This window comes from Capricornis sumatraensis, chromosome 6 (assembly GCF_032405125.1).
Source record: "Capricornis sumatraensis isolate serow.1 chromosome 6, serow.2, whole genome shotgun sequence".
Lineage (NCBI taxonomy): Eukaryota > Metazoa > Chordata > Mammalia > Artiodactyla > Bovidae > Capricornis > Capricornis sumatraensis.
Window position 1 is genome coordinate 100,113,624 of NC_091074.1, and position 115,634 is coordinate 100,229,257.

The window sequence follows — 115,634 nt, forward strand, 5'->3', positions numbered from 1 at the left end:
TTCCCCAGCTCACTCCAATGCAAAAAGAAAAACAAAATCCTACAAAGTGAAAAATTCCAAAATTTTCCATGCAATTTTTATGAAAAGAGGCCAGGTCAGTTGGTAATTAACTTGTGACTAGACCAGATCATAGAATGATAGACAATCTATGGTTGTTTCCTTATAGTATCATTGATCTTTTCCACTAGCTACCACCTTAGTAAGAAGTTTGATCTAAGGACTGGATTTAAAGCTTGACAATAAAACTTCAAGCTTACTAGTGCTGTTAGAAGAGGTCTAAGAAGTGCTGGGCACTCCACATTACATCTCATCATGAAACATGTTATTTCAAGTTGACCGTTTTTAGAGACACCAAGTTTGATCAGTGGATTCAGAGGGTGACAATCTGACCCCTCCAATACAAAGTGAGATTCCCTTTTAAAGAACAAGTTAACTACAGGATGATACTTGGCACTTTGGTAAAAGCACTCCTGGATTTAAGGGAGGGGCAGGGAGTAAATCACAAACTACTTAGACATTAACAAAATGAGAACACTGTATATCAAAAAGCCAGAAAAGCAAATATGGCAGAAAGAATAAACTTATTTCAAAGAAGCATAAATTGATGAATCAGGAAAAATTAGATTTGACCCATAAGTAACCCAAAAGCTGTTCCACGAAAAGATCAATAAAATAGACAAATATTTAGCAAGTTGGATTCAAAGTAAAAGGCGAAAGCATGCAAATAAAATGGCAGTTAATATGTAAAAAGAGAGAGAGAGAGAAATGTGTTCCAGAAGAGATGAAATTCTTAGAAAATATAAATGACTAGGTTAGCTCCAAAAAATTTTTTATTTTAAAGCCCAAACTAGTCAAGATGAGAAACTGATCTAGTAGAATTAGATGAATAAGAAAAATTAGTGTATCAATGAATACAATTCACCACATTGACAGATTGAAGGAGAAAAACCTTATGGAAATGATAATAGCTAACTCTGATACTGAAATCACTGTGTGCCAGGCACTCCTGTAATCACTTCAAATATAACTCATTTAGTCACTAAATGCTCCAGAAGCACATGAGCATTTAATCCCACTCCTGCTTAAAATTTTTAAACAAAATATATTTTAGGAAGAAAAAGAAACATCACTATTCCAAAAAAAAAGAGTTAAGGTATCTACTGGAAATCCATAGCAAGCCTACACCTGATGCTGGTATCAGAACTTTTCAAATCAAATGTCAAATTCAACTCCAAATAGTTTAAACAGAAAATGACTTCACAAGGGACTTCAGAGTTCCAGGAAATTCATCTAGATTGGCAAACCCGGATCCAAGGACTCCCCAACCGGGATACAAAAGGTTATTCAATGTTCAAGGACATCAAAATTTTGAAGGAGCAACGTACCCTGGTGCATATCAGCTAAGATTCAATTTATAAAAATTTACAAAGCACGTACAATTTTATCAGAAATATTTCAGATGCATCTGATTCTTTGATTTTGTCCAATTTCCTTCCAGTTGCCTCAAGATGACTTTGAATCTACAGAAATCAGCAGAGCCCCTTCCCTCACCCATAGCCCTGCCTGATTCTTTTCCGCTGTTGTTGGTCTCCGCCCCCCGCGCCCGCCCCCATCATCCCCCTCACAGTGTGCTTCGGCTCAGAACAAGGTGTTGCCTGAAGAATTTCAGGATCTCTTGCCAGGAGTGCTCCTGGGCTGCCGCTTGGCCCTCAGGCTCCCCGCCCCAGAGCATGGGGAGGAAGAGGCCGCGGCTCCAGGACATACAGCACAGGGGCCCGTAGGGCGGCTCCAGCAGGTGGCCCGCCCCGGGGTAGGCCAGCATCCTTCCACTGCTTTTGCCGTGCCTCCGCAGCTGGTCCAGTGCCTGCTCAGCGTATTCTTTGCTATTGAAGCATTCGTCAGCCTCCCCTACAACGAAGAGGATTGGGCCCCGGGCCTTTTCAACAGGAAGCACACTGTGTTGATTCCGTTCATCTCGGGGGTCGCCCTTGAAGTGGCGGATGCGCACAGCACCCGCGACGCTGACCTGCATGCGCTCTGGAAACGAGGGGATGGGGCTTATGACCAGATCCCGGTACCTGAGCGGAAATTCATGGATGGCATTGGTCCCATTGATGCAGACAGTGGCTGCCACCTGCTTGAGGTAGCAGGCCATGGCCAGCCCGATCTCTGCACCTTTGCTCACAGATATCACTCCAATTCCCGGCTTTAGGACCTGAAGGACAAAATGAAGGGAACCCATTACAGGCCATTCCCTGAGAAGGAGCTGTCCCACAGGCCAGTAAGCTGGGATGACGGGGAGAGTCAGAAAATGAGGAGTGGGACTCCTAGGACTAGGGTTTACCAGCTTCTGAGACCAAGAGAGATCATCATCTACTTACACTCCCTAAGCCATATTGTCTTATGAGGGGTCATAATATTACCTACCTTGCAGGACTGTTATGAAGATCAAGTGAAACAACAGACACTAAAACTGCTCATCAAAAGCAGAGTTCTATATAAAGCAAAAAGGATCTAATGCACCAGCAACATTCAAGCAGAGGCAGGTAAGCATTCTGAAGAATCAAAATTATTCTCTCGAGCTACAAAAAGTGGTGTCCTGGGTTCTTTCAACTATTCAGTTCAGTGCATTTCAGTCACTGAGTCATGTCCGACTCTTTGAGACCCCATGAATTGCAGCACACCTAGGTGCAGACACCTGTCTGTCACCAACTTCCGGAGTTCACCCAAACTCATGTCCATTGAGTTGGTGATGCCATCCATCCATCTCATCCTCTGTTGTCCCCTCCTACTCCTGCCCTCAATCCCTCCCAGCATCAGAGTCTTTTCCAATGAGTCAGCTCTTTGCATGAGGTGGCCAAAATACTGGAGTTTCAGCTTTAGCATCAGTCCTTCCAAAGAACACCCAGGACTGATATCCTTTAGAATGGACTGGTTGGATCTCCTTGCAGTCCAAGGGACTCTCCAGAGTCTTCTCCAACACCACAGTTCAAAAGCATCAATTCTTCAGGGCTCAGCTTTCTTCATAGTCCAGCTCTCACATCCATACATGACTACTGGAAAAACCATAGCCTTGACTAGACGGACCTTTGTTGGCCAAGTAATGTCTCCGCTTTTGAATATGCTATCTAGGTTGGTCATAACTTTCCTTCCAAAGAGTAGGCATCTTTTAATTTCATGGCTGCAATCACCATCTGCAGTGATTTTGGAGCCCCAAAAAATAAAGTCTGACACTGTTTCCATGAACTATTAGGTAAGTGTAATTCATATTTATACGGCATTTTGCAGCTATAGAGGATTTGCATATTGGTTAACCTAAAGGCTAATCCTGGAAGCATTGAGAGGGTAAAGATGAAAGACTCGGATTCTATAAACTGAATATCAGTACCCAGTCCAGTAGGGAAAGCAGGGGTCACAGGAGGGAGTCCTTAATTTTGTGCTGGGCTGAGGAAGCAGTGGGAAAGGAAGAAGTCTGAGAGAAGAATGAGGAAAGGAAGGGCATTCTGGAAGAATGCAAATATATAGTGACCCTGTGTGTTTACTTTGCTCACAATTGTATCCCCAGCAGCTTTCTATCAGAATCACCTGGGGTTGGGGGGGACTTTAAAGTCAGAATTTCCTGAGATCCAGTTTTCTTGAGAGCTAATTCAATAGGTCTGAGTGGCCCCAAGAATCTGATACTATAAACTATCGCCAAGGAAATTCAATGTGCAACCACATTTGGGAACAATCCACGTAGAGTGAGAAAGGAGGGCTGTAGCTGATTGATGCACTGTTGGAGAATAACAGGTGAGCAGTGACGAGGGAATGGACTAGAACAGCGGCCAGGAGGGAGAAGAGGCCATAATGTATTGAGAAAGAACCTAAAACACTTTGGGATGGATTGAGGGTATGGGAAAAGGAAGAGAGAAGAAGCCAGATGGGCACAGGTGATGAAGTGTAGTTATTGAGCGTTTACTATACGCGAGGCCCTCCACTGAGTGCTTTACACATGTCATCTCATTCCTTCCAAGGAAACAGAGATTCAGGAAGTTTAAGTCTTGCTCAAGGTTACAACAGTATCAAGGGGCAGACGTGGAAATTGAACCTCTTCTACTGAATTTAACCACAAATTGAATTTTGGCAATTGCCCTTTCTCCTCATACAGTGTCACAAATAGTTCAATCTTGAAATGAAAAACAAAAAAATCAGTTGAAAACATTTTATCTGGGATTTAATTCCTTCTAGGCAATCCTTTAAAAAGAGCCAAATGCGTTTAGAAAAAGTCACACATCTATTTGATTATAATGGTGATAACACTGAAAATGGGAGTATTGGTGATGCTTCAATAGGAAACATATCCTGTCTCTTCTTGAGAAGAGTCAAGGCTCTCCCGGGGGAGAAGGATACAATTCGGGGGGCCAGAATGACACGGTTTGGAGCAAAGACATTGCCCGAAGGGCTCTGTCGCTAACTGGCTGTGGAGTTTTGGCATCTTACTCCACTGAGATGGATAGGCCTTCTCATCTGAAAGATGAGGACCATGTCAAAAGTACATTCATCTGGTAATTATGAGCATTAAATAAAAGGGTTAAGTTGCTCAGTCATGTCCGACTCTTTGCAACCCCATGGACTGTAGAATAAAAGGGTACATATAAAGTATTTAGCATAGAGTCTAACAAATAATCACTCAATAAACAGGTGACTTATGATTACATTAGGTGATATGAATGATTGTTCTACCACGTCAGGTTGAACTGTTCAGGTCAGTCACTCAGTCGTGTCTGACTCTTTGCAAGCCCATGAACCGCAGCACACCAGGCCTCACTATCCATCACCAACTCCCAGAGTCCACTCAAACCCATATTGTCCATTGAGTCAGTGATGCTGTCCAACCATCTCATCCTCTGTTGTCCCCTTCTCCTCCTGCCCTCAATCTTTCCCAGCATCAGGGTCTTTTCAAATGAGTCAGTTCTTCACATCAGATGGCCAAAGTATTGGAGTTTCAACTTCAACATCAGTCCTTCCAATGAACACTCAGGACTGATCTCTTTTAGGATGGACTGGTTGGATCTCCTTGCAGTCCAAGGGACTCTCAAGAGTCTTTTCCAACACCACAGTTCAAAAGCATCAATTTTTCAGCATTCAGCTTTCTTTACAGTCCAACTCTCACATCCATACATGACTACTGGAAAAATCATAGCCTTGACTAGATAGACCTTTGTTGACGAAGTAATGTCTCTGCTTTTTAATATGCTGTCTAGGTTGGTCATAACTTTTCTTCCCAGGAGTGAACATCTTTTAAGTTCATGGCTGCAATTGCTATCTGCAGTGATTTTGGAGCCCAGAAAAATAAAGTCTGACACTATTTCCACTGTTTCCCCGTTTACTTCCCATGAAGTGATGGGACCAGATGCCATGATCTTCATTTTCTGAATGTTGAGCTTTAAGCCAACTTTTTCACTCTCCTCTTTCACTTTCATCAAGAGGCTCTTTAATTCTTCACTTTCTGCCATAAGGGTGGTGTCATCTGCATATCTGAGTTTATTGATATTTCTCCTGGCAATCTTGATTCCAGCTTGTGCTTCTTCCAGCCCAGCGTCTCTCATGATGTACTCTGCATATAAGTTAAATAAGCAGGGTGACAATAGACAGCCTTGACATACTCCTTTTCCTATTTGGAACCAGTCTGTTGTTCTATGTCCACTTCTAACTGTTTCATACAGGTTTTCAAGAGGCAGGTCAGGTGGTCTGGTATTCCCATCTCTTTCAGAATTTTCCACAGTTTATTGTGATCCACACAGTCCAAGGCTTTGGCATAGTCAATAAAGCAGAAATAGATGTTTTTCTGGAACTCTCTTGCTTTTTCCATGATCCAGCAGATGTTGGAAATTTGATCTCTGGTTCCTCTGCCTTTTCTAAAACCAGCTTGAACATCTGGAAGTTCACAGTTCACGTATTGCTGAAGCCTGGCTTGGAGAATTTTGAGCATTACTTTACTAGCATGTGAGATGAATGCAATTGTGTGGTAGTTTGAGCATTCTTTGGCATTGTCTTTCTTAGGGATTGGAATGAAAACTGACCTTTTCCAGTCCTGTGGCCACTGCTGAGTTTTTCAAATTTGCTGACATATTGAGTGCAGCACTTTCAAGAAATACCTAATATTTAAGTATTTTTGAACTAGAAAATGAAGATCATAATATACCTAATATTTATTGTCTTCTCTGTGCCAGTAAGCATTAAGCTGATCCTAATCAACACAGCAATCCTACAAGGTTGATATTATTATCCCCAATTTTAACTCAAGTGTGCTGTACCCCAATCTAAACAGACTGGTAACATCGGAGAAGGCAATGGCACCCCACTCCAGTACTCTTGCCTGGAAAATCCCGTGGACAGAGGAGCCTGGTAGGCTGCAGTCCATGGGGTCGCTAGGAGTCGGACACAACTGATCGACTTCACTTTCACTTTTCACTTTCATGCAGTGGAGAAGGAAATGCCAACTCACTCCAGCATTCTTGCCTGGACAATCCCAGGGACGGGGGAGCCTGGTGGGCTGCCGTTTCTGGGGTTGCACAGAGTCGGACACGACTGAAGCGACCTGGCAGCAGCAGCAGCAGCAGCAGCAACATAGGCAGAACAGACTTAATATATATATATAATGTTGCCAGGTAAAATGAAAAGTATTTTAAATACCTTGGGATGAGCTAGTAGCAAGTTGGCAGCTTCCTCAAAATATTCCAGGTCCACCTCCCCCAGCTGCTTGGGCAGGTCATCATAGGCAAAATATGCTAAAGCCAGCACTGCAAATCCACGGACAGCCAAAAGGCTGGCCCGATGTTCAACTAGACCCCCGATGCCCCCAAACAAATCAAGGAGTCCTGGGAATGGGCCTTCCCCTAAGAGCAGCAAAAAGAGAAGAAAAATGAGATCAGAAAGAGTATCAGAAGGGCTTAGTAGATAATGGCAAAAGTACAAGCTGAGCAGAATGAATTTCACTTTCATACACAACAAAATGGCTTGTTACCTTTTAAAATATTGTGGGAATTCCTAGTTCAACAACTGGATGCCCTTTGTTTTTGCTTTTATCCCCACCAACCATGTTTTCTAGGTCCCTCAAGATGAGTCTCACCTGGAGGCAGGAACAGGGCTCCTCTCACACGACCTTCTCGGATGGGCACCCGCTGCAGGTCGGGGCTGGAGAACCAGCGCTGCAGCACCTGGCTGGCCTTGGGCTGAACCTCGCCTACCTTGTGTATGTAAACTGAGTCATATAGATCCAGAGTGATCCAGGTGGGTGTGTTCATCACATCCCTCTTAATTAGCCTGTCAAAAGGCCTCTCGGGCTTCAGGGACCAGAAGAGGCCCATCGGATGGACCCCCATGTAGTGGCCCCCCACAGCAGGATCTCGCTTCAGGTCCAGTTCCCCAGCCTCGTTAGCCCTGTAGAAAGCTCGGGACCGGTATATATTCCCCTTGTCATCCTTCGTGGTTGCCATGAGGGTCACCATCTGCAGTGGGGGCAGGCCTGTTACTTGGATATGCACAGGCTCATCTGCCAGGGCACTTGCCGGGGTAACTGTCAGCTGGAACATTGGCAACAGGCAAAGGGACCAAGTGGTGTTTCCTGCAGTGGGAGAGAAGACTCTGAGTTGGAGACTTTGGTTCCAAGGAAGAGACTCAGACAAGGCTTACACTGGCCCAGAAGACTTCTGGAAACTAGTACAAAATACACAGAACACTGGAGGAGGGAAAAATAAGGTGTGCAGAGCATACTCATTATTCTCATTTTACATATGAGGACAGGTTAAGTGGCATGCCCAAGTGTTGTAAGTAATTAATAGTAGAACTGGAAATTCAAGCTAGGTCTTAACACTACAGCCTCCTGTCTTATCCATTACACCACTGAAGGAAATCTTAGTTTTGTGGTTTTGAGTACATTGAGCTTCAGTTCTTCAGCTGAGATCATTCTCAGATTTCCTATTTCACAGGTGTTTGTTAGGCTCCAAGGGGTAATGCATGATTAAGGGTTTCCTGGAAGGATCAGTGCTGCTTTTCAATTCCCATATCTACATAAACAAGAAATATGTTACAGTATTGTTTCTTTTTCTGTTTTTCAAGTTTCCAATCTCTCTCTGCCATTGTAAGACCAACCACCAGCTCTTTTCAGAGTTCCCATTATTTGTTCTTTTTCAGGGAAAATAAAATTTCATGATCTGCTTCGGTGGCTTTCCAGTGGTGTGATAAATATCGAATGTTGTTTGTAGCAAACAGAATGAAATATACATTTGGTCAGCTGTTTCATACTCTGCCCTTTTATGAGCAAAATTGGGGTATTCTCCTCCCTCACTCCCTTCTTTCTTTCTTTCCCTCCTTTTTTATATACCTCATTCACAAAGGATTTGAACCTGTTTATAGGTAACAGAGACATAAAAAATAAAAATAGGATCTGGGAAAATATGAACTAGAATCAGAAACACTGAATGAGTGCAAGCAAAGGAAAAAAGGCAACATGTCACTTGTGTTGTTCTAATTATTCTCCTAGAAAGTGTTACCAGTTTGTCAAGGGAAAGGAAAAAGTGAGGTGTTTCCAATATTTTCCTAAAAGAAATTTCTCACATGAGACTTTGACACAGATATGCATCATTTTCCAACAATGTCTTCAGACAAATTGTAGTCATAGGTGTCCCCTCAGAAAGTTTGATCCTCTAAGGGATCCTTGATTTTATTTTATGGAGGAATGCAAAGTGAGGGTTTTAGGCTTTATATTTGTGACCAGAAAAGATTCTGGAGAAAATAATCAGGGTCTGAAAGTGCAGGGGCAGAGTGAAGTCACTCAGTCGTGTCCGACTCTTTGCGACCCCATGGACAGTAGCCAACCAGGCTCCTCCGTCCATGGGATTTTCCAGGCAAGAATACTGGAGTGGGTTTCCATTTCCTTCTCCAGGGGATCTTCCTGACCCAGGGATCTGACATCCTATCTGTCAGCAATCCTTAGGCAGACAAACAACATTAGGATTCCACTTTAAATCACCTGGGAAGGGAGCCAAGCCTGGGCTATTAGAGAAACCTAATAGCCAGCTGCTGCTGCTGCTGCTAAGTCGCTTCAGTCGTGTCCGACTCTGTGTGATCCCATAGACGGCAGCCCACCAGGCTCCCCCGTCCATGGGATTTTCCAGGCAAGAGTACTGGAGTGGGGTGCCATTGCCTTCTCTGCCTAATAGCCAGAGTATCTGCCAAATACTCTGTATCATTTCTTTAGATCCTTTGGGATCTTCCCTTTATTTGTCAGGAATCACATTCCCTTGAGGCATGCCTAGAAGATCCATATCCTCTTGTGCTTTCGTTCACTCTTTTCTAAGGTGGGCTCCTCGCAGATCTCCACCTGAACATTAACTCTCTGTAAGATCACTCTCCTGCAGGGGCAGAAGCGGGGTCTTAAAGTTCAGTTCTTAACTGTTGAAAGGGGATCTTCAGAGGAAAAAGAGGGTGAAGGGAAAAATGCATTTTGTGCTTCTTTTACGAAAAAGTGATTTCCTGGGAAGTCCCTGGTGGTCCAGTGTTTAGCACTCCACTCTCTCGATGCCAAAGGTCTGGGTTCCATCCCTCGATGGGGAACTAAAATTCCACAAACTGCTCAGCACAGCCAAAAATTTAAAAAGCAAAACAATTTAAAAAAGGAAGTAATTTTCTGCAAAGAACATACTCCCTCTCACCTGATCCCCCATCAACAACCAATATTACTGACCATTTAAAATTCATGGTCAATAGAATAATTTGGAATAAATAGAAAGACTGTGAATGTTTTCCTTTAATACCAGCAGAGTTTTTCACAGAAGGAAGTTGCATCGTTCAGACTTCCTGGGTCTTTCATTAGTCTTAGGGAGATAGGACATGTAATATGAATAAGAACAAAGAACACCCCATATCCTGTGTGACATTTCAGGGTTCCCTTGGTATTTTCTGATCTTTTCCTTCCTATAACTCTTTGTATCTGCTATTTCTTTCTTCCCAAAAAAGAAATCATTAAGAAGGGGTGCTTGAGAGCCTTATTCCACACATTCTTCTTCCTTCTCAAAACTTCCTTATAATGTATTGACTCACTACAGATTTTATTTTCAAATGGAATTCATTTGAATTACTTAACATAACTACTCTCCCGCATGCATTCTGCATCTGGTCTCATTCTCCCAGGTGGATTGCAAACTCAAGGGCAGCAACCATGTGTTAAAACTTTAGGAAATCTATTGATACTCATATAGTAAATTATACATTGTATATACTTCAGAGTTATGAAATTCATAATGAGGGCAAGAAAAAAATCGCAGGAAATAAGTAATTAAGATACTCTACTTATATAGTGCTTTTGTAATGTAAAATATTAGAGTTTCTTTACAAATCATGGTCTCTCTTTATCAGAATTGCCCCCTAAGCCCAGAGATGGACACTCCATAGCTATGTTTATACCATGTGACCTCCTTCCTGGGGGCTGTTGCTGACTGGATCAGGACTGGGCACCTGATTCAAGACATGCCTGGAATGTTCCTACCTTGCCAATTTGGAATGGGGACTCAGAGCTCACCGGTCCCTTTATCAAGGTAAGGACTAAAGGTGAAGCAACGGTAGTAAAGTTGGGTAGCAACTTTGGTAGCAAAGTTGACTTGCGTGGCCATGGCTTTGACGTCCTGAAATTTTGCACCCACTGTGCCCTCTTACCTCACGCTAGTCCTGTCCCTGGACTCTTTCTGTGTGAGTGTATCCATGAAATGCAGACGCTGCATCCAGATAATCACAGAAAACCAGCCTTGGGGTAGAGTATGGACATTTGAGGAAAGAGTGACAGAGACAGAGAGAAATTAGTTTGTTCCTATCCTGAGAAGCCCCTGAAGAAAGGTCTGCAATTACAGAAATAAGCGTCAGAGGAAAGAGAGAGGCCGGAAGATAGGTTTCAGATTTCAGTCTTCGAAAGGAATCTTTCTTAGAATTTTGTTTTGGGGTCTCAGGACTTAGCTGACTATGCTTACTGTTATATCTCCTAGTGTTTTTGGAGCTCCTGCTAAATGTGCAAAGCTATTGATTCTGAATCGTCAGAAATTCCCTGTAATGGTCATTAGTATTCTAGGTCTGGATTTTGCCACTTACACCACGGTATATGCAAGGGATTAGATTATAATGATAGTTCCTGTAAGAAGTAGCTCTCCCAAGAGCACATGAAATAGAGAGAGAGAGAGATCATTTGGTAAGTCAGCAATGTGTGCTTGTGAATGGTGTCTCTGGTTTCTTAGCCACACACAGCGTAGGAAGTAACCACATGATCAGCAATCCCACAGTCACTGCCTTTGGAATGTGAGCTAAACAAAGTCGCCTTTCACAGGTTGATGAGGCAGAGCTCATGAAAATCTGGTAGGGATCCAAGGCAAAGTTTGACAGATTGCCTTTGCAGAACTTAGTTGTAAGCCTCTCGGACCTTAGATTAGTCAAACCTCTGTGGCATCTGTTCTTTATATAACACTCTGTTATAAATTCTAGAAACAAGAAAAATCCAAGATTTAAATATTGGGTTCGCAAAAAAGTTCATTTGGGATTTCCTTAATATCTTAGGGAAAACCCAGAATGAAATTTTTGGTTCACCCAATACATACACATGTATACACACACACATACTCTTACAAAAGAAGATTTGGGATTCTCAACAGGGTCTGAGGAACTCTGAGGTTCTGCAAAATGTCATTAGGGTTTCAACAAGAGCTCTTAATTGGAAAAATAGAGAAACAGTCCTTGAACTCCAAGTGTGAGGTGAAGGATGGGGCTAAGCAGTTCCATTCCTGGTTGTTTAGCCCCATAGGGTACTGTGTGAAAGGACCATAGCCAGAGACCATTCTCAGTTTGAGATGCAAACTAGCGGAGAGTTTTGATGGCTAGTGAGCTCAATGTTCTGTGGAGAGGAGGACACTGTGCTAATGAGTGCCTCTCCTCCCTGAATTACCTCCTCCAAATCCCACTCTGCTCTGTGGACTGAGGTAAAAAAAGAAAACGAAGTCTATTGGTGTAATATAGAGGGAAATTTGCTGGTAATATAAGTGGTCCTGTTTCACTGGGCATGATCTTTAACAACTGAAAAATACAGCAGTGGCTCCAGGAAAAGGGTAAAGACAAATCAAATATCACAATTATTTGACAAGTAATGGGGCTGGTTATTTTAAGTGGCCTTTGGAATTCAATTCTCCCCTCATTTCCCTTTTTTCTGTAATAGGAAACAATTACTGAGCACTTACTAAAGGCTCATCTTACTAAAGGCTGGGTAATAGGAATCTGCATAGTAAAGCCTTTTCACTTTTTAAGACCCTTTTATGTTTATTATTTCTCTTGACCCTCACAAAAAATCTATGGGAATAAAATAAAATCATTATTATCCTTACATTGTATTTGAGAAAACTGAGCTCAGTTAGTTAAATGACTTACCCAAACTTGCCTATGTTGTTAATGATGAAGTAAGAATTTTAACCAGTGCCATCTCACCCTACTTACACACCTTACTTATCTTCTCCAAATGAAGGTAGACACGTGAAAGCTCATTCTTTTCCTGGCCCCTCCCTCTTGCTTTTCTTTCCTACTTCTTTCTTGATTTTAACTTCATCTTTCCCTTTCCCCAACACTGAAGACTTATGTTAAATATTAATATATATCCTGGAATACCATCTTTCTTGATTATACCTTTATCTTTCCTGTTCCTTAGCTCTAAACTTCCCTGGTGGCTCAGACGGTAAAGCATCTGTCTACAATGCGGGAGACCTGGGTTTGATCCCTGGGTTGGGAAGATCCCCTGGAGAAGGAAATGGCAATCCACTCTAGTACTATTGCTTGGAAAATCCCATGGACAGAGGAGCCTGGTAGGCTACAGCCCATGGGGTCGCAAAGAGTCGGACACGACTGAGTGACTTCACTTTCTTTCTTTCTTTAACTCTAAAGCCCTTTGGTTAAGTATTAATACATACCCTGGTGTGGCAGAACTAGTAATGGAACGGTAGAATTAAACTTTATAATCCACAAATCCACATATGTAGGAAATATAAATTTTTCTATTTTTCTAGATTCAGAGTAATTTCTGTTCCTGACCCAGGGATCAAACCCAGGTCTCCTGCATTGCAGACAGATTCTTTGCTATCTGAACCAATGCAGGCCCAATGGGTGTGCTAGTGGTAGAGAACCTGCCTGCCAATGCAGGAGACTCAAAGAGGCGTGGATTCGATTCCTGAGTCAGGAAGATCCCCTGGAGTAGGAAATGAAAACCCACTCCAGTATTCTTGCCTGGAAAGTGCGGGCTATTGTCCATGGGGCCTCAAAGAGTTGGACACGACTCAGTGACTGAGCATGCCTGATGATGTGCTTCTTTGCTGATGCATTCTTCTAAACTCATTTTACAGTGGATGCCAGTGGTTGCAAATTCAGATACCTATTGGGGTCAGACAGGTAATATAAATTTATAGATAAAGACCAGAGATGAACAAAATATAAGACTGTAGTGAACCTAAGACTACCAGCCCATCTACAGGCACTCAAATGTTATTATATTAAAAAGAAAAAAAAAATACATACACACAAAACCACCCAACAATCACCAAACAAACAAAAATCCATCCAAGGTGTGGACCGAATGAAACACACCCATTTATGACTTTTGGAATTCACGTCATCCATTAGGATTTTGTACCATAAAGGCCAAATAAAGATTTTTGTCTTCTCTTCCTGGTGTACTGTCCTTTTCTGAGGCAAAAAGTATCAACTGACCTCCCTCTGGAGGAAGCAGGAAAACAAGGTAAAATAGAAATATCAGAATATGAGTGACATATCTCAGAGAGGGTGTGAAGGTAGAACAGAAGACCAGGTGAATTTTTATGGGCTACTTAAGATGCAAAATTCCTCAAAATTCAATGGCATAATTCCTTGCAGCAGAAGGCAGAACCCTGTATACCAGCAACTGTCAAAGAAACCAAACGTAGAAAGCAACCGGAGGGCAAGAAACAAGAACTCAGCTGCCTCACACATGGTGGTGGAGAGGGAGCCCTCAGCAAAATGAGAGCAACTTGATGGGGTTGAAAGCTGAAACCCACATTGCTGAGCAGGTTTCAGACCCCCCAGAGTCTCAGGTTGAAGGATGGGGATCAAGCCTGCACTATTCAAGACCTTGACCTGTTAGAGGAAGCGAAGTCAACAACTGGCAGGACATCAACACATCAGAAGCAGGAAGAAAAGAGTAAAAGAGAGCAAAGTTCCCATGGAACATAAAATTTCTATCACTAATCAAGAAACAGATTCCATTCCCTTCAGAAGCCTGTGGCTTTTCTTTCTTCACCCCACCACTTCTTCCTCCTAATATATCCCAGAAAAATATTCCTTGAGTCAAGAAACATCTCTCCAGTAGTCACATTAGGCTGGATTTTGACTTTTGCAGGCAAGTGTGCATTTTGCCTCCAAAGTAAAAGTGAAAGTGTTAGTCGATCAGTTGTGTCCAACTCTGCGAGTTCCTCTGTCCATGAGATTCTCCAGGCAAGAATAGCAAACTGGGCTGCCATTCCCCTCTCCAGGGTATCTTTCCAATCCAGGGATTGAACCTGGGTCTTCAGCATTGCAAGCAGATTCTTTACAGTCTGAGCCACCAGGGAAGCCCTTTTGCTTCCAAAATAGTCTCCTAAACAGTCTTCCAGATAGCTTGATGCAGCTAGCATAAATCTGTATTTGAACCATAAACCACCTGGGATAGTAATTGCTGTTTTTTCAGAGAACTGAGCTACCCACTGACGTGAGCAAAATACACACAGCACGATGCAAACAGCCTTCCCGGGTGCCCTGTGGCTGAAATCAGAAAGCAGATATTTTCTACTTGGCTGTGATGGCCTTGACTTACCCTGAATTCAGCTGCAGAGAGCAGTCCGGAGCGAGGTGCCTTACGGAGCCAGCTAAGAGCACTAGACACTTGCCTGTTGCTTGCTAATTTAGATCCTTCAAAATACCTCAGCCTACTGGTCAAAGTTGAAACTGTCTCCATAAAAACAATCAGCTGATCCTTTTTTTTTTTTTTTAAGTTCTCAGGGGCAGGGTTATCAGTACACGCTGCCATAGGCTCTGGGCAAAGGCTCAGTTTAGCTGGCGTGCCTTTCAATCCAAATGTTTCATAGTGGAGTCTTGCATTTCATCACAAAGGTCTGGTTTCCATGCCTCTTCCCTGGACTTCTCTCAACTCCTAGCTCTCTTCTCCTTTGCTTCAATCCCTTTCCTATCTCCTCCCCTAAGTCAGTAGTCTCTTAGGCAGCATGTTTTTGTTGGTTTCTAAGAAGATGACTTCCAAATTTCCATTTTCAGAGTGGTGTGGTTTTCAGACTCATCTGGAGAGTCAGTTAAACAAACTCAGGGCCCTTTCGGAGCAGACAATGGGACCCCACTCCAATACTCTTGCCTGGAAAATCCCATGGACGGAGGAGCCTGGAGGGCTACAGTCCATGGGGTCGCTAAGAGTCGGACACGACTGAGCAACTTCACTTTTACTTTTCACTTTTATGCATTGGAGAAGGAAACCTACTCCAGTGTTCTTGCCTGGAGAATCCCAGGGATGGGGAAACCTCATGGGCTGCCGTCTATGGGGTCGCACAGAGTCGGACATGACTGAAGCGATTTAGCAGCAGCAGTAGCAGGGCCCTTTACCTGCAAATTCTGACTTGATAGGATTTGGTTAAGTTTCTGGGATCTGTACTTTTAACAACAGATTCTAAAACATAGCCCAGTTTACAAACCACTCTTCCAAGGGAGGGCTGAAGCCCTCTCCGTGCAAAAATGCCTCCTCAGGACAAGAATCCCTGATAACCGTTCCACTGTTAATCCTATCAGTCAAAGTCTATTGTCAAAATGTACAAGTGAACCAAACTGCAAACTGCAGACTGCACCTGCAGGTTGTGAGTTCCTTGAGGGAGGGTACCACATCTTCTAATGTTTGTATCTCTTGCAGCCAGTGAAGTGTAGCTAGCCTCTGGAATCAGAGAACCATGATAGGAACCCTGATTCCTTTACATCTGTCATTGTGATTGACCTCAGACAAATTACTGACCTTTCCTTAGACTTCAGCTTTCTAACTTGTGAAATGTGAGTGGTATGATAAAATATATTAAAAGTGAAATGTAAGCCTTGAGGAGAAGGGGTCAATATTGGGAGTCATGAGCAAATTGGAGGATCTGCAACAAGAGGAGGCTGTTTCGGCATACAGCTCTTACACTGGATGAGAGGTACCTTGGTAGGATAGCAAAGCTCTCAGCTAAGTGACTAATTCCCAGGACTAGATCCATGGATGGGGGCTGACCGGGGAGAAACACACAGAAATAGAGTGCTGTTTTCACTCAAACTCCAAGAGAAGCACAGAGACTTCCCTGGTAGTCCAGTGGCTAAGACTCAGCCTTCCAATGTAGGGTATGCTGGTTTGATCCCTGGTCAGGGAATGATGATCCCACATGCCTCAGAGTATGGCCAAAAATAAATAAATCAATAAGAGAAGCACAAGAAATAGGGCTCCAGTTGTTCTTGTTGTTGTTCAGTTACCAATTCGAATCCAACTCTTTGTGACCCCATGACTGCACCATGCCAGGCTCCCCTGTCCTTCAGTATCTCCCAGAGTGCTCAGATTCATGTCCATTGGGTTGGTAATGCCATCTAACCATCTCATCCTCTGCTACCGCCTTCTACTTTGACCTTCGATCTTTTCCAATAAAAGGGTCTTTTCTAAGGAGTCAGCTCTTTGCATTAGGTGGCCAAAGTATTGGAGCTTCAGCATCAGTCCTTCCAATGAATATTCAGGGCTGATTTCCTTTAAGATCGACTGCTTTGATCTCTTTGTAGTCCAAGGGACTTTGAAGGGTCTTCTCCAACACCACAGTTCAAAAGCATCAATTTTTCAGTGCTCAGCTTTCTTTATAGTTCAACTCTCACATCCATACATGACAACTGGAAAAATCAGCTCTGACTATATGGACCTTTGTCAGCAAAGTGATGTCTCTACTTTTTAATACGCTATCTAGTTTGGTCATAGCTTTCCTTCCAAGCAGCAAGCATCTTCTAATTTCATGGCTGCAGTCACCATCCCCAGTGATTTTGGAGTCAAAGAAAATAAAATCTGTCACTGCTTCCACTTTTCCCCATCTATTTGCCATGAAGTGAGGGGAGCAGTTGCCATGATCTTAGTTTTTTGAATGTTGAGTTTAAGCCAGCTTTTTCACTCTCTACTTTAAACCCATATCAAGAGGCTCTTTAGTTCCCCTTAACTTCCTGCCATTAGAGTGGTTTCATCTGCATATCTAAGTTGTTTATATTTCTCCCAGCAATCTTGATTCCAGCTTGTAATTCATCTAGTCTGGCATTTTGCATGATGTACTCTGCATATAAATTAAATAAGCAGAGTGACATACTCCTTTACAAATTTTGAACCAGTCAACTGTTTCATGTCCAGTTCTCGTGACCTGCATACAGATTTCTCAGGAGGCCGGTAAGTTAGTCTGGTACTTCCATCTCTTTAAGAATTTTCCACAGTTTGTTGTGATCCACACAGTCAAGGGCTTTAGCATAATCAATGAAGCAGAAGTAGATGTTTTTCTGGAATTTCCTTGCTTTCTCTATGTTCCAGTGAATGTTGGAAATTTGATCTCTGCTTCTTCTGTCTTTTTTAAACCCAGACTGTACATTTGGAAGTTCTCGGTTCATGTACTGCTGAAGCCTAGCTTGAAGGATTTTGAATATAACCTTGCTAGCATGTGAAAAAAGTGTAATGCTAGTTTGAACATTTATTTGGCATTGCCCTTCTTTGGGACTGGAATTAAAACACCTTTTCCAGTCCTGTGCCACTGCTGAGTTTTCCAAATTTGCTGGTATAATGAGTGTAACACTTGAACAACATCATCTTTTAGGATTTGAAATAGCTCCACTGGAATTCCATCACCTCCATTAGCTTTATTTACAGTGATGCTTCCTAAGGCCCACTTGACTTCACACTCCAGGATGTCTGGCTCTATGTGAGTGACCACACCATCACGGTTATCATCCAGATCATTAAGACCTTTTGTTTAGTTCTTCTGTGTATTCTTGCCACCTCTTTTTAATATCTTCTGCTTCTGTTAAGGTCTTTGCTGTTTCTGTCCTTTATATTGCCCATACTTGCATGAAATTTTCCCTTGATATCTCTGGTTTTCTTGAAGAGATCTCTAGTCTTTCCCATTCTATTGTTTTTCTTTGCATTGTTCATTAAGAAAACCTTCTTTTATCTCTCCTTGCTATTCTCTGGAACTCTGCCTTCAGTTGAGTATATTTTTCCCTTTCACATCTCTTCTTTCCTCAGCTACTTGTAAGGCCTCTTCAGACAACCACTTTGCCCTCTTGCATTTCTTTTTCTTTGAGATGGTTTTGGTCACTGCCTCCCGTACAATGTTATAAACCTCCATCCATAGTTCTGTCTACCAGATCTAATCCCTTGAATCTATTCATCACCTTCACTGTATAATCATAAGGGATTTGATTTAGGTCATAACTGCATAGCCTAGTGATTTTCCCTACTTTCTTCAATTTAAGCCTGAATTTTGCAATAAGGAGCTCATAATCTGAGCCAGTCAGCTCCAGGTCTTGTTTTTGCTGACTGTATAGAGTTTCTCCATCTTCAGCTGATATAATCAATCTGATTTAAGTATTGACCATCTGATGTCTCAATGTAGACTTGTTTCTTGTGTTTTTGGAAGAGGGTGTTTGCTATGGCCAGTGCATTCTCTTGACAAAACTCTGTTATCCTTTGCCTAGCTTCATTTTATAAGCATGGCCAAGCTTACCTGTTATTCCAGGTATCCCTTGACTTTCTACTTTTGCATTCCAATCCCCTACAATGAAAATGACATTTTTTTTTTAAATGTTAGTGACTTCCCTGGTGGCTCAGATGGAAAAGCGTCTGTCTACAATGGGGGAAACCTGGGTTCCATCCCTGGGTCAGGAAGATCTGCTGGAGAAGGAAATGGCAATCCACTCCAGTACTATTGCCTGGAAAATCCCATGGACAGAGGAGCCTGGTAGGCTACAGTCCATGGGGTCACAAAGAGTTGGACACAACTGAGCAACTTCACTTTTCTTTCCTTTTTTACAAGGTGTCATAGGTCTTCATTGAACCACTCAGGTTCAGCTTCTTTGGCATCAGTTGGGGCTGCTGCTGCTGCTAAGTTGCTTCAGTCGTGTCTGACTCTGTGCGACCCCATAGATGGCAGTCCACCAGGCTTCCCTGGGATTCTCCAGGCAAGAACACTGGAGTGGGTTGCCATTTCCTTCTCCATTGCATGAAAGTGAAAAGTGAAAGTGAAGTCACTGAGTCGTGTCCAATTCTCAGTGACCCCATGGACTGCAGCCCACCAGGCTCCTCCATCCATGGGATTTTCCAGGCAAGAGTACTGCAGTGGGGTGGCATTGCCTTCTCTGATCAGTTGGGGCATAGACGCGTATTACTGTGATGATGAATGGTTTGCCTGGAAACAAACTGAGATCATTCTGTTGTTTTTGAGGTTGCACCCAAATACTACATTTTGGACTCTTGTTGACTATGAGGGCTACCCAACAAAGGCCTGTCTAGTCAAAGTTTTGGTTTTTCCAGTAGTCATGTATGGATGTGAGAGTTGGACTGTAAAGAAAGCTGAGTGCTGAAGAATTGATGCTTTTGAACTGTGGTGTTGGAGAAGACTCTTGAGAGTCCCTTGGACAGCAAGGAGATCCAACCAGTCCATCCTAAAGGAATATTCATTGGAAGGACTGATGCTGAAGCTGAAACTCCAATACTTAGGCCACCTGATGTGAGGAACTGATTCATTTTAGACGCTGATGCTAGGAATAATCTAAAGCAGGAAGAAAAGGGGACAACAAAAGATGAGATGGTTGGAAGGCATCACTGACTCTATGGACATGAATTTGAGTAAGCCCTGGGAGTTGGTGATGGACAGGGAAGCCTGGCGTTCATGGGGTCACAAAGAGTCAGACACAACTGAGTGACTAAACTGAACTTAACTGAACATTTCTTCTAAGGAATTCTTGCCCACAGAAGTAGATATAATGGTCTTCTGAATTAAATTCATCCATTTTAGTTCACTGATTCCTAAGATATCAGTGTTCAATCATACCATCTGCTTGACTATGTCCAATTTACATTGATTCATGAACCTAACATTCCAGGTTCCTATGCAACATTGCTCTTTATAGCATTGGACCTTGCTTCTGTCACCAGTCACATCCACAGCTGGGTATTGTTTTTGCTTTGGCTCCATACCTTCATTCTTTCTGGAGTTATTTCTCCACTGATCTCCAGCAGCATATTGGGCCCCTGCTGACCTAGGGAGTTCCTCTTTCAGTATCCTATCATTTTGCATTTTCATACTGTTCATGGGGTTCTCAAGGCAAGAATACTGAAGTGGTTTGCCATTCCCTCCTCCAGTGGACCACGTTGTGTCGGACCTCTCCACCATGACCCGTCCGTCTTGGGTTGCCCCAGGGGCATGGCTTAGTTCCATTGAGTTAGACAAGGCTGTGGGCCTAGTGTGATCAGATTGACTAGTTTTCTGTGAGTATGGTTTCAGTGTGTCTGGCCTCTGATGCCCTCTTGCAACACCTATCATCTTATTTGAGTTTCTCTTACCTTGGGCGTGGGGTGCTGCACTCAATATGCCAGCAAATTTGGAAAACTCAGCAGTGGCCACAGGACTGGAAAAGGTCAGTTTTCATTCCAATCCCAAAGAAAGACAATGCCAAAGAATGCTCAAGTGCTCAAGCTACCACACAATTGCATTCATCTCACATGCTAGTAAAGTAATGTTCAAAATTCTCCAAGCCAGGCTTCAGCAATACGTGAACTGTGAACTTCCTGATGTTCAAGCTGGTTTTAGAAAAGGCAGAGGAACCAGAGATCAAATTGCCAACATCTGCTGGATCATTGAAAAAGCAAGAGAGTTCCAGAAAAACATCTATTTCTGCTTTATTGACTATGCCAAAGCCTTTGACTGTGTGGATCACAATAAACTGTGGAAAATTCTGAAAGAGATGGGAATACCAGACCACCTGACCTGCCTCTTGAGAAATCTGTAAGCAGGTCAGGAGCAACAGTTAGAACTGGACATGGAACAACAGACTGGTTCCAAATAGGAAAAGGAGTACGTCAAGGCTGTATATTGTCACCCTGCTTATTTAAGTTATATGCAGAGTACATCATGAGAAATGCTGGGCTGGAAGAAACACAAGCTGGAATCAAGATTGCTGGGAGAAATATGAATAACCTCAGATATGCAGATGACACCACCCTTATGGCAGAAAGTGAAGAGGAACTAGGAAGGCTCTTGATGAAAGTGAAAGAGGAGAGTGAAAAAGTTGGCTTAAAGCTCAACATTCAGAAAACGAAGATCATGGATGGCATCTGGTCCCATCACTTCATGGGAAATAGATGGGGAAACAGTGGAAACAGCGTCAGACTTTATTTTTGGGGGCTCCAAAATCACTGCAGATGGTGACTGCAGCCATGAAATTGAGACGCTTATTCCTTGGAAGAAAAGTTATGACCAACATAGATAGCATATTCAAAACCAGAGACATTACTTTGCCGACTAAGGTCCGTCCAGTCAAGGCTATGGTTTTTCCAGTAGTCATGTATGGATGTGAGGGTTGGGCTGTGAAGAAGGCTGAGCACCAAAGAATTGATGCCTTTGAACTGTGGTGTTGGAGAAGACTCTTGAGAGTCCCTTGGACTGCAAAGAGATCCAACCAGTCCATTCTGAGGGAGATCAGCCCTGGGATTTCTTTTAAAGGAATGATGCTAAAGCTGAAACTTCAGTACTTTGGCCACCTCATGCGAAGAGTTGACTCATTGGAAAAGACTTTGATGCTAGGAGGGATTGGGGGCAGGAGGAGAAGGGGATGACAGAGGATGAGATGGTTGGATGGCATCACTGACTTGATGGACATGAGTCTGAGTGAACTCCGAAAGTTGGTGATGGACAGGGAGGCCTGGCATGCTGCAATTCATGGGGTCACAAAGAGTCGGACATGACTAAGCGACGGAACTGAACTGAATGTTAGAATTGGGGTTAGATCTTAGTTCCTCACCAGGGATCAAACCTACATCTCCTGCAGTAAAAGCATAGAGTCTTAACCACAGGACCACCAGGAAAGTTCCTGGAGAAGTACTCTGACTGGCCAGGTCTGGGAAATGTGCAAAATTCTATGAGTGAAAGAGGAAGGAGGCTAACAACCCCACTCATACTGAATGGAATATTTTTACTCTAAACAGAAGGTATCAAAAGTAAAGAAAATAAAGAGGTTAGGCAGATAAAACTGAAGTGGCCTCATGTTACTTCTATTAGTCTATATTGGCTCCCCATCATACCTAAAAAATGATTCAGAATACTTTCCTACTGATTCATCTTCACCTTGATTATCCATCATGTAAAAATTATATGAAATCTGAATTTTGGTGTTCATAAATAAAATTTAATTGGGACACAAATACAATCATTCATTATATCCTATCTAAAGCTGCTTTTGTGCTATAACAGCAGGACTGAATAATAGTGACAGAGACCTTATGGACTATACAGTCAAAAATATTTACTATCTAGTACTTTGCTAGAAAGAGTCCAGCTGTTCAGTTGCTAAAGTCGTGTCCAACTCTTTGCAACCCCATGAACTGCAGCATGCCAGGCTTCCCTTTCCTTCACTATCTCCTGGAGTCTGCTTAAACTCATGTCCATTGATTCAGTGATGCCATCCAATCATGTCATCCTCTGTTGCCCCCTTCTCTGCTGGCCCCCAGTCTGGAAGCACATAATCTTCACCATCATAACCATCAAAACTACTTTCCTAAACTGAAATCCTGTGAATCTTAGATTGCATCTCTTGAAAAATGCTGTACATGTTTAGACACATAAAAATATTTTCTTTAGCTAGCTTTTGTTGAATTATTGATTGTAGCCTGATTCATGTTATCTCTGTAACTGCTTCCATATCGTCTTAATATATTTTTTACTCACGTCTAGTTTTCCAAACCAATGAAGTAACCATGAGCATATTTTTTTTCTTTCTTTTTTTCTTTCTTTTTAAAAATATTTATTTATTTGGCGGCTCTGGGACTTAGTTGCAGCATGTGGGATCTTCAGTCTTTGCTGTGGCATGTACGATCTTTCTACTTGCAGCATGCAAACTCTTAGTTGCAGCATGTGGGATCTAGTTCCCTCACCAGGAAATGAATGCAGGCACCTTGCAGTGGGAGCATGGTGTCTTAGTCACTGGACCACCAGCAAAGTCCCATGAGCATATTTTCAAATATGAGAAAACTAAGCATATTTTAAAATTTATTTTATTTAAGTATAGTTGATTTACAATGTTGTGTTAAAAAGCATATTAATTTGGGTTTTAAGAAATCCATTTGTCAGCACCTGGTTCTACTGTTCCATGAAAATCAAGTGAAAGTCTGATAAAGCATCCTATTCCTTCTCTATTTCTAGGAATATTTGCTCTTCTCAGAGATGACTAGTCACAACCAGAATAAGGTGTTTCCTGAGAAACCTCTGGATTTCCTCCCAAGAATGTTCATGTCTGCTGTGTGTGGGAAAAGAATCTCCTCCTCGGTGCATGGAGAAGTGGAGATTAGAGATCCTGGAGGCACAGCATTGGGTTTGGGGCTGGGGGGAGGCTGTATCAGGTGGCCTACTCCAAAGTAAGACAGCAGAGTCCAGTTGTTCCTCCCACGTCTCTTCAGATGTTCTGTGCTTGAGCTGCATATGCTTTCCCTACTGACATTCTTATCTTCTTCTCCCACAGTGAAGAGAAAATGTCCCTGGGTCTTTTCAATGGGGAGAAAAGAAGTCTCACTGGCTTCAGCTCCAGTTTCCTCAAATATGTGCTATAACCTTACTAACCCTAAGGCACTGATGGATAGTAGAGGAGGAGAGAATGGCAAGGGCTGATTTATCTGATCATGATATATCTGTGGAATGTCAAGAGTAAAGTTGGGCTCATTAATAAGCACTGTGGCTATGACTTATTTTAGGTGAATAGCCATGGAGAAGCCAATCTCTGCTCCTTTCATATGGAGACTACCCCAATGCTTGCCCCAAGAACCTGTAAAAAAATTAATACAGAAACCTCAAGTAAATATTAATACATCCTGGAGACCAGTGGGAGGAGCTCTCATTTCTGCAACAATGGCAAAGCCCAACAGGTAGAAAGGCTCCTCTTTTTTCCAGCAAGGACTCAGTCAATGAAAAGTCCTGGGTTCTTTGCTCACTGTAAGCTCTCCCATCTTCCTTTTCCCCTCCAGGAAATCCTTCCCTTGCTGTGCAGGGACTTGCATGTGGTTCACCATGGTTCTAGATCTCAGCTTGCAATTTCTGCTGATCCTGAATAACCTCATCTTTGCTGGAAAAGCATCTGGCATCCTATTTGTTTTAGGTCAACATTTGGTGGCCCATACAAGGACCAGAGAGCTTCCCTGGTGGCTCAGTAGTAAAGAATCTGCCTGCAATGCAAGAGACCTAGGTTCCATCTCTGGGTCAAAAAGATCCCCTGGAGAAGGAAATGGCCATGTGGGAAATCCCATGGACAGAGGAGCCTGGCAGGCTACAGTCCACAGGAACACAACTTAGTGACTAATCCACCACCACAAGGACCAGAGGAAACCCCCAAAGACTCCCGGGCTAATGAGCAGAGAGGTGAGGTATCCACAGTTGCGCCCTTGATTGCTCATTCCTTCTCTCACTGACCCTGTACATCTTTCTCCTGATTCAAGCCTTTGTAGTCTGTGGACTAAAAATGCTGTCTGCCACATCAGTTGAAAAAGGATGTGGTGGCCATTAAGCCATTAGCCACTACAGCCCCTCCTCCAACAGAGAACCCTGAGGGAACTCAGGATGGAAACAAACAGGACGCTGGCCCTAGATAGCTGATGTGTATATCAAAGGAATGATTTCAGTGAACCCAGGTTCTTGTGTCTTCCTATATGTAGAAAAGTACAAATTCATTAATTTGAGATGACTGGTTTTCTTTAATAAATAGTAATCTTTTGATCAGTAAAACCTGGTTTTTGTTGAAGAACTCTTATATATCCTGGCTTCTCCCTTACCTCTAGAGAGCAGTCCCTCAGAACTATCTGAGAAGCTGCCCCCTCGGCTTAAAGGTCCTCAGGTTGTCCACCAAATAAAACATAATTCTCAACTTTCAGGTTGTTTTCTTTCTTTTTTTTCAGTTGACCCCTCTTTGTACTTAAAGCTCTTCAGGTTGTATTAGGGATCTGTTTTTAGGTTTCACTCTTTCTGGTTAAAGCCTTGTTCTGTATGCAAGTACTCTTTTGGCAGTTCAGTCTTATTCTGAGATCACACTGCTTCAACTGAAATTGGCTGAGAAGCTGTCAGCCCAGTTCCTTCAGGTACAGGGGTTGTTTCACTGAAACTGAGTCACTTCACTGAAACGGAGCCATCAGCCTGAACCTTTGGAATGGGCGCGGTTTCATAGAACTAGCTGGGAAGCCTTCGGCCTGGGTCCTCCAGGACCAAGCTGTTCCCTCGAGACTGGTGGGTATTAGGCCTGCAGACAGTTTGAGCTGCAAGCTGTTAAAACTGAGCTGTTTAAGATATAAATTGTTTAAGCTGTTGGAAAATTATTCTTTTATTCTAGAGAAAGTCTCTGAGAGATGGTATCCTAGCTATCTATATATCTTGAGGGCACCCACACACACACACACACACACTGAGATTCTAGTCAATTTTATGTTTAAAATCTTTATTTTTCCTCATGCTAACGGACTGACCTAACCAAAGGCAATTCAGAATATCAGTGGCCATTATGTGTAACTTTTGAAATTCCTAAATTTAATTTTCTTAAAACCAAACTGGAATACAATAGCGCAAAAATCTTCAGAACTGAATGAAATGCCTATTTTGATTGGTATTTTGGGATGATGGCATAAATGTTAGATATTGTGTCCAGACAAGAAAATTAAAGCATAACATACTCCCTGTCAGAGCTGGGCCCTCCCTATGTGCAGTCTGCATCTGTGTTATCCATTAACCAGAGCGCCTCAAGGCAGGAATGCCCACTTGACTGTAAAAATTAACCTTTTCCCTTCTTCATATACCAGTAACGTTACTCCTTAAAAGATAACATTCCTTTCCTAATCCTGGAAGAGATCGTGGTGACTCATTGCTGGCTTGGTATAGTGCTTGTTGGGACTGTGTATCTCTGATGAATTTTACATAAAACATCAATGTGCCATTTTGATGTATGATCCTTTGTTTCAAGAATGTATGTAACTGGGCCTTTGACTTCTAAACAAGAAGAACAGTCCTCAAAAAGACTGTCTCCTGGGTTATAATCCTCAGGTTGGCTTCAGTAAAATTTTCTATTTCTCCTGAAGACCAACTGTTGATTAATTTTTCATCCACAGAGACTTCCCAACATTATCAGAAGTCTAAAACTGCCTTTCTGCAAAATAAGACTTTAACCAAGGCAAATGAACTATTTTAAAAAAATAAAATGATGCCTGAAACCTCAGGTTCTTCATTGACTTCTTTGTCTGAGCTTTGACTCTGATGGGGGCTTCCCAGGTGGCGCTAGTGATAAAGAACCCGCTTGCCAATTCAGGAGATGTAAACACACAGGTTCGATCCCTGAGTTGGTAAGATCCCCTGGAGAAGGGTACAGCAACCCTCTCCAGTATTCTTGCCTGGAGAATCCCATGGACAGAGGAGCGTGGCGGGCTATAGCCCATAGGGTCACAAAGAATTAGGCTTGACTAAAGTGATGTAGCATGCACAGAAGCTGCCTCTGATGCCATCTTGTCTCCCTCCCTCACCTCCTCATGCCCAGGCTCTGCCCTAGGCACCACCTTCCTTCTTTCCTTCGATGCCACCCACATTGCCTCTATACCCTCAATTTTTCTATATTAATTCTCTCACTTAATTTTCTTTTTGCCTGAGTCCCTCCCCACATTTTCCCTCTAAACTTATCAAAGCTCAATTCAGTTCAGTCACTCAGTTGTGTTTGCGACCCCATGGACTGCAACATGCCAGGCCTTCCTGTCCATCACCGGCTCCCGGAGCTTGCTCAAACTCATGTCCATCAAGTTGGTGAAGCCATCCAACCATCTCATCCTCTGTCGTCCCCTTCTCCTCCTGCCTTCAATCTTTCCCAGCATCAGTGTCTTTTCCAATGAGACAATCCTTCACATCTGGTGGCCAAAGTATTGGAGTTTCAGCTTCAGCATCAGTCCGCCCAATGAATATTCAGTACTGATTTCCTTTAGGATTGAATGGTTTGATCTCTTTGCTGTTCAAGGACCTGGTGTCTGAGAAGGGAAACATCTTCCAGGGTGGGTTAATATGGATGTCGTAAGAAGGGACTCTTTTATTAAAGCTAGTCCCTTTAAAACTAAGACTTCTGAGGATGCAGAGCCTTCATTTATATTTCCTGAACTAAAGCTGAACTGTGAGCCATAGTCAAAGATTTTCCCAAAATAACCGAAGATCCTCACTAATTTTGTGAAAAATTTAACATCGTTATTCAAACTTATCAATCTTGTTTTTATAACTTACACCTGCTAGTTTCATATGCTTGTCAGTAAAGGACAAGCCCAGGATTAGATGAAAACCCCCAAATGGGAAAATCCTGAAATTTCCCTCTGATGGAGACAATTTTCAAACATTGAGGCATGTGGAAATAATTTTGGCTTATACACAGCAGCCTGAACTTTGTGTGAATTAAAATAGCTTGTTATACACACACAGCACATCTGCTTTAACCATCAAGATAAAGAATGTGTGTTTTGACGGTAAGGGGAAAGACTCCCTTCTTAGGACATCCATATTAACACTCCCTGGAAGATGTTTCCCTTCCCAGACACCAGGTCTTACTGTCTCACTCTATATTTACTAAATCTCTCTATTTTGGAAACTTGAAGGAATATACCCCTGTCATGTTTGATGTATGTTCTTTGTTCTGATAAAGTATATAGCTATGCTAAAAACCATTTTTCAACGAAGCAGTTTCTCAGAATAATCTGAGAGATTGTCTCCTGGGTTATAGTCCTCAGTTTGGCTCAAACAAAACTCTTTTCTATTCCTATTACAAGTAGTTTATTTATTATTTCTGTCAACACCTAAGATTACAACACAGAGACCAACCTACTAACTTATATGATCAAGTTTGGGCAAGTGCTAGGTGACTTTTTCAAAGCCTGTTGATTGGAACAAAATTCAGACTTTTTACATGAAAAACCTGATGAATCTGCTCATGACTATTACAATCAACTTCAGATTATTTTAAAAGAAAATTCTGATCTTTTAAAGGTTGATTCCACCCAGATAGCCTTTAACTTTATGTTTATTGATGGACTAAACCAGAACATTTCCTTTCTAGTAAAAAGAACCAAGATGGAATGGGAAACTAGAATTTTCCACTCCAGAGTTTAATCTGGCAAACTCTCTCACACTCTAAATGAGTCACCAAAATGAAAGACCACCTAAATTCTTAAACTCCAGCAAATGACAGTCCTTAAATGAAAACCAAAACCCTCCTAGTTTTAAACACCATATGCCCTCTAGCCAGTCTTTCGAATGTTCTCCCAGTTCTCAATAATAGGATTTGGAGGGGACTACAGGGGCTCTTTCCCACCTTCCCTCTTAATAGAATGGGAGAAACATTTCCTCAGATTGGGGATGGGTCTCTTCCTGTTCTAAGGAACACCAGAACCACAATCTTGGTGCTCAGCACCACTGCTATAAAGCAGCCCCTGCCTCGGAGTACTAAAACAATTCAAATATGGGATCTCTAGTGAACCCCAAAGAGCTTCCTGTCCCTTTTGTTTAGGCCCTTTGAGAGATACACACCATTTTCTCCTTAGCTCCTCTGCCCTTATCCATTTATTAGGTTGAGACTTCTTAGATAAGCATCATGCCAGAATTTCTTTATCCCAAAAAGGGAAAATAATTCTAGCATTTGACAGTAGTCATGAAAGTAACCAATCACATAAATTAAATGACCCTTTGACATCTTTTCATTGCTTCAGCTCTGAGTCCTAGAGCTGATCCTCAAAACACTGATTATTTGTTCTGTTGAATTAGCTACCACTTTCCTATGGACAAAAATCTGTAACTGACCCTGGCAAAATTTACAGCACACCTCCCATCATGACTCAGATAGGTCTCTCAAAACCTCTTTCTGCAATTAATTAATACCTTTTAAGTAAAGAGTACTTAATGGAAGACTACAAGTCTTAAGACCTCACTATCCCTTGTACTAATCTTTCTAATATTTCTACTTGACCTGTGAGAAAACCTAGGACCCAGGATGGATGTTCACCCAGAATCTCCAGGTAATAAACAACACATCCCTCAATGCCTTGTTGTTCCTAACTCTTGTATGTTACTAATATCCACTGTCACTAGAAGTAAACTCTTTACCATAGTTGATTTATGCAGTGCATTCTCTAGTACTCCAGTTGATGAAGCCAGACATTAAATGTTGCCTTTATTTGGAAAGAAAAAGAATTCACCTGGACACTAATGCCTCAGGTTTCACTAAGAGTCCTTATTTCTCAATTCCTGAAGGCTGATCTGAATGACAGAATGTGTGGATGATTTGCTTCTTTGCTCTTCTTCTCAAGACTCCTCAGAGAAAGACAGCATACACTTGCTAAAGTATTAGCTTCAAAGGGACATAAAGCCACCAAAATTTCAAAGGAAAATTGCAGTTTGTCCAAACCCAGGTTGATATTTAGGGCATCTGATGTCAGAACAGGGACTACACCTAGATCCAGATAGACTTTATAGTGTCCAGTGCTGGTGACGGAATGAAACACCAACACTGCAGAGTGGTTTAAATCTTTATATTTTAACACTTGCTTCTTATAGCTGCTTTATTTTATATCCCTTGCACAACAACCTACAGGGCAAGCTGCCAAGCACTATGATTCAGAGACTATACAGTGTGCAGGCACAGGGCGAGATAACCTTTACCTTGACTTATTTACTGCAGCTAAGACTTTGTTTGGGGGAACTTCCTTATCAACTTAGAATCCGTTTTGTCCCAGGGTCTGTTCCTTTTGAGGAATCAGAGAAACATCCTTGTGTGCAAGAAATGTTCTTTTCCCACGGGAACAAACAGGATTCTTAGCTGAACATCTCGTTTGCAAGAATGTTCAGCTCAGGTTGAGAGTCTCGTTTGCAAGCACTTCTCAACCTTCCTTAAACCTAGTTCCCTACACTGGGCAGAACATCTCGTTTGCAAGAATGTTCAGCCCTGGTTGAGAGTCTCGTTTGCAAGCACTTCTCAACCTTCTTTATACCTTGTTCCCTACAGTCCAGAGTTTCCCCAAACCCAAAACTAAACAGCATCTGTGACATTTTCTTGCGATAGTTGGTTATGTTCAAATTAGATTCCAAATTTCTCTCTTATGGCCAAATCTCTTTGTGTTTTATTCAAGAATAACAACCCCAGTCCAATTTAAGAGGAAAAACCAGAGGACATAGCTTCTAAGGCCTTAAAAGAGAGCTTGATGAACTCACCTCCCTGGGGCATTCCAATGATCAGATTCCCTTTTACCTTTTTTTGAAAAGGAAGGAGATGCCCTTGGGGTACTCACCCCAAAACGCAACGACCACCACTGACCCACAGGGTATTCTAGCCAGCAGCTGGATCCTGTGACATAGGGACACCAGCCTTGCCTTAGAGTCATTCGGTGCGGTTCAGTCACTCAGTCGCGTCCGACTCTGCGACCCCATGAACTGCAGCACTCCAGGCTTCCCTGTCCATCAATCACCAACTCCTGGAGTTTACACAAACTCACATCGATTGAGTCGGTGATGGCGCCAACCATCATCTCATTCTCTGTCATCACCTTCTCCTCCCGCTTTCAATCCTTTTCAGCATCAGGGTCTTTTCAAATGAGTCAGTTCTTCACATAGGTGGCCAAAATATTGGAGTTTCAGCTTCAGCATTGGTCCTTCCAATGAATATTCAGGACTGATTTCCTTTAGGATGGACTGGTTGGATCTCTCTGCTGTCCAAGGGACTCTCAAGAGTCTTCAACACTGTTATCAAAAGCATCAATTCTTCAGAACTTGGCCTTCTTTATAGTACAACTCTAACATCCATACATCACTACTGGAAAAACTGTAGCTTTGACTAGACAGACCTTTGTTGGCAAAGTAATGTCTCTGTTTTTTAATATGTTGTCTAGGTTGGTCATAACTTTTCTCCCAAGGAGCAAGCAAGTTCTTTTAATTTCATGGCTGCAGTCACCATCTGCAGTGATTTTGGAGCCCCCCAAAATAAAGTCTGCCACTGTTTCCATTGTTTCCCCATCTATTTGCCATGAAGTGATGGGATCAGATGCCATGTCTTCGTTTTCTGAATGTTGAGTTTTAAGCCAACTTTTTCACTCTCCTTTTTCACTTTCATCAAGAGACTTTAGCTTTTCTTTGCTTTCTGCCATAAGGGTGGTGTTATCCGCATATTGATATTCCTCCTGGAAATCTTGATTCCACCTTGTGTTTCATTCAGTCCAACATTTCTCATGATGTACCCTGCATATAAGTTAAATAAGCAGGGTGACAATATACAGTCTTGATGTACTCCTTTCCTGATTTGGAACCAGACTGTTGTTCCATATCTACTTATAACTGTTGCTTCTTGACCTGCATATAGATTTCTCAGGAGGCAGCTCAGGTGGTCTGTATTCTCATCTTTTGAATAATTTTTCAGAGTTTGTTGTGACCCACACTGTCAAAGGCTTTGGCATAGTCAATAAAGCAGAAGCAGATGTTCTCCTGGACCTCTCTTGCTTTTTTGATGATCCAACAGATGGAGGCAATTTGATCTCTGGTTCTTCAGCATTTTCTAAATCCAGCTTCAACATCTGGAAGTTTACAGTTCAGGTACTGTTGAAGCCTGGCTTTGAGAATTTTGAGCATTACTTTGCTGGCATGTGAGATGAGTGTAATTGTGCAGTAGTTTGAACATTCTTTAGCATTGCCTTTCTTTGGGATTGGAATGAAAACTGACCTTTTCCAGTCCTGTGGCCACTGCTGAGTTTTCTAAATTTGCTGGCATATTGAGTGCAGCACTTTCACAGCATCACCTTTCAGGATTTGAAATAGCTCCACTGGAATTCCATCACCTCCACTAGGTTTGTTTGTAGTGATGCTTCCTAAGACCTACTTGACTTCACATTCCAGAGTGTCTGGCTCTAGGTGAGTGATCATACCATTGTGATTATCTGGGTTGGGAAGATCTTTTTTGGATAGTTCTTCTGTGTTTTCTTGCCAGCTCTTCTTAGTATCTTCTGCTTCTGTTAGGTCCAAACCACTTCTGTCCTTTATTTTGCCCATCTTTGCATGAAATATTCCCTTGGTATCTCTAATTTTCATGAAGAGGTCTCTAGTCTTTCCCTTTCTATTGTTTTCTTCTATTTCATTGCACTGACCATTGAGAAAGGCTTTCTTATCTCTCCTTGCTATTCTTTGGAACTCTGCATTCAAATGGGTATATCTTTCCTTTTCTCCTTTGCCTTTCACTTCTCTTCCTTTCATAGCTATTTGTAAGGCCTCCTCAGACAACCATTTTGCCTTTTTGCATTTCTTTTCCTTGGGGATGGTCTTGATCACTGCTTCCTGTACAATGTCATGAACCTCTGTCCGTAGTTCATCAGGCATTCTGTCTATCAGATCTAATCCCTTGAATCTATTTCTCACTTCCACTGTATAATCCTAAGGGACTTGATTTAGGTCATACCTGAATGGTCTAGTGGTTTTCCCTACTTTCTTCAATTTAAGACTGAATTTGGGAATAAGGGGTTCACGATCTATGCCACAGTCAGCTCCTGGTCTTGTTTTTGTTGACTGTATAGAGCTTCTCCATCTTTGTCTGCAAAGAATATAATCAATCTGATTTCGGTGTTGACCATCTGGTGATGTCCATGTGTAGAGTTTTCTCTTGTGTTGTTGAAAGAGGATGTTTGCTATGACCAGTGCATTCTCTTGGCAAAACTCTATTAGCCTTTGCCCTGCTTCATTCTGTATTCCAAGGCCAAATTTGCCTGTTACTCCAGGTATTTCTTGATTTCCTACTTTTGCATTCAAGTCCCCTATAATGAAAAAAACATGTTTTGGGGGTGTTAGTTCTAGAAGGTCTTGTAGTTCTTCATAGAACCATTCAACTTCAGCTTCTTCAGCTTACTGGTTGGTGCATAGACACGGATTACTGTGATACTGAATGGTTTGCCTTGGAAACTCTGTCATTTTTGAGACTGCATTAAGTACTGCATTTCACACTCTTTTGTTGACTATGATGGCTACTCCATTTCTTCTAAGGGATTCTTGCCCACAGTAGTAGATATAATGGTCATCTGAGTAAATACACCCATTCCAGTCCATTTTAGTTCGCTGATTCCTAAAATGTCAACGTTTACTCTTGCCATCTCCTGTTTGACCACTTCCAGTTTACCTTGATTCATGAACCTAACATTCCAGGTTCCTATGCAATATTGTGCGTTACAGCATCGGACTTTACTTCCATCACCAGTCATATCCACAACTCATTGTTGGTTTTGCTTTGGCTCTGTCTCTTCATTCTTTCTGGAGTTATTTCTCCACCAATCTCCACTAGCATATTGGGCATGTACTGACCTGGGGAGTTCATCTTTCAGTGTCCTCCTATCATTTTGCCTTTTCATTTGTTTATGGGATTCTCCAGGCAAGAATACTGAAGTGGTTTGCCATTTCCTTCTCCAGTGGACTACATTTTGTCAGAACTCTTCACCATGACACATCCATCTTGGGTGGTCCTATATGGCATGGTTCATAGTTTCATTGAGTTAGACAAGGCTGTGGTCCATGTGATCAGATTGGTTAGTTTTCTGTGATTGTGGTTTTCAGTCTGTCTGCCCTCTGATAGAGAAGGATAAGAGGCTTATGGAAGCTTCCTGATGGGACAGACTGATTGAGGGGGAAATTGGGTGGGGCCATGCTCAGTAAATCTTTAATCCAATTTTCTGTTGATGGACAGAGCTGCTCTTTCATTAGGCCTCTGCTCTTTAAGTTAAGACCACTGAGAAAATCGTCATGGAATCCCCTTTAACTGTTTTTGTACTTTATGCATTAGAAGCTTTCCTGAATTTTCATCACTCTCAACATTTCTCAGTCAGCCACCTCACCCCCGTGAACTGTTTCTGTTAATTGTTCCTCACATAACTCTTCCACATTGTATTAAGCTCAACCCTGCTGTTCTTCACCTCTCCATCACTGAAGAAGTCCCTTTTGACAGCTTAACATGGAGAGATTACCTCCTGACTGGTCCTGATGATCTACAGGGAAATCCTCTGAGTAATACTGACCTCTCATGGTTCACTCTCGTGGTTCTCATATAAAAAGTGCTGTGCTGGGTAAGCTACTTCAACTCCTTTTGATGTTAAGGCAGCATCTTTACATATGGCTACTTTAGCCCAACAGGCTAAATTATACACTATTAGTGGGTTTTTACTTTACCCAATGGCAAAACTGGCAACATTTATACTGATAGCTGATGTGCTTTTGGAGAAGCTCATGATTTTGGAAAATTTTAGAAGACCTGGCTTCCATACTTCCAACCACAACAAAAATTTAAATGGCTTCATTGTTAAGGAATTTTTGCCTGCTGCCTTAGCTATTATTAAGATTCTGTGAACATTCTAAATCTTACTCTCTGAAAGCTAAGGAAATCACCTTGTGATATTTACATACACACGCATACATACACAAAAACCAGTCTTAAAGCAACCAGCAGTAGCTAAAACTTTGTTATGGTCCAAAGTTTTATTTCCCTAAATGATAACTTCAGAAAACTTGTTAGAGAAGCCCAACAATTGACCTCAGAAAAGGAAAAACAAGATTGGAAATTCAACAATTGTTGGTTTGATAAAAAGAGAAAGCTCTGGTTTAGACCAAATGACAACCCATCCTAGCAGAGACTCTAAAATTCCCACTCCTCACCACTGTAAATGCATAAACTGTTGATCTACTGACAAAATGACAGCATTCATGAGTCAATATTTGTGGGAAAATATTAACTAAGCCACAAAAAAATATACACCACGCTTGTCCCACCTGTCCAAAACACAACCTATGGAAACCTAGGCATACTGCTCCCAGACATTATTAACTACCTAATGGACAATTCAAAGTCTGGCAAATGGCTTTCATATAATTTTTTGCATCTCATGGATATAAGTATGTTTTAGTCACTGTCTGTATATTTTCACACTGGACTGTGGCCTTCCCTTACAGATGGGCTACTGCCTCTTCTGTGGCTAACATCCTTCCAGAAAAGATTATCCTTACCTTATGCCCACTTGAACTTCCTAGTGATCAAGGAACCTATTTTACTGGCCAGGTGCTTTGGTAAGTCTGTACGGTTTGGCTGGTTTTATACATTTTATTGTACTTTCTGCCCTCAATCCTTTGACTTAGTTGAACACACTAGTGGCATTATTAAGACTCAAGTAGCAAAACTAGTGAAAACCTTGTAAGTACTTTGACCAAAAACGTCATTTGTCCTTCTAAATCTCAGATACATACCTTTTGGAACCCATAAACTCTTACTCTAGTCAAGGAACACTTAATAAATTTGGCTTCTGCTTCTTTTGACCCACAGCCAATAAAAGAAGAGATATTCCAATATTGCAAAGGCCTAATTGCTTCTGGGCTTTCCTCGTGGCTCAGATAGCAAAGAATATGACTCCAATGTAGGAGACCTGAGTTCAACCCCGAAAGGTTGTTGTGGAACCATAAAAGATGCTGGGATTCTTGGCCTCCAGGAGAGAGGAATTCAGTCCAGCGCCAGTGACAAGGCTTGATCGCTCAGAGCTTTTGGGCAATAAAGTTTTATTAAAGCATAAAAGAGATAGAGACAGCTTCTGACATAGATTTCAGAAGGGGGCAGAAAGAGTGCCCCCCTGCAAGTCTTTAGCCAGATGTTATATAGCTACTAGCAGGCTGCTAATTAGAGAAAGGGAATTCTCGAAACTCAAAGACTGGTACCAGGCCCTCACCCACAACATGCATTTTGAGACAACATTGGCACAAGGTGAGCTGTCCTGGGCCATAAAATGATTGACATGAATCTTGAAGAAAGGCAGATTTCCAAGTAAATATATAGTTTCATTAACATAGATTAGGAGAACAATGTATGGGTAAAACATACTGGTTTGTTGAGCCCCTTTTGGTTCTGAGTCTTAAGCGGAATTGACTTGGAGAAAGACAGAGTCTAGGGTAAATACATAGTTCTTTAACGTAGCTTAAGAAAAACATTTCCATAAGAAAAACTCATTGGTTAGATCAAGGTTTGATAAAAGTTGAGGTGGAACCAGGTGTCATTATGGCAGCACAGAATTTTAAGAGAAACCTCCTTTTAATTTTGTATAGAGAAGGGAAAAAGAGTGACACTGGTAGTTTGTTTCCTCCTGCCACTTAAGAAAGAGACATCTCAATCCCTAGGTTGGGACTATCCCCTGGAGAAAGAACTGTCAACCCACTCCAATATTCTTGCCTGGAGAATCCCATGGACAGAGGAGCCTGGCAGGCTAGATAGAGTCCATAGGGTCACAAAGAGTCAGATACGACTGAGCAACAAACTCACACAAATTGCTTCTATTAATAATAATCATATTTTGGTAGAGTAACCTTTTCACAGTGTCTTCTTAGGACACAAGGATTTTATGATTCACATTCTCCAACCTGGAGATTTCATCTATTGAAAAAGACCCTTCCAGAAAAAAGCTCTCTTCAGCCTCACAGGAAGGCCCTTGTGCACCAAACTCCAAGGAAGAGACTCTTGAATTTGCATGACACATATAAAGAAAATATCAAACCCTGACTAGACCTGCATATCATCTAGTGACCTGAGAGTAAAAATTTCCCAGAACTGAAGCAGATGATATCTGATGAGACAGCTTTCCCAAGATATTCAGACTAGACCTATTGGAAGTTTGCTAACTTTTTGTCAGTCAGTTCAGTCACTCAGTTGTGTCCGACTCTCTGCGACCCCATGAACTACCACACACCAGTCTTCCCTGCCCATCACCAACTCCTGGAGCTCACTGAAACTCATGTCCGTCGACTAGGCCATCCAACCATCTTATCCTCTGTCATCCTCTTCTCCTCCTGCCTTCAATCTTTCCCAGCATCAGGGTGTTTTCCAATGAGTCAGTTCTTCACATCAGATGGCCAAAGTATTGGAGTTTCAGCTTCAGTATCAGTCCTTCCAATGAATATTCAGGGCTGATTTCCTTTAGGATTGACCGGTTGGATCTCCTTGCAATCTAAGGAGCTCTCTTTCTATATTTTTGCTTTGTTTGGCTGTGCTGTGCTGTGCTCTATGTGGGATCTTAGTTCTCCTACCAGAGATCAAATTCATTGCCCATGGCAGTGGAAGGGCAGAGTCTTAACTGGATCATGAGGGAAGTCCCTGGAAGTCCCTGGAAGTCAACTTTTGGTGATGGCATAATGCTTTAGATGATCTCGATAACATATGGATTTTAGATGAAAATGCTAGATAGTTGTCCCTCCTTGTTACTTGCATGGGACCTCAACTGGTTTCCAATCTATACACCTGCCCTCCAATGTGAGACATTACACCCAGGAAAGGTTCTTCTTGGCACTGAAGAACAAGTGGCTGCTGAAACTAGAAAACCTGACTCTTGATCAGTGATACTTTCAGAGAAAGATCTTGATCTAAATTGGGAAATGCAAAAAATTAATAAACAAGAAACTTCAAAGTAAAATTGGGAGACCAGAAAGGGGAGCTTTCATACCCAGAGTCCAGCTGGAAGAAGACTCCTTTCTTGGCCAGGATTCAGCCAATGAAAAGCCACAGAGTCTTGTTTACTATAGGTCTTCCCCTCCCAACCCCCAACTTCCTTTTCCTCTCCATAAAAGCACTCCCTTTCCCTTGCTGTGTGGAGACTTACATGTGGCTCTTCATAGTTGAAACACAAAATTGCAGTTATCTGCTGATCTTGATTAAACCCACCTTGGCAGAGAAATATCTGGAGGTCTAGTTGTTTTAAGTAAACAGACCTGAAAATAATATAAATGAGATATTGATTCCATCCATCATTTAGCAAAACCTTACCATCTCTATCAATCAATGATCTTCAGTGGCTAGTGGAAACAAAGCAAGTACTAATCTCACCTACATGCCCGGTTCTAGAGCTTTGGAATACATAACTAATGTCCAAGGAGATGACTCCTTCAAGAATATGTCAGGCCCTTACTGACTGAATACTATGGATTGTGTTAGATGCTATTTTAAATTACCTTAAAAAAAATGTATAAGGGAAAATTAAAAAAAGACATGATAAAAATATCAAATAATTATGTAGTATACTTGAAACCATAGCACTGTAAATCAACTATACTTCAATTAAAATGTGTTACATGAAAAAATAGAGAGAAAAAAGGCATGCACTTACTGTAAATAATATTAGCCAGCATAAAATTGATTAATAAACTTTGTTGTACTAATTCTGAGCTATCTAAAAGTTCAGAGGAAAGGGTGCTCTGTAGGAAAAGACTGAGTAAAAATGATGAGTTTAGTAGAATAGAACATGAAAACTCGAATAGAGGATTGTAGACTTGCTTTGATTTCCCCAAAACGTTTCTCCTCCGGAAAAGGTTTCTCCTCTGGAAAAGGTTTCAGAAAAAAGGCTTGGCTTAGCTTCCTCTTTCATTGTCAGTCATCAAACCTGACAAGCACTTTAGATCATCTACCCTGTACAAGCACTGGGGGGACACAGAGGAAAAAAAGGCATAATTTTTTATCAAGGAACTCACCACCAAATGAAGAGACTGTCTGCTTCTTTTCTCCTATTCACTTTCACTTTTCACTTTCGTGCATTGGAGAAGGAAATGGCAACCCACTCCAGTGTTCTTGCCTGGAGAATCCCAGGGATGGGGGAGCCTGGTGGGCTGCCATCTATGTGGTCACACAGAGTCAGACGTGACTGAAGCGACTTAGCAGCAGCAGCAGCAGCATAAATTCTATGATAAAATAATGCACATAGGCAAGCCTGCCAACCCAGAAGGCAGAATCAGACATAACTATATGTAAAATAAGTAACTAATACGAACCTGTTGTATAGCATAGGGAATACTACTCAATACAGCACAGTGGCCTAAATGGGAAAAGAATCTGAAAAAAAAAGTGCATATATGTATACGCATAGCTGATTCACTTTGCTATGTTTTCTGAAACACAACACTGTAAATTAACTCTACTCCGATAAAAATTAAGAAAAAAAAAAGATTCTCAGAAGAAAAGGGCTATCAGTTGAGTATTTATGTTAAAAAAAAAATTAGAGCAAACAAGAAGAAATGGCATTCTATGCTAAGTGTAGTAGACATTGTTAGCTGCCTAGACAGGGGCCAGTCTCCACAGTTTTAAAGCTAACATGGCCTTGTTTTTTAGGGCATAGCAATGTATCTAGTCTCCAAAGATAAATTCTGATGGATGTGAATCCATTCACCTTTGCTACATCCTTTTCAAGCTGCTCTTGGAAAGACACTAAATTTTAACTATGATCTTGGCTTTTTCCCCCAACATAAAATAGAATAATATCATGAGGAGAAAGCCAAGTTTCCTGACCATTTTTTCCTGCTTATAATGCTGGCATGTTGATTTCATGCCTGAAATGCCACAGCCATCTTGTGATCTTGAGGAGAAAGTCGGGAAATTACAGAAATGTCAGTCCAGTCTCCTTGTTCAGAAACTCCTCTGAGTCTCCAAACTAGAGCTGGAAACACCTATCTCCAGGTCTGTTACATGAGAAAATAAAATGCCTTATGTTGATGCTGCTTAAGCCACCCGCAGTGACTTTTCTGAAAACATAGCCAAAGCATTCCTAGTGGATTCGCCATGGGAAGAACACCTGCTAAAGCTCAGGAGCAGTGCATTCAGGGGACCACAGTAGTTCTTCACTACTCGAGTTTAAAGTATAAAACAGGAAGCAGTAAAATAAGGCTGGAAAGGAAAACAGCAGCTTGACAGAGAATGGCTTGGAAGAACATGCTAATAAGCAGCTTTGACTCTTTCTTACACAGTGGAGAATCAGGAGAAATTTTAAAGAGAAGCGTAAGATAAGGCACAAGTGGTAAAGAATCCACTTGCAATGCAGGAGGCCCCGGGTTGATTCCTGGGTTTGGAAGATCCCCTGGAGAAGGTATAGGCTACCCACTCCAGTATTCATGGGCTTCCCTGGTGGCTCAGGTGGCAAAGAATCTGCCTGCAAGGCGGGAGACCTGGGTTCGATCCCTGGGTTGGGAAGATCCCCTGCAGGAGGGCATGGCAACTCACTCCAGTATTATTGCCTGGAGAATCCCCATGGTCAGAGAAGCCTGGAGGGCTATAGTCCAAGGGGTTGCAAAGAGTCGGACATGACTGAGCAACTAACCATACACGCACACATACATAAGTCAGATTATGAAAAACTTTATTAAAGATGCTAGGAATCCTGACCTTTATCCTGTAGTAAATTGAGAGACTGTTAGCAAATGAGTAGAAAAACCTAGTCTTGTAACTCTGACTTGCAAAAATGGAGGCAGAAAAGTCAAGCCTACTGCAATGGTACAGGCAAGAAAGAAGGTGCCTTTTTTAATTAGTGGTAGTGATAAAAAGGAAACGTATCCATGAGCTATTTATGAGGGTAGAATATACAACTCCTAGTTGGTATAGGAGAGAAAAAAAAAGGAAGAAGGAGTTAAAGATCTTTTAAAAAAAAATAGTGCAAAATAAAGCCTTCATTCTGCTTGAGCACTGACCCCATGCAAGGATAGACTCAGTGAGTCACATCTCTTCTAAAGTCATATTGATTCCCTAGATTTTCTTAGAAAAATATTTTTTATTAAGTAATGTTTGAGTTTTTTCTTATTATTTAGAAAAATATGAATGAATATACCACTTGTATCTAGCTGACAGAAATGTGAGAAGTTCTTACAGCAAAGGAAAAAATTAAACAAATCGAGTGAGTCATATGTACTTTCCATTTTCTACCCTGCATAGTAAGAGAAGTAGCTTGAACTTCCACCCTCACCCCTAATTTGGTTTAAAAGAACCTTTCAAGTTCTGAAATTCTATGTCAATATAAAATATACAGAGTCACAGGTATGGCAGGAGAGATGAGAATTCAGAATGGATTTAGCCATGGAAAATAAAGTAAAGCCAGTATATCATGGATGAGCAACAATAACAAAAAGGTGACTCAGATATATATGCAGGCTTTATTTAATTTATTTCTGGCCTTTGGCAGAACACTAACTCTTATTACAACTTCTGCCACCAAATTTTGGATTAGGGAATTTAGAGACCTTTGGAAGACACTTCAAACCAACAGACGGAGAAACAAGACTTCCAAGTAATTGAAATATCTGAGGTCTAGCCTTCTGAGGAACAGACAGTGTGAAGCAGGTTTAATAAAAAATACTTAGAGCTTAGGAAAGAAATCTGGTTTCCAGGCCTGGCTTAGTCACTAACTAGCTAGCTATCAGGGAATGTTTAACAGGAGGATTCCTACGTGCTGTTTTTCACAAGTCTTTTGTTTCTTTTTAAGCAGAACAGCATGCTGCTCCCAGGAACTGAGGTCATTGTGCGAGACAGGCTTGAATCTCCTTTAGTAAACATTCTCTTTATGACAAAACTGCTTAGTCTCAATCCCCTTTCTTGAAGTATGGATTGTCTCCTGATCTTGTGACCATTATTAATCCCTTGTTCCCTTGGTGACAGTTGCTGTACATTTGGTTTTCTGATCTTTATCACTCTCGAAAGAAACTTCTTGTACCACAGCCTTTATATACTCACAGAGAAATCATTAAAGCACCTTTGCTCCATCAGAGCTTGGGTCCCCATGTCTGTCTGTCTGTCTTTCTTTCTCTCTCTCTCTCTCTCCTCAGCTGATTCTTTGGAGCACAGAGACCTATCTTGCTCACTCTCCTGCCCGGGCTTCTAAGACTCTCTCGAGAAGGTGCCCTGGGCCTTCACCCCCCTTTGAGAGGTTGCCTGGTGCCTTCTTGAGAGACGCAAGTCCTGTGACAAGGGCTTTATTGGTTCTCTGCATAAACCAGGGAGTATCAGCCTCTCTCTTTCACTTTCTTATCATCGCCTCTGGACCGCCAGGTCCCAGTCCATTAAAGGACCCCAACAACTATCTATGTAAATTGGTGGAAACAATGATAGAAAAGTCACCAGCACCTACAAGTGGACCGAAGTTAAAAGAGTGAGAAACAGAATTGCATAACCTCTTAAATTCTTATTTAAGCCAACAAGAGGACTAGCACAATGATAACAATGCCTATTTGATAATTTAAGGACAACTCCATCATATTTGTCAGAAATAGCTATTTAAAAAGTCAGCTCTTCAATAGATTGTCAGCAATTGTTGCTCATCTTACAATGGCAATTCTGACCATATTTTGATGATCCTTAGATGAAAAAGGATGTAATACAGAGTCTTAATTCATAGATTAATTCTTATTAAGAAAAAGATATTAACAATAAAAAAGGGCTAAAATGCATCAACTCTCTTACAGCAAGCAGCAAAACACATTGTAAAATTTTAAGAAGTTACGTGGGTTAGAAAGTACTATAGCATTATGTTGAAGACATGTCAAGTAACTAAAAATTCAGACCCTCTATTCAAATAAATACAGATTTTCTACCTGGTTAAGTATGGTGACTTAATAATTATCAGAGAAGGTGATAATAATAATAATTCGTCAGATTTATTGAGTGTTTAGTGTTGTCAGTTACTCTAATAAGACTTGGCTTTTAGTATTCCCTTTAATTCTCAGAATAACCTTGTGAAGTAGTGTCATTACAATATTTTTTAACAGATGAAGAAACTGAGGATTAGAGGTTCTTAGCAACTTGCCCAAATTTCCACAACCAGATGGTATGGAGCCAGAAGTGAAAGCCATTTATGTCTGAATGCAAAGCCAATGCCTTTGATTCCATGAAGGACACAGACTAACTATGTATTTCATCATTCTGAGCTGAAGACACAGGATGCAAAATAAATCATGTGAATAGAATTTCAAGTTCACGGAAGATGAATCACACTTGGAAGTTAAAAGAAGTCATAGAATATCATGATAATTAAAAACTAAGGACTGAAACTGACTGAAAAGACAAAATTTACCTTAGGATGTCTCAGGACAAAGTTGACAGCTTCCTCAAAATATTCCAAATCTACTTCTCCACTCGAAAATGCAGGTCTTCATAATTATAATAGGCCAAGGCCACGGCACCAAGGCTATGACTGGCCAGGAGACTGGCCTGGAATTCAATCAGTCCACCAATACCACCAAACCAATCAATTATACCTGGGAAATAACCCTCTTCTGGGAAGAAGACTAAACATAACCCACAGAACTGGGTATGAAGGGAAGGTGAGAAAAACAGAACACTGATAACAAAAAGGAGAAATGCACCACAAATTTTAGAGTTAGGTATAAATTTCCAATAGAATTGCCACATTTTCAGCCTTGTATCTGGGGCAGAATTAAAGCTGACTGAATATATAATGAAGCATAATATTCAGAAGTTTCATTGAAAACCATATTCATTGACAATGTTCAGTCTCTAGAATCAGAGACCTGAGAACTCATAATAAGTCATTTCTATAGTGTTGGAGTAAAGAAAGCCATAGCAATTAGGCCACGGCTTCTTAACCTATAAAGAGATACACAAATAGGCATCAGGAAATCAGTGAAGGTCCTGAAATTATGTGCAAGACTAGTATGTTTATATGTACATTTTACTGATGAGCATGCCCACAGATTTAAGTGGGTTCTCAAAGAAGTATATGGCTTTTAAAAGAAAAAGTGTATTGAAATGATTATCTAATCTAAAATACTGACCTAACATTGCTCTGTTATACTCATCTGACTATACAGTGATGACATTTTACACCAAAAGGGGGATGGTCAGGGTATCATTCTGTACTTACTGTGTAGGCAGCTTGCTTCCAAAATACAACAGAGCCCACATATTGAAAGTACTTTATTATGCCCTTATTGGGGATAGTCTATTATGGTATAAGTGATCTTAGCTAAGAAACCCTGATCCTATCCATATCTGAGAAGAGGGACTTGGTTTAAAGGAGTATTGGGAATTTTCAAAACAAAATATTACTATATTTTCTCACCTTGAGAAAAGAAGAAATAAAGTGATATTGAATATATCTTGGTTTAAAAATACTAGTTGAATACATGAATAGGGATGTTTTTGTATCTTCTGATTGACAGTACTTAAGAATGCTGAGCATCTTATTCTGGAAAATGTTGTTGAGAACTTCTTTGAGACTTAACTCTTTTGGCCCCACACAACACAATCCTTTTTTGTATCCCAACAAAATAAGCACCCAAATCAGGAGACCCAGCACACACAGTGTCTAAGAGGGTTTATACCTCTTCAGTTCAGTTCAGTTGCTTAGTCGTGTCCGACTCTTTGCAACCCCATAAATCGCAGCACGCCAGGCCTCCCTGTCCATCACCAACTCCCGGAGTTCACTCAAACTCACGTCCATCGAGTCAGTGATGCCATCCAGCCATCTCATCCTTTGTCGTCCCCTTCTCCTCCTGCCCCCAATCCCTCCCAGCATCAGAGTCTTTTCCAATGAGTCAACTCTTCACATGAGATGGCCAAAGTACTAGAGTTTCAGCTTTAGCATCATTCCTTCCAAAGAAATCCCAGGGCTGATCTCCTTCAGAATGGACTGGTTGGATCTCCTTGCAGTCCAAGGGACTCTCAACAGTCTTCTCCAACACCACATTTCAAACGCATCAATTCTTCGGTGCTCAGCCTTCTTCACAGTCCCACTCTGACATCCATACATGACCACAGGAAAAACCATAGCCTTGACTAGACGGACCTTAGTCGGCAAAGTAATGTCTCTGCTTTTTAATATGCTATCTAGGTTGGTCATAACTTTCCTTCCAAGGAGGAAGCGTCTTTTAATTTCATGGCTGCAGTCACCATTTGCTGATTTTGGAGCCCAAAAAAATAAAATCTGACACTGTTTCCACCGTTTCCCCATCTATTTCCCACGAAGTGATGGGACCGGATGCCATGATCTTCGTTTTCTGAATGTTGAGCTTTAAGCCAACATTTTTACTCTCCACTTTCACTTTCATCAAGAGGCTTTTTAGTTTCTCTTCACCTTCTGCCATAAGGGTGGTGTTATCTGCATATCTGAGGTTATTGATATTTCTCCCAGCAATCTTCATTCCAGCTTGTGTTTCTTCCAGCCCAGCGTTTCTCATGATGTACTCTGCATATAAGTTAAATAAGCAGGGTGACAATATACAGCCTTGACGTACTCCTTTTCTTGTTTGAAACCAGTCTGTTGTTCCATGTCCAGTTCTAACTGTTGCTTCCTGACCTTATACCTCTTAACACAACCTAAACCAGCACATAATCCCAAGGTGAAAGCGCTGCACTAATATTCAGATTCTTAACTGAATATTAGAGGCAAGGAAGTTTGTGTCAGTTACTTCTTGATCCCTATACACAATAAAGTCATCTATATGCTAAATACTAAGTATAAAAAATTTCAAATTTACCCAAAAGAAGTGCATGGATCATGATGAATTTGCGAAGGAAAGCTTTTTTCCCTTCTGTGCCACCTAAAACTCTATGTTGTCAGAAACCACCTCTAACACTTTGGGTCTCCTTGTCTCAGTTCTAGAAGGTGACTATTAGAAAAAAAAAATAATAGAGGAAATACATCCTGATTCCAGATCAAAGCTATCTCACACACACCTGAAACCTGGACCTACTGAGGGCTATTTCTAGGAAATTAGCTTTGCTTCATCCAGTCCCATAATAAACTCTGAAAAATATAGCAACAGATGTTTTGAACCACTTATTGATATGTTGAGATTACTATGAGAAATTATGATAAATTCTATAGCCATTAGGAAGCATGTTATATTAGCTGCTGATTTATGGAATATCCTATAAATATGCAATATTTATGTAACTAAAGGGTATAAAGTTCCTTTGCATCCTCTGTGTTTTTTACATTTCAATTCATTATATCATCAGTTTATTGTGGCAGTCAAGTAATGACCTATGCCTAAATTAAAATTCAGACATGACAGAACTCCCAAAAATAACCTGGGACACAGTTCCATATCAAGATGAGGGTCTTCAGATAGCCAGGTTTCACTATGAATGAATTTCACATAAACCCAAAGCTATGGAAATTCTAAAATGCAGGCACTCTAAGAAACTACTGCCATATCCTTAGGCTCCAGAATTGCTGAGATAAAGCCTGAGTTGGACAAAAGCAATCACCACATTCTTGTTCTGTTCGAAAGTTAACTGTGACTCTAAGTCAGGAAAGGAATGCTCTCTATATATCCATTTTTAAGACAAACTTCTAGGAGGAGAAGGGATTCAAAAGAGAGGGCGGAAAAGATGACAATAACCATGGTATTTCTACTCTCCTGGAGGGAGAAAGCAGGCTCACTGAAGGCAGCCTTCAATGACTAGGATCCGGGTGACACCAGGTGCTACACACCACCTCTACAAAATCAGACTGACATTTGGAGTAGTGATGGCAACATGGGTTACCATCCCATCTGAATCATAAAATTTTAATTGGATCTGCAAAGGGCTATTCATCACATCTCTTTTCAACAGTCTAATTAATATCTTCTCAGGTTTCAGGGACCAAAGGAGACTCATGGGGTAGACCCCTACATAATAACCTCCAAGGAAAGGTGCTTGCTCACCAACTTCATTGGCCCTATAGTTGGCTTGAGAATGAAACAGGTTCCCCTTTTCATCTTCCAGTGATTCTCAAAGAAGCTTTATCTGAAATGGAGTCAGGCCTGTATCTTGGATATGTACTGGCTCATCAATAATAGCACTTGCTTGGGTAGCTGTCAGCTGAACCACTGTTACAGTGTGGCATCTTGGATGATTCTTCAGTAATGCCTTCAGTAAACCTCAATACAGAAAGAAATATGGGAGAATGAAACAAGGCAGTGATAAGGTTAATGAAAAGTAAACTGGAACAGGAATCAGGCTGCTTGGTATTCAGCCCTAACTCTTTGGTTAGTTAGCATATATCCTGATGTAATCTTCTAGTTCAAGATCCCTAGGAGTGTTCAACAAGTCTCTAGAAACTATAAAGCAAGGTGATAAGTTTCATAATATTAATGAACCAAGGTTGAGGGAGCAGCAGTCAAAATGTGCATGAATGATATTAACACATCTAAGGAAGGCATCACAATCTGCCAACTAGAGCCCTTGAAAAATCAAGTGCAATGGAGAATAGGAGGGGTGAGAGGTGGGGATGAAAACAGGGAGAATTGATGAATATTTTTCTGTAAGGAAAAGATGACTTCACTGCTAATCCCCTCTCTGAGTTCTGCAAACAGAATGCTTTGGCATCTAAAATTTTACCTCAAAAGAACATGAAAAAATTTAAGGATCTTTTCAAAAGAATGAGAATAAAGTGCCGAGGGAGAACAAGGAGACTGATATATATTGCTTCCTAGAAAAAAAAGAATTACTTCATAGTTAGGATTTACTCAGTTCTAAGCAAAACTAGAAACTGACAAGCCCTTCAGGTGGACAGAAGTGCTTTTTGTTTTCTTTAAACTCATTAGATTGCCAAGAATGCAAAGAAGCTAAATGAATTAAACTCTAGCAAGTGACAAGCTCCTCTTAGAAGATATTTTCACTCCTACACAGTGACTTTCAGTCACGGCAAAGCAACAACAACAAAAAAAAACCCATGGGGAAAAAATAGAGAAATCCACAGAAAATTTAATGCCCTTGTAATGGATGTGTGTGGGCTGGCTTGATAGATTAGAATTCTGAGAAACTCCAGTGACAGAGTAAGTCTCTCTCCAACTGCCAACCGTTTCTATAGGACTTGACAATGAGCTCAGGGACAATACATCAGAGTCAGAGCACAGACTTGGCTGAGAGAAATCCCCCTGGGACTTTGCAGGCCTTTATATAAAGTAAGGCAGCTGCCTTCCAAAAGATGGAGGCAGAGTAGCAAAATAGAGAGATATCCCCTGGCTCAGAAAGCCAGGAGCAGAATGACAGAGCAAAGACTTTTCCTTAGTTACCCTCCTTCCACAAGGATTGTAAATCAGAGAGATATATTCCACAGTTGGAAAAGCTAGCAACATGACAATAACAGACAAAAAAAAAAAAAAAATCTCCAGAAGCTCACTGATGTTGAAACCCTAGGCTCTTCTAATGAGAAGGGACTAATCCCCCAAATATTAGAAGCCAGTGGTGTGCTGAATCAGATAAAGCCCCAACAAAGCCCATACCCAGCTCAACTACACATCAGATTGATTCAGCCCCTAATTCTAACATTTTGATAGGAGTATGCTCTTTTCTTGAGGCAAATATTACTTATTTTAGCTATTGCTTTTATTTTATACAAAATATCCAGTATAAAAAAATAAATAAATAAATTTTAGGCACAAAAGAAGCAGGAAAATTGACCCTTGATCATGAGAGGAAACATTCATTAGGAGGAGATACAGAAATATTCCAAAGGTTGGAATAATTAGATAGGAAATGGCATTTTTTTTGGTAAAGATAGAGAAAGATCTTTTCTTTTTTAAATTGGAATATAATTGGCATGCTGCAGTACATCAGGTCTCAAAGAGTCAGACACAACTTAGCAACTAAACTACAACAACATAATTGCTTTACAACATTGTGTTAACTTCTGCTGTATAACATGAATCATCTATAAGTATACATATATCCCCGCCCTCTTAAGCCTCCCTGTACCCCATCTCACCCCTCCAGGTCATCAGAGATTACTGAGCTGAGCTCCCCGTGCTTTCCAGCAGCTGCCCATTAACTACATATTTTACATATAGAAGTGTATATATCAGCCCCCTTGGTGGCTCAAGGTAACAAATGACTAAACAAGAACAACAACAAACAAGTCTATATATCAGGCAGGAACTTTGATATAACAGAATGCTATTCAGTGATTTTTTTTTTAAAGATTGTGTTATTGATATATGTAATGTGTATGAAATTACAAGGGAATGATATGAATTTTTAAAAGCCAATCCTAAATGGTTATACACTGTATAATTTCATTTATATGACATTCTTGAGATGAAAGAATTAGGGAGAACAAGTTAGTGGTTGCCTAGGTTCAGGGGCTGGGATGGGGGGAGATGGCTATAAAGGGTACTAGGAGGAACTACTGTGGTGGTTCAAATATTCTATATCTTGATTGTGTCAATGTCAATATTCACGTTGTAATATTGTTCCACAATTTTATAAGATTTTATCACAGGGAAACTGGGTAAAGGGTCATATGTTCAGTCTATATTTCTTACAACTGATAGGAATCTACCATTGTCTCAAAGAAAGAGGCTAATTTTAAAAATAACTATGCTAAAAATGCTAAAGGATCTACTGGGAAGGCAGACAAAAACATGAAGAGATTGAGAATTTCATCTGGGCACAGAAGTTATAAACAAAAAATAACTGAACAGTAAAGTCAGAAATAAAATAACAGAAATGAAGGATTCACTAGACTTAATAGAGGACAGGAAACAGTTGAGTAAAGGACCATAAACTTAAGGACAATTCCATTGAAAATACCCAAGCTGGACTTCCCTAATGATCCAGTGGTTGGGAATCCATCTTTCAGGGCACGGAATGCAGGTTTAATGCCTGGTCAGGGAACCAAGATTCCACATACTGCAGGGCAACTAAGCCGGAACACCTCAGTGAAAGATCCTGAATGATGCAACAAAGATCCCTTGTGCCACAACTAAGACCCAAGACAGCCAAATAAGTAAAAAAAAAAAAACAATTTTTAAGAGAAAGAATCCAAACTAAAGATAAAAGATAAAAGGGTATAAAAGAACAGTGCACTTGAGATGTGTAGGACAATAGCAAATGCTCTAATATATGTGTAGCTGGCGCCTTAGAAAGAGGAGGGAGAGAGGTGCAGAAGAAATGTTGAAAAAAAATTATGGCTGAAATTTTGCCCAAATCATTGAAAAACACCATGCCACAATTGCAAGAATCTCAGCAAACTACAAAGAAAACAATCCCAAGAAAACCACAATTGTGGCATTAGAGTCAAACCAATAATAATAAAATATAAAGAGCAAATCTTAAAAAGCGACCAGAGGAAAATGGAAACATGACTTATAGGAGAACAAACAATGCAAATAACATTTGACTTCCCATCACAAACAGCAGAAACCAGAACACAATAAAATGAATCTCTAAAATGTTTAAAGAAAAAAAATTAAATTCTTTAATAAAAATACACTTCAAAAATGGAGGCAAAATAAAGACATTTCCAGGAAAAAATAACAAAAACAGAAACCTGAGGCATATGTCTGCAGTGAGTGAGTGAAGTCGCTCAGTCATGTCCAACTCTTTGCGACCCCATGGACTATAGCCTACCAGGCTCCTCTGTCCATGGGATTTTCCAGGCAAGAAAACTGGAGTGGGTTGCCATTTCCTTCTCCAGAAATGTCTGCAGTAGACCAGCATTATAAGAAATGCTGAAATGTTAAAGGGAAATGATACTAGCTGTACAAATGGATCTGTGGGAAAGGATGGAGAATACAAAGATGAAAATTAAAAAAGCCCTTTAAAAAATATTTACTGTGTATGCATACACATGTGTGTATTTAAATATAATTAAGACTGTTTAACAAAAATGCATTGTGGAACCTGTGAAAGTGAAAGAAAGTGAAAGTGAAGTCGCTCAGTCATGTCCGACTCTTTGTGATCCCATGGACTGTAGCCTACCAGGCTCCTCCCTCCATAGGAACCTGTGAACACATAGAAATTAAAATGTGACAGAAAGATGGGAATGGAATATAGAATTATATTGTTGAAAGATTCAGTCAGTACAGTTCAGTCGCTCAGTCGTGTCCGACTCTTTGCGACCCCATGAATCGCAGCATGCCAGGCCTCCCTGTCCATCACCAACTCCCGGAGTTCACTCAAACTCACGTCCATCGAGTCGGTGATGCCATCCAGCCATCTCATCTTCTGTTGTCCCCTTCTCCTCCTGCCCCAAATCCCTCCCAGCATCAGAGTCTTTTCCAATGAGTCAACTCTTCGCATGAGGTGGCCAAAGTATTGGAGTTTCAGCTTTAGCATCATTCCTTCCAAAGAACATCCAGGGCTGATCTCCTTTAGAATGGACTGGTTGGATCTCCTTGCAGTCTAAGGGACTCTCAAGATTCTTCTCCAACACCACACAGTTCACAAGCATCAATTCTTCAGCACTCAGCTTTCTTCACAGTCCAACTCTCATATCCATACATGACCACTGGAAAAACCGTAGCCTTGACTAGACGAACCTTTGTTGGCAAAGTAACGTCTCTGCTTTTGAATATGCTATCTAGGTTGGTCATAACTTTTCTTCCAAGGAGTAAGCATCTTTTAATTTCATGGCTGCAGTCACCATCTGCCATGATTTTGGAGCCCCCAAAAATAAAGTCTGACACTTTCCACTGTTTCCCCATCTATTTGCCATGAAGTGATGGGACCAGGTGTCATGTTGAAAGATTATTGTATTACAATTTTTCAAGTAATAAAAGATTATTTGTAAACACACTAAAATAACCTAAAGTTACTGTCAGAAGGTCAGCTGAACTGGAGGAAACAGAGCTGAGCCACAGTTGCCAGCGTGGCTGATTAAAGTGACAAGCCAAAAACCAGAGTTACCCCTCTGATCACTTACCATGATGGGAGAAACTGCCTGAGACAAGACAGGGATCAAGGAGGCTTGTTGGATCAGCCAGATGTGGAAGTGATCTCATTGCTGAGGGAACCCCAATGGATTCAGCAATTTGGAGTCAGAAGAAAACAGGGGAAAGGGCTACAAGTAAAAAAAGAACTGAATTCCTTCCTCCATGCATAAAGAGGCCTCAGTAGAGATGCCTGAAGACATTAGACTTTAAACAAAGGCCTGAGAGAAAGATTTTAAAATGATGACTCCTAACCCTATTTATTTCGGAGAAGGCAATTGCACCGTACTCCAGTACTCTTGCTTGGAAAATTCCATGGATGGAGGAGCCTGGTAGGCTGCGGTCCATGGGGTTGCGAACAGTTGGACACGACTGAGCGACTTCACTTTCACTTTTCACTTTTATGCATTGGAGAAGGAAATGGCAACCCACTCCAGTGTTCTTGCCTGGAGAATCCCAGGGACAGGGGAGCCTGGTACGCTGCTGTATATGGGGTCACACAGAGTCGGACACAACTGAAGCAACTTAGCAGCAGCAGCAGCAACCCTATTTATTTAAATTACATGCAGAGTACATCATGCAAAATGCCGGGCTAGATGAAGCACAAGCTGGAATAAAGATTGCCAGGAGAAATATCAATAACTTCAGATATGTAGATTATACCACCATTAGGGCAGAAAGCAAAGAGGAACTAAACAGCCTCTTGATAAAAGTGAAAGAGAAGAGTGAAAAAGTTGGCTTAAAACTCAACATTCAAAAAAGTAAGATTACGGCATTCGGTCCCATCACTTCATGGCAAATAGATGGGGAAACAGTGGAAACAGTGACAGACTTTACCTGGGCTCCAAAATCACTGCAGATGGTGACTGCAGCCATGAAATTAAAAGACGCTTGCTCCTTGGGAAAAAAAGCTATGACAAACCTAGATAGATAGCATATTAAAAAGCAGAGACATTACTTTGTCAACAAAGGCCTGTCTAGTCAAAGTTACGGCTTTTCCAGTAGTCATGTAGCATATGAGAGATGGACCATAAAGAGAGCTGAGTGCTGAAGAGTTGATGTTTTTGAACTGTGGTGTTGAAGAAGACTGTTGAGAGTCCCTTAGACTGCAAGGAGATCCAACCAGTCCATCCTAAAGGAAGTCAGTCCTGACTATTCACTGGAAGGACTGATGCTGAAGCTGAAACTCCAATACTTAGCCACCTGATGAGAAGAACTGATCCTTTGGAAAAGACCCTGATGCTGGGAAAGATTGAAGGTTTGAGAAGGGGACGACAGAGGATGAGATGGTTGGATGGCATCACCAAATCAATGGACGTGAGTTTGAGCAGGCTCCAGGAGTTGGTGATGATGGGGAAGACTGGCGTGCTGCATTCCACGGGGTTGCAAAGAGCTGGACATGACTGAGTGACTGAAATGAACTGAACTGAACTGAAAGAAAATGTGGTACACATATACAGTGGAATATTTTCTCAGCCAGTGAAAAGAATGAAGTAATGGCATTTGCAGCAACATAAATGGGCCTGGAGATTATCATAAGTGAAGTCAGAAAGAAAAAGACAAATATCATATGACAACTGCTTATATGTGGAATGTAAAAAAAATGAACTTATTTATAAAACGGAAACAGACTCAAAGACTTAGGAAGCACGCTTACAGTTACCAAAGGGCACAGGTTGGTGGGGGGGCAGGGATAAACTGGGGGTTTGGAATTTATATATACACACTATGATATTTAAAACAGAGCCATGCAAATACTGAACCATTTTCCATGCCCAGTTTATCTGCTGATCCTGCATCTATTCTGTGAACTTTTGCCTCTGTTGGCTGGAGCAGTGATGATGGAGTTGGACTCTCCCTTCTCTGCATCCATGGTGTTCGATGTGGGTGTGAATGAATGAATTCTTCAGAAATAAAATGTAAAATAAAACACCAACAAGGGCCAACTGTATATTCTGTAATAATGTAAATGGGAAATGAATGTGAAAAACAATAAACATATGTGTGTATATATATATAACTAAACCACTTTACTGTACACCTGAAGCTAACAACATTGTTAATCAACTATACTCTACTGCAAAAGTCAAAGAAAAAAGAAAAAAAAAAAAAAAGATGACTCCTGGTCAAGGAAGGCAAATATGAGAAGAGTAGGATGGACCAGAGCAATCTGAGTCCTCAACTGCAACTTTCTTCAGAGATGGTCATGTACTGCTGCTGCTGCTGCTGCTAAGTTGCTTCAGTCGTGTCCGGCTGTACCTCAAATCTGATTTGGGGAGAGCAGCTTTCCTCCATGAAGACTGCCAGTTAAAGACTTTGTAATTGCCTGTGGTCAAGCCTGAAAAATCACATATAGGTTTTTAACCAGGACTCCTCTGGTACTTATTGTAATCTCTAAAGAAAGTACGTGCATGCACACAAACACAAACACATACACACATTGATTGTCATTCAGTCACTAAGTTGTGTTCGACTCTTTGCAACCCCATGAACTGCAGCACACTAGGCTTCCCTGTCCTTTGCTTGCTATCTCCTGAAGTTTGCTCAAGCTCATGTTCATTGAGTTGGTGATCCCATCCAACCATCTCATCCTCTGTCACCCACATCTCCTCCTGCCCTCAATCTTTCCCAGCATCACGGTCTTTTCCAATGAGTTGGCTCTTCACATCAGGTGGCCAAAGTATTGGAACTTCAGCTTCTGCATCAGTCCTTCTGGTGAATATTCAGGACTGATTTCCTTTAGGATGGATTGGTTGGATCTCCTTGAAGTCCAAGGGACTCTCAAGAGTCTTCGCCAGCAGCACAGTTCAAAAGCATCAATTCTTCAGTGCTCTGCCTTCTTTACAGTCCAACTCTGACATCCATACATGACTAATGGAAAAACCGTAGCTTTGACTAGATGGACCTTTGTTGGCAAAGTGACATCTCTACTTTTTAATATGCTGTCTAGGTTTGTCATAGCTTTTCTTTCAAGGAGCAAGCATCTTCTAATTTTGTGGCTGAAGTCACCATTTGTAGTGACTTGGAGCCCCCCTCAAAAATAAGTCACTGTTTCCACTTTTTCCCCACCTATTTGTCATGAAGTGATGGGACCAGATGCCATGATCTTAGTTTTTGAATGTTGAGTTTTAAACCAGCTTTTTCACTCTCCTCTTTCACTTTCATCAAGAGGCTCTTTAGTTCCTCTTCACTTCCTGATATTAGGATATGTCATCTGCATATCTGAGGTTATTGATATTTCTCCCAGCAATCTTGATTCCATCTTGTGAGTCAACCAGTCCAGCATTTCACACAATGTACTCTGCATATAAGTTAAATAAGCAGAGTGACAATATACAGCCTTGACATACTTCTTTCCCAATTTGGAACCAGTTGGTTGTTCCATGTCTGTTTCTAACTGTTGCTTCTTAACCTGCTTATAGATTTCTCAGGAGGCAGGTAAAATGGTCTGGTATTCCCATCTCTTTAAGAATTTCCCAGTTTGTTTTGATCCACAGTCAAAGGCTTTAGTGTAGTTAATGAAGCAGAAATAGATTTTTTTTTTTTGGATTTCCCTTGTTTTTCCTATGATCCAACAGATGTTGGCTTAAACCCCAAAGAGACATATGTTCCAATTACTATGACTGTGTAACAAATTAGTCCAAAATTTAGAGGCATGCAACAGTTATTTATTATGCTCATATATCCTGTGGGTCAGGAATTAAGACAGGGCTCAATGGGGTCATCTTGTCTTCAAACCATGATGTCTGGTATCTCAAATGGAAGATCAAAGGCAGGGGGATAAAATCATCTGAAGCCCTATTCTTTCACACATCTGAGAGTTGGTGCTGGCTCACACTGGGGGCATCACTTTCTCTGCATGTGGGCCTCTGTAGTCTTTCTGCATGGGCTACTGTGGGTTTCCTAACAGCATGATGGCTGGATTCTAAGCATGAGCATTCCAAGAGGGATAGAGCCAGGTAGAGGCTATATCCTTTTTATATCCTAGCCTTGGAAGTCATACATTTCTGCCATTTTATATTGTTGCAGCAACATACAAGTCCTCATGAGAATTCAAGTGGAAAGAACATAGACCCTTCCTCACAGTGGGATGAATATTAAGTCATGTTGTTAGAAACAAATAACATGTGAGATGGGGCATGTGTGTGTGTACATGTGTATTTGTATAGCTACCTTTAAGAAATACAATCTATCACAACATGAAACAAGGAATAAATAAGTAAATAATAAATAGGATGAATAAAAAATATAACAAGGTGAGAGGCTTAGGAGAACTATTATTGCTGGGGACAGGAAAAAGAAACAAAAACTAAAAACCTCTACCATGGGAGGAGGGGAAACTATCCTGGATTCAAATAATTAGAGGTCTTCCCATTGCTGGGAGAGGGCAGGATCACTGAGTAATCTCCATCCCCAGAGAGAGGGGCACAGCCTCTCTGTCAAGGACCAAGGCTCATCTAGGATAAGCTTGTCAAAGACCAAGGCTTCTTTAGGGTAACAGAAAACCATCATGGCTTCCCCACCACCAGGCTAGTGGGCACCAAGTAACAAGCAACAAGTCTATCATTTAGGGTGTGCAAAAACATGGAAAGAGACACTTTCTAATGTGCAAGCACACAGAGAAGTCCCAAAGTTGAGGGTGGAAATTGAAAGTTGAAAAAAAATCCTCTAGCAAACCTACCTTCTTTCCAAACACAAAGTAACACCAAAAGATTTTGAAGTTGGTGATTATAGTGAACAAAGCAATAGCAATGACAACAACAACGAGCTCAACCCTTGACTAAATTTACTTCACTAACAGACCAGCAGAACGGGTATTTCTCGTTTAAGATGTAAATACTCATACATTAAGGCCCTACATATGAACAAGTTCTGTTCCAAGAGCATGTCTGTAAGTCCAATTTGTTCATAAGTCCAGCAAAGTTAGCCTAGGTACCCAACTAATACAATTGGCTATATCGTACTGTGCTGTAATAGGTTTATAATACTTTTCACAAAAAATACATAAAAAACACAAATCATAAACATTTTTAATCTTATAATAAAGAATCTGGAAAAACACAGTAGTACTGTACAACAGGTGGCATACAGGGGCTAGCACTGAGTGAATAAGCAAGAAGAGCGACCACCTAGAGGAGGGAGAGGAGGTGGGAGTGGCAGAAGGATCGTCAGCTGAAGGATCATCAGCAATGGGAGATGGAAGACAAGCTTCAATGTCACTTACGCCTCCCATTGATTGCACAGGTTCTGGTTCCTTGCTGAATTCAATTCTATCTACCCTCTTGAAAAAAATGATACAGTGATGTCTGGGTAGCAGCTCTATTTTTCTTGTCACAGATGACATAGTTAACACTGGATTGTGTTCTGCATGACTGCGGCAAACTTCACGTACTGGTCAGGCCCTCTGCCTCCTCAAAGGTAATCCCCTTGCCATTTCCTGCATTGTGAACCTCTTTGGTTCTTCAGTTACTTCTTCTTCCTCTTGTCTCTCTTTGTCCTTTCTCTGGGCCTCCAATTTCAACAGGTCTTCATTAATAAACTCCTGACACACAGCAGCAAGTTCAACAAAGTCATTCTCTTGCAGATCTAGCTCTGAATAGGATAGCTTAATTATTCAAGAATGAGGAGAGAAACAGGGCGGTAGCTGAAAGGGGCAAGGAGGAGTCTGCTTTGTGTCCTACTTTGTGTTCCTCCAGAAGCGAAACTGAGGCAAGAATTCAGGAGAAAGTAGTTTATTTTGAGGAGGTTCCAAACATGGGTGGAGAAGAGCAATGAGAAATATCCAGTAAATGGTTGGTTGAGGGTTGCTCCTGGTAGTGCTGCTGGAAGGTGTGCATTAATTTCTTACCACTTCTAACCTGACATGTGGGAAGGTAAAACTCTAAATCCAAGTTTTGAATGTTCTGAGTCAGACCTCTGCACTAATCACAAATACATGTAGGGTAAGGCAATAAAAGTATCTGCTAACTTTGTATTTTGTTTTTAATGAATGTGTCTGTGTGTGTATTCAGAGAGACAGAGACAGAGAGAGAAGGGTAGTTATGAGATGAGGTAGAAACAGGCATGAATACATGCTGATGAGAATCAGCCTAGAGAGAGAAAAGCACAGAGAATGAGAATGTGATGGTAAATAACATAATGTTTCATCAGAAGCTTAAAAACAAGTAATTTATAGCCCTGAAGTGTAATTATTTATTTGCAAAAATATTCAAGAAACTGAGTATTTAAGGTCACACAGAGAAACGTGGCAGAGCTAGGAACAGAATTCATATCTCCAACTTTGAGTCATAACTGATTAGAAGTTCATTAAGAATTTATCAAGGGTCTATATGTGATATTCACTAGGAAATTACATTCTTTGCCCTAAATAAATCTAAAGGTGTATTATTCCTTCCACACATTATCAATTAAGCATCTATTTAAGTATCACATGCATCAACCAGTATACCCATTAAGAAATGAAAGTCATTAACTTTAGTTAAAATAACACTTCTTTTCAAATGCCATCACTTACCCCCTCACTTCTGAATTGCATAAATATGACACATAGCCAACCTTCAAGAAATATTTTCACAGAATGTAACTCTAACATATTGTTAGTCTTAATTAAAAGAAAATCATCCTTCAAACAAAATAAAAATAGGACAGTTTCTTCTGTAATTTTCTAGGAAATAGTCTTTAAAATAAGGGACAAGTATAAATCCCAGTGGCAGGGACAGAATAAAGAAAAGTTAATAATTTCAGATAGCCTTTCATTTTCCCTGAGAAATATAAATTCTGGCTTGATGTCCTCATAATTACAAGTCTCTACTGATACCCTTTCTGAACAAAATCTAACTGAAAAGATATACCTTTATCTGAAGACTCTTGAATTCCACAGCTCTCTAAGTAAAAGGATTATTTGTCCTTATGAACTACTGAATTCCAAACACTGGAGTCAATAATCAGATTTACTTCTCATTCAAGAGCCAATTTTAACCCATCTCCAATCAGCCCAAAAGAGACAGCTCAGAGTATAGGACAAAGTACCTGACTTCTTCTTGAGCCCTTCTTTCTAGCAGCAAAGGAAGAATGACACAGCTAGAGCTGTCCTGGTCAAAACCTCAAATATGTCTTTTGAGATTAACTGAGGTAGTATCAGTGAAATAGCAGACTACTGCCCTCTTCTTGCTCTAATTTTCTATTAATTTTTGAAACATAAGAAATCCGGTCCCCTCATTTCTCTCTTTTCCTTCTCTATGCTCTCTAAATATTTCCCTCTTAAGAACAGGGAAAGATCTGCTTTCAAATCTTTGCTCATATATTTTACTAATTTTTTTAAATTAACAAATGTGATTTCCACTGGACATATCTTTCTTTTATAAAGAAAGAAAGAAGTCAAAGGCTTTGAACTGCTACCAAAGCATTCTGAACTAGCCAAAAATTACAAATGTCACAGTAACCAACAAAATACTTTTTCATGGGCACAATTTCTATTTTCAGAACTTGGCCAACACCAAATTTCCCATCAGTTCCCTTCCCCTCTCAACCAAGTCATAGGGGTTCTTGAAATAGCTACAGAATGGAGCATTAGTGGGATTTTACATGACAGGAAAATAAAAGCACTATTTCCATAAAACTATGAGCCCTTATTTATTTGAGGTGATGAACAAAGCATTTCAAAAGTAGTTAAGGGGGGACTTCCCTGGTGGTCCAGTGGTTAAGAATCTGCCTTCCAATGGAGGGGATGCCAGCAACTCAACCAGTGGTTTGATTCCCAGTCTGGGAGCTAAGTTCCCAAGTGCCCAGGGGCAACTAAGCCTGTGCACCACAATGAAGACCCAGTGCAGTCAAAAAAAGGCAAAAAGAAGCAAGGGAGAAGTTTCTTTTAATGCTGCTTCAAATATATACTACTGTTAAAAAGGAGACAGGCTCAAAATGAAGTCATTTGTGCTAGGCCCCAGGCCAGCAAACCAAGACATTATCTAATCTCGTTATAGACTCAACCTTCCCCAGGAAGGCCGCAGGACTGGAAAAGGTCAGTTTTCATTCCAGTTCCAAAGAAAGGCAATGCCAAAGAATGTTCAAACTACCACACAATTGCACTCATCTCACATGCCACCAAAGTAATGCTCAAAATTCTCCAAGCCAGGATTCAACAGTACATGAACCATGAACTTCCAGATGTTCTGGCTGGATTTTAAAAAGGAAGAGGAATCAGAGATCAAATTGCCAACAACCATTGGATCATTGAAAAAGCAAGAGAGTTCCAGAAAAACTTCTACTTCTGTTTTACTGACTACACCAAAGCCTTTGACTGCATGGATCACAACAAACTGTGGAAAATTCTTTAAGAGACAGGAATACCAGACCACCTGACCTGCCTCCTGAAAAATCTGTATATAGGTCAAGAAGCAAGTTAGAACCAGACATGGAACAACAGATGTTTCCAAATTGGGAAAGGAGTACATCAAGGTTGTACGTTTTCCCCTGCTTGTTTAATTTACATGCAGAGCACATCATGTGAAATGCTGGGCTGGATGAAGCACGAGCTGGAATTAAGATTGCCGGGAGAAATATCAATAACTTCAGATATACAGGTAACACCATCCTTATGGCAGAAAGTGAAGAACTAAAGAGCCTCTTGATGAAAGTGAAAGAGGAGAGTGAAAAAGTAGGCTTAAAACTCAACATTCCAAAAACTAAGATAATGGCATCTGGTCCCATCACTTCATGGCAAATAGATGGGAAAACAATGGAAACAGTGACAAACTTTACTTTGGGGGGGCTCCAAAATCACTGCAGATAGTGACTGCAGCCACAAAATTAAAATATGCTTGCTCCTTGGAAGAGCTATGACCAACCTAGACAGCATATTAAAAAGCAGAGATATTACTCTGCCAACAAAGTTCAAAGCTATGGTTTTTCCAGTAGTCATGTATGGATGTAAGAGTTGGACTATAAAAAAACGTGAAGAATTAATGCTTTTGAACTGTGGTGTTGAAGAAGACTCTTGAAAGTTCCTTGGACTGCAAGGAGATCCTACCAGTCCATCCTAAAGGAAATCAGTCCTGAATATTCACTGGAAGGACTGATGCTGAAGCTGAAGCTCCAATACTTTAGCCACCTGATGAGAACTGACTCTTTGGAAAAGACCTTGATGCTGGGAAAGACTGAAGGCACGAGGGGATGACAGAGGATGAAATGGTTGGATGGAATCACTGACTCAATGGACATGAGTTGAGCAAGCTCTGGGAGTTGGTGATGGACAGGGAACCCTGGCGTGCTGCAATCCATGGGTCACAAAGAGTCAGACATGACTGAGTGACTGATCTGACTTCCCCAGGAATGTGAACTTTAACCAGCTTGATAGACCCTATCCATTCCCCTTAAGGAGAATGCCTAAAATAATACATTTTTTTGCTAGTAATTTCCTTTTTTCTGCTCCCTCTCTGCCTTAAAAACCTTTCCTTTTTTGAAGCTCAACAGAGTACATCTCTATTGCTGGATGGGATACTGCCTGATTCCTAAATCATTTAATAAAGCCAATTAGAACCACTAATCCATTGAATCTTTGTTATTTTGCACTGGCACTGTTTATGTAAGATCATTCTATTAATCCTGAATCTTATAGTTTTTATATAAACATTCATAGTGAGCTCAACAGCCCAACAAAGTAAAACTGCTAATACTTTTATATAGCCATTATTTAATTTTTAAAAATGTAAACCTTTTATAATTATAGCATGTCTTTATTTTAGTGAACTAGTTAAGTTAGCAAACCTAATTTAATTTTTCCATGAAAACTAAAGGTCATTATTCTGGTATATTATATTGGGCAATAAATCAGGGATGCCCTCTAGAGTTATTGGTGAATGTGCAGTTTATTTTTCCTGGTTAGCTAAACATTCCAGGACTACTGTTTCAGGGGGCAGAATTTGTAATTGAAGGCCTTCTTCAATGAACAATGCAAAAAAGTAGAGGAAAACAACAGAATGGGAAAGACTAGGGATCTCTTCAAGAAAACTGGAGCTGATACGGAACATTTCCTGCAAGGATAGGCACGATAAGGGATAGAAATGGTAAGTACCCAACAGAGGCAGAGAGATTAAGACGTGGCAAGAATACACCGAAGAACTATACAAAAAAGATCTTAATAATCGGGATAACCACGAAGTGTGGTTATCACTCACCTAGAACCAGATATCTTGAGTCTGAACTCAAGTGGACCTTATGAAACATTAATACAAATAAAGCTAGTGGAGGTGATAGAACTCCAGCAGAGTTATTTCAAATCCTAACAGATGATCCTGTTAAAGTGCTACGCTCAATGTCAGCAAATTTGGAAAGCTCAGCAGTGACCACAGGACTGGCAAAGGTGTTTTCATTCCAATACTAAAGGGCAGTGCCAAAGAATGTTCAAACTACCATACAACTGCACTCATTTCACATGCTAGTAAGGTTATGCTCCAAATCCTACAAGCTAGGTTTCAGCAGTATAAAACCAAGATTTGCCAGATGTACAAGTTGGGTTTAGAAAAGGCAGAGAAACCAGAGACCAAATTGCCAACATTTGTTGGATCATAAGAGAAAGCAAAGGAATTCCAAAAGAAACATCTATTTCTGCTTCACTGAATAAAACTGAATATTCTTAAGAGTTTCACTGGAAGGACTGATGCTTAAGCTCCAGTGCTTTGGCCACTTGATGCAAAGAGCCGACTCACTGGAAAAGACCCTGATGCTGGGAAAGATTGAAGGCAAAGAAGAGGGCAACAGAGGATGAGACAGTTAGATAGCATTACTTGACTCAATGGACATGAATCTGAGTAAATTTCGAAGAGTGTAGAACAGGGAAACCTGGCATATTACATGCAGTCCATGGGGTCACTAAGAGTGCAAAAGGACTAAGCAACTGAACGACAACTAAGTCCAAGGTTGCTCTGCTTGCCACACGATAGGCCAATGAATCTGAGAGATGAGGTGTTGAGGCAAGGAAGAGAGACTTTAATTGGTGAGCCAGCAGACTGAGAAGATGGCAGGCTAGTGCCTCAAAATAACCATCTTACGGGGCCTGGAGGCCAGGTTCTTTTATAGATCAGAGATGAGGAAGCAAAGTAAAAAGGCCATTAATCTTGCAAACATCTCCTCAGGCAGGGGATGTGTTCATTTCTTCCTTCCTACCATCCACAGGTGGACAGGGTTCTGAACAAAGGCACTTTAGTTTAATGGTCAGGAAGAGGGTCAGGATTCTCCGAGGCAAACCATTCTGTATGATTATAATAATAAAAGCAATGAAAAGCAAGTCAGAGAAAGTTCCAACATGGAGTCAGAACTGGCTTCCTCCCTGCAACACAACTTGTCTCCCACTTCAATACCAGTGTCTAGGATGGTGCTAGTGGTAAAGAAAAAAAAAGACTCGGCTGCCAATGCAGGAGACCTAAGAAACACGGGTTCGATCCCTGGGTCAGGAAGATTTCCTGAACAAGAAATGGCAACCCACTCCAGTATTCTTGTCTGGAGAATCCCACAGACAGAGGAGGCTGGCCGGCTACTGTCCATGGGGTCGGAAAGAGTCAGACACAACTGAAGTGACTTAGCACAACACAGCACACACAGGGTCATGGTACTCAAAACGTAAGAATTATCTACTTTTTTAAACAAGCTCAGGACCCGCTATTGGCCTAGAGAATCAGAATCTGTATTTTAAAAAGATGCCAACTGATTCATAAGCACATTAAAATTTGAGAAACTACTCCAGGCTACAAGAGTAATTTCTCTAGCCATATTTGCATGGTCTGGCAGTTCATGAGGTCGCAAAGAGTTGGACACAACTGAGCAACAACAAAGCTGAAACCAAGTTTTTTCCACACTGCTCATTCCTTGCTTCCATCTTGCCTCTGCACGTTTTTATCTCCAGATCAGACATAAAAGTTGTGCAGGAAATGAGATAATCAAATCCTGTACACAGAATCCAAATGCTTCCACCCTGAACCCATTCCACAAAGAAGCAGAAGGGATACAATAGCTCTAATGTTTAAGTTCCAGGGCTCTAGACATTTTGGCACTCCAGAAACTTCTGAAGTTATTCAATGTAGTGTGAAAGTCACTCAGTCATGTCTCTTTTCAATCCCATGGACTGTACCCCGCCAGGATCCTCTGTCCATGGAATTCACCAGACAAGAATACTAGAGTGGGTAGCCATTACCTTCTCCAGGGGATCTTCCCGACCTGGGGATTGAGCCTGGTTCTCCTGCATTGCAGGCAGATTCTTTTTTTTTGCAGGCAGATTCTTGACTGTCTGAGCCACCAGGGAATCTTCAGTGTAGAGGTTACTGAAAATCGGATTATCCACTGATGGTATTTATAGGGCATGACTGTACTGTAACTTATTTTTCTAATAAACATGCCAGAATTTATATAACCAACTAAATTTTGCCCTCTTCAAAGGAGTTTGCCCTCTTCAAAGGAGTCACCCTAGGAAAAAAATAAATGTAAATTTCTTTGTTTAAAAACTTGTCACTTTTCTTTCAGAATGATTAGACAAAATACAAGAAATTCCTTCTCCTCGTGTCATTACTCTCTAGCCACCTCTAAAGTCTGAACAATAATTCCTAGTTTAATCACTTTATCATTTTTATCATTCAGAATCATCTGGTTAGCTATAGAAGTAATTTCCACAAATTAAAAGTCCATGAGTCTGCAAAGATTTATCACTCTAGTGGATACTCATAGAGCATTCAAGGCCACCTTTTAAAAAAGGTTTGAAATAAACGTCATCTCCTTTGAAGAAATATTCATTCTGATATAAAATCTGGTATATATCTGACCAAAAGATTATATCTCTTAACAAAAGTGAAAGTCACTCAGCCATGTCTGATTCTTTGCAGCTGCATGGACTGTATGCTGCTGCTAAGTTGCTTCAGTCGTGTCCGACTCTGTGCGACCCCACAGACGGCAGCCCACAAGTCTCCCCTGTCCCTGGGATTCCCCAGGCAGGAACACTGGAGTGGGTTGCCATTTCCTTCTCCAATGCATGAAAGTGAAAAGTGAAAGTGAAGTCGCTCAGTTGTGTCCGACTCTTCACGACCCCATGGACTGTAGCCCACCAGGCTCCTCCGCCCATGGCATTTTCCAGGCAAGAGTACTGGAGTGGGGTGCCACTGCCTTCTCCGCATGGACTGTACAGTCCATGGAATTCTCCAGGCCAGAATACTGGAGTGGACAGCCTTTCCCTTCTCCAGGGGATCTTCCCAACCCAGGAATCAAACCCAGGTCTTCTGCATTGCAGGTGGATTCTTTTATCAGTTGAGCCACCAGGGAAGCCCAAGAATACTGGAATGGGTAACCCATCCCTTGTCCAGTGGATTTTCCCGAACCAGAAATTAAACCAACCCAGGTCTCCCGCATTTCAGGCAGATTCTTTACCAGCAAAGCTACGAGGGAAGCCCATAGCTCTTAATAGCTGGCAAGTATTCTTCTCCATTTACAATACTGAAGAAAATGACAGGATTCCTAGATGGCGCAGTGGTAAAGAATCTACTTGCAATGCAGGAGATCTGAGTTTGATCCCTGGGTCAGGAAGACCCCTGGAGAAGGAAATGGCAAACCACTCCAGTATTCTTGCCTGGGAAATCCCATGGACAGAGGAGCCTGGTGGGTCACAGTCCATAGGGCCACAACAATAGGACACAACTTAGCAACTAAACAACAATAACAAGAAAATGATGAGGCAGAAAAGCAAATTTCACCTTAAAAAAAAAAAAATGCTCCAAAACTACTTTAATTCCAAGAGATTTATCTAGATTGAACAGTATTATTTTCTACTATTTCTAGCTGTACAGTAAAGCAAGTAGTGAAACAACTTTCGTAATATACTACACAGATTTTTATTTCTTTTACAAATGTTATTTTATCTGTATAATAATATATATTTTCATAAATTATGAATGACCTGATTCCATTAAAAGTTTTCGCAAATGTGAAAAAATCTTATTTGTCAATTCATGACAATAAAAAAAAAGATTAATAACTTTCGTCCACAGAGAAAAGTGGGTGTAGAGACCAGTTCTGACAGCATTTCACATGGTAAAGATTCAAAAAGTCTAATAAACAGCCCCATTTCCAGGGGAAAAAAAAATTTCAATGTGATCTTCCTTTGAACTGTTCAGTAACCCCAGGTGATTTTTAAGTTGGGAGGCAGATTACTGGCAATAAGTTCATCAAATTTAGATCTATCCTGAACAGGCACAGTATAGAAATCAAGAACATCTCTAACCCTGCACATCTGGTGAAGCCTGGAGTTAGGCACTGCATGGCCGAAGTCATCAGCTAAACGTGCTAAGAAGCTGAACTTCATATGAACATCTTCCAGGGAGATCTCCTGCCAACTGGTAGGAACAGATGAACCAAAAACTTCTTTGACATGAGATTCCAAACGACTCTGGAGATCTTTAGGTGGTATGTATGCTTGGCTTCGTAAGGGTGGACACACCAAAATAGGTTCTTTCTTCACCTCTTCTACTGTCTCAGCTACCATTGGCTGTTTCTCTTTTCTGGAGGGATCAAAAACAAATAAGTGAATCTTCAGTTCACTGCATTAACGAAGTTGACAAATTGACCAACATCAGACCTAATTTTGCCCAACAATCTAAATCAATATACTGCACACTTATTACTTATTCTTAACTCTTTCTGGGTACTGTTGAGAAAAGAATTAAATAGGTCTCTGCCCTTACAAATTCATAGTTGAACTCAACTGGCACAAAGAGAAAACAAAACCTAACTTCAGATTTTACATGCCCTAAGAATTTCCAGGAATGGATGAAGATGGTAAATCCTCAGGAGTTTCTGGTCCTCCCAGATCCAAACCCAATCTACCTAACCTCATTTCCCACTAATATCTTATATACATTCTATGCCCTACTCAAACTGAATTACCTTCTGATTCCCACTCTTCTGATATCACATTAGCTCAAGTTATATTCTACCTGAAGTATCTATTTTTCACCTCCAATTACAGAATTCTTAATCCATCCTTTAAGTTCTAGGACAAAACTCTTCTCTCAAGCTTTACTTGATTTCCTCAATCAAACATAACTGTAAGCTCCTCTGCTTTCTCATAGCACTTTTTTAAAAAGTGAAGTATAATTGATTTACATGTTGTGTTAGTTTCAAGTGTACAGCAGTGATTCAGTTTTGAATATATATATGTGTAGGGCTTCCCTGGGGGCTCAGATGGTAAAGCGTCTGTCTGCAATGCAGGAGACCCAGGTTCGATCCCTGGGTTGGGAAGATCCCCTGGAGAAGGAAATGGCAGCCCACTCCAGTATTCTTGCCTGGAAAATCCCACGGACGGCAGAGCCTGGTAGGCTACTGTCCATGGGGTTGCAAAGAGTCGGACATGACTGAGCAATTTCATTCATTCATGTGTATATTGTAGTGGGTGTACGTTAATCCCAAACTCCTAATTTATCCCTCCCCTCCTTTCCCCTTTGGTAACCATAAGTTTGCTTTCTATGTCTGTGAGTCTGTATCTGCTTTGTAAATAAGTTCATCTTTTTTTTTTTTTAAGATCCCACATATATCACAGCACTTAATATTGTTCTCAGAGCACACCTCATTCCACCTGAGTTTTAATTTTATTTACATTCTACTTCTCTTACTAGATCAGGATTTTTCAGCACAAGCACTACTGACATTTTGGACCAGATAATTTTTTTATTGTGGGAAGCTGTCCTGTTCACTATAGGTTGCTCAGCAGCACCCCTGGCCTCTCCCCACTAAATTCCAGTAGCACTCCTGTCCTCCAAGTCATAATAACCAAAAGACATTGTCAAATGTCCCTGATGGACAAAACTGTCCCTAGTTAAGAATCACTGTGTCAGATTATAAACTTGAATACAGAGATGTGTTTAGGAGTCCTTTAAAATGGCTTGTATAACTATTACACATGGCCCAATGTGAGGGAGTCTGTCTTTACATATTATTTCAGCGCTTAATATCTGTTCATAAACTCACTCCTGCTTCCTATGAAGCTGTCATCTGATTGGGATCAGTCATCCCAACAGAAATTGGAGGGTATCAGAAATGGACAACATTAGTCAAGGAAATGATTTGTAATGCTATTCCTCTATGTCTATTCAAAGACTCTTCTAGTTACTGATCCCTCTTTCTACGTCAGTTCTTTATCAATTTCTCCCTATCTACTATTCTCATGACACACAAATATGCTGTAGTATTTCCCATCTTTAAAGGAAATAACCTCCAGATTCCATGTTCCACTCCAGCTGCCTTTACAACAAACTTCTCAAGAGTTGCCTACACAACTTCTGTACCTCCTGACCTCCCATTTTCTCTTGAAACTACTTGTTTCACTACTCATCGCAATGAAATGTAGTCTATTCCCTTCATCTCAGTAATCTCTTATACAGGCATACTTCATCTTATAGCACTTCATAGATACTGTGTTTTTTTTTTTTTTTTTACAAATTGAAGGTCTGTGGCAACCCTGCAACCATCAAGTCTATGGGCACCATGATTCCAACAGCATTTGCTCACTTAGTGTCTGTGACATCTTCAGAATTCTCACAATACTTCAAACTTTTTCAATATTTTATTTGTTATGGTGATGACCAGTGATCTTTGATTTACTATTGTAATTGTTTTAGAGTGTCACAAACCATGCTCCTACAGACAAAACTTAATTGACAAATATTGTGCGTGTTCTCACTGCTCCACCAAGTGCTCTCCCCCTCTTCTTGGACCACCCTATTCCCTGAGATACAACAATACTGAAATTAGGTCAATTAACCCCACAAGAGCCTATAATTATGTGTTCAAGTGAATGGAAGAATTGCCCATCTTTTACTTTAAATCAAAAGCTAGAATGATTAAGCTGAGTGAAGGCATGTCAAAAGCCAAATTAGGCTGAAAACTAGGACTTCCAGCTAAACAGTTAGCCAAATCATGAATGCAAAGAAAAAGTTCCTGAAGGAAATTAAAAGTATGACTCCAACGCACATACAAATATTAAAAAGCAAAACAGCTTTATTCCTGATGTGGAAAAAGTTTTAATGGTCTGAACAGAAGATCAAACCAGCCACAATATTTCCTTAAGTCAAAGTCTAGTCCAGATCAGGGCCCCAGTGCTATTCAATTCAATGAAGGCTGAAAAGGTGAGGAAGCTGTAAGTGGAAGCAGTGACAGATTTCATTTTCTTGGGCTCCAAAATCACTGTGGATGGTGACTGCAGCCATGAAAGTTAAGACACTTGCTCCTTGAAAGGAAAGCTATGACAAAACTATAGACAGCATATTAAAAAGCAGAGACACTTTGCTGACAAAGGTCAAAGCTATAGTTTTTCCAGTAGTCATGTACGGCTGTGAGAGCTGGACCATAAAGAAGGCTGAGTGCTGAAGAACTGATGCTTTCAAATGCTGGTGTTGGAGGGGAGTCTTGAGAGTCCCTTGGACTGCAAAAAGATCAAACTAGTTAATCCTAAAGGAAATCAACCTTGAATATTCATTGGAAGGACTGCTGCCAAAGCTAAAGCTTCAGTACTTTGCCCACCTGATGCAAAGAGCTGCCTCACTGGAAAAGACCCTGATCCTGGGAAAGATTGAAGGTTAAAGGCAAAGGCGGTGGCAGAGGATGAGATGATTAGATAGTATCACCGACTCAATGGATATGAATCTGAGCAAACTCTGAGACAAAGTAAAGGATGGGGGAGTCTGCATGCTGCAGTCCATGGGGTAGCAAAGAGTGGGACAGGACTTAGTGACTGAACAACAGGAGAGGTTGGTTCACGAGGTTTAAGGAAAGAAGCTGTTCCTGTAACATAAAAGTGCAGGGTGACACAGCAACTACAAGTTGCACCAAGTTATCCAGAAAATTTAGCTAAGGTAACGAAGGTGGCTACACTAAACAACTGATTTTCCATGTAGACAAAACAGCCTTCTATTGAAAAATGCCATCTAGAACTTTAATAGACAGAAGAAAATCAATGCCTGACTTCAAAGGACAGGCTTACGCTGCTAGAGGCTAACATAGCTGGTGACTTGAAGTTAAAATCAATGCTCATTTACCATTCTGAAAATCCGAGGGCCCTTAAGAATTATGCTAAATGTACCAGGTTTGTGTTCTATAAATCCAACAACAAAGCCTGGAAGACAGAACATCTGCTTACAACAAGTTTTACTGTATATGTACAGTTGAGACCTATCACTCAGAAAAAGATTCCTTTCAAAATATTACTGCTCATTTAACAATACACCTGGTCACCTAAGTAAGCTCCCTCATGGAGATATACAAGATTAATGTTTTCATGCATGCCAACACAACTTCCACTCTGCAGTCCATGGAGCAAGGAATGAGCTTTACTTTCAAGTTTTATCATTTAAGAAACACATTTTTTAAGGCTATAGCTGCCATAGACAATGATTCCTCTGATGAATCTGGGCAAAATCAGCTGAAAATGTTCTAAAACTAATTCATCAATCTAGATGCCATTGAGAATATTCATGATTCATGAAAGTGAAAGTTGCTCAGTTGTGTCCAACTCTGCAACCCCAGACTATACAGTCCCTAGAATTCTCCAGGCCAAAATACTGGAGTGGGTAGTCATTCCCTTCTCCAGGGTATCTTTCCAAGCCAGGGATCGAAACCAGGTCTCCGGCATTGCAGGCAGATTCTTAACCAGCTGAGCCACTAGAGAAGCCCATTCATGATTCATGAGAAGAGATCAAAAGAGCAACAGAAACAGAAATTTGGAAGAAACCAATTCTAACCCTCATGAATGATTTTTAGGGGTTCAAGATATCGGTGAAGAAGTAATTGCAAATATAGAAGGAATAGCAAGAGAACTAGAATTAGAAGTGAATCCTCAGACATAACTGAATTGCTGCAATCTCTGGTGGCTCAGATGGTAAGGAATTTGCCTGCAATGCGGGAGACACAGATTCCATCCCTGAGTTGGGAAGATTCCCCCGGAGAAGGGAATGGCTACCCACTCCAATATTCTCGCCTGGAGAATTCCATGGACAGAGGAGCCTGGCAGGCTACAGTCCATTGGGTTGCAGAGAGTCGGAAACAACTGAGGAACTAACACGTTCAGTTTCAGGATAAAACCTCATCACTGAAGAGCTGGTCCTTAGGAACGAGCAAAGAAAATAGTTTCCTGAGATAGAATCTACTCCTGGTAAAAATACTGTGAGGACTGTTGAAAAGACAACAAAGGACTGAGAACATTACACCAACTTAGTTGATAAAGAAGGGGCAGAGTTTGAGAGAATTGATTTTAATACTGAAAGAAGTTCTACTGTGGGTAAAATGCTATCAAACAATGCTACAGAGAAATCACTCATGAGAGGAAGAGTCAATCAATGCTGCAAACTTCCTTTTTGTGTTACATTAAGAAATTACCAGACACCCCACCCTTCAGCAACCAACACCCTGAACTATCCTTTGCCATTAACATCAAAGCAAGACTCTCCACTATCAAAAAGATTATAACTCTCTGAAGGCTCAGATGATGGTTAGCAATTTTTAGCAATAAACTATTTTTTAACTAAGATATGTTTATTGTTTTCTTAGACATAATGCTGCTATTGCACATTAAACACTACAGTATGGTGTAAGCATAACTTTAAATGTACTGGGAAACCCCAAAATCTGTATAACATGCTGAGATACTTGCTTTATCACAGCAATCTGGAAACAAACTTCAGCAACTCCAAGGTATGCCTGTACTGCTCTAGTTTTCTTCATAATTTACCACTTTTTGAAATTATACTTGTTCACTTTTTCCTCCACCAAAACATGCTTTATGAGGACAAAGATTTGGTTTCTCTTATTACAACTGCATTCCTCACATTTAGATACACTCTAGAAATACTTGTTAAATGAGTCAGTGAAACAAACTTGAAGGAGATTTAAGAGATAATAATAAATACTAAGCAAAATATAGGGAAAACAAGGACTTTCCTGGTGGTGCAGTGGATAGGAATCCACCTGCCAATGCAGGTGACATGGGTTAGATCCTTGGTATGGAAATATCCCACATGCCAAGGAGCAACTAAACCCATGCGCCACAATTATTGAGCCTATGCTGTAGAACCCAGGAGTTACAACTCCTGAGCCTACATGCTACAACTCCTGAAGCCCCAGCACCTAGTCTGTGCTCCACGAGAGAGAAGCCACCGCAATGAGAAGCTCACACAAGGGAGCGAAGAGCTGCCCCGACTCGCTGTGACTACAGAAGTCTGAAAGCAGCAAGGAACCCCTAGTGCAACCAAAAATTAAATAAACAAATCACATATTAAAAAAGAATCAAAACAAAATGGAACAGAAGGAAAGCTAATAAAACATGAGCTGATGAGAAAAATCCCTTCGGGTTGAAGTTTTTCTTGGAAACTTAAGAGCGTTTACACTGTTTCTTGAGGTTCCTACAAATCTTCATCTCCTAACACTAAGTCATAGACATTTCACTTGTCTAAGTCACATGTCTAAGTCATGTCCTAACACTAAGTCACAAAATTTCACTTGGCCCTGCAGAAAAAGCAGCAGATGGGAGAGTTAAGAGACCGGGATTCCAGATCCAGCCCTGTCATTAACTTGCTTTCTGACTTTTAGCAAAATATTGCTATTTCCTTCCGGTGCTGGCTCGGTTTCCTCTTGCCAGAGTACTCACGCTCTGTGAAGGGACTCTGTTTCGCGGCAGCATCCTATATAAAGAAATGCTGAGCCAGGACAGTTGTTTAATAGCTATTTGAGTAAAGCAATGAGCCGACAAAATGTGGACACTGCACCCTGAATCTTTCTTTAGTTCAGCGAACACTTTGACATTCATGTTCTAAGTTGCCTGTCCTAAAACAGTCATTTGTTTCCCGACACCACATTATACTCCGCGTCTGGAACACGTGGTCAGTAAGTATGGTTTACCTAATAAATTAACAGGTGAAACAGAAGGAGAAGGGCTTGGTATTTCGGTTCTAAGATGAGTAAACTGAGGGCACACGAAGTAAGTGGACCCCACCACTCGCGGAAACAGGAGCTGAAGCTTCTGAACTCAGAACCCTCACGCACTTTCTCGTCCTTTCCCTGGTAAAGCGCAGGACCACGGTCCCGTCTTAAGTTCATCATTCTCAGTTCCTCTCCTTACTTTCTGTGAACATGACCCACGGTCTAACCTTCCGCTTTACCTGAGTCGAGACCAAAATGCTCTGCGTGGCGCCCCTGAAGCTACCCCTGTGAAGCTTTTTCTGCCAACGCCGGCCACCCAGAGCGCCGCCATCTTCGGGGAGACCTTGGTGACAGAGCTCCACCCCCAGGCGGCAGCGGCACGCGAAGATCAGCCAATAAAATGTAAGCTTAGTGGCAAGTGTCCTTTTCCGGTTGAGACTAACCGAGGCTCCCTCGCCTTTTGCACTCCGGGAAGCGTAGTTCGGTCGCCATGGCCGTGGCAGGCTGGACCCCAGCGCTCTCTCAGAGCATGACGGGAGTTGTAGTTGAGGGGCGTCCCGGGAAGGTTCCCGGTGACGCCTTCTGGTCCGGGGGCGGGCGGTCACAGAGCTCTTTGGCTGAAAGCAGCAGGAACTGGCGACCGAGAGGAGGCTCTAGCGAGGTCTGGAAGGCTGCACAGCCAGGCAGGGGAGGGGGGTGCGGGGTGGGGGCGGCCAAGTAGCGCTTCTGACCGGCTGCTGGGGTCGTGACCGTTCGGGGCACGACCTGGCCAGATCCAGCCTAGAGGCCTCGCTTTCTTCGGGCCTAATATTCAGCGGCCGGGTAGGCCTTGCCAGAGCCTCCTTTTCGTGCGGCCACCCGGGATTCCTGCCCTGATTTTCTGTCTGGGAGATGGCCTCGCCGAGTCCCCCGCCACAGCCAAAGGTAAGTCGCCCCTCGGAGTATCCCGGTTCTCTCACCTTTACCTAGCTCGCTAGGCCGCGCCACCGCCCCCACCCCCCTTTTCGGGTCTTTAAGGCCAGCGCGGTGCAATGAAGTACCCCCTAATGTACTGGGGAGCCCTTCGCGATCACACTGCCCAGTGGCTCCTTTTTTCAAGAGCGACTTGCTAAATCTAAAGAAAATTAGTAATGCTCCAAACTAGCGTTTTCATTTATGAGTTCTTCCAGGTGAGGTTAGCTTTTTTCATCCTCCCTTGTGTCTTCTACACCTGCCCCATGCCTGGACCCAAAGTAGACGCTTAGAAAAATTAACATAATTGAGTTGAAAAGGGTCGTAATTGAGTTGGAACGGGGCGATGAGGTGCAGGAAACTTGGGAAGGCCTTAGTGCAGCTTACTAAAATTAAATTATTAGGGCATACTGGGTAAACCTTATCCTTAAGCTCCTCACTACAGAGGACAGAGATCCAGCTGTGTTTTCCTCTAATTTGAGGTGTCCGAATTTTGTCGGGTCCCAGAATTGAGCCTCACTTGTAACTCTTAGTTATCATGTTCCTCCTAGCCTACCCGGCTCTGATAAGTGGTTGTTTCTGCTACTTTTAGCGGTAGAATTGTCCTTGAGACAACAAAACTGACTGCAGAAATCATACTATTTCAGGGCTTGCTGACATTTGAGGATGTGGCTGTGTTTTTTACCCAGGAGGAGTGGGATTATCTGGATCCAGCTCAGAGAAGCCTGTATAAAGATGTCATGATGGAGAATTATGGAAACCTGGTCTCACTGGGTAAGAATCTGCTGTTTCTTGGATCAGAATAGCTAAGAAACTGTAAGAAAGCAGAACACATGAACTAGTACCATACCAAATGGCTTTGTTTCAAGGCTCCAATTCAGACCTTTCAGCCATGAATTGTTTCCATGGCTCTCATCCCTACCGTCCTTGCAGTGACCAAAATACAAGCTTTTCTGGCTTCCATCCTCGTAATCTCATTCCCATATTGCTCTGTACTTTCCCTCCTAGCTCATCCTCCCACTGCTTTCCTCCCACCCCTTTTCACTCTGCCTTCTGGAGCCCCTGTTTCTCTTCACATGGTGTTCCCTACCCCTCCTGGCCTTAACTGAAACCTGGCACTTTCCCAAGGACACTACTTCTCTGGCAGGGGCGGCTTATTCTCCCACATCCTCTTCCTTCCCCATCCTTTGTCTCAGGGCTGAAAGGGAAAAATAATTGTTCTCCTGACTTTTCAGTACTGTTTGCAAAGCATTCATTTTCCATCTTCAAACGTAATTTCTCTTTTGAGGTCTCAGCTATCTTGCTCTACCCTCTTAATTTCTTTACACTATCATCTGTCAATTTTTTTTTGTTGTTGGTGTCTCACACATAGATTTTGTCACATTTTGGAATCTCCTCTTTGTTAAGCCACACCATCCATCATGCAGTATTACTTCTGCCTCAGTGTATCTTCAAGGACCCTGCTTTTCCATTCCTATTAAGCACCTCACATCAATGATCACACTCAATTTTGTTATAACAGGCAAATTTTAAACCCCAGTATCTTGTATTTTGACTAATACCTTATTCCTTCTCAGCAGTAGATGTTTATTGACTATAACTAAACAAGTCGACAAAACAGACATGATCTCTGCCCATGTGGAGCTTACTGTAACTTCCTACCTGTCTACCTCTTCTCCTCTCCTACTGAACCTGTTTATTCTTAATCTTTCCTGTTCCTTGACTTCCTTCTTTCCCCCCAGGCTCTTAGTTCCCTCTTGCTTCACCTTCTCATCTAACCCATAGCTGCTGCTGCTAAGTTGCTGCAGTTGTGTCCGACTCTGTGCAACTCCATAGACGGTAGCCCACCAGGCTCCCCCATTCCTGGGATTCTCCAGGCAAGAATACTGGAGTGGGTTGCCATTTCCCTCTCCAATGCATGAAAATGAAAAGTGAAAGTGAAGTCGCTCAGTTGTGTCCAACTCCTAGCGACCCCATGAACTGCAGCCTACCAGGCTCCTCCGTCCATGGGATTTTCCAGGCAAGAGTACTGGAGTGGGTTGCCATTGCCTTCTCCGCTACCCATAGACCTATATATAAAATCATCACCAGCATGCTCTCTTGCCACTTTGTCATTATGTTCTACCCATTCTGCACACTTGAAGTCCTGTACTGGTTATAAAATCTGCCTTTTTCTCTTACCTGATTTGCTGAACACAGCAAGAGAAGTTCTGTAACTGAAAGAATTGATGCCCTGCATATATACAGGTGGTTTCCTTCTTCTGGATATAAAAACCCAGCGTTTTTTAAATAAAAACCACTTTTTATATCTCAGCAAACTTTTTTTATCATTGATTTGCTCCTACCCCTGTTTCTTTTAGTGACTGTTTCAGAAACTTTGAGTTTTCCTTGGGTTCATCACTCAGTGGTGGACCTCACCTTCTATTTCACAGAGAAGATAGAGACCACCACACATGAACTCTCAAGTTTTCTACCCCTCATTGCACACATAAGGTTGCACATTCTCCAAGAACATATCAGTCTTTTTTCCGCCGCCCCCCCTCCACCTGCCCCACTCCCCACCGTGTAATTTGATGATAGGTATGTTCATGGCGCCAGAGCTCTCCTTTGAGCCACAGTCTTTCTTGCTGCTCCTGTAATGTCCTACTTGTTTGCTTCAGAGCCAGATTTTTGTAAGAGTAGTTAATGTGTATTCTCTACTTCTTTACTTCCGATTATCTCTAAGCCTCTTTTTGTACCTCTGCCACTTACTTTCAGTTGTTTAACATTCATCAGTAATGACCCAATTGTCAAATACAGTAGATTCTTTTGGGACATCCATTTCTTTATAGATATTTGAAACTCTTTATTGCTTCCTTCTATTTCTTTGCACTCTCAGGCTTTCTCTCAGTCTATAAACCTACCTTGACAGATCTTATTTATACTCAGGTAATCAAGTATGTCATGATAAGTTCCAAATCTTTATCTCTGCTTAAGTAGAGAGAAAATATGGAGCCTAACTGCCTAAATAAAAATCCCAATTCCACTACTTACAAGACTTGTGACCATGGGTGAATTACTTAACCTTTCTGTACCTGTTTTCTTTTTTTATATAAAAATGGAAATAATAATAATACTAATCTTAGGATTATTGTGACCATTAACTCAGTTAATACATGTAAAGCATTTAGGACACTGACAAACACGTATTAAGTACAGTGTATAAATGTCAGTTGTTACCTTCATCATCATTGTCATTATCTTCTCTGTTGAACTCCAACTTCGTAGTCATCTCCTTTTGAAGACCACATAAGTAACTCATATCTGGCAGATCTCAAGTTATCTACTGAGATATAAGGGCCTCCTCTTCAGAATTCAGTACTCCATTCTCGTGCTGTCTTTTATACACTTCCATTGTCGAATTATTATAGTGTACCATAATCACGTTATTTCTCTAGGGAGACTGATCTTCAAGAGGATAGTGACTGTATTCTTTCATTTGATTTCTCCAGCACTTAGCACAGAGCCAGGCATATATTGTATGCTTCTTAAATATTTGGGTGACTGAGTGAGTATACTTAAGACTCAGTATCTTTTGACAAGATTATTGCACTAGCTTGTACTGTAGCTCCTTGCCTCCAGTCTCCCTGTCTTCTAATATATTCTCTTTATTGCTACCAAAGTGATTTTGTGATAGTTAACTACTTACAACTTCTGTGATTTCTGACACCTTAAAGGATAAAAAAAAACTTAATTTCTTGTCCTATATACTGGAACCACCTTATATAGCTCCCATGTAGCTTTCTAGCCTCATCTGTTGTTTTCAGGATACGACTTCAGTCTCCAGCCATATCAGATGCTAGGTTTTTTTTCCATTATGCTATGGTATCTCTGAGTCACTGACAGCTTTTTCCACCCATATAGTGTCCTGGTTGATAATATCAGGTGGATGCCCAGCCTTGCCTGTGCCTAGTACTGTAAAATAGCAGTGAGCCCATCTGTGATCTCCTGCGTTCAGGCTCTCTTTATTGTAGCTGAAATACAGCTTTTCATGAGTTATTATTTCTTCCTCCACAATCTTTTCACCTTCCTGTATAAATTCTGTATCCACCCCCTTGATTTGTGCTCCGTTGATGAGAGATTACGGTTACTCAACTATTCCAGTGTAGTGTTTTCTGGCATTTCATCCTGTTACTCTACTTAACACAACTCGTCTAGCTTTGTAATTTTGCCTCTTCCATGCTGATTTTTCTTTAAAACCTGCAGTAACTACATTGATGACAGTTTGATCTTTCAGTTCTTTCAATTCAAATAGACTTATTTGGTTTTGATAACTTCTCTCCAGACTGCTAGAGCCAGATTGGACCTTAGTCTCTTTCCAAATATTTATTCAACTGCTCATTCATTCAATAAATAATTATAAAGCATTGTGGTTGGCCTAAAAATGCAAGTCCTTCCCCATTCTCTCATTGTTTTGTTTTGTTTTTTTTCCTAGAAAACTGAGAGAACTGCACTTTGAGGCACCTGTTTACTCTAGAAAAATTAGCTTTGACCAGAGGATGGGAACATACAGTACAAGCATGGCAGGTACCTCAGAAGGTGGTTATAGCTACCAAGCCCAGGTCTAACAGCTAGTCATTTCCAGGCTGCTCTGTTTGGAAGCCTAGATTCACTTGTTTTACATGTCTCTCTATTTGACTTATTTGTTTTCATGCTAGTGCCTCTGTGTTTTATTTACTTTAGCAATATATTATATTTCACTTCTAGTAAGATAAAGTCAGTCTTATATTCTCTTTCAGGTTATACAGTTGACCCTTGAACAATATGGGTTTGAAATGTGAGAGTCTACTTGTTTGTGATTTTTTTTCACTCAATACATACTACAGTACTATACAGTCTGCAGCTGACTGAATCTGTAGGTGCAAAACCATTGATACAGAGGGCCAACTTCAAAGTTATATGTACATCTTCAACAGAGCGGAGGATCAGTGCCCCTAACCTTCATGTTGTCCAAGGGTCAGTTGTACTTAACTAGTTTTCTGCATTCTTCCAGTTGAAATTTAGATTCATTGGGGTTTTTTAATTGGTTCATGGGATTTTGGTTTGAATAGTTAAGTTGTTAGTTGGTTTGGGAAGAAGTAAGAGCTTTATAATATTGACTCTCTTTGGCAATTGGTTGATTCTAGTTAACTCTCTTATGTCCTTCAGAAAAATTGTATGGATTCTTTTATGGATCTTGCATTTCTTGTTAGATATATTCCTAGGCCTTATGGTTTTTAATATGAAGAGCATATTTCTTTTCCTATAATATTTATTAACTAGCTATTCTTGGTAAGAACCAGTATTTGTTTTATATCTTAGTCCTTTCATAGCTATTATATTTCATTTAATTCTTCTGGGAATTTTGGGTAGGTGGTCATTGTTGTTTAGTTGCTAAGTTGTGTCTGACTCTGCAACCCTGTGGACTGCAGCATGCCAGGCTTCCCTGTCCTTCACTGTCTCCCAGAATTTGCTCAGATTCATGTCCATTGAGTTGGTGATGTCATCTAACCATTTCATCCTCTGCCACCCATTTTCTCAGAATTCTCCACTATGACTTGTCTGTCTTGGGTGGCACTGCACGGCATAGCTCCAGCTGCATTGAGTTACGTAAACCCCTTTCCCACGACATAGGTGCGATCCATGAAGGGGAGGCAGTCATACCATCTGCAAATAATGTAATTTTGTACTACTGCTTTGAGTAAGACCCTGGAAAAATTTCCACTGAGTAAATGTTATGAAGAGACTTTAACACAAAGTCTCAGAAAGAACTTGTAATCCAATGGAAAATACAAACTGAAGTACAGTGTAATAATAGCTATAATGTAGTTATAGACAAGGGATGGTCATGAAAAACAGAACACTTGGATCATCCAGTGGATTAAGTGAAGGAACTTTATAGAGGAACTATTGCATTGCATTGAATCTTAAACCAAGAGATTCTCAAGTAAACAATGCCAGTGGATAGTTCATAAATGAGATATGCAAAGAAATACCATAAATGACTAAAGCATAAGCAATTTACACACTTAAAGTGTGAGAGCATGGGAAGGAGAGTGAGTTGAAGCTTAGAGACCTCAAGAAGTACTGAGTATCATAATGTAGAGAGATTTGGTTTGATTTTAGAGATAATAGGATCTGTAGGTAGTTACATGCTTAGAATTCCATTTCATGAAAATCTTTCTGGATTCAATGAAGTAGATACAGCCTAAAGACCAGAGCCAAAGATCATTAGTTGGATTTTGCGGTAATCTATGGAAAACAGAGAGGGCAAATGCTAAAGAGTAGAATCAATGATTTTGGTGATTGATTAATAGTAAGAAAAAGGCAGAAATCTAGAATGATTTCCTGCTGTGATGGACAGTTAATGCTTCTGAAGGGAACATGATTAAAGGTGGAGATGGACATGACAACAAGTGATGATGGTCATGTTATTTGTGAGACCTTTTTGAGACAGCTTAGTGGCAACATTCAGAGAATGTGTGTATATAGAGCATGATGAGGATATAAACATGTATAGTAATACCCTTAAACAATTGAGGAGAAGAGAAATGCATGAGGGAAATGTATTAGAAAAGGCCAAATAAGAAGTACGAAGAGAACTAGAATACAATAGCATAGAAACCAAAAACAGTGTAAAGGAATGGGAGTAGTCAAGAATATCACATGCTGCAAGTAAAATAAGGACTAATAAATGTCCGTTGCATTTATTACTTGAAAGTCATTGGTGATTTAATGAGAAGTTTCTCTAGATACTAGAAACAGAAACCAGATTTTATAGTAGATTATCAAGTAGATTGAATGGGAAGAGATTGAGTGTGGAAAACATAGTTAGAAAATGGAGAGGTACAGTGTTGAGTTTTTTTTCAAAGCTTGGATTTCATCTAGAAAAGGATTTCAGGTTCAAGATAAAGTTGGATATATTTTGTATGTTGGTAAGAAGGTGTACACAACTGAGCAACTGAACTGAACTGAACTGAAGAAGGTGTATGTAGAATTCTATGGAGAATACAGATTGAAGAAAGAGGAAGAAATGGTAATAATTCAACAAGTGCCCAGAGGCAAGTGGGATCGAGAGAGTAGATGATTTAGCCTTGGATAAGAATGGGATATATCTTCATGTAGCAGTGCAGGTAATTTTAGGTAGGAGGCAGATTGGTGAGGCAGTTCTCATCCTTTTTCTTTGAGTGAAAGAAAACACTCTACTGAAAATGAATTTGAGAGAGAGTACTGTAAGTAGCCTTAAATAAAAATAAAGTTTCTTAGGGCAATAACAGAAGAGGAGTTTTTTTGGAATAAAATAATGACTGGTTTGAAGTAAGTGAAAAGAAAATTCAAAGATGACTCCACAGTTGGAAGATTATAAAATTGAAAGAAAAAAGGAGCTATAAAAAAAGGAGAAATTGTTAGGGTCAAATAAGAATTTAGTGGTGATTGAATCTTCTCATAAAGTTATCCACCAGGCAGCAAGAGATAGAAAATCAGAAAAGAAGTCAGAGGCAGACTTAAATGTCCCATATGCTACTCTGTTTTATTATAGACCATTATGTTATCTTTCTTCCAATGCATGCAAGATTATCATTTCTCGGATGTCATGCAGACTCCCAGTTGGAAATGGATAGTTCCAATGTGGGTCTTATATCTTTAGAGGAACGAGACTCATCTATACGTGAAGAATGTGGTATCTGTGGTAGGTGAAGTCATAAACTACCACAGACTATTCTTTTTCCTAGTTTCTTCCATTAGCTCTAAACATGTTCTTTTTTTCCTGTTTTTCTATATAATAGAATCCATATCACTTCAACTCAGTTTTTTAAAGCCATTTATCTCCATATAGGAACTATTTTACTTAGTATTTTCTTTGTCATAGTCTACTCTTTCCCTATTTGTACTTATCATCCATTCCACTTGTTAAGAGGCTTCTTGCCTTATCTCTAAATTCTAATTCATTTTATTAATACAATGCCTGGAATGCTTTTATTCACAATAAATTCTTATTAATGAATGAATTGTTGTTTCCTCTGGTTTTTGTCTGTTTCCTTCTCAGCATCTTTTCTGTCAATTATTTGGCTTATTCACATTACAATAATGCTACTTCATCCTAAGTTTTTCTGAACCTACTGTTTTTTTTCCACATTGTCCTTTCTTTTCTGATAGCTAGTTTATCCTAATGTGACTTATTTTATTTCTTTGTTACCTTTTCTTTAAGGAAAACATTTCATTTTATCAGAAAACTAATACTAAATAATATTTATATAGCTTGTACTGTTTGCCAGGTAGTTTTAAATGCTTTATGTATTTGAACTAATGTAATCATCACAAGGGTGCTGTGATATAGTGAACTACATTTTATGCACATAGTAGATTATTTTAATTATCTTATTTTTATGACAGTTTCTCCTTGCTGGCAAAGAACTAGGCTGACATTTCTGTTTTCCATTTATTCCAGATGTTTTGAACAGAGATAAGGATGAGGAACCAACTGTGAAACAAGAAATTGAGGAAATTGAGGAAGAAATGGAACCACAGGGTATAATAGTTACAAGAATCAAAAGTGAAATTGACCAGGATCCCATGCATAGAGAAACCTTTGAACTTGTTGGTAGGTTAGATAAACAAAGAGGAATCTTCTTATGGGAAATACCAAGGGAATCTTTGACCCAGGAACAAAGAATGTTCAGAGGAAACACTAACATTATCCGTAAGAGACCAAATTCAGAAGAGAAATGTCATAAATGTGAAGAATGTGGAAAGGGTTTTGTCCGTAAGGCTCATTTCATTCAACATCAAAGGGTCCATACTGGAGAGAAACCTTTCCAATGTAATGAATGTGGGAAAAGTTTTAGTCGCAGTTCATTTGTTATTGAACATCAGAGAATTCACACCGGGGAAAGGCCCTATGAGTGTAATTACTGCGGAAAAACCTTTAGTGTGAGCTCAACCCTTATTAGACATCAGAGAATCCACACTGGAGAGAGACCCTATCAGTGTAATCACTGTAAACAGAGCTTCAGCCAGCGAAGAAGCCTTGTTAAACATCAAAGGATTCACACAGGTGAGAAACCCCATAAATGTGGTGACTGTGGGAAAGCCTTCAGTTGGAAGTCACACCTGATTGAACATCAGAGAACACACACTGGTGAGAAACCCTATCACTGTACCAAATGTAAGAAAAGCTTTAGTAGAAATTCTTTACTTGTTGAACATCAGAGAATTCACACTGGGGAAAGACCTCATAAATGTGGTGAATGTGGGAAGGCCTTTAGATTAAGTACATATCTTATACAACACCAAAAAATCCACACTGGTGAGAAACCTTTTCTTTGTATTGAATGTGGAAAAAGCTTCAGTCGGAGCTCATTCCTTATTGAACATCAGAGGATCCATACAGGTGAAAGACCTTATCAGTGCAAAGAGTGTGGGAAAAGCTTCAGTCAACTTTGCAACCTTACTCGTCATCAGAGAATTCACACAGGGGACAAACCCCATAAATGTGAGGAATGTGGAAAAGCCTTTAGTAGAAGCTCAGGTCTTATTCAGCACCAGAGAATCCACACCAGAGAGAAGACTTATTCATACAATGAAACCAAGGAAAGTTTTGACCCAAATGGCGGTCTTGTTATACAACAGGAAGTCTACCCTAAGGAAAAATCTTATAAATGTGATGAATGTGGGAAAACTTTCAGTGTCAGTGCTCATCTTGTGCAACATCAAAGAATCCACACTGGTGAAAAACCCTACCTATGTACTGTATGTGGGAAAAGCTTCAGTCGGAGCTCATTTCTTATTGAACACCAGAGAATCCACACTGGAGAGAGACCCTACCTTTGCAGACAGTGTGGCAAAAGTTTTAGTCAACTTTGTAATCTTATTCGACATCAGGGTGTTCACACAGGTAATAAACCCCATAAATGTGATGAATGTGGGAAGGCCTTTAGCCGGAACTCCGGCCTGATTCAGCATCAGAGAATACATACAGGAGAAAAACCTTATAAGTGTGAGAAGTGCGACAAAAGTTTTAGTCAGCAGCGCAGCCTTGTCAACCATCAGAAGATCCATGCAGAGGTGAAAATTCAGGAAACCCATGAATGTGATGCTTGTGGTGAAGCCTTCAATTGCCGCATTTCTCTTATTCAACATCAAAAATTGCATGCTACATGGATGCAGTAAATGTGGAGAAATACTTAAGTTCAGTTTGACTTGAGACCAGGTACCCAAGTGCAGTTTCAGTATGGCTCAGTGTGAGTCATACTTAGTGATCAAAGCAGATTCTGTTTGGCCTCAGGCACATGGTTTCTAAAGATTCTGTGAATAATAGGCAGCTGCCCACATGCAGTTGAAGACTTCATTATTCTTCATTTTGATCAGAGAAAGACTCAGTAATTTAAGCATCTTTTTTTTTTTTCAGATCTCTCAGTGGAGAGGTTAAACCCAAGTTCAGAGCACTTAATTATAATTAATAAAAGGGAGAAGAACAAAGTTGCATATGCCTAAGGGAGTTGGAAGCAGCTGATGTTAGAAAACTTAGTCCTCTGGCACTGAAATATATGGTGGTTCTTTCAGTTCCACAATATGTTTGGCTGCGTATGCCAAAGTTCAGTAGTTAAACATGATTATGTTTTCAAGAAAACAAAGCCCCCATTTTTTTTTAAGAACTGACATCCAAAGCTGTTGTCCTTGTTAAAGCTGGTTTGGCATGTGGGTTAAAGGCAGTTCCAATGCCATGTGGTTCCCAGATCTGTGAAATGAGTGGACCATTAATTTTACATGTAAAGATTATGTAACCTAGCAAAGGTGTTACCAAGGAACCTTTGGGAGTGCCTTTTTTTCCTCTAAGATGGGCCCAAAAAGGTAGAGGAAGATGCTGTTCTTTTTGTGTGCTCCATTCTGTGAAAGATATTTGTAGTCCTAGACAGACTAAATCTTATTCCTCTACTACCAGTAGCATGTGAAAGTGTAAATATTTTGATTACTGAGAGTTGGAAATAAAAAGACCTGGAGTCTATGCTAGGAAACAGATACTTTGGTATGCTTTGGTTTTTATGGTAACCAGACTTTGCATGCAATCTTTATTTCTGGTTCTAGGGCTTCCCTTAGTTAATGGTTATTATAAACCTATAATTCATTTGTTCTAGTCATTAAATATGATTTGTTTTTTGCTTTGTGTAAGAGTTTATTTATTACTCCATTGTAAAATCTATCCTGTCAAGTGCATTACTGCATTTAAAAATTAGAATCAAGAATTTAAATTGCTCTCATTTGTTCTACTTTGGACTAGTTACCTTTTCTGAGATAGTTCAATTGAGGTTAAGTCTTTCATTCCTAATTCCAAATCACCAGCACACTCTTATTCTAGATTTCTTAATAGTTTAAGCAAAAGACCTCACTTTCTCCTATAACCTAGACATTCTACTTTTTCTGCACCAGTCGTTCCCCAGCCCAGGTTCACAACTAATAATGGGGTTCTTAGACCTGTTCTCTGTTTTGAAAACCTAATGCAAAGTGTAGTTTTGCTGCATGCACACTAAACATTTTCTCTGCTTTTTGCTGAAGTTGCATTGTTTCATGTATGGTTATCTAGCTGAGCAGAAGTTCTGGCTGTTGACTTCACTGTAATTTGGGGCCATGGTTCGAGGTGTTCCCACTAAAAGTACATAATTTTTAACATACTTGAATGTGAATCTTGCATCTTAGCTCCAAATTCCAGTAACAATGAAATGGTTCTTATGTGTTCAGTTCATTGGTTACCAAAAAGCATAGCCAGAAAGGTTTTTGTTTTTGTTTTTAAGCAAGTCCACTGCAGTATACACTACTTTTTTCCAAGAAAATGATAGAAATAGGCAGGGGGTTTTAGAGAGGGATATGAAGTTCGTAGAAGACCGGGAAGGAGAAAGTTGAATCTTTCAGGAGGAAATGACGCCTAAGATGAGACAATCGAGTTCTAGAAAAGATGAATACTGTCTGAAAACAGGGTTGTGAGAGGATCTGGTAGCTACAGAGTGAACTCGTGATAGGAATGTGACAAGAGGCAAGACTGCCCATAAACAAGCATCATGCTTAAGAGACAGGACTTGATTTCTGCCTAAAATCCCATGGTAATGTTTTTCTTCTATTTATGATATGTTGAGTAAGGACACATTTTAAGAATACAGTTCAGTTTTCACGAGTAAACCCCTAAATAACTGGTACTCCACTTAAGAAATATTACAGGTACCCCAGATTCTTGTGTACTTTTCCAAATATACAGACATCTTGTGGTGCCCTCATTTTAACTCGAGGTGACCTTTCTTAGATCTGGGGATCTTAACCTCAGAAAATTGCACAAAGTAAGGGTTCAAGGGCCTGTCGTTTCCATGTTAACTTCAAAGAGTCTCTTAAGAGTAGTACTGTTGAGAGGTTGTGGTGCCTTTAAGGCCAGATGAAAGAAGGATATGAACTTGAAAAATGCAGAGTAAAACTTGATTGCTAGTTGGATGAGAAAGGCTGAAGAAGAGTAAAGATTCAGAGTGGGTTTGGCTGGTTGGTACTCAATCCTGAGGGTGGAGAAGGAAGAAAGTGCACCTAGTGTGGAATGAGGAGATTAATTACTCAAGTTTTTGAGCATGTAATGTTTGGTCTGTGAGAGATGTCTAAAGATAATTGGAGATGTAGATACAGTGCATAGGGAAGCTCTGGATTAGAATTTGATTTAGGAATTCGCCAGTGCTTAGACACAGAAATGAATTAAGATTTAAGGAGAAAATAAATCCAGAGCAGAATCCTGAGGGCCAGCCTAGTTGAGTGACTGGGAAAGATTCAAAGGAGACAGAAACAGCCAGAAATGTGGAAAACCCAGTGTGTGCATGCTTAGTCACTTCAGTCGTGTCCAACTCTGTAACCCTATGGACCATAGCCTGCCAGGCTCCTCTCTCAGTGGAATTTTCCAAGCAAGAATAGTGGATTGGTTTGCTATACCCTCCTCCAGGAAATCCCCAATCCCAGGATCAAACCCACGTCTCATATCTTCTGCATTGGCAGGTGGGTTCTTGACCACTAGCACCACCTGGGAAACCCAGTACATAGTGATAATTGGTACAGGGAAGTGACCTGGAAGAGTGCTGCAGAGATGTCAAATAGGGTTGAAGGGTGTCCTTTAGATTGGATAATTAGAAAGTCATTAATGAGTTCTGTAAGAACAGCTTCTGAAATAGAGAAGAGCCAGTTTTCAGGGGCTTAAATAGTGTCTGAAGAGTACACCAATTCTCAAATACTGTAAATTCATGGTGAAAAGGTAACGTCTACATTCAAATGGTAAAACAAGGACAATATAATGTCTTTGTAAAAAAGCTAAATTGATTCAAGATCTTAACCTTATTCTGAAATAATGCCCCGCTTAGAAATAAAAAAGTCCTTTCATGAAATAATAGTAATTTTGGTCTGTGACTATATGTCTTTAGTTTTAAAAACATGACAACCCTTTTTGATTATTCTTAATTTTGCTGCTGCTACTGCTAAGTCGCTTCAGTCGTGTCCGACTCTGTGCGACCCCATAGATGGCAGCCCATCAGGCTTCCCCGTCCCTGGGATTCTCCAGGCAAGAACACTGGAGTGGGTTGCCATTTCCTTCTCCAGTGCATGAAAGTGAAAAGTGAAAGTGAAGTCGCTCAGTCATGTCCGACTCTCAGCAACCCCATGGACTGCAGCCTACCAGGCTCCTCAGTCCATGGGATTTTCCAGGCAAGAGTACTGGAGTGGGGTGCCATTGCCGTCTCCAATTCTTACTGTAAAAGGGAATAAAAAGAAGGGAAAATTTTTAAAGAGAAAAACGAGTATTTTTCCATTCTGAATAGATAACCAGTTGAGGGGGAAACTGAAGATAAGGGAGAGCAGCTGAAAATTGAATTATTAGATAAGCAAAGGTGAATTTTAGCCCTAATGGGAGGACTTATTATGACAGCTTTTTTCCTCCCAATTGGGAAAAAAGTAAAGAGTACAAATTTAGTGTCTGGCTGAGGGAAGAGAGGGCTTCTCTGGTGGCTCAGCTGATAATCTACCTGCAATGCCAGAGACCTGGGTTCAATCCCTGGGTTGGGAAGATCTAGAGAAGGGAATGGCTACCCTCTCCAGTATTCTGGCCTGGAAAATTCCATGGACTGTATATAGTCCATGGGGTTCAAAGAGTTGGACTCCACTGAGCAACTTTCACTTTGAGGGAAGAGAAAGCAATGGAATACACTTGAGATGACCCATTTTCCAAAAATAGTCAAATTCATGAGAGGAAAGGAAGAGGGGTGACTACCATGAGCAGTAGAGTTGGGAACCTTGTCAATAGTGATAGTTTTGAGTAGCCATTAGGGACAATGGGAAAGAACCAATCAAAAACTTGGGGAGGGCTTTTGGGGTTTTATTTAGGGCCCAGCTGAAGGAAAAGGCTGAACTTTTAATTGTGTGCTCAGTCTCTCAGTCTTGTCCAATTCTGCAACCCCATGGACTCTAGTCCTCCAGGCTCCTCTGTCCATGGAGTTTTCCAGGCTAGGATACTGGAGCAGGTTGCCATTTCCTACTCCAGGGACTCTTCCCAACCCAGGGACTGAACCCACATCTCTTGTGTCTCCTGCATTGGCTTTTATGGCATTATTCAGATTCCTTGTGGGAATTAACACATGGGACAGTCAGAAAATTAGGGTTAAAGCAGATGAAGCAAAATATGAGATGTTTTGGGGTTCTCCAGATAAAAAGAACCAATAAACCAATAGGATAGATATATAGATAGGAGCTTCCCTAGTGACTCAGCAGTAAAGAATCTCTCTGCAAAGCAGGAGGTGTGGAGATGCAGGTTCAAACCCTGGGTCAGGAAGATCCCCTGGAGAAGGAAATGGAAACCCACTCCAGTAGTTTTGCCTCGGAAAGTCCATGGAGAAAGGAGCCTGGCGGGCTACAGTTCATGGGGTTGCAAAGAGTCAGATACAACTGAGCAACTAAACAACAGAATGATAGATTATAGGAATTGGGCTCCCAGGTGGTGCAGTGGTAAAGAATCAGCCTGCCAATGCAGGAGATGCAAGATACGCAGCTTCAGTCCCTGAGTCGGGAAGATCCCCTGGAGTAGGAAATGGCAACCCACTCCAGTATTCTTGCTTGGAAAATCCCATTGACAGAGGAGCCTTGCAGGCTACAGTCCACACAGATGCAAAGGATCAGACATGACTTAGCAACTGTGCATAGCACAGCACATGTGATTAGAATATATGATGTCCCGTGGCATGCTCTCCATATGTTGGAGAACTATGAAAGCCAATGGTGTAATTCAGTCTGAATCCAAAGAAGCCTAAGAACCAGAAACACTGATGTCCAAAGAGAGAAGATGGATGCCCCACTTGGGCAGAGAACAAATTTGCCCTCCACCTTTTTGCTTGATTCAGACCCTCAACAAATTGGGTAATGCACTCAGCATTATTGAAGGCAATCTTCTTCACTCAGTCTACAGACTTAATATGCAACTCTGTTTCAGAAAAACCTTCACAGACATACCCAGAAACAATGTTTCACTGATATTTGTTAGTCCACCAGAATTGAAATATAACATTTTCATCATAGTAGATAACAGTTTAAAATGAGCAGGTGAGAGAATTCCCTGGTGGTCGAATGGTTAGGACTTGGCCCTTTCACTGCTATGGGCCTGGATTCAATTCCTGGTTGGGAAATTGAGATCCCACAAGACATGCAGTGTGGCCAAATACATAAATAGAGTAGGTGAAAGGAGTCTTTGCTGGCAAAAAGAAAATAAAAAAGGAAGCTAACTACTGTAATACTCCATTTCTTTGTAATTTTGATGAGTGAGGCCTTTCATTTTCATCTGTCTTCCTAAAGAAAGATAGCAGCAGCAAATCTAGGGGTATACCCAGCACACCCAGTTGAGTATGATATTTACTTGCAGAGTAAATTTCAATTTAAAAAAAAGATATTCCAATCATTTTTTGAAGTTACTGTTCCTCATTTGTAATTTTTATCCTTCATCTTCCTTCTCTACCTCCTTCAAAATTGTTTTGTGGCCTTGGGTATTGGTAGGGCTGAGCTGAGAAGGAAATGGCAACCCACTCCAGTATTCTTGCCTGGAGAATCCCATGGACAGAGAAGCCTGGCAGGCTGTAGTCCATGGGGTCTCAAGAGTTGGACACGACTGAGCAACTAAACCACCACCACCAAAGCTTTCTCTATAACAATGTGTTAGTTGCTCAGTCATGTCCAACTCTTTATGACCCCATGGACTGTAGCCCACCAGGCTCCTCTGTCTATGGGATTCTCCAGGGAAGAACACTGGAGTGGGTCACCATTTCCTTCTCCAGGAGATCTTCCCGACAAAGGGATCGAACCCACCTCTCCTGCATTACAGGTGATTTCTTTACTGTCTGAGCTATAAGCTATAGCTTATTTGGCTATAAGCATGGCCAAATAGAAAAAGGACAGATATATTTACTGTGCAAATGGGACAAGTCCAATTAAAATGTATTTTTAAAAAATATCTGCCAGGTATTAGTTATATAGTGGCACCAGGAAGTCCTTTATTCTCATTCACTGGGGAGTGAATAGTAAATCATATGTATTCCACAGCAGAAAGACTGCCAGTAAAAAAGAAAATCACCCAGCTTTCCAAGACACCTAGTTTTGATACATTTTGCACAAAGAAAACATAGTTCATAATTTTGCCTGTGCTATTTTCAGTCCAAGAGCCATGTTCTCAAGAACATACTTCTGATATCAGCCCAATGGCTAAGATAAACCTCTTTATCACATGATAGTCATTGTGTCCCTGGATCCACTGCACTCTGACCTGTAAATTCCCCCAGGGAAAACCAGGGCAGGACAAGGAAACTCTGGATGTGGCCGCACAAAGATGCCTTGACCTTGGACATCTGAAGAGGGCACACCTGAGACCTCGGACTGCAGCATACCGCTGGTTGCTGTGAACTACCGGAAGAATTAGTTATGTGCTTAGAAGATGCTCTATATTTCACTGTGCCACCATACTCAGAGGGCTAAGTCTATGCACGCCCATCAGCCTCTTTTTGAGAATTAGATGTAAAAGAATTTTGAATTTTCATTTGTCCCAGTGCTTGCCTTTCAAGTTCCAGTAAAACAGATTTATTAGGATGGTAAATAGCTATGCTACATAAGGAGAGTCTGGGGTTGTTTTTCCCAACCTAAAGATGTCATGTTAGGGACTTCTATGGAGATCCAGTGGCCAAGACTCCATGCTCCCAATGCAGGTGGCCTAAGTTCTATCCCTGCTCAGGGAATTAGATCCCACATTCTGCAACTCAAGATCCTGCATACTGCAGCAAAGATCCTGAGTGCTGCAACCAAATGACCGGCACAGTCAAATAAATGAAAACAATAAATATTTTAAAATCAAAATAAAGATGTCACATCCACTCACTGACTTCTGCCACCCAGAGGCTCGGCTCTATGTTGATTTGCTATTATGCCCACTTAGCTGGCTCCCAGTTTCCTCCCAATATTCTACAGTATAAAAACTAATTTTCAGCAATACTCTTCTATTATGTTACTCCCTGATCAAAGATTACTCAAGGGTCCCCATTTCTCATTACTTTAAGGCAAAACTTTTCCTAATATCCCTGCCCAGCCTGCTCTCCCACCTCACTGTGCCACTCCACTTGGCCTCACCATTTTAATCTAATTTCTTACCATTTTAATCTAATTTCCCACAACTTCCTCAAAATATACAATCTGTACTCTAATCAGGACATGGTCAATTCATCTTCACTTCCACTCAACTGCCTTTACCATTCTTTTAAGAGCCAACTGACAGAGAAAAAATAAAATATTTATTCATGACTTATATATCTGGCACTTTACAAAAAATATTGCTAATCTAACAGCAAACCTATTTTTACAGATGGGAAAACTGAGACTCAAGATCCAAAGATCATACAACTAGCAATAAACTGTCTGCAATTCATACCACCTCTTTTGATTTTAGCACCTTACCTATACCAGTGTAATTTAGCATATTATTGTATATCATTTTGTTTCCTAACTGTATCCTTGCCTTCCTCATCTCAGTGGTAGGCATATAAGGATGATATAGTATTATTTTCAGCACCAAGCATACAGTAGTGCTAAATGAATACTTGCTGACTGATTTTATATATGTCTACATATAGTGGCACCCAGTTCTGAGTGTTAGACTATTTCAGGAGCCTTAGGACAGAGTGTGTTACAGCCAGAAAACCATATTCGAGTGATGAAAATAGAGCTGTAACTGACTGTTGAGCTTTGCTGTTACTCCTGTCTCTTAATTTATCTTCCGTAAAAAATATGCTTAGAGAATTCATAGGATTACATGAGCCTTGGGACTCCAGAGCATGGAAAGTTCATCTGTTATTCTAGAAGTATAGCAGATATTGTTCTAAAAAACAGCTTCACAATTCTTTATCTGAGAGCTTTGAGAACATATATGTTTCACAAATCAAATTTTTTATATTTTAGAGAGCAAATATATGTTTATGCTATGTATTTCATCATCCCCTCTACAGGGTCTGAGTCAGCTCCTATCATCAGACACATCTTTGCTTCCCATCAAGTGGAATCAAGATCACATTCTTGAGTTAGGGTTTGCTACCAAATAATTTGCTGTAAACTTTTGAGAAAATTTTTGGTTTTTAAAGCTTTTTGGATTTCAGAGTTGTGGATAAGAGATTCTGAATGTGTCACTGAGATATATTGACTCATTTAATCTCTCAATAATTCGTGATACTATTACTTTGGAGAGGGAGAAACTGACCACAAAAGTTGTATAAGGTGTCCCAAGGTCACACGACTAGGAAGCAGCAGAGCCAGCATTGGAACCTAGACTGTCGGACTCCAGAACCTGTGCTTCCCTATGAGCACTGCCTTCCCATAGGACTTCGCAGATCACACCAGCCTAAGTCTCACTACAGGTTATATGACCTTGAAGAATTCCCTAGCACACTGGATGCCAGTTTCCTCCATTGTTGCTGTGAATGAAATGTCAGTGTCAGCTGGAGACTCTTACCCCAGCACAGCTAGATCATACGGTCTAGAAGTCCCATTCCTGATTTTGCCCAAAGCCTGCTTCAAGATTTCTGCAAGTTTCTAGAAGCATATATTCTTATTGTTACAGCTGGCTTCTGCTAAATCAATTCACAATATGAATCATCTCAGCATCTTGGTTTTGTGAAGGATGATGTGGACTCATATGTGAAACTCAGCCCTTGCTCTCCAGAAGACAAATAGGTTTAGATTGGTTGATATTTCTCTCCTTCTCAGAAGTCTTTTAGACATCACCACAATTCCACATTGCCCTAGCCTTTCCCTGCCTTCTCTTTCCCGTCTCTCATTTCCCAGCCTCTTCCCTCACTTCTCTCCCTCTTCCTTTTCATAGCAAAACCAAATTCCTTTTTATTATTCCTTCCAGCATTCAGTAATTATTTTGTGGCCTGAGCTTTTGCTACTTATGCCTTCGAAGTCCCATCTCCTCCCAGTGAATTATTCAAATGTTTCCTCATACAAAGGCAGTTCCTTTTCTAAGAGTTCCTTCGCTTTTGCCATCCTGTGATGTCCAAACTAAATGTCACCTCCTCCCTTTCTGCACCCAGCCATATTGATAGACTCTCCTCCCCACTTCCCAACCCACAGTCAGTGGCATTTGTGTTTCTGGCTTAGCTACTCAAATTTAATTGCTTGGTATGCAAATATCATAGCTACTCTAAAGCTGAAACTTTTCTTACTTACTTTCAGTGCCTGGTACCAGGTTTTATTTTTAGTAGACTTTCAGTAACTCCTAGAATAAATCTGACAGTGTACCAAAAACTAGGACACAACTAATACATTTACTCAGTGACCACACAGTTAATAGGAACTGAAGTTTGTAACATCTGTCTTCATATTACTGTGAGTGAAGGAAATTACTGGAGTTGAGATTTCAAAGACAACTGCAGTCAGGAAAATACATCAGATAGCCAGGGAAAATTCATTATATAAATCCTCACCCACAGTGTAATGTAATTCAGCCTTGACCAAAAGATATAAATAGCTCAACCTTGATTATAAATTTCTACCCAACCATAAGTGAGAATCTGAGAGGTTTCTTTACAACTTAGGGTCAGTGACGCTGAATAAATGAAAATGTTAGTCTCTCCATCATGTCTGACTCTTTGCAGTCCCGTGGACTGTAGCCTGCCAGGCTCCTCTGTCCTGGCAAGAACACTGGAGTGGGTAGTGATTTCCTTCTCCAGTGGATCTTTCCAACACCAGGATCAAACCCATGTCTCCTGCATTGCAAGCAGATTCTTTACTGTCTGAGCCACGAGGGAAGCTGAATAAGCTCTAGATAAAAAATTTCTGGCAGGAAAGCTTTGTCACATCAAGTGTTACCAGCATTTAGGACAGTTTAGCACATCAACTACTTGCTGATGATTGAGCAGATGAATGCAAAAAGAAATCTAAAAGATCAGTAGTGCTGGTGGCAGAGGTACTGAACACAGCCCGTTGCCCTGCCCTTACCTTCTTCCCTGACCGTGTGTCCATTATAGGAGAAAAAGACCTAAATTCTAATCTCTCAGCTTTACCCTAAACCCCTAAATGTATGACTGTCTCAAGTAATTTAATTTCTCTAGATTCGGTTTTATCATCTGTAAAATGAGAGCCTTGGATTAAATAACCTCTAAGTAGGTTTGAATTGTTTATATGAATATATTAGTAGTTGTTTTTAGAAAAGTAATACAGCCCCATGGAAAGAAACACTCAAACGTTGTAGAAGCACATAAGTAAACATCTTCCCTGTGTCCCATTCCCAAGTCTTTTCCCTCAGAAGTCCCTTTGAATTAATTCTGTCTTATTCCTCTAAATCATATGTTTATACGTCTACTTCCTAATTTATCCACTCTAAGTAATATTTAGAAACCTTTGTCTTCCAGACAAAGAATTTAGTTTACTACCTTCTCCTAATTTTTGTTATAGGTAGGAATATTTTAATGATTAAATCCATTTCCCTTGTATTTTAATAGACTCAAAGCACTTTTTTTTTCAAGCACTACTTCTTAATCCATCAATTTCAAGCAGTAGCCTAATTCCCCATTAAGTAAATTACTGTTTTCTTTGCTTTCCTCCACGTCTTCTCCCCCTTGAATTTCTCAGCTCCTCTCAGCTAAAACATTACTTTTTTTTTTCACCAAAATCATTACTATTACATTGTCCAAAGTTATAATTAAATTCTCTCTTGTAACTATGGTTGTCTTTAATGCTTTTATAGGTTAATTCTGAAAATCAGAAGGCAATAAGCAAAATTATGTGAATATTACTTCCTGCAAAACTACGTGGTGTGCTTGGATGTGCAGAGGAAGATGCAGCCCTGTGTCACCAAACCTGTGCCATCTGATGAGGAATGTTCCAAGCATCAGCATCACAGTGATTGCTTTATTACACTCCTTATGTTGTTTGGAATCATTTTACAATGTAGCTTGCTTCACATTATGAATAGCCTTCATTTCTAAATACCCTCAAACTTGAAATCTAGCTTGGTAGTTCTCAAACTTGGCTGGAGCGTGGCCTGAGCATCCTGGGTTTTTTAATTTTGCCAGGTTAATCCAACAAGTAACCAGTGTTGAGGATCCTGACGCTAATGGCAGTCAGGTCTGTAGAGTCAAAGGTAATGAAATGTATCAAGTCCTTTGAAAGCAAGAGCACAAAGTAAAACCTGATATGAACCGAAGGTTTGTAGAACATTTTATTTCCTTTTTTGGTTGCAGCTGTTGCCTTCATAACCTACCACTGCTAAGACTGTTTAATAAGATGAGCTTCTCTGCACTCGGCTTGGGAGGTGTTTCATTTGGTGATCTGGATGGAGAGCTGGTTCTGTTTTAAAGTCTGTTTTTTTCTTAGATAGACACTTTGGGTGGGGAGCTAGAAGCATTGTAAGGAAACCATTGGGTGAGATTTCATCAGATCCCTGATATTCAGATTTATGTTTCCATAACTGATTTTTTTCCACTTGTGTCTAAGAAATTAACATGTGTTGTGTTTCCAGCAGTTTGCAACCTAATTTCATCTAATTTCCAGGGTCAGTCGAAAAGTCGTTCTTTCCTTTCAGCCCTCCTACCAAGACACCTAGAGCGCCAGAGCCAAGCTGGTCAGCCTCGGGTTCTAGTAGGTATAGCTGGCAGTGAAGAGCGACTGGGTGGAAGCAGAGCCAGAAGAACCCATGTGAACATACTGTCCTTTGGCTGCCTGGCTGTTAGCCTGAAACACAAGTGTGAGAGAGGAGACCGAGTTAGAGCAACCTGCGCTTCATCCTCCTTGCTTCTCATTTGAAACCAACTACACCTTCATGGAGATTTTTCGTCCATACAGTGGTTTTGCTAAATATTGCTGCTGATACCATTTCTTCCTTTTATGCTTTTATCCTTACTTCCTTTTTAAAATCCCAGTTTTCTGAGCATTTCTCAGGCAAGCCTGAACTCTGTGTAACTAAGAAGATTTCTTTTTAGCACCAGCAATACTGCAACAGCCATCCTAGAAATTAAAACTGAGAAACTTCTCACTCATTACAGTGATCGGGAAAAGGAAATCTCAGTTCCAATTTGGGAACCTTGGAATAGTAGTTGAGTAGTCTGCTAGGAAAATGACCAGACATATTGCCAAACATCAGGCAAGTGTAGCTGAAGCTTCACTATAGCAAAAAGAAAAAAAAAATTTAATAAGTTTTACATTTTCTACATATATTTGTCCATAAGAATATATAATTTTTATGTAGTTGTTATTGTAATATCATTTGATACCCTGTGTAAATTCCAATTAAAGTTGACTTCAGAATTATGAAACCTGTCATAACACTCAAACGCCACTTAACAGTACCTGTCTTCAAGTCACTGTTGCCATTTTCTGATCTCTCCAGGACTTATTTCTACATCTACAATGATTTTCAAAGTTAGGTTTCATGGACCTAATTAAGCACTTGTTAGAAATGGAAATTCTCCAGCTTAACCCCAGATCTTCTGAATCAGAAACTCAGTGGCTGGGTACAGCCACCTGCATTTTAACATACCTTTCAGGTGATTTGGCTGCTGCTGCTGCTGCTAAGTCGCTTCAGTCGTGTCCGACTCTGTGCGACCCCAGAGACGGCAGCCCACCAGGCTCCCCTGTCCCTGGGATTCTCCGGGCAAGAACACTGGAGTGGGTTGCCATTTCCTTCTCCAATGCATGAAAGTGAAACATGAAAGGGAAGTCACTCAGTCGTGTCCGACTCTTTGCGACCCCATGGACTGCAGCCTACCAGGCTCCTCCGTCCATGGGATTCTCCAGGCAAGAGTATTGAAGTGGAGTGCCATCGCCTTCTCCGTCAGGTGATTTGGATGCATGCTCAACTTGAGAACCACTGTTCTAGATGACAAGCTTAGCATCCCTTCTTTTGTGTGGCTAACCCTTACTTGCATAATCCCTTCATATTTGCTATATCTTCCCACCTCATCAGCCACACACCAGCAGAGCCACACCATCATCACCAAAACGTAAAGCACTACCTCTAAAATCTCACACCTCTCTTACACCTCTGAGATGACGTTTTTAGCTTCTCTGTAGCCTTCCTTTCCTTTAGTGCCTTATCATCAAAATTTTGGCTATGCCTGATTCTTTGCCCAGGCTCCCCTCTCATCATCAGCAGCAAGCTGGATAAGGCTATGACTCAAATTTGTTCCATCTCCCTGTTAAACTCTGATGCTTCAACCCTGCTCTTTCCCATTTAGGCTGATCTGAATCTTCCTACATGCTGTCGGGAACATTCAGGATCTAATTTAACGTACCAAACAAATTCATTTCAACTGTGCCTTGCTTGATGCTTGGCCATAACCTCTGGTCAATTTCCTAGCAACTACTTCAACAACTATTCCAAGTTCCCCACTGTGAAGACCAAAATCTCCATTCCCTTATCACTCTCAACAGATGCCCTCACCTATAATCAATGATCAACCATTGCATCTCTCCACCTCCACAGACTTGATTCCAAACTCATTGTTTCTTTTTTGCTATCTCTTCCCTCCTTTCTAAGACCAACTCTGCCACCTGTATTTAACATTTTGTCTCATGTAGCACTGTTTCCTCTAAGTTTCTGTTCTTTCCTAATCTTTAATCTCTCCTCTGGATCCTTCTGCTTTACATTTAAACATGCCAAGCTCTTTCCTATTTGGCTAAACTCTAAGTCCCCTGAAGGCACTGGCTGTGTCTGCTTTGTTCACCCCAATCCTTGGTTCATATGTACTCAAAGAGGAATGTTAGTAGTTGAATAAGACCCTTCTTTGTCCTCATTGTTCCTGGTAACCTTTCTGTGTCTTTTTCTGACAAGCATCTTGAATGGGCACCTTTTCTTTATTGAACCCGTTTTGTTGAGGGTCACTGATATGCCCTTCAATGCCAGTAACTCCAAAGCCTTTTCCCACCTTTATTTTTAACCTCTTTGTAGGGTGCTGTTATTGACCCTTTGAAACTTCATTCTGTTTGTTCCTAGAATCCTTAGTTCATCTTAATATATATAATCATTGCTTGTCTTGGTGGCTTCTCCTCTTCATCTTCTCAAAATGAAAGATATCCTATGTTCATTCCTTGGCCCTCTCATTGTCCCTCTAAAGTGTCTCTGTGGAATTGTCCTTCAATCTACTAACATCAATTATACTCCCTGTGTGGAGAGGTCAAAACTCTCTCCAGCCTTGACTTTCCTACTAAGCTCTAATGCCACAATTTCAAATACCTGGTAGACACTCTCTGGAGTCCATCATGGCCTGAAGAAAGCAATGAGAGCCAGGTCCCAAGAATCCACTTGATTAAGTACATAAGAAGAAGTGTCTTACCAGGGCCCGCTTCATAAAGGCCTCCTGGGTTGCCTTCTTGTTTTCAGCCTTGCCACCCCATGCAGCCAGTGCACTGGCCTGCAGGGCCCGTCCGTAAGAGAAACTTAGTTTCCAGGGCTTTGGTAGAGGGCAAAGGTTGATAGCATTGAGGTTGAGAGTAGCATCCTCTTCACTCATGCCACCAGACAAAAAGCAGATGCCTGGAAGGAGAGAAGCCATTCCACTCCACTAATCTTGGCTCTGTACCCTGCTTGAGAAAGCAAGCAAGGAGCCTAAAAGAAACGTCATGGCTCAATCTTTTCCCCACTTGATTTGCATGGGACTAGGTTGGGGAAATTAGCTTGCCTTTGCTGAGGCTAGCTGGGCTGAGGAGAGAAGGGATTTAGTAAATAAAAGGGCAGTGAAATGTCGAGGAAATCAATGGATTGTATGTATTTTGATGGACTCAGGATAGGTGGCATCATGGAGTTTGAGGGGGAAGTGTTGGCTACCTGTGAGATAGCAGAGATCTATTTCATGGCTGGAAGGAGAGTCCTGGACATATGCAAATGCTTCTGACACTCCTTCAAAGAGTGAGGACTAAGACCTCAAGTTAGAGAAGAAAGAAAATCTTACCAGGCACAGCTGCAGGAACGGTACGGTGGAGAGCTGTAACCGTGGCCATTGCCACCTGCTCTGGAGTATACTTCTTGGTGCAGGCATGTCCAGCAGTCACCATGTTGGGCTTCAACAAGGTGCCCTCCAAGTAAACGTGATGGTCATTCAGGGCCTTGTATACAGCAGCCAGGACCTGAAGGACAAAAGACCCACATAGGTGAAACCCAGAGCAGCCATACAGTCATCTGACCATGGCACTTCTACACTGTAGGGAAGGAGGATGAAGGAATTCCCACACATTGCTTGCCCGAAGCTTCAATCAGGGTGATGCCTGCAAATCACAGCCAAGCCAGCCTGTCCCTGCTGCCCCTCCCCTAACTGCTCACTGCATGGACTATCCGGATGGCTCTGCTCCCCAGAAGCCCCTCACTGCTTCCTTCCCATTACTTCCTTCTGTCAATTGAGTCTGCCTTGATTTAATTTGCTGGGGACATCCAAATCATCCTCCATTCTCCATCCCCATTGAAGCTGAGTGATCATAAAAATATAAATTTTACAGACAGGAGTGCTTTCAGAGCTCATTTCAGTCCACCTCATTTTGCAAGTGGAGAAACTGAGGACTTTCTTACGGATGTACATGGCTAATTTAGAAAGTTATATGTGAAAAAATCACCTTCTAATTACATTTTCTCATGGAAGCCTCATCTTATTTTAAAATCTCTTAAACATAATGGAAATGAGGTCCAAAAAGATAATATGACTTGCCCCAGGTCCCACAACTGGGAATATGGATGCTTAAACCCTGGCCTTGGTAATGCAGATCTGCTTTTTCACCAGGAGTGTACCATGTGCCCCCAAAAGTGGAAGGTTTGATAATACCTCCTCACCTTCTCAACACTGCATAATGTTTCTAACCATAGAATACCTCACATGTAACAGTGGATATATAAGTAACAACTGTTACTTTAAAACAGATTTTTTAACCGGCATTGCCATCTTTATGTTTAAGACTTACCTTCTCAGTAACATACTGGCAGTGTTCCATGTCATGGCTGCCATCAGGAATTACCTCTGGTTCAACAATGGGTACCAGACCATTCTAAAGAGAAAAATGGAGGGGACAGAATGAAGCTCTGTTCACTGGGATCCTTTCCTTAAGTTATTTAACATTCCAACTGGTACAGGGTGAAGCCCTTATGGAGAAATATCTTATAAATGACTTAAAGTCAATGAAAATAAATTTAATGGGATATCTAGTGAGCATCTGTGGTTTAGCCAAAAAAGAACAGTGAGGAAAAAAAAAGTTTTCCTTGAAATGGGGTACAGTAAATACAAACTATTTCTGTATATCATTCTAGAGACTATTCTACTACCTCAGAACCTATATGTCATCCTTTCAGGGCAGGCAAGCTAAAGTCACCGATAAGGATGCCTCTCGTATGGGTTAATTAAGGAATTCAAGCAATGTTTTCAGTTCTGATTGGGAAGCTCCAAGTGCCCACAATTCTGGTAACCCCAGCACTGTACCCACACAAGCAATCAGACTTAAGTTGGATCCCAGAGGCACTTTGCAACAGGTTGGAAACTTTAGCATCAAGCTACCATCCTCTAACAAATTATTTGAATTGGAAACAGATCAAGGCTGTCACCCTTGAGCTGGGGATTAAGAGGATCATGTCCTTGGCCACAGTGGGGCATAGACATGCAAATGCCCTGGCCTCAAGAGATGATTGCTTTCAAGACTCAGCTTACAGTGCTTTGGTAGAAGGCCACACTTGATTATGTTTGCCTTTTGGATTCATTTGATTCCTTGTGGAACCAAATCTTACTCTACCACACCTAGTATAAGTAGTAAAAAAAAAATTTTTTTAACGCCATCAGATTATAGTGGTGAGAAAAAAGGAAGGATCATGTATGGTTACAATAAAATTAGAAAGTTGGGCTTTGAAGAAAACTCTTGCCTACTATATTTGAGGCCAAGGGTAAGGAAGAGCACCTGCTGACAGATGCTGGCATAGCGGGCGAGGGTGTTGGCGTTTTCCTGGATAGCAAGATGGGATGGACACTGGTTGTCAATCTTCAGCACAGCACGCCACTTCCCAAAGTCAGCGCCATCTTTCTTATACTGAGCACAGCGTTCAGAAAGGCCATCAAGCCCTGCAAGTCATGAGGGAGAAAGATAAGCATTTTATGTGCACTGTCTACTTTAATTCCCACAACTATTCTGCAAAGTAGATATTGCTATCTCACTTTAGTGGAGACTCAGAATATTTAAGTGACTAGCCTGAGGGCATACAGTTATTAAATAGAGTAGCTGGGGCTGAAGAACAGCTGTGTGGCTCTAAAACTAGTGTGATATTTACAGTCTGTTTCCCTCCATCACTTCTTTGCTTGTCTTCATTTCTGGCATATATTGGCATGATTCATATCAGTGGGCAAAATCCTCACCTTGAACAGTGGTTTCTTTGTTTGTTCCTGCAAGCGGAGCAACTCCTTGATCTAACTGTGAATATAAATAATTAACAATTAGCAGGTCTCAGGTGTCCCTGGAAAATACAAGCAGAGCCCCTGGTGCTAAATAGTAGTTCTCATCTTTCACAAACCAAGGAGTTGAATTAGGAAGGTACATCAGTCATTGAGGGGACACAATTCAGTCCACAGTAGAAGTGAAGTTATCTGGAAAGAACAGTGTAAGAGTATCAACCCTAACAGGATGGAAAGTATCAAAAGCACAGGCCTGGAGCTTGAGAAGCAAGAAGTAATCTGATAGCATCTGAGATGAAGAGGTGCCTGTATAAGAGCCACCACCTTTAAATGAGTCGTTCATTTATTCAAGAGACATTTATCAAGCACTGCACATATCAAGCCCTATGCTATCATAGGAGCTAAGAGGAATAGGGATGCAGCCTCTACTGTCAGCATAACAGAGGCTATGGTCATGAGCCCAAGAGGCAGCAGTCTGGGTTTGAACTGGCTCCAATTTTGCCTTGCTGTGGACAAGTTATACTCCTCCCTGTAATTCTGTTTTCTTGCCTCATCTCTAAAATAGGGATAATAATTGAGTCTATCTCTAGAGGTTGTGAGGAGTAAATGAGCGCCTGGAGTTGTAAGCACTCAACAAATACGGATGATCACCCTTGAGAAGTTCGTGAAGTTTTGGAAGACCGAGTTACAGTAGAACAGTTAAGTGTTTTAACAGTAATAACTACCATGAACTAAGTAATAATGGTGTGACAGGCCCTGTTTTACAAGCTCACTTTATTTTTATAAGAACTTTATGAGGAAGGTACTATTATTCCCACTTTTAAAATGAGAAAATGGAGACACAAAGTGATTAAGTTCTTTGTAGGAAAATGGTTGAAAGAAGAAGGTACTGGAAAGGTCAAGAGGAGGATCTGTTTCTCAGTGGGATGGTGAGGACGGAAAGGAGTGAGAAGAGCAATTAGATGATGAGAGTGCTCCTGGTGTTGGCCCTGTCCCAACCTCTGTGTTGTGAGTGTGGCTGTGGTGAGATGGGAGTGAGATGTATTCACCTTGATTCCCACCACGATCCCTTTTTCCTTGAGGATGTCTCTGAACAGCTTTCCCTGGCCGTCCTTCTGGTAGAGGGTCTCATGGAAGAGGATCACACCCCCGATGCTCTGGCTGACGGAGCTGTCCACAGTGAACAGGAGCTCGCGGAACTGCCGGCGGTTCTCTTCCGTGTTCTCCACCTTGATCCTTTGCAGGCGGTTCCCCATCGTGCCTACATGGGTCGGTGAAGGCAGCATAAGGAGCAGGCTGGTGCTTCCCTGCCAACCCCCTCCATACCAACCACTGATCCTCACCAGGATGGACAGCAATGCTCTTTTTTTATTCAGATCTTCAGAGCTCCTGACAATCTCATGGACAGAGGAGCCTGGTAGACTGCAGTCCATGGGGTCCCAAAGAGTTGGGCATGACTGAGTGATTCAGAGCTCCTCTCTCTTTTTTGTCTCCCCAGGAAAAGACCTGGCTGCTGTCATGATGCTGGTGAGGAAGCGCAGGTGCTGGATGTGTCATCGAGGTGTATGCCACCATTGGGCACAAATGGGGCTGCAAGGCCCTCAGGCCTCTTTAGCTCTCCCCTGGCCCAGCCCTGATCTGACCGGATGTATAGACAGTGGAAGGAGGGGTTAGGCAGGCTCTTGACTTCTCTGACTCCTGTCATTTTATTGTGGGACCATTGAGGCCCTCCCTTGTGCCATCCTGAGCTGCTCTCAGTCACAAGCTCTGCCCCATTCCTGACGTTGACAATTCGCTGCTCTCACCGCCCATCCTTGGCTGGCTTTACACTGACTTCTCATCAGCGGCAGAGGTTTCATCCTGCTTACTGAGTTCCTGGCCTGCTACAGCTTGGATGTAGGACTTGAGCCTGTTCACTTGGTTTTCAGAAATCTGTCTTCTGGAATGACAAGACACAAAAGGTCTGTGCTTACTGAGTCTTCTGTTCCCCCTCCTGTGTACATAAACCTTTTTTTTCCTCTGAAAGGAGAGAGAATATGATCACGTTGCCTTTGCTAAGTGGAGAATCAGGAGGATGTTGGAGTGTGATGTTTCCTACACTCACCTACAGACTCATCTGCAGCCAGGATCCCCTTCCCATTGGCAACAATGCGTCGGGCAGTTTCTGAGAGTGCCTTCTTCTGTTCTGAAGTGAGGGCTGGAAACTGGTGGGCCATGGTGACAGGTCTGGAAAAGAGTGTAGGACAGTTAGTTGTGAATTGAACTGTGGGTCTTTTACATGGATTCATGCCCAAGACAGCATGTGTGCAGAAAAGCCCCATAGGCACCTCTGACATTTCTGGCCCATTTCTACAACTAGCTAAACAAATGAGGTCTGTTCTGTTTTGAAGCCTAAGTAGTTGCAATTAGCCATAATGGATGAAGGTGGGATGCCAAATGTCATGGTGATCCTAAACAGAATGTCTTTCAGGAAATCACTGGGATGACTGATCTTAAAACTCAACCACCTAATGAGTGATCTGCTTAAATCTGACAAACAGGGATCATGGCAGTAATTGACTGTCTCTCTATTCTGTGGATTCCTGGTGCCATCAGGGGCCCTGGCTGACTTTGAGGCCAGGATAGTGAAGCTTTCCACCTCTGTGGCCATTCCTAACTTTACTCTGTTCGCCTATAGTCTCACCAGAGTATTGTCTAGGCAGCAAGCTTAAGAGGAGAAGCTGCCATTTGGCCTTGAATTTAACTTCTCTTCAGCTTTGGGACATAGAGGGTGGAGTGCGTCTCCTTTTTCTTATCTTCGACCACCTGCGAGACTATCTGGGGCAGACGGGGAGGATTTTTCCTAACCTCTGGGCTGGACATTGTCCTCCAAGGATGCCTATGTCATGTGATGATTCCTGCTCCAGTAATTCTCAGCTTCACTGCTTTGGCAAGGACAGACTCTGGCTCAAAAATCCCCTACCCAAGCAACTTCTCTGTAGTGGTCATCTAAAGGCTCCTGTTTGCTGCCCCTTAGGGCTAGTCTTGAAAATGCAAGCTCACAGGACTCTCATCTTGGATGTTAGAATAGGTTGGATTATCAAAGAAAAAAATGGCAGTGAAGATTACCCTGTGGTCTCCTCCTTTCTCCTGTCTCCTCTCCCCTCATATACTCCCACACAGGGTAGATGCCCTGTGTCTGCTTTCTACTTCCTGGAAACTAAGGGACCCCTCACTTCTCATTCCATCCATTCAACAATGAGATAACGAGGACAAGTATTATCTTCATTAATTAATGAACAAGCTAAGACTTGGAGAGGCTAACTGACTTGTCCAAGGTCCCACCTAGGATGAGGCAACCCCACCCAGTTGTCCTTCTCATGGCAAATCAACCTTGATATCTTCTGTGTCTTTTCAAAGCAAGCTGTCAGTATTCTATCCCTTGATAGAGAAGTCAGTGGCTACTGAACTATTTCCTGACAAGGTGTAACTGATGGCACTCACTGTGGCTACTCTCGCTTCAACACTTAACCCCAAGAACAGAACCACAATGCTGTCACTGGGGTACCAGGACAGGTAGTGGGCAGTAATCACAAAGAAGATAATTTTCCAATGCCCTTTATATCCCAGCCACCCGAAGACAGTGTTCCCCCTGTTTATATATTAGTTCCTAAATTGTAGTCAGGGACTGTTAGCTTTGGACCTGATCTCCAGACCTTCATGTCAGATTTAAGACAACCTGAGGTTGGTGAACTCCAAGCCAAAGTACAAATTTTCTCTATCAGTTTAGATTTCTCCTCTAAACTTTTCTCCTGTCATAAAGGAGTTGAAAAATACCCCCCCCAAAAAAAATGTTTCTTTAATAAAACAAAAGAAAAACATAGCCCAATAATAGCAAATGCTATTTACTGCCATGCACTCTGATAATTGCTTTACATGCACTATAAAGTGCACTCCCCACAATCATCTCAAAAGGTAGCCAGGCTTCCCCCTTTTCCATACCCTCTGCCATATAATAGATAAGAAAAAAATGTAAGATAGTTTAATTATTTGTCCCAGGACAAATAGCTAATAAGGCACATGTTGGGATTAGGAGGAATACTCCCTCTTCCACATAAACAGTGAGACTGGAGAAAGGAACTGGCTTTTAGGTGACTCTAATGTCCTTGGTGATTCTGCCCAGAGTGCCAAAAATCCGTGAGCTATGTATCATTAACCCCACACCACATTACCAATTCATAAATATCTGACACATTTACACAGAAGTAGATCAGACAGACCTGGGTTCAAGGACCAGCTCTGCCTCTTCCTCACTGGGACCATGGGCAAATTGATAACTTTTCTGAGTCCTAGCTTACTATGGATTAAATGGCTGTAATATTGGTTCTGGTTGTCTCACTGCAAGATGGATCACATGTGACCTGTGAGCAACCTACTCATTGTAGTTGCTTAGGATGTATTTGTGGAATCACATAATAAACATGAGGATGCTTTTTATAAGACTTTATGAAAATGTCTGGAATCAGTATTTCTCAATTTTTTAATCAAAAAATAACTCCCTAAGGGATTTCCATATTTCTGTTTACTACCAAGTGATTTTCTTCCATCTGAGTATGCTGACTCAACTGAAAAATAAAACAGAGAAAAGGTCAAATCGAACCAATACTGTTTACAAGAAGTTAAACTTCTACAGAGGGATTAAAGTTCTGTACCACATCAGCACAAATATTGCTTCTCTGTTAATCATAAAACAGGGTCACAGGCTAATGTTCACCACTGGATGAGAGGAGGCCAGCTGGAAGTGGGTAATGATAGAGAATGATTTCTGTGTCCCTAAGCTTCTGCTTACTGAGATCTCATGCCAACTTTTTAAAAAGTGTGATAGGAAGTTGTTTACATTATATGATTAAGAAAAAATAAAGGCAAGTTTCAGAAAAGTACGCAATACATAATGTCACTCTTTTTTAAATTAAACAAAAATGGTATGCACACATACTGTTTATGGGTCTATATAAGCAGAGAATAACCACATTGAGCTTACTCCTGGGGAATGAAATAGGGTGGGGTGACTCTCAGAGTTCACTTTATGGTTTTTTAAAATGCTTTATTTCTTAGTGAATAAGTTTATATATTATATTATTTACTAAACATAATATATTAACAGGTATAAGTGAGAGTGTTACCTGCTCAGTCATGTCTGACTTTTAGTGGACCCATGGGCTGTACCTCTGTCCATGAAATTCTTCAGGCAAGAATACTCTAGTGGGTTGCCATTCCCTTCTCTAGGGGATCTTCCTGACCCAGGGATCAAACCCGGGTCTCCTGTATTGCAGGCAGGTTCTTTACCTGAGCCACCAGGGAAGCCCCATATTATCAGGTAATACATATGCAAATCTGGGAGAAGGTTGCGAGCACAAACATACATGAATAGAAGGTAACTACAGAAAACAGAGCTACGAGCGAACTTAGAGGTATCTGTATCAACCTTGCTGACTTTAGAGATGAGGAAATTCTGGCCTATTCTTCAGTTAGTAGAACAAATATGGCAAAATACATCAGCAGCTTTTGATTTTGAATATCTTAAGCTGTAGGATTTTCATACGTTTTCTATAGTAGGAAATGTTATAGAAAGTATCAAATAAGGAAAATGTTTGACAATTCATAATCAAAGGACAACTATGCTCTGTGATGCCTGTTCCATTTTCTCATTTGAGCCGTGGGTGCAGACGAAGGGAAAAACAAGCCAAGAGTTCATTTCTGTGACAAAGAAACTTCAGTGCAAGTATTAGTAGGTGTGGGAAGAGAATGAAGAAAATTACAGAAGGAGATAGATATATAAATAAATCATTTGAATAAGCAGCTGTTATGCAGGGAGCAGAAGTGAGCACTCATTTAAAAAACTGAGTAGAATCTAACCAAATAGGACTATTCACTCTGTTTCCCCTAAGCCAAAGACTCAAAAGAGCCCTCTTACAGGGACTGCTGGTAACTGGATCAGTCTGGATCTACCAGAATGGGTAGAGAGGAAAACAATCATTTCAGCAGATCACCACACTTTCAACCACCATCACACTTTTCCTGAAAACAAAAGCCAACAAACGTTCCTCTCTGTGCTTAGTGCTATCACTAACCTCTGACTCCCTGGTATTCTCCAGGTAGACAAAGGAGGTTCTTTACTTACAGTTTGAGAGAGGAGAGTCCTCTTAGATCTATCAGAAGCTGTGGATGAGGCAGCAGCTGCCAAATAGGATGAACTTTTGGCAACACCCAGTTTTTATAGACTTCTCACCCAAGTTGTTTTTTTTTTTTTTTTCCCCTAACTTTTAGCCTCTCCTTCCCACCTTGGCCTGGTAGAGAGGTGTTTAACCAATAACTCTGATTGGCTCATAAACAGCCAATCCTTCTAATCATGCTCACACACCCTCTGTACTCAGAGTGTTAACACTATAAGGGACATCTGGAGCCCTCGGAGTTCTCAATCCAGATTCTCTATTTTACAAATAAGGAAACACAGACAAAGGATGAGGAGCAGTCATGCACCGAGTAGATGACTGGGCTCTGGAGTCCACAAAGGAAAACTGGGAAGCATGTTTCTCAGCTCCAGCACTTAGACACACATGACCTTGGTCAAGGTTATTTCCACTTCTCTGAGCCTGAATTTCCTCCTCTGTAAAGTGGGATCTGAACTTCACAAGAGCATTAAGTGAGTCTGTAAAGTGCCTGCATAGAGGAGACATTCAAAGATCCTTCCCAGTGCCTCAAACCAAGCTGGGCTCCCCGATGCTTTTAATGTCAGAACACAATGTCTCTTTGGTCTCATTCTCTCTCAACCTTTATATTTTTGTCTTTAAAATTGGTAAAAACTAGAATAAAACTCAAAGTGATTGATGTAAGCCATCAGCTCCCCTAGTTACAGCACTGTCTGAGGACTAGTTCATTCTACAGGGTTTTTTTTTTTTTCCCCTCTGAGCATTAAACCCAAATCTAATTCAAGAGAAGGCAAATGAAAATAGTGTATGCTTCCTAAGTTAAATAATGAAGGAGGCAAAACTTGTGGGGAAATCTAAAAATAATGCAATGATCATGATCACAGGAAAAGTATAATTCTCAGAAACATTCTCCTTTGAAATAACTCATAACATAGGAGGAAAAAAACCCTCAAAACCAAAGTGCTCTGTGGTATACAGTGCAATACTACAGTGAGGGAAATACCCATGAAACGAAGGGGAAAGAAGCAGCACACTGGGTTTAGAGTTTAGGCTCAGACAGCTTCTGAAGGTGGAAGGCATTACACACGGAATGTGACTACTGAAGAAAACTGAAATGTTCGATACACAAATTTGAGGCTCATTTGTCTAGGGAAGTTTGGCCAAGGGCTGTCCTAAGGATAACCGAGGGTTAAACCACGGAAAGTTCTCATCAGCTCTGCTGACTTCACCAGCCTCCCCAAGGCACACTTTCTGGTGCTCATTCAAACACCTGGTGCTTGACTTATCAAACTAGGATGACTGATCTTGAGACATGTGAAGTTTCATCAAATTTGACTTTTGTCAGAGGAGAAAGGAGGAATAAGAGGTGGACGATGATGAAAGAATAGAGAGTGGGGTTAGTAATAGTTGTTGGGCATCAGGGCTGGGGTGATCAGAACTGTGACTGGAACATTTTACCCACTGGGAAATTTATGGTAGTGATAATTTTCCACAGACTACTAGGACTAATTATTTTTGTTGTAATAATGACAACAATAACAATAATAATAGCTCTTTTTTGAAGTTTTATGATGCACTTGATTCTTTTCATGTATGATCTCTAATCTAGCACCTCTCTCAGGAAAGGTTTATTAGCCCCATTTTCTGGACAAGGAAACTCTGGCTCAGAGAGATTAAGTAACTTGCCTTAAGTCACAGGAAAGGTACACGGAGTACCTGTCTCACTCCAAGTCAGGGCGAGCTGCTTACGTTTTGGTGGCCTCAAACTGCAGAGATTCGCTCTCTCCCTCTCCACCTCCCAGCAGTTTGTAACGTTGGACATTAAATCTGCATTAATCAGGGAAGAATGACTTGCATTTGCAGACCAAGGTGGCCCTGATCTGCTGAGCGTCGCTTCACGTGAACAGCAGAATGGCCAGGCATGACGGAGGTGCATGAATTCATCTGCCCCCGAGTGGTGCCGCCTGCTCTATGGCATCAGCATTTGGCCACCTCCACGGTCTGACGTGCAACTGAAGCTCAAAGTTCAGGAAAGCAAGAGTGACGCTTACTGGATCTTATAGAACCAGCAACTCCTGTGAAACACAGACTGTTTACAGGTTTTTTGAGTCTCTTAACTCAGTAAAATATTAAAATTGAGATGTCATGATATGTGAACTTGGAGGCTGTGGAACATTGTGGAATCTCCCAATCTCGTTATTCCTCATGAGCTGGTAATGCCTCCATCAGAAACTGATTATGAAGATGAATGAAACAGCATACAACTAGGAATTTAGTACAGTTATTTCACTAAATAACTGGATCTGAATACATAATTCTGATTTAGAGGCCTCTGACTGCAGACTCTTCTCATAGGCAATAATAAGATGGCATCATTCCAGATCATTACTTTCAAAACCTCCAACAACTGCCTAATTTCTTTCACTCTTTCTCCACTCTGGATACTTCTAGCCTGAATATGATTTTACATGAGTTAAATGAGCTCATGCATAGTATGAGGTCTGGGTCTACAAACTTGCACATGCAAATAAATCTTGTGTTTCTCAGGTTATACTCACTGTAGGATTAGTAATGTTATGGAAAAAGAACTTTGCAAAATGGGGCCAAATCTTCATAGTGCAAGGAAGAAGCGGGGATGGAATTTGTCTGTGCCAGGTGTTAGCTGCAGCATGAGGGAACTTTCGCTGCACACTTGAACTCTTAGGTGCTGCATGTGGGATCCAGTTCCCTGGCCAGGGATCAAACCTGGGCCCTTGCAATGGGAGTGCGAAGTCCCAGTCCCTGGACCGCCAGGGAAGTCCCTCAACATATTTTAAAACATCTTTCCTAACTTGTAGGACAGACATTTCCTTATGTATTACAACCCGCTTTGGTGGCTGGGATGGGTTCAGGACCCTGAAAGCAGCAGTGACTATTTTGGTCCCAGTGACAGGGCAGTGTTACCTCAGCATAGTTCACAAAATTGTTCCTGAGGTTCTGGGTGAATAGTACTTTGTTTGCTATGGGGACTTTTCGTAGAGGATACACGTTTGTAGCAAATATAAAATGAATAAGACTGGCCTGTTCTCAAGAAACTTATAATCTAAGAGGTGGGAGGAGCAGGTTGAGGTCAGAATCAAATCAAACCAAGTAGAAAGAAAATGTATATGAAAGTATCAAGAGATAGTTGTAGTGGTGGCTGTTACCGCAGGGCTCATGAAAGGCTCTATAAAATACACAGATTAAAAGCCTAGACATTCTGGACTTGTACAAGTCATGTTCCATATCAGTTGACTCAGCCCATCAGACTGTAGAACCTATGTGGGCTGGGGCAGTGACACCTTGCTGCTGTCTTCCTAGCAATCAGCACCATGCCTAAAACACAGTAGGCACACACTCAATGTTTGTGAATACATGAATTAATAAATACATGAATCCTTTCCTATCCATGTCAGAAAAGTCTAGAGTAACTGTCTGATAATTCCTATCTCTGAGAACTTTGAAATCATTAAGGGGTAGAACATAACCATTACTTTCTTCTAAGACTGTATTAGATTCTGAAAGTTCTTCTATCATTGTTTACTGGAATTTCACAGGCAACCAGGCTGCAGCTCCCTTAAAGGGTACACATGAACCACAGCCCCATCTCCCCTTTTAAAAAAGTGTGGTAAAATAAACATAATATAAAATATAGCATCTTTAAGTGTTCAGTAGGGCTCATTAGTGTTTGATACATTCACACTGCTGTGTATCCAATCTATAGAACTCTTCTCATCTTACAAAACTAATACTTTGTATCCGTTAGACAACCATTCTCCACTTCTCTCTCTACAGCCCCTGGAAACTATCTTTCTACCTCCTGGCTCTGAATTTACTCTAGGTATCATACAAGTGGAATGATTAAGTTTTGTATTTTTGTGACTGGCTTATTCACTTAGTATAATACCCTCAAGTTTCATCCATGTTGTAGCACATGTCAGATTTTCCTTCTTTTTAAAGGCTGTATAGGACTTCCCTGGTGGTTCAGTGGTTGAGAGTCTGTCTGCCAGTGCAGAGGATATGGGTTCAATTCCTGCTCTGGTAAGATTCCACATACCCCAAGGCAACTAACTCCGTGCTCCACAACTACTGAACCCACGCGCCACAGCTACTGAGGACCTCATGCTCTAGAGTCTATGCTCTGTGACAAGAGAAGCCACTGCAAAGAGAAGCCCAGAGACAGCAATGAGAGAGTAGCCCCTGCTCTCTGCAATTAGAGAAAGCGCGCGCACAGTAACAAAGACTCAACACAGCCAAGAATATTGTTTTTTAATTTTTAAAGGCTGCATAATATTCCAGTGTGTGTACACATATCATATAACACATTTATAGATACAGGTTATAGATATAGACATAGATAAGTATAGATATCACATTTTGCTATTCTATTCATTGGTCTCTGGACACTTGAGTTGCTTTCACCTTTTGGCTATTTTGAATAATGCTGCTATAAAAATGGGTGTGCACATATCTAAGATTGTGCTTTCAATTCTTTTATGGTCCCTTTATTAATGTAACAACTTGATTGAAAGAGAATTCACATGCCATACAATTCACTTGTTTAAAGTGTACAATCCAATGATATTTGGTATATTCACAGAGTATTACAGGTCAGCTTATGAAAGACATGTTGTGGGTTTTCAAAAAGCTCAAAATCTGAGGGTATAAACTCAGAGCACCAGAATGAAGCCCAGGATCAAGAGCCACTGGGTGCAGCAGATGTGGGGATGGAAGAGTCAGGGATCATCTTTCATTTTCTCATGGTGAATTTTTTCAGTATCATTATCATGCTTGCTGCTGCTGCTGCTAAGTAGCTTCAGTCGTGTCCGACTCTGTGAACTCTGTATTTTAGGAAGACTGGAGTACCTGTGTATGTTCATATATCCCAGATGAATAAATTTAAAGCAATCCAAATTCTAGGGTTTAGAATACCACTACCTTGAGACTAGAGAGTAAAATTGAACCTGAAATATGATTTTTTTTAAAGTTTTCTGTTTTCTTGTCTGAAGAAGAGCGTTTGTACAGTTAGGATGCCATAGAGGCAAAGTGAGTTGGAAAGAATGGACTGGAGAATTTCAGAACTGCTGCGTAACCAGTACTTACCTGATAGGAAAGTTACTCTGTGGTCAGCAGTGACCACCACTGTTAATTTTCCCCAGTCCCTCACAGTGGGTTGTTTACTGCTTTGTCGGTGTTTTCTCTTGGTCTTTTGCTCAATCATCTCAAAGTCCATTTTTTCTCTCACTATCTAATCAGAATTATCAGTCACTTATGTCATTTATGACCTCCAGCTTAGTATTTCTTTCACTCTCCCTTATCTCTTTAGTAAAACTACCTAGTGATCTAACTGCACCCCTGACTAGCCACGGGACTGAAGGAAATCACGTTCTTCCAGTCCGCCTTCCCTGATGTGGAAAGTGGATCCAGTGATACTATATGCCTGTCTACCACCTTTACCATTTTGTTGCACTAATTGAACAATAGCATCTAAGTAAGTGCTTGGAATATCATAACCCTAAAGCAATTAGAAAGGGTAGTAAACCATGTTACTTCATGGAAGCAGGCATCACACTGCTCTGCAGCATGTACACACACACACACACACACACACACACACACACACACACACACACACACACACAGGAGACTCAGAAAACAAGGCTCTGGCCTTAGCTCTACCCTGAATAGACGAATAACATGGCCCAAGAAAGCGCACAGGCATTTGCTGAGCATTTACTTCTTACAGGACCTTTTCTAGGCACTTCAGGTAGAACACTTCATTTAATCCCCACTACATCCATCACCAGGGTAGGCAGCGTTTTAGGGGACAGAGTTGATCCTGTCTCTGGCTAAAGAGTTATTACACCATTAGTAAAGCATCAGGGAAAGGACTGAGATACAGATCTGTGACTCTAAAGTCATCCTGGGACCTTGAGCTCATGATCTGCACAGTGAAGGAGGGGGTCACTTCTAGCTCTAATATTCTGAGGCCTTGTCCCCTGAAATTGCATGTGTTTTACACACACAGTTGTCCTAAAACAAAGGAAATGATTTTCAACAGCAAGATGAGAAACTTGAATAAGACCATAGAAAGTTTTCTTTGGGGAAGTATTGTTGAAATGGGTTATTTATTGACTAGAGTTTCTCAAAATACTGCTGTGTATGAAAGAAACTGGTTGGTTCTAATCCTTTGTCTCTTATTCCCCTGCTTTTTGGGTTTGTTTTATCCCAGCTCAGCAGTCTTTCGGAATGAAAAGTGCCAGGCTGACCAGATCCAGAATCACATTTTCCATGAAAGCTGAACAAAAGGCCCTGACACTGAGGGGCAGGCAGCCAACCAGCATATGCAGCTGTCAGGACAGTCAGTGGCTTAGTGGCCACCTCAGTGCCACCTACCCTCTCACAGAAAGGAAGAAGAGGGTCACTGAGCTTCCCAGGTAATAAATCTAGTCACTTAGAAGCTCAACATTCTGCCTTTCTGAAGGTCCAGTCACATATTTTCTTGGCGAGTCAATATAATTTAGTCATTATGAATTTGAACTCTAAAGTCATCTAGAACTTGCACTGAATTTCACAGCTTCCTGGCTGTGTTACTTTGGGCAAGTTCTCTAACTTTGCTGAGCCTTGGTTTCCTCAGCATCAAAATGATAATAAAACTTAGCCTACAACATTGTTGGAGGATTGGATTGAATAATGAACAAAAGGAGCTAAGTATAATGCCAAACAAAAATTAGGTACTGGATAAATAGCAGATATTGCTGTCAGCATAATCATTCTTTCTCCTCCCCACATTCTCCAAATTCCTTTCTCTCTGTCTATCACCAAAGAGGAGTTGTTCCAAAATTTTTGCTCCCACAGCACTCAATCTCATCATCTCCTGTGCCTTTCATCCTGAATTCTTCCATCTCACTCCCACTCTCACAAGCTTTCTCCATTTACTAGGCAGAAAAATTAAGCTGGATGCTGAGTCCATCTCAAAAGTTGCATACCTACACCCAAGAAGAGGTACCCTCTCAGAAAGTGGTGGAGAGCTGCAGATGAGGAATGACTTTTTTCACCCATTATGCAATGGAAAGAAGAATGACTTATCCATTGGAAAAGATGAAGAGAGGCTGAAACAGATGAGAGGACACTGAAGAAGATGGCAATATTACGTGTGGAAAGTATAAAGGGGAATGAAGGAGACAAGACAAAGAGAGAAGGCTATGCACCCAGGCTTCCAGACTTAGAAGCAGACTGGGTGGCCGGAAGGGTCCACCCTGCCAGCCAGGCAGACAAGCTGACTTCATTAGCACTCCTGTGATGCACCGTTCACCATACAAGACTGGCCTGCCTTGTGGCCACTGCATGCCTATCCTCTGTGGCACAGCTGACTCTTAAACATGCTAGGACCCACTGGGCTACCAGTTGAAGGTGAAAATAACAGACTGGAACATGTTGTCTCTGTGGCATGGAGCCCAGGGAGGTCCTCATCCAATGACTGGCACCCCAGGAGAGGAGGCTGCATGCCAAATGATCATGACCAGGCAGTGGATGCCCTGACTTCCTTGTAGGGAGGAATAAGGGGAATATTCACCCTTTTAAAAATCTGTTTCCTGTCCTGGGCCTACCCTCTTCTGTCTCTCATTTTATTGCCTCTCCTTTGATCATTTGCCCAGTGAGAACAGAGCTCTTTGATCCCAGGAAGGACTGTTAAAGCTGTCACTTAAAAAAAACAGGAAGAAAAAAGGCAGTCACTTATCACAAATAATTATACGCTA

General features: G+C 41.1%; 4 protein-coding genes and 1 pseudogene across 8 annotated transcripts; 1 reads left to right on the top strand and 4 right to left on the bottom strand.

Moving 5' to 3' along the window:
- Positions 1-1,621: 1,621 nt before the first annotated feature.
- On the bottom strand, positions 1,622-15,004 carry LOC138081328 (acyl-coenzyme A amino acid N-acyltransferase 2-like). The gene is made up of 4 exons (XM_068974454.1): positions 14,885-15,004; positions 7,112-7,606; positions 6,676-6,878; positions 1,622-2,215 (listed from the first exon to the last, which is right to left on the bottom strand). The coding sequence occupies exons 2-4, from the start codon at positions 7,572-7,574 to the stop codon at positions 1,622-1,624; spliced, it is 1,260 nt and encodes a 419-aa protein (XP_068830555.1). The 5' UTR covers positions 7,575-7,606; positions 14,885-15,004.
- An 8,533-nt stretch (positions 15,005-23,537) lies between these two features.
- LOC138080796 (bile acid-CoA:amino acid N-acyltransferase-like) lies at positions 23,538-53,694 on the bottom strand (annotated as a pseudogene).
- Positions 53,695-65,687: 11,993 nt separating this feature from the next.
- MRPL50 (mitochondrial ribosomal protein L50) lies at positions 65,688-73,090 on the bottom strand. The gene is made up of 2 exons (XM_068974520.1): positions 72,998-73,090; positions 65,688-66,352 (listed from the first exon to the last, which is right to left on the bottom strand). The coding sequence occupies exons 1-2, from the start codon at positions 73,087-73,089 to the stop codon at positions 65,965-65,967; spliced, it is 480 nt and encodes a 159-aa protein (XP_068830621.1). The 5' UTR covers position 73,090; the 3' UTR covers positions 65,688-65,964.
- A 467-nt stretch (positions 73,091-73,557) lies between these two features.
- Positions 73,558-84,854, top strand: ZNF189 (zinc finger protein 189). 3 transcript variants are annotated; one of them, XM_068973763.1, is made up of 3 exons: positions 73,558-73,682; positions 74,399-74,483; positions 82,177-84,854. In XM_068973763.1, exons 1-3 carry the CDS (start codon positions 73,650-73,652, stop codon positions 83,895-83,897), a joined length of 1,839 nt encoding a protein of 612 aa, XP_068829864.1. In that variant the 5' UTR covers positions 73,558-73,649; the 3' UTR covers positions 83,898-84,854. The 3 variants fall into 3 exon arrangements, with proteins under 3 accessions (XP_068829864.1, XP_068829863.1, XP_068829865.1); XM_068973762.1 differs by having other exon boundaries at positions 73,626-73,682; positions 74,357-74,483; XM_068973764.1 differs by having other exon boundaries at positions 73,650-73,682; positions 74,402-74,483.
- Positions 84,855-95,057: 10,203 nt separating this feature from the next.
- ALDOB (aldolase, fructose-bisphosphate B) lies at positions 95,058-107,961 on the bottom strand. Of its 3 annotated transcripts, none has more exons than XM_068973905.1 (9): positions 103,773-103,876; positions 103,474-103,607; positions 102,718-102,929; positions 101,633-101,687; positions 101,181-101,341; positions 100,200-100,283; positions 99,203-99,377; positions 98,588-98,787; positions 95,197-95,987 (listed from the first exon to the last, which is right to left on the bottom strand). In XM_068973905.1, the coding sequence occupies exons 2-9, from the start codon at positions 103,478-103,480 to the stop codon at positions 95,892-95,894; spliced, it is 990 nt and encodes a 329-aa protein (XP_068830006.1). In that variant the 5' UTR covers positions 103,481-103,607; positions 103,773-103,876; the 3' UTR covers positions 95,197-95,891. The 3 variants fall into 3 exon arrangements, with proteins under 3 accessions (XP_068830007.1, XP_068830006.1, XP_068830005.1); XM_068973904.1 differs by lacking the exon at positions 103,474-103,607 and adding an exon at positions 107,829-107,960 and having other exon boundaries at positions 95,200-95,987; positions 103,773-103,894; XM_068973906.1 differs by lacking the exons at positions 98,588-98,787; positions 103,474-103,607 and adding an exon at positions 107,829-107,961 and having other exon boundaries at positions 95,058-95,987; positions 103,773-103,894.
- Positions 107,962-115,634: the final 7,673 nt, after the last annotated feature.

Excerpts from the sequence above, each read along its gene's own strand:
- LOC138081328 (XM_068974454.1), bottom strand. The coding sequence starts at position 7,574 with ATGTTCCAGCTGACAGTTACCCCGGCAAGTGCCCTGGCAGATGAGCCT. Across the intron at positions 6,879-7,111 it reads AGCCCTGTTCCTGCCTCCAG|GGGAAGGCCCATTCCCAGGA; the intron begins GTGAGACTCATC and ends TGCTGCTCTTAG. Across the intron at positions 2,216-6,675 it reads TGCTACTAGCTCATCCCAAG|GTCCTAAAGCCGGGAATTGG; the intron begins GTATTTAAAATA and ends TTTGTCCTTCAG.
- ALDOB (XM_068973904.1), bottom strand. The coding sequence starts at position 103,884 with ATGGCCCACCAGTTTCCAGCCCTCACTTCAGAACAGAAGAAGGCACTC. Across the intron at positions 102,930-103,772 it reads GGCTGCAGATGAGTCTGTAG|GCACGATGGGGAACCGCCTG; the intron begins GTGAGTGTAGGA and ends CGACCCATGTAG. Across the intron at positions 98,788-99,202 it reads CGTTCCTGCAGCTGTGCCTG|GCATCTGCTTTTTGTCTGGT; the intron begins GTAAGATTTTCT and ends CTCTCCTTCCAG.
- MRPL50 (XM_068974520.1), bottom strand. The coding sequence starts at position 73,089 with ATGGCGGCGCTCTGGGTGGCCGGCGTTGGCAGAAAAAGCTTCACAGGG. Across the intron at positions 66,353-72,997 it reads GCATTTTGGTCTCGACTCAG|AAAAGAGAAACAGCCAATGG; the intron begins GTAAAGCGGAAG and ends TGATCCCTCCAG.
- ZNF189 (XM_068973762.1), top strand. The coding sequence starts at position 73,650 with ATGGCCTCGCCGAGTCCCCCGCCACAGCCAAAG. Across the intron at positions 73,683-74,356 it reads GTCCCCCGCCACAGCCAAAG|GGCTTGCTGACATTTGAGGA; the intron begins GTAAGTCGCCCC and ends ATACTATTTCAG. Across the intron at positions 74,484-82,176 it reads TGGAAACCTGGTCTCACTGG|ATGTTTTGAACAGAGATAAG; the intron begins GTAAGAATCTGC and ends CATTTATTCCAG.